General features: G+C 38.6%; 2 protein-coding genes, 1 long non-coding RNA gene and 1 other non-coding gene across 4 annotated transcripts in view; 2 read left to right on the plus strand and 2 right to left on the minus strand.

Moving 5' to 3' along the window:
• Positions 1-9,965, minus strand: part of ywhaba (tyrosine 3-monooxygenase/tryptophan 5-monooxygenase activation protein, beta polypeptide a) — a 27,901-nt gene extending 17,936 nt beyond the window's left edge. The window contains exons 1-2 of the mRNA XM_062443873.1: positions 9,849-9,965; positions 1,776-1,935 (exon numbers count right to left, since the gene is read on the minus strand). Of these exons, the coding sequence (XP_062299857.1) occupies positions 1,776-1,928 (153 nt within the window). The 5' untranslated portion in view covers positions 1,929-1,935; positions 9,849-9,965. The remainder of the gene's footprint in view (positions 1-1,775; positions 1,936-9,848) is intronic.
• Positions 1-24,615, plus strand: part of LOC134004709 (uncharacterized) — a 478,899-nt gene extending 454,284 nt beyond the window's left edge. The window contains exons 2-3 of the long non-coding RNA XR_009927851.1: positions 24,383-24,528; positions 24,580-24,615. This is a non-coding gene — a long non-coding RNA (uncharacterized LOC134004709). The remainder of the gene's footprint in view (positions 1-24,382; positions 24,529-24,579) is intronic.
• Positions 24,616-58,403: 33,788 nt separating this feature from the next.
• On the plus strand, positions 58,404-117,061 carry rims4 (regulating synaptic membrane exocytosis 4). Its single transcript, XM_062414569.1, has 6 exons — positions 58,404-58,500; positions 93,432-93,576; positions 103,457-103,569; positions 106,429-106,530; positions 109,163-109,302; positions 116,843-117,061. Exons 1-6 carry the CDS (start codon positions 58,404-58,406, stop codon positions 117,059-117,061), a joined length of 816 nt encoding a protein of 271 aa, XP_062270553.1.
• Positions 101,991-102,073, minus strand: trnal-uaa (transfer RNA leucine (anticodon UAA)). The gene has a single exon. It is a non-coding gene; the product is annotated as a tRNA-Leu (tRNA).
• Positions 117,062-129,188: the final 12,127 nt, after the last annotated feature.

The following is a 129,188-nucleotide window of genomic DNA, read 5'->3' on the forward strand; positions in this document are numbered from 1 at the left end:
TATATTAGTATCAAGCGAGATACATTATGTAGTTTTATTTTGTATTATGTTATTTTACTAGATTCTTTGCATTATAAATGAGCTACACAATGATTTTTACCATCATTTTAATGAAGGACATGATGGAAATATGGCTATGCTAAAAATGTTAATCACAATAAATATATAAGTATCATTAGAGATACAGTAAGTGTGGCCGAGTTCCCTATTTCCTAACTAAACACACCCACAGAGTGACAGATATTATTCTCCTGGTTTCAGCTGGTATTGAAACATGCACCAAAAAAAAAAGAAAAAAGAAGTACTGAGTGGTACTCGATGCTGGCGAGCTTTAAAAAAAAAAAAAAAGAAAAAGAAAAAAAAACCTCAACGATAAACAGAGCAGCAGTGCTGGAAAACCTGAGGCTGTTCTTACATAATTTGTGCTTCAAAGTTAAGAGTATAAAATCTTCATGAAAAACAAAAAAAATAAAAAAGCAGCACAGCGACTCACTGGCTACGTATTATATTATATAATGTAAAATAAAGGGAGCTTCTGCCTTGGACCAAATGCAAAACATTTTAACGGTCACTGTTAAATACTATAAATATATACACACACACAACAGCAGCAGCGGGGGGGGGGGGGGGGGGGGGGGGGGGGGGGGGGGTTCGGCAGGTTGGTATCTGTGCATCCTGTATAGTATTAATACTAACGAGTATACAGTACAGCTCTTGCCTTTATAAATGACACTTTAGTGAGTGATGAGCCAAGATAAGATAAGCTACAGTGTGCAGTCCATTGCTGCTTCCTGCACACGATGTCCTGTTCCACTAAAGTCCCACAGTGCAGGTTTCCTTAGAAAAAAATTTGGCAGTCATTTGAGAAAGAACAGAGGCCTTAACGTTCGGAGGGAGATGTTCCCAGCTGCCACAGGAGTTAAAAATCCTCTTAAAATGCACCGCAGGGCGTAAAAATGTATTTTCTAGTACAAAATTGAGCGATAAAAAGCTGTGATAATATAATGAGCTGAATGAATGCATCATAATATCAGTTTTAATGCTATGGAGAACCGCTGGATGAGAGTTTTCACATGACTCTGACCGCTGGAGGGCTTTTTCTGTCTGTTGTTTTTGGGTCAAAAGTCAATTTCCCAGAATAACATTTGTTTTTGACAACAAGCAGCTCAGACAGAGAGATCTCCAAACCTCACCTACAACTTCAGTTTCTCTGAATGTTCCTCCGAACCCTGCCCTTTGCTCATGTGTCGACTTTGTAAAGGATTGTAGCTGGTTTTTGCCACGTCTGGTGTGAATCTGCTCGTTTGTGTTTCAATAAACCTTATCTGTGTTTTCAAGCTGCCTCTAAACATTGTTTCACTTTGTGAAAATGCACCTGAACAGCATTAAACACATTTGCTCTGATAAAAATGGGGATTTGTTGCAAACTCATGTATTTACTTGGATTTTAAATGTTAACCTGAGTTCATATATTAGTTCTTTATATTCTTATTTGGGCATTTTATTCTTCAGCTTAATTTACTGGAGAAGTTTTACTAGTAAAGCAGGGCAAGCATTTAATAATTCATATAAGAAAGTCTAATATTTGCATTTTGTAGCATAATCTGTAAGAAAACTGGTTAAAAAATTGTTTATTTTCAGCCAAACCAAAAAAAAGCACTGTAAGCTCTACACTTGAAAACCAAATTTGTAGTTAGTTGTGCCCTGATCCGTCTTTCTAGGTGGGTGTGTGCGGAGGGGGGGGGGGTATTTGAGTCATTATATGGATGCCATACCACGTTCTTATAGGCGACAGAGAGCAGGTTGCGCTCCTCGTTGCTGAGCTCCAGGCCCTGCTCTGTCACAGCCTTCATGGCAGCCGCCATGTCGTCGTAGCGCTCGGCCTGCTCTGCCAGCTTGGCTTTCTGCACCAGATCGTTCTTATCCATCTTAAGGCTGCGGAGAGAAGAAGAAGAGGAGGGGAGGGGGGGAACAGAAAAACATGAAGTTAGTGTTTAGAGCCTTTCCATCTAACAGCTGGAATTGCCAAAAATAAAGTATAAAGAGGTAATAATAACGTTAGAAAGACAAGTGTGAGAAATATTGATGTGCAAGACATTAAGAGTCTGTTATGTAGAGCATTGGTGAAGACGGGGAAAGAGCGACTAAATATGGGGGGCGGAGGGTCTCATGAGGATACTAAAAAACCAAGTCTCATTTTAGTAACCTTCTCGGGTAAGTTATTGCCTTTAATTAAATCCTTAAAAATATCCCGATGCATCATCCACATTTAAAGTTGTGCTTGGTATCAATTCAACATCGTGACCTTTTCCTATTTCTTCTCCTCGGCCTGTGAGTGGCTTTTTAAAAAAAGCTGATAATCTAGTTTGGCAAAAAAATTGATTGATTGTATCCTAACAGTAAAGAAATAACAGCACATACATTTTTTTAAAAAAGCCCTTTTAATTCCAGTGAAATGGCTGCTTCCAGTTATTTCACCCCCGAGGGCTTCTTGCTCTCCAGATGAATCTGTAGGTCTTAAGTAGGCCACAGCCTCGCCTCCCATCTCCTTTATTATAATCTACATCACACTGTAAAGTCTCCAAAATGTGCTTTAACCTTCTTTAAAATGTCCACATCTGCATATTTAATTCATGTGAACTATATTTAAGCTGCTCAAAGAGAGAGACACTATCACACCTGAATCCTGCAGATAGATGTATGGATGGATGAGTTATGACAGTGTTTCCGGTTTTAGATACTTAGCCCAGTGACCCCAAAAAAACATCAGAGGGAGATTCAACCACCCCCCCTGTTTGTATTCAAGCATGCTTAAAGCTTACCTAACCTCTGACCTCCATACAAGAGGAGAGGGGAGAGTAAATGACATGATACACAACCATGAAGTAATGAGACTTAAATAGAAAATGTTCCAATGAAATAAGTCTCCGCTCTGTTTAGAGTAACTAACGGGTAAGTTTCTAAAATTAGAGTCCTGATTATAAATAAACATCACTTTTGTTTGGATTGACCCCGAAAAAACTTTAAACTTCATTGTTTTACTATTAAATCACTGCAGATGTGATTAGGTTTTGTTGACTTTATATCTAATTTGAGACAAAATATTGATTCTTGCTCTAAATTAAAGATATAAAAAATTTAGTAAAAAAAAGCACCTTTAGCTGTAATTACAGTATCTGGAAATGTCTATCAGCTTTTCACATCTGAACACTGTGGTTGAAACTATTATTTTCATCACTGATTCATCTCCTGATTATTTTCTTGATTTAATACATTGTTTTGACTATAAAAAAAGTGAAAAAGCCTGTCATAATTTAATTTAATAATAAAAGAGTCTATGGTGAGGTCTGTAAATGTCTTATTTTGTCTGAACAGTTTTCCACAACCCAATGATACTCAATTTACTATCATGTATGACACTGAAAAGCATGAAGCTACAAGCAGCAACACTGAAAAAATGATAATTATTCCATCGTGAAAATAGTTGCTTATTAATTTCCTGTCAATCGACTATAATTGATTAATAAACTAAAGATTGCAGCTCTATTACAGACTGCAATTCTTTCCATTATTCTTCTTTGTAACGCTGCTCATCCTCTTACGTTTCATGTGGACTGTCACGTCCTGCCGTAAATTCTTGATCGGACTGAGTATAACATCACCACTGCAGGATATTAACATTTGATTCAAGTCATTCCTGTGCGGATCTGACTTTTTGTTTGAGTTACTCTTTGATGGAAAATAAATCTCTTAAATCTTACACTCTCTCTAAACGACTGCAGCAGGTTTTACTCTGGGATTTCTGATTTACTGAATTCATGTTAATGCAACATCCTCGCTTCCTGACGTGCCACTACCAGACGTCACGATGACGGTAAAAAAAGCTTGACTTTTTATCATCAGTTCTTAGAGCCTTCTTCCAATTTTATTTCAGAATATGTTACGTGCTGAGTTGCTGTAGCGCCCCCTGTTGGCCTCTTTCACTAGTACTCTTCTCACATGGATAGCAAGGTTTGATTTGGTTATTTGAAGACAGGCATTGTGTTGGTAGCTGTGCCGTATTTTTCCCCCCAACTGTTTTTATAATGATTGATCTAATTGATATTTGGGGCCTTGGAGAGGTGTTCGTATCCTTCCCCTGATTAATTCTTCCATTAACCGTGCCACTGTTTCATCTTGAACCTTTCCTTGTCTTCATGATGTAAGCTGGGTTCGGATACAGGTGTATTTAACATAAAAATAGGACTGGCATTATGTATATTTAATTCAATTTGACATTTTTAGCCCATTTATTTTAAAAATGTATATTATGTAAAGCCACCAGATGACACTGAGGCATCCATGGCAACTAACACTATCCGTTACTTTGAATTTTTTTGGTAAACGCTAATGACATTCAAAAGCAGTTATTCAAATTCCTGCTATAATTTCATCTTCCATTCAATTATCTTCATTGCTTTATCAATTTCATTACTTATGTTGGTTAGCTACTACCTATTATTGATAACCGTTGACTCTAGGTCTAACTCAACTCATACTTTGGTTGGAGGATATGATGATATTTCCTGATCCAATATAAATTTGTCAGCCAGGTGTGATATGTGTAATACTGTTTATTATTATTCGGGCTGTAACTGTCCTGAAACTGAGACTGAAACCATGACTGATGGCCCTGTCTTCCTTTTTAAAGCCCCCTGAATACCGGCCTGTGGCCGCAGCTACCAGTTGTGGTCATGATGAGCTCTCATAACGCTACTAATGTAAAAAGAAAAAAGAAAAGAACTGTGAAATGGCGTGTTTCATGATGACTATTTGATCTAATCTATCCGTTAATGTTTAGAAAGTGTAGAAGAGCTGCACGATGACATTATGTTATCCACACTCAAGGTAGCTGAGGGCTAATCGGAAGTTAGCCAGCTTTGCGAAAAGTCATCTCTGGTGCCAAGTAACAAAAAAATGTAACAAAAAAGATTAACAAAGCAAACTGAATGAGATCTGGAAACAAAGAGGCTTTGTATTAAAACATAAGCAAATATACATATCAAATAGAGATAATTAGAAATAAAGGCATCTCTCTAATATAAGCCTGCTTCCAATAAAGGCCTGGTGCCCTAACTGGTGCAAATAAAAGCCCTGGCCGATATTAATTTACTTAATATATAGACTGGTCTGAAAAGAAATGTTTATTCATCTATTTTTGCTTAGTTAGTCAATATGTAGACTTAGTTGATTTATACAGTTAATCTACCTTCATAGTGTTCTTGATATTCCAAATTGTAGTTGATTTAATAAAACCCAGAAAAAAGTGAACCAAATTGTGGATTTGGTGAATCGTCGCACCCCTACTTTTAATGCAGTGGTAACGTTTTATTATCTCGACTGTGTTGAACCATCATGGACAGTACTGGAAGTCAATGAGCAGGACTGTTTTACAGCAGTTTTAAGACTTTTGTATGAATTTAACATCAATGTAACAAAGCAGCTTCATTTATCACGTATTTAAGTTTCAGTGCTAGGTTAGCCAAAATGTTGCCATCATGTTCTTTTCTAATCAATTATCAACTGATTTTCGAGATACTGTATTAAAACATTTGTATCATGATTTTTTTTTATAACAGTACATATACCACAATATAATATTTTATCCATATTGTCCACTCCAGTGTCACACCTTGATGCTTAAAGTAAATCATCTCCATTATACTTTGAATTGTACATAAATTAAGTTTATTTGCCCCTTTGGTTTTTGATTGTCAACGCTGAAAAGGAGATCAAGTGTAATTTCATGTTCGAATACTCATCATGGAAAAAAAGAAATGCCCAAAGGGTGTGAACACATTTAATAGTCACCGTATTAGAACAGCATGTGATAAAACTCTTCTCATTGCTTCCAGTGTTACAGCCATTATTTAACATGGCAACTGTAATTGTATTTAAACACTACACCATTTGTATATTTCCTATAAACATTTATAACCTTCTTATCTTAATGTCAATAACCTAATTAAGGTCTAACCAATTTGAAGTTGAACTGTCAGCATGTTTCTTTAAAATCTGGCTATAAGACTATTCAGATTAACCGATTACATAATATGTGATGGCAGTGTAATAGAAAATGTACTAAGACTACGGACTAAGATTTCTTTCATTTCAATTAATCAATTAGTTGCCAACTATTAAGATTATCTATTTTGATAATTGATTAATCGTCCAAATTCTCTGATTCCAGTTTCTCTTATATAATTATTTGATGGTTTATTTAGTCCCCTATGACGTTAAACTCAATATCTTTGGGTTGTGGACTGTTGCAGACAGACAGGAGACATTTGAAGACGTCACTCTGGCTTCTAGGAAACAGTGATTGACATTTTTCACCATTTTCAACCATTTGCAACCCACAACTAATCAATTAAAGAAATCAAGATGAATCAACACTGAAAATAATTGTTAGTTGCAGTTAAACATCTCAATGCTTGAAATATTAAAGAAAATGCTGCAGAATATTAATCCTAGTGTTAATACTGAGTAACGCCTACACATCTCAATGCAAGTCATGCTAATTATTTTAATATAGGACTGCTGTATGTTGGGAGTGTTGAGCGACAGCATAACTGCAGACCTCACAACTAAAAAGGAAAAATCTGTGAGGGCACAAATACATTAAAAAAACAAAAAACCTCATTCTCAGATTAGCTGAAATGTGCTGCTGCTGACACTCTTATGCACGTCCAATGATCTGCAGAGCAATTAATAGCCTCTCAGCTGGGAGCGCAACAACAGCTCATTTTCGGTGCTGATTCAGGGGCTGCATCGAGAAATCAATTATCTGCTTATAGGGAGTGCACTTCCATTAGTTTACCAAAAAAAAAAAAAAAAAAGGCTAAATGGTCGAACCATTAGTGTATATTGGTCATTATAAATTCACATACCCATTTCCTGCATTATCAGGGCGTTCATTAAGAAGAAATCTGAGATTGCTTTAAAGTGTAAACCAGTGATTTGTTGTGGGTGACATGAGAGAAATCTGCTTGTTTCATACTGGACGAATCTTCAATATCTGCGTCACTTCTCCTTTATAATCGAGTTATATTAGCGTTAGGAGGGAATGAAGAAAAAAGCCATAATATGCTACCATGATACTCACATATAAAAAGTAATATTCTGCCTGATTTTCTACAGAGATTAAAATACAGTTACAGTGATGATTATGTGAAATGTGGCTTTTACTTTATGGATTCTGACATACTATTTTAAGTTAATCAATAGTGTCATTTATCTTTTGGTCTCAATCCCTACAACACTGACAGTTTCTGTTCTTGATCTGTGAGGGCTGAGGGATCTGCTAACCGCACCTTTCATTCACACATTGCATTATTTCAGGAAAATGTGGAAGTATTGGTATGACGTGATTCAACACGCCCTTGCCTAAAACCCCCACCTTTTTCAAACTCTGACAGACTATTTTGAGTGATTTTAAGTGTAAATTATCTTTAGTCTAAGTCCCTACAACACTGATAGTTTCTGTTCTTCATCTGTGAAGGCTGAGTCCTTTTTTTAAAATCTGCCAACCACACCTTTCATTCACACATTGCATTATTTTAGGAAATTGTGGAAGTATTGGTATGATGTGATACAACACGCCCTTGCCAAAAAAAAAAAAACACCTGAGGTCTTCTATTTAAAAAAAAGAGTCTGTACTACAGTGTTACCAGAATGATAATCACATATATATCAATGGAGAATTTAAGTGGAGACACCATGCTCATGAAAGAGCAGTTTTATTGTACTTAATAAGTCAGAAAATGGTGGGATTTATCACTCCGACAGTAATAAAAAATAAAAATTAATTGGGCTAAGCAGTATTTTACACACACAGATAGGGGGAGCATATGTTGGCAGTATAATTCCAGGTTAACAGCGAGTGGGTGATTTTTTTAGAAAGTGAACCACTACATGTGGCATTCACACATCCATGCTGTCATTTGGACAACAGACCATATAATGCATACCTACTAACATGGTTCAATTTAACATCCTCAAAGCTAATAACCATTTAGCATCGGACAAATACACTTAAAAAAAAGGTTTTTTTTTTAAAATCACAGAGCCATTGCTAAGAACTGAAGTGCAGTATGTCAAGCTGTTAAAATGCTGCTTATTGGAGAGTGCAATATGCCATTCATTCTTTTAAGTGCAATACATGGAGCTGTTATTTATTCATTCTTTTGCATTTTTTTTGTTTTGTTGTGTTTTTGCACCAAAGGTTTGCATCCAATTTCGTTGTACTTGTGCAATGACGATAACGATTCTATTCTATTCTATAAAGTAGTAAAAAAACAAACAAAACGTTGCTTATTGACCAAAATCTAGTCCTTTTTTCTTGATTAGGTCCAATCAATTGACTGGACATCGACACAGTGCGAATATAATATAATCGTTACCTAGCAACCTAGCTAATATAATCGTTACCCAGCAACCGCACCGTAAAGAAAATGGGGAACACGGTGTTCAATCAATGATATCAGCTTTTTAAAATAATAAAAAATAACATCCAGGTTTTTTTTTAAAAAGACAACGAAACATAAGGTTGTTGTTTTTTTTAGTTGGCCTTGCCATGCTAAAAAAAAGCAGCAGCTACGCCCTCCTTGTCACATCCCCCTGCGGAATTTTAAGATGGAGAGACAGATTATACCCCGCTAGCTTAGCACTTAGCATGCTAACCCTCACGTCATATATAGCACAGTATAACATAGATGGGTTAGCATTACCTTAGCATTAGCTTAGCATGCTAACCCTCACGTCATATATAACATAGGAATAGGCGGGTTAGCATTAGCATTAGCGGCTAAACGCTAACATGACCCAGTTCAATCTGGATTGAAGGAGGAGGAAGAGAGATATAGTGTAATATATATAGATATTAATATTTAAGCCGACATTGATACACTGTACGCTATTATTATTTTAAAATAATGATAAAAAAATTATATATGAGGGGGTTAAAACTGCGGTGTTCGATTGTGTGTGTGGAGGGTTTTTGCAGATAATTAGCTGATATTGAAGGGTTTAAAACAACTAAACATGATTTATTACAGATTAAAAAAGAGTGAAATCGGCCCTTTTTGAAGGAGGAAACTCCCGGGAAACAGGGTTAGGGTGTGTGTTAGCTTTACATGTCGTCTCACTAAACGCCATGACGGGCTAAAAGACATTAAACTTAATCATAATTCACGCTGCTTTTATTAGTCTTTAGTGTCTATTCTGCACATGTATATATATAATAATAAAGCCATAAATTAATGTCGCGTTTATGTGATTAATTAGGAAGCATTACGTTATACAAAAATGTCTTGCTGCTAGTCTTTAGCTGCTGCTAAGCTGTCAAAATGGCCAAACTCGGGTACTGCTGCTTCTCTCCCTCCTTCACACACACACACACTGCATACACACACACTGCATGCACACACACACACACACACACACACACACACACAGGCGCACCGAGCGTGGCATCGACTGAAATCTGGGCCTTCAAAAATATTTAAAAAATAAAAAAAATGTAAGAAGTGCGAGCTGTAAAAATACTCGACAGCTTAACGCACACGGTCGACCTCCCGCCAGGTGCTTTTTGGGGTTATTTTATCCCTGTTTTGGTTGCAGGTTCCCGGCCTAAAATCCCTTCGCACCGAGCCCCAAACCCACAATAGGCACCTTCCGCCGCAGAGGCAGAGGAATGGGGCCACCGCTGGGGCTCCTCTCACACACCCCCCCCAACACCCCTCCAAAAAAAAAGACTACCCGTAATCTTTACATAAGACAATAATCGAGTGATATGCAGGTAGACTCACATTTAGAGCGTACTAGGAATCCCGATTTTATTCTCTGAAAACGATGGGAGTTTATCAAGCCGTCCTCCGCTCGCTGCTCAGGGTATTCAGGGCAGTACCACTTCCGCCTGCTCTGACACTTCCGCTTCCTCTAAAACCCCACCCCTCCCCCACGCCGGTATCCATGGCGACCGCGCCAGGGGGTTTCCCGAGCATCTTGCGAGGGGCTTTGACGTCAGGAAGGGCCATGGCAACCGCTGCGGGATGACGTGCGCCGGTCTCCGTGGCAACTGTCTCCATGAGTCGTGCTGCTGCTGCTGTCGTATCTTGAGTTCACCGTCGTGTCAGCTGACACAGCTTCGTGTGGGTTACACTGATTTTTTTATCTCCTTTTTTCATTATTATTATTACAAGCGTTCATTCTTTATATGTGAAGCAGGTTTTTCTCCTACAATACCCCCTAAACAACCACTGCAAACCCTGAAACACACAGTCCCATCAGTCATAATTTTATCTTCACAATTGCCTACATTTTTATCATTTTTTCAATTTAGTTATCTCCTTTTTTTGTTCACTAATTCACTGTTCCTTATATAATAGAAAGGTTATCTGCTCATTCAGAGCATTAAAAGGTTTAGCCTATTTAATTATTTTTTGATAAGAGTGTTTATGAGGTAATAATAATCATAATCATAATTTGTGTTCATTCAGAAAATATTCATATTTCAGATGTTAGAATCACAGAATTTAGATTTTTTTAATTTAAATTACTCAAAATAATGAATCTATTATCAGAACAATTATATATGAATTCAGTAGTTTACACTGAATCTACAATTGATATTTTGAACACTTGTGAATCATCAAATATTTTACGCCATCACTGACAACTAAAAACCTTACAGTCATTTTACATTAATAAAATGCAAAGCTTTGCATTTCGGCTTCGTGGTAAAAGGTAGTGTAAATGATGGACACTATTTTTCTCTTTTTGGTGAATTTTTTCAGGACACTTGGTACAAAATTTTAACACTCAGAAATTAAACACCAAAATAAAATGGTGGAGAGTATCTTGCACGAGTGATTTCGGTTATGGCAGACAATAAATTATGTGTGTACCAAATTTTAAAGAAAAATGTATCCAGTATTTGATCAGGCATTTCAATCTTAATTCAAATTGTCACCCTGTCACTAAGATGAGAAGTCAGGGGATTAAAAGCAGGATTCATTCTCCGAGGAAACTGAATGTCTGAACAAAATTTCATGACCCCACAACACTAAAGTAGTCAACAGTAGACTAGTCAAACTGTACGTAGTCAACCCATCAAGTGACCAATAGATTTGTTAATTCATCAATTCGCAATCAATCAAAACAGCCACAAGCCAGCATAAATATTGTAGAGAAATGTATTCATTCATCAATCAAAATCAAGAAAAGCAGGACACTGTGTAACACAAAGAAACAGACAAGTTAATCTGTTACTGTGATCAAAGAACCAGGAAATTATTATTCAATCAAATCACCCAGAGGTGTCAGAGGGTACTGAGCGAAAGCTGAATGTCTCAGTGTAACTGCATTCAGTGTGTGTGTGTGTGTGTGTGTGTGTGTGTGTGTGTGTGTGTGTGTGTGTGTGTGTGTGTGTGTGTGTGATAGATTGTATATGGTCTGTATAGCCCAGTCGATATGTATACTCACATGGTACATTTATATTTCTCTAGTAAAACAAACACATGACATCATAAATTAATAAAAGTAGATTTTAGTCAAGAAGCATTCACATTAATTACCCATAATAAAAATAACCAAAGCTCCAGATATACTGTATTTGACCAAAATCTTACATTGAGAAGTAGCAGTAAAACTCAATCCACATAGAGCCAAAAATTATGCTAGTGTTAATCATGCAGTCCTTGAAAATATACAAAGAGAAAGGGAATCATATCATTGCATGATAGATTGTGAGTAAAACTAAAATCCCATATTACCCTTCAAAGATTATCAATATCTCCTGCTAAGGCTATTAGATCCAGGTGTGACTCACATCCTTTAGTCTGATTTCCAGCTTTGTACCCGCTGATACAAGTGTAAACTAAACCAGAATAAGCACAAGCATTCATTTAGTCTGGCTATTAACACTAAAAGATAATGTGTTACTGGTCACAGAGGTTGAGCATTGTTGTATGTGTTCAATGGTCCGTGTACATGTGTTTGGAAGAGTTGGTTATGAGATTGTTTGGGGTTTTATGTGGATATGTGCATGAGGTTAAAGTCTCATTTATTGTTTTTTGTCATTTGCTTGTGCTGTTTTTAAGATTAAAAAAAAAAATTATAGCATGATTAAGCCTTGAACAACTTTGATGCACTGATGCCACATCTGCAGAAAGTGTTATTAGTTTATTTTATTTGGGGTTGACTTTATTGTCATTCTGCAGAGTTAGTACCAGTACAATAACTATTACTAGCAGTGGATGAATACAAAATGAACAATAAATCAATATTTAGTATGAAAGGATATAACTACTAATATATATAATATACAGTATGTTCAGTATAAGTGAATTGTGAACCTGAGTAAAATTTCCATTTACAGCAGCAGTGAGTTCAGCAGGACTGTTGAGTTTGAGACATCAGCAACCAAACTTTTTCCATCACTTTCTTATTTACAGTTGATGTGACTTATTATTTGTTATTCAATGTTATTCACATTTTTCTTATCTTATTGTGAGTATTCTCACTGTTCTTCATCATCTTCACATCTGCATTTCTATGAGTTTTTATATGTGCACTAAAAATCGCTGTGTTAAAGTTTTGCCCAGTTTTGGTCCATATAGCACAAATACAACATTAACTTTGGTCAGTAGTGGTATTACAGACAACAAGCTTTAGCTAAAAACTGTCACAAATCTACAGTTTCTTGTACAAAATGATGCACATATGACGTTCAAAGATATACAAGTTTTTAACAATCTATAACAAACTGTGACATGTAAGTTTTAAAAGAGTAGAGTAAATTATAACAAGCTTTATTTTGGGTAAATAGTACCAACAGTAAAATGAAAAATTATGTTAAAACTAGGCAAAGGCAACCCCTTGTCTGATGTGGTTTTCTGGGTAACACAGTATTGTGTTGGTGTTATATTCATCCACACTGGGTGGAATTTTAACTCAGTGATTTTAATATGTAGTATTTACACTGCAGACATGTTGATTTTGTGGCTTCTGGTGATGTTTGGATGCATTACATAACATGGTTGTTCAGTCGTAGGCAGATGTTCCTGTAAGCCATCAGTATGAAGCACTAACTTGATATTGTTAACATACAGCTGACAGAGCTCACTGATTGATGAAGATATATAGATGTGCAAGTTCATGAATTTGTAGGTTTCCACTACTGCATATACAGTATGAGAATATAATAAGGTAAAAATGCTTTGCAGAGACAAGAAGTAAATGTTGGGGTGACATGGTGGCAAGATAATCCTCTTCTATTAATCTTATACTGAGAAGGAAGCCTTTAATGTAAGGTTTTATTTCTCCCTGCTCCTTTTTGATCATGATATGTTCATTGCTTTTTTACAGATTATTACTTATGGAAATATGTATTCACTTAAGTTTTATTCACGTTATTGACACATCCTTAATGTACCCATCTCTTGCCCAGTGCATACCACCTCCTGAGGCCCTGAACATTATAAGTAAGTGGTGACACAAAAGGATAAATGGGAGTCAGAGAATGACAAATACAAAATAAGAAAACTACAAACAAAACTGGACAAAGATGACATAAACTTTTAGCCTATATATCATTCATTGAATAATAACTGACCAATCTAATAGATGAAATGCTCAGATGTGCTGGTGTGTGTCTGTGCTGTACCTCAGTGTATCAGCCACTAGATGGCAGTAAAGACTATAGGTAGTTTTAATGTGGATCAGCCTGAACTGTGGCGCTCCTGCAGCTCTGCACTCATTGAATTAGTAACTCAACTTAAATTATATAATTATTTTTTTTTAATTAAATTATATTTTAATTTATTTTATTGTTAATTTTCTTTCAGACCTAGGGTGGCATATTATACAGTTCAAAACATAGTTACAATGTGCTTTATAGGAGTAAATTAAGAATTCAAAAAATTACAAACTGCAGATTTAACAGTTGAATCAAGTAAAATCAGGCAGTATGAAAGTATAAAAATTAACTTAAATAAAACACTATTAAACATAAATATATTAAATTTGTCTGAAGAAAAAAAGGGAGATTGGATAAATATACACAACAGCATAACTGTCACTGTCTTATTCTACAGAATAATGCATGCAAGTCAGGTTAGCTTTATATTTAAAGTCCATAAGACCCTCAATTCGGGAAAAAGAAAAACTCCACATAGAAAACCTTTAACAGAAGTAATTTCATTTTTTTATATGACTCATTTTATTTGTTTTATCTCCACTGACTTAGTTTCCATATGCTGCCGCTGCGTATTGATCCCCTCATCTTTGTGTAAATGCATGTTGACTTAAACTTAACGTGTCGTTGGTAGTCGAGGGATCAGTTTCTTAGCATCCATGCTGTTTTTTTTGTACGCTCTTTGATACCACTGTGTATTGAGTCGCAGTAAACACAGCGGCTTGCATTCAGCAAGAAAAAAAAACCTAAATACATGTTCTGGTTGTCATTTCGCTGACAGCTTAACCAGTTTGCTGTGACCTAGAAGTGAATTAAATTTAGATCATCATCATCATCCTCATCCTCCGCAGGAACTGTTTAATCTCAAGATGTTCTGTATCCATTTTGGAAAGGTTGATTTGACTGAAATTCATTCATCAGTAGTCTGTTTAAAAATAAACTACTTCCTGCTCTTAAAGATGTTGCTGTTTTGTCAGTGAAGGTTTTAGGATGATTCATAAGTTCAACTAAGAGCACAATTTTCATTTAAACTTTGGGGGAGACGTGCTAAAGTCTGTTCTTTCCTAACAGGAATGTTGTGCTCTTACTATAATTAGACACTATTCATGTGTGTAATACTAAACATCATTTCAAACCTCATTTGTGAACCTAATAGCCTTTGTGTTGCATGTTTTATAAATAACTACACAGTTGGGCTGTTTAACAAATGACAAAGTGTTTGCAAATATGTGTTAGTTTCAAAAAGTTTAATTATTGTATTTATTCTTATATTCATTTAATATAATCATCGCCATCATATTCATCAGTTATAATTATTGATTATTTATGAAAAGGAAAAGTATTTCTCACAAAAATGACTGTTTAATAGACGTAAATGCAAAAAAGCAAACGCTCCAGCAACACTTGTAGTATAGAAGAACTTCAGACTTCATCAGGGTCATCATAAAACTCATTACAAGCAGCATTTAAATAGAGTATTTAAAGAGAAGCAAACATTTAAAAAGTTTAAATATATATATATACAGAAACTAACCAATTATGTGCATCCAGATATGTATCAGCCAGTGGAGTATCTACCAAGATGGGTCATGTGACTTCAGGCCAATCATTATCCCAAACAGGCAGAAGAGTATCCAATAAATGACATGGGTAACACCATATTGTGTGCCAGAAACCTCAACCCTGTTTCTATAGACTTTAATGCATAAATTAAAGGATAGATACATATATTTTATAATGAATCTGGATGTAAATGTGATGCCAAGCTGTTTAACACTCTGAGTCACAAACACACGATGTGCTAAGTAGAATATACTGTGTGCATTCAGGGGTGAGAGAAAAAAAAATTACTTAATATTAGTGATTACAGTTCAGATTTGGTAAATAGTCTTTAAGAATGCTGAAGATTTTCATTTCTGTGAACAAACTTGCTTTTTAACTAGCGTTTAATGAGCTTTCTGAGCTACATAGAAGGAAGAAACTACATCTGAAGTCCCTATGTGAGCATGAGTTGACAATAAAACGTGTTTGGATTCACTGTGGATGAGAAAACAGAGCTTTTATAGTTTGATGACATGAGCCTGACCAGATATGATCGGGGTTGATAACACAGCACCGGTGTTTCATTATCCCTAATGGGCTGTTTATTTTGTTAGACAACTTTGTGATCATAAAATAGTCAATTAATTAAGGTTTCAGTGCAACAGTAGAGGAGATACTGTTCAGCTTGTTAGGAGGTTGGATTCATAAAACACAACCAAGTAAGTATTTTATGCTCCTTTAATTGTCTGACAATGGAAATCGCCTGTTTGGCTTCATCAAAAGTGACAGGTGAAACTCAACAGACTGTCTGCTGCACTCCTGAACATGTTGGCTGTGCTATAAAGACACTTTTATGAGTGGAGGGGGATTTCAATTGTTAATGTTGCTTATGATCAGGTGTTTCAATTCAGATCTTTACAAAAACTGCCTAAAAACACTCATTTGCTGGTTTAGTGTAGACGTACTGTAGTCTCAGCCTTTTCTCACAGATTATTTTACAAGTCTGCTTCACACTGTTTGTCAGAAGTGTGAACGAATGTGATGTGTGATCCACAGACTGCAGAATGTTTCTGTTTATGTCTGTTTCTTAGAGCGAAAGGGCTAAGATTGTGCTGGCGTACACACTTGATAAAGTTAATTGATGGGGGGGGGGGGGGGAACAAAGGATAGTAGAAGTCATGTCTTCTTATGTCTCCCATAAAATTACACCTCTGTGAAGTAAAGTTTAATGCCACCAATCATTTCATCAGAAAAAGTGTCAGGTTTAGTTTTAATCAACTCAAATGGCAAAGATCTGATGTGTTTGTCTGACATTTACGCAGCACAAAAACAGCAGGTGTGTGTCTGTGTTTGTGTGTGTGTGCGTGTGTGTGTGTGTGTGTGTGTTACTGATGAAGAGCTTGAAACGCATCTCTTCAGGTAACCTTGGAGACATGACAGGACACGAGTGCGCGGTGAGTTTTCATCACCAAAAGTAGCACTTCAGTAGCTGAACACAAAGAACGTGTAATGAATGAGGGAGCGGAGTGGAGCGATACAATCAATGTTTACCGTGTTAAGCAAACAAGCACAGAGATGACTGGATATCACATGTGCTGTGTGAAGAGACAATGAAAGACAGAGAAAGTAGACTGCACATTATCTACAAGACACTAAAATACATGGCAGTATATTCATGCATTCTCAGTATTGTGGAGAGCAGCGTAATTGCTACGGAGATTATAATCACAGGGGTTTTTTCAAGACATGCTCCTGCATCCAGATCATATTGAAGTGGTCAGGGTGGATGCTGGATGTGCAAAACACAGACTGTAACAATAGAGACCTGGAATGGAAATGGTTCATTCCTCATGTGAGTACAGTAAGCACATGTGGATTTTCTGAAGGTTACACATGTGATATATTCATGGTACACGTGGGTTTATGCTCCCTCGGCCATATGTTCCCCCAGTTTAATAATAAAATAAAGAATTTCACCCGTCTTTCAAGCATTTTCATCGATGAAAAACAACAACACGTTATGTGCATTAGGGAATGGCTGTGCTGTGGGAATGTAGGCCTGAGGAAACATAGGGCCTCAATTTGATGGGGGGGGATTTCTTAGTAATGGGGGAACATAGAGCTGACCCCTTTTCAAATAATTCATAAAATGTATGTTTTGTTTTTGGTTGTTTCATATCTAACAGAAAGACATGGAAAACCGAAGGCTATGTGTGGTTTTCAGATGTTTCAACTGTGACAGATATGAAAAAGGAAGTGTGCAAAACCGAACGTTTGCTTTTCAGAAGTTTCATAGATGCATGTGAAAAAGGAAGTGTGGTTTTTTTGGGTTGTTTCACATGTAAGAGATGCACATGAAAAAAAGTATGTGTGGTTTTCTGATGTTTTTCACGTGTATCAGACGCACATAAAATCGAACGTGTGGTTTTCAAATGTATCACATGTAACAGATGTGTTTTTTTGAGCATTTCACAAGCGACATCTTACAGATCATGCGCTTCTTTTCTTGGTAAGGGTTGTAGAAACTTGTGGTTTTAGTAAAATGTTGACAAAGTAAATGTTTTAAGTGACTGCAGACTTCTTTCTGTATTAAATCAAGTGTCTAAACACCATGAACAAAGTTTAGTAATGCTGTAGTTGCTACGACCGGATACTGTATTGCAAGATCAAATATTTTTTTATGAAACAAATTGCCATATAAGTATGTTTCCTCGGTGTGTTAATAGTATTATGTTTCCTTAAAATCATACTTGCTGTACATGTGTAGTATACATATAGGAGGCAGGAGGCAGGGCTGCAGTGGAATACATTTAACACTGTATACATTTCCACATTATGAAAAATAGTCTTTGTGATACTGATATCAGTCATGTTGCCCAGCCCTTCCATGTGCATCATTTTATATTCATTTCTTTGCACCCATGCAATCTTAAAATAAAGCTCTTTGGTTGTTGTTGACGACACTGCATGTGTAATGATGAAGCCACAGGCCAAGACTCAGATAATAAACAAAAATACCAGATCATCTTGCGGTTTATTTGGTCAAGCTGCAGGCGGCCGGCTGCCTCCGAGTTGGTCTCCTTCCAGCGGAGTGACTGAGGGCTGCTTCACCATGATGTACAAGTCCAGTCTCTGCGATACTCAATCAATCTGACAGAGTTGTAATCAATATGTTATGAAGTCCTATAACTCAGGTCTTGCTGTAGAGCTCCAAGCAGAAGAAAGATCTACTGAAAATCAATGGAGCCAACGTTTCCACACAACACAGTCATTTGGTCTGAAGGTGACAGCTCTGGAAAATAAAAGGAACCAGAACAAGAGAAATACAGAGATACAGGAGAAGAGAGAGAGACATGCAGAGAGAAGGAGGAGTGGACAGGGTTAAAAGAAAAGAGACATGAAGACCACCTGATAGAGAAAAAGACTGCTATTCATTCATTTAACCTTTACGTATATAAGGTGGTCCATTGACCTGCATGTAAAATCAGCTAAAGAAACCAGGTGATCAAATTCTACATTGTCAGGATTGTGAAGGTTATTTTGGAAATGTAATAGCTTACAGATGACTAGTTACCTTATTTAAAATGTATTAAGTAATGTAACTTTTTCAATTACTTAATCAAAGTAATGTAACTTATTACATTTGATTACTTTTTGATTACTTTTCTAATGTTCTTACCAATGTTTTCAGCTGTTAGGGTAAATGTTCCCATTAAGCACCAAAATCTAAGTTCAGCTGTTTTTCATGGATACTGACATGATTTATAAGGGAGATCATTTCTTATAAAGCAACATTTATCTCTCATTTGAAAATGTATTCATTAGTTCATGTAGATTTTGGAATATAAAATAAAGATATTTGATGAATAAAGTCAAAAGCCTGGGATGGGCCTAAGTGGTACAGTGACACCATATAAGCCCACCTCATGATTTATTTACAAATTATTTCAAAGAATTAAAAACAGCAATATATGTATTCAGTAACATGTTAAATATTTTAAAAAATGAGGAAAAAAACATTCCTGAGCAAAATTTTAAAGGTCTGACTTCAGATGTAACCTCCTTTGTAATCATCAACATTTTCATAAGTAACTTTAAATTAATTACACTTTTTTTCCAGTAACTGTAACGGATTACAGTTACTTTTATTTTGTAATTAAACTATGTAAGACCATTACATGTAACTAGTTACTCCCCAACACTGGCTGTAGTTTATCTGAGTGGAGCTAATCTGAGCATTTTGGGAAATAGGCTTATTCCTTTTCTATGTGAGAAGGAAAAGAGAAGCTGGGTGTGAATCTCCTCTCTTTGTATTGTATGTGTCCAGAGCTGGAGTCAGCTGTATAGAGACCAAAATCAAAGTTGTGCTAAACCTAGAGAGGCTGGACAGGTGGATAAACTGTTGTTCATCGAGAAAGTCTCCCGCTAAAACCACAAAGTGTTGTTTTCTTATATTTCTGTTGCAATAAATGAGATAGAAATGTGAATGTGTGAGCCCTGGAGTGATTGGTTTGAATAGAGAGGCTAAGCTCTTGTCTTAAGGTCCTCACCTGTCTTGTCAGATGATGGAGAGACTAGCAGAAACATCGGGGGGTGGAGAGGAAAACAAGGGAGCAGATAAACATCAGCGGTGAACAGACAGCAGAGGTGATTCAGAAAACACAGATAGATGGGAATAAAGAGAAAGAAAGAGACAAGGTTAGCACTGATGAAAGAAGACATTCGCTTCAGTTGAGATCAATACCGCAATGTATTGAGGTTTCGGCTGAAAGGAGCTGTGTGTGTGTGTGTGTGTGTGTGTGTGTGTGTGTGTGTGTGTGTGTGTGTGTGTGTGTGTGTGTGTGTGTGTGTGTGTGTGTGTAGCAGCTGCAGATTGAATCTCAATCACATGTTGAGGGGAAAATCCCAGGAGAGCACAGGTTCAATTCCTCATTCCAGTCTTTTTGTCATTCATCTTTCAAAAAAAAGAGGGGTGTGTTTCATGTTTTCTATTTTATGAGTGTGTGTATTTCAGAGAAAGTCTATTTCATTGAAGCTTAGTGTTATATGATGATGCTCACACGTGCAAACATACAACTAGGACTTTCCAAACACCTGAAAACATGATACTAGAATGCATATGAATGCACTCGGCGATGTAAAAACATTTAAGGAATGCTGGAAATGAGCAGAAACCGTCATTTTCAGCAGACTCTCTCTGTTTTGTACGGCTCCCACTTGCTTCCTCAGATTAACCAGAACAGAACAGTTATTTATAGAGCATGGAGAACAGGGGATTAGAGCTATTCCTGTTGTGTTTTTTGGATGCTCATTGCTTCTTTGATGACTCAAGGTGGGGAAGAGTGTGTACTTATGTGTGTGTGTGTGTGTGTGTGTGTGTGTGTGTGTGTGTGTCATCTATGAGGATAATCAACCCTCTCATCTTCTAACACTACCAAAAAAAGGGCTTTTGTTTGTTTACAAGACTATTCATATGATGTGAATGTACATTTCTATTCATGTATGTATAATCTCGTATGTTTAAGTGTATAGGCCGTGTGTTTTTGAAGACATTTGTGCAATCTGTGTTCAAATTAGCCCGCAGTTCTCCGTCACCATGAAGCTTTTATTTTTTTCTTCCCAGAATGAGTCAAACAAGCAGCAGGTTCCTGTTTATTCTGGGACAGAAACAAAAACAGAAACAGGACAGGATATTAAAGAACCCACAGGAGGGTGCGTCTGGTGGCGGCATGTGCTCGTGTGTATCTCAAAATAACATGGATGTAATGACACAGACTCATATCAGCCAGCGCAATTCACAACGAGCCATATGCTGCAAAACTTTTTTCTAGTGCAGACGAAACAAGTTATAAAAATACAAAGATGACGTTAGTTTAAAGGAATAGGTTTACAGTTTTTAGTGGAAAATGAAACAGACTTTTGTTGGGTAATGTCAAACTATAGTCTTAAATAGCATTAAAATCCTTGAAATTCAAACTATTACCTCCCGATGCTGTTCGTATATACTAATGTGTAAAGTTTCCTGAAATATACATGCATCAAGTAAAACAGAAAGAGCAAAATTGATTGTTCAGACATGGAAAACAAGCAGAAATGATACAAGTATGCAAGCAATCAAGATTATAAAACATCAAATCATTAAACAATAAAACCAACTATAGACAAAATTATGATGTAGAGATAAAATATAGAGTTAAAAACACCAAAATAATGAGGAATACAGTCAGTAAAACCATTAAATAAATGTGAGTCTTAAGCAGTGAGAGATCAACTCAGTTACAGTGTGTTCATTGTTACTTTCCAGCATGCTTTGTGTCAATTAGTCGCTTCCCATAGATGATGAATTAGTGTGGGTTTTGTTACGAATCAGTTCATGTACAGTTGGGTTGCATCGTTAGTTGAAAGCCTGATGTGTCTCATACAAACACTAAACGGTACCGTGTACATCAGTATCACACCGTTGGACATGACAAAGTGGCGGTATTTAATCACCCGGGAATGAGAGGAGGTTGATATTGTGAGAAAACAGGCATGAGGTGCATGTGAGACGCTGGGACACATTTTCAAAGGTTTATTTTACCAAAGACAGATCCACTGACTAAATTAAGAAAACAAACTTGCTGAAAAACCTTGTAAGACCTAAAATAGTCTAAATTTCTATGTTGTGTTATTCCACCAACTGATCCTTTTTATTGGTGGTTTTTAAAAAAGGTTTTCAGGACTTCATTGCTGAGATGATCAGTCAGTTAATTAAGTAGATAATGAATCAACTATTTTTATAATCTACTAACTGTTAAAGCACAAATCCTCCTATAGCTTCTCCAATATGAGGATTTGCTGCATTGTATCTCACTGGGTTGTAGATTGTTGGTGGTGGATGATTTCACCTTTTACTCACATTTTATAGACTTGAACGTTATGCAAACCAATACGTGAAAGACCAATACATGAATCAATAATGATGACAACAAGAATTTGCCCTTAAACATATGAAACATAAAGGAGGGGAGGAGAAGATAACATGAGATAAATCTACTGAAAATAACTCTCGTTCATGTGTGGCCCTGATGTTTAATCTTTCTTCTTCAGAGTGAAGAATTCATCTCAGCATCTCCGAGTGAAAAGAAAACAACGCAATAAACGCCTCGGTTGTGTGCGTGTCACTGCTTCTCCTTCAAGACAGCTGCGTCCCACGGGAGAGCTTCTTAATCTCAGGACAGTGTCAGCGGCCTTCTGGGAAATCTGCGGGGAACAGCTACGACCGAATACAAATCTGATGGCCTGTTGACTCAGCAGAAAACACAATGAAGTCCTGGAGAGGAGGAGCAGATGGAGGAGGGATACAATCATCTGAAGACTCTCGCTCTCTCTCTGTGTGTGTGTGTGTGTGTGTGTGTGTGTGTGTGTGTGTGTAAGTGACCACACTATTAACTTCTGTCTTCCAGGAAAAAATCATTGAGTCCTGCTAAATCAAGAATCAGTGGAAATGGAGTCAAGATACACTAATAAGTAAATCCAATTGATTTTTTTCTATTACACACACACACACACATATATGTATACACACACATACACGTATATACAATCATCTCATATATGTACCTGAATGCACAGTATGTACTTTCTGCAGCTAACAGACTCTCAATCAAAGCAATAACAAAAGATGCATTTGCAGAGCTTTGGTAGCCGAGTGGTTACCGTGCATGCCACATAATCACAACACTCCTGGTTCGACTCCAGCAAGAGACCTTTGTTGCATGTTATTCCCTTCTCTGTTGGCCTCTATGCCAGCTACTGTAGAAAAAAGGCAAAAAAAGCCCAAAACATAATATATAATAACATTAAAAAAATGGCATTTGATGACATCGTGAAGTAGAGGGGGATCATGGGAGTTGTTGTCCTGATAAAAATCTATCTGATGTGACTCAGACAGAAGAAGAAAAGAAATGAGGTGAAATAATGTTTAGGTAATATATTCAAGTTTTTAGTCATGTCATTTCATTCTAGTGAAATAGCTGCAAGTTATCATTACATACACGTTACTGTATGCATTAGCTTGGCTGGTTTGGGTCACTTTTAATAGTGGCACATCGTAGTAAGCTACATTGGTGTTGAAATATCATCCTTCCTCACTCTCTGATGTATCAGCTGATCTTTCCTCTGTTCCTCAGAAGTTATAGCGAGCAGAGGGAGGTAAAGAGGATGTGAAACCACTGACAAGCCACCAAATGAAACAGCTTGATTTAAATTATGGATTTGAGTTTGAACATTAGTGGGAACATTTGGGATAATGTAAGAACACAACTCAACAAAATATCTAACATAGGTCTAGTAGTTTTTTACATATTTTGATATGGAAATGTTACATATTATATTATGTCTTTAGGCACAGTTTTTTTGGTACTTGTACTTTACTTAAATAGGGGATCTGATTACCTCCTCAAGGACAGGCATATCACCTGTGACATACAGACTAATAATACAAGACATTTATAGATTAAAATGTAGAAAACAGAGAAACAAGGAAGCCCCAAAACAAGCACAGAGAAGTCCTATCTTAACCCTCCTGCAAGGTATTTGGTTTTTAATGACATGACCCATTTCTTCATGCTTTAAGATTCATATTTGACTTTTGGAAACAAATGTGATAAAATACTGTAAACTTCAGGTTCACTTACTGGATTTTTCTACTGGGTTAGAACACAACCCACTGCCTTCATCAGCAAATGAAAGTAAGTGAACATTTCGAAGTGCTTTCCACATGTTTCATTGATTTTCAGTTTTCCTCTCAATTCCCATTAAAATATACCTTATTTTTAATCCAGGCATCATCGTTGGGTTCACCATTTATTTTCCATTTCAAGGCAGTAAGTAGCTTTTCTAATCATATCAACATCACATAGAGAGGTAGCCTGGCTAACACCAGACCGCATCTCAATCTCATGTGAGATTGAGGTAGGGTCTGGGGAGGAGCCGCTCATTTTCTCGTATTTGAGGCGGGATCAACAAATGTCGATCTAATGCTTTTTGTACGCTACTGGACAAACTTACGATGACGTATTCAGAGCCTGTAGGGGGCAGCGTGAACACATCCTTTTTATGAAGGAAAAATCGTGTAGCGCAAGTTTTTTTTCTATTTTCAAATTGAACTTTCCTTCCAATTTATTTAGCACACAATCTACTGCTGCTTTGAACGGTTGCTGCACCTCCGTGGCCGCCATGCTGGATGTAAACAGAGTCGCTCTACGGTCGTCATTGCCTTGAGCCCGCCTCCCCGTTCTGTGACTGGTTCCCTATCTCAGGCGAAAATTTTGTCTTGGTGGCCATGCTAACTTTCTGAGCGAAGTAGAATTTCACTGGAATGAGAGCATGGGTATACCCAGGCTAATAGAGAGGCATTTAATTAGAGACATTTCCAGTCTATAAACAGAAAAAGCTTATAAGAACTTTAGTGGGACAGATGGAGTTTCAGGGTTGTTTTAAATGCATAGGTCTGTTTTTCCATCGTGACACAACTACCAAGACTTTCAAGACTGATTGGTTGGTTGGTGGTAATAAGGATGTAAAATATAAGCTAGGTCAAAAATTGTTATAGTTGTTTCTAAAGTCAGAAATGTGAACGGAGGGGGGGGGGGGTTGATGAGGAATTGATTTGAGAGGATGAGGAGACAGAAAGAGAGAGAAAGAGGAAGGAAGTAGAGTTGATAATTGTGAGTTTGAGCTCTAGTTTCTATATAAGCTGTCTGTCTGAGGCCGCGCCCCACTTTCTCTCCAAACTAGGCTGAAATGTCCTAAAAGGAATTGACTGCTGCACTTCAGACTGAAGAGCGAAGTACTTGAGGTTTGGCAGTCTGGGACACACACACACTCATTTGTACCTCTATATTTCTTAGGACGCTCAATGACACGATACATTCAATAGTTGTTAAATCATAACTTTCAACGTCACAGCTACTCTTTTCATGCCTAAATTTAACTGCAATGTTTATTAACTCACTTACCTTTACCTTTAACCATTGCACTTGTTGTCTCTCGTGGTAGTTTTGTAGTGCAGAGTAGTTTACATGCAGATTAATTGATTGATTGATAAAATGGATTGGTTTCGACATGGGTAGACAATACTCCCTCTCACCTCTCTCTCCAGTCTCAAACAAGATTACATTTTAATCAAAAGCACAAATCTTGCAGTCTAACACCAACAAACATACTTTTTGCCATGGACCAAAGACTGCAGCACTTCACAGTTAGCAGTCCAACTTAAAGTGGAGCTGCCTCGGGCAGAACGTTTTTAACGGGACAGAACTTCTTATCCAAAATTAGAAGTACCTCATGATCAAAATATCTTAGCAGCACTTCCCCCGACTGCAGTCTTTTTCCTGATTGAAAAAGTCTGCAAAGCCTTTCACGGTCAGTATTGTAGTCACTTTACTCACAAAAAAAGGCACTACAAGTGACACATTTCTAGGTAAAGGTTAAATGTGTCCTAACAGAAAAGTAAGTAAAAAGGTCAGCAGTCAAACCCAATGACTTACACTGAGTGATCAGGAAAAACAGAAACCCCCCCGTCCTTTTATTTGAATGTAACTCACTAACAGACCAGCCATAAACTCTACCTTCATGGAAAGATGTATTGTTGTTGATATTGTGTCAGACAGGTGTAGTCAGGTGTAACTCCATAGCTGTGCTGGATTGCATTATTTTGGAAGGTATTTGTAATATTTTGGCTTTATTTACCTTATTTTAAGAGACTAGTTGTTATTTTTGAGTCAGGTTTATAAAGACAAGGCTGTTCTCCCCAATTTTTTACATCAATTTTATAATGATCTTGTTCAGAATTCACCTAAGTTTCTGATATACTCCAAGTTTAATTTGCTGTTAATGCAAACTAAATTACTTAATAACTAATTTTTTTCCCAGTTGCTTCCACATTATGGTTTTCTTTTCAGCCACTGTAAAGGTCAAAATATGTCTCTGTTCAACAATGTTTCCCTGCAATCAGCCCCGAAAAATGCACGTTTCCGATGCAGGTAATACATATTTTTAATGTATCATAAACTGTAAAAAAGTGTTGAGAGTGCTATGCTGCAGTGTGAAGTCTGTTAGTGTGATAATGTACTAAAAATGATGATGAAACACATTCGTATAATAGCGTCTCCATTTCCAGAAGGTGAGCCTGCAAACTCCAGTACGGACATAATACTGAAACAGGAAATGCATGCTTGAATTTGTCCACCATCTGGGCTTCAATAAAAGAGAATAAGAAATAGGAGATAATATTTGCAGGACGGAAATGTAATGTGAGGATCATACCTTTAATCTTCTGTCATCGAAACTCATCACTTCCTGCACAGACGTTTTATATATAAAAGCCTTTCAGCAGCTAAAATGGAATAATCCTTCACTTTCCTGGCTGGCTTTCAATTCAAACATCTGCAGCAGGTGTTGAGTTTCATCAACAATAACATAGAGATTGAAAAACTGGCAAAGTAGAAGCAACTGGAGTTAATAAGTGAAGGAAAACAACATATTTTGTTAAAATAAACATTATTTATTAGAATACTTGCTTTTATTTAACAAGACTGATTTATATAATGCTTTATTTATTTCTGGCTTTGCAGGCTGCTGAGATGAGAATCAAAAGCTACAGTCTCACATTTTCTACTGACAATATTTCTCATCCGTTCACACCTGGAGACATTACCTGACAGGTCTGCAGAGCCAAAAATGGTCTCATCTGAGCTGTGCACAGGCTGGAGGACATCCAGCTGCAATGTGCATAACGTGCATAAAGTAATGCTGACATATTTTAACAGTTACAGCAATCATATGAGCGCTACTACCATGCCAAGTGAGGACATACAGAGACATGATTTCATGACGTCTGATCTTAAGAATCAGATCTCACAAATCACGTTGAAATAACAAGTCTAACCGCAGGCGAGGACACAGGAACCGCAGAGCACGACAGCCCTCAACTATGAGAAGAATGCATCCTGCAACATCTGCAACATCTAACCTTTACGATGAAAATGTCACACCAACAAATGACGACGGCCCTGCGAGCTATTTATGGTGTGGAGCTGGGGCCACCTGCATTGTTTGAGCCACCCGGGGATGATTCTCATCTGTGGAGAAGGTTTTTATATTCACAAGAAAACAATGACATTAAAGAGCTGCGGATACAACACAGCCTGGAAGAAGAGGTTTGAATGTGCTTAGGAAATTTGGCTCAAATAAGTATGCATATGAGCATACAATGTAGATTTGTGTGGATTATGTGAAGAACTGCAATAGAAAAAATACATTATTGAGTCCCTTTGGAAACTTTTGGAAGCATGTTCATTTGATTATTCAGTGTAACAGGGACACTGTTTCTGGGAAAAGGTGTTCATGCTGAATTTTTTTTTAAATTGAATTTTTATTACTGTGACTGAGCATAACTGAAATGTCATCCACCTCCACTGTATTAAGATAAGCAACAGCAAAGTACATATGTCACCCACTGCATCAAAATGAGTCAGATGTTGCAATAAATGTATCTTAATCCATGTGAGTAAAAAAATGACTGAATGTGAATTATTCTCAAAAATAATGTTTGATGACAGCCAAACTTTGGAAGAGCTTATTTCACTGAATATTTGGGGTAGCAAGATGATACAGAAAACTCAAAAAATGTGTTTTTGAGTCAAAGTGACTCAAAATAAAGGAGCAGGTCACATATGTGCATTATCACTAGAAGACCAGTGTGTAAGATTTAGTGCCATTAACACAGACTTGGCAGAAATGTATATCAAGTATATCATAGTATAAATATATTCATAGGTATGTTTTAATCAGTGTAGACGCACCTGAAAATAAGAATTATTGTGTTTTTGTTACCTTAGATTGAACCCTTTATATCTACATAGGGAGCGGGTCCTCTTCCATGTTTGCCGCCATGTTCCTACAGTAGCCCAGAATGGACAAACCAATCACTGGCTCTAGAGAGGACCTTTTTGTGTTTTTTCTACTGAATGTTTGGAAAGGGAGCGTAGGTGTATTCAGTTGGTTCCTCACTGTTAGATGCCAACATGCATAGATGGATTTAGTGTGAATGCAGCCTTACATGTAACTAAGGTTTTCTTTGTTTAATCATCGTTATCACAATGGTTAATTTTACATTAGCCAGAAATAGCTATATTACCTCATTGCTATGCATCCAGGTAGCAGCTTTGTTTAACCCTTACATACTGTTCATATTCAGGTTTTTCTCAATATCCCTTCATATTTAGTCTCTATACATAATGTGTGTAATATTGTGTATCAGCTGCACTAAAACATTTTTAGAAAGTTGTAAAATATTTCCATTCTTGTATATTCTGGGTCACATGAAGATAGGTGGTCAAATTTTGGGCTTAACCCTCCTGTTGTCCTCGAGTGAAGGAAGGAAGGGAGGGAGGAAGGAAGCATGGAAGGGAGGAAGAAGGGAGGAAGGAAGAAGGAAGGAAAGGAGGGAGGAAGGAATGGAGGAATGATAGAAGGAAGGGAGGAAGGAAGGACGGAGGAAAGAAGGAAGGTAGGAGGGAGGGAGGAAAGAAGGAAGGAGGGAGGGAGAAGGGAGGAAGGAAGGAAAGAAGGACAGAGGAAGGGAGGAAGGAAGGACAGAAGGATGGAAGAAAAGGGGATGGAGGAAGGAAAGGAAATGAAGACAGAGAGAAGGAGGGAGGGAGAAAGGACAGACGGAAGGAAGGAAGGGAGGAAAGAAGGAACAGTCAAAACAGACGGGGTCAATTTGACCCGGGAGGACGACACAAAGGTTAAAGAAACGTTTTTAATGTTTTGTATTGTATCCATTGCTTTCAAAACAAATGTATGTGGTAGCTAGATCTTTACCAGGCAATGGTACGCAGTCTTCATTTTGGGAAAACACTACCGCTTTTGTCCACAGGGGTCGCTAAAATCACCACAAAATGAAAGTTCCCTGCAGTAACTTTAACAAACCTTTGTGAGACTGTGTTAGATGCTCGGTTGATAACTTTGTGTTTGAGTTTGTGTCACTTAAACAGTTCGAGGAATTTCTCTCGACAGCTCTGTTTTAACTTTGCCAGACTTACTGTATGTCTCCCTTTAAACTGTTTACACAATGTTTTAAACTGTTCAGCGCTATGAAGGTGTTAGGTGTTTCATAACAGCAGAATACCAGTGTTTATCGCACCTGTCATGGAGTTGCATATGTAGCGTGTGTGTGAAGTTTACATCTGCCATTTGAAAGCTGAAACACATTCAAGAACCACAGCTGATATGCAGGTAAGACTGTTTTATTACTTGTATGTTTAGGTGTTCTGTGTCCTGCACAGAGATGATAAACTCCAGAGATAACATGTTGCACATCAAACGCTGACATTTAAGACATGCGTCCATAGCTGTGCTTTTATAAATGCCACCTGCACATTTGTTGGAAACGCTTCATGATAACAGGTTTTAACTTTACAGGGTGATGTTTCTGTCTTCAAGAATTTAGATGTACAGTAAATGTAAGAAAAGAAATAAGAAGAGACATGTTTTAGTGAATTTGGTGTTTTTCCCATTACAATAGGGCTCTAGAGAAATGTAAATATATTGAGTAATTCGACTTATTCAAACTGGAAAGGAAAAAAAAGCTTGTAGATGGAAATTTTGGTTCCTCTAGCTGGATAAAAATATTTAAATTACATGAGCTATTATGAAAGGCAGAACCAAACTGAGAAATGTATATGGCGGATGTGCTCGGGCAGCCATTGAAAACACTGCTGAGCGTAGAAGTAGAAGTCATTATTCTAGTGTTTCACCACCACTTTTATACGGAGGTTACAGTTTATCATCACTGTGTTTAATATTAATTTATTTCCCCTCATCAGATATATGACATCATATCACATCATAGCCACAAATGTCATTTTAACCGAAGATGACAGGAAATATTAGAAACTGACAGGCATGGTAAATAGCAGACGTATGTGTCACCATGACAATGTGTCACTGAGATGTTACGGTGTCCTCAGCTCTCCTGTTGCTCGCTCCCATTCAGCGCCCGAATTACACAACAACACAACAAAACACAACACAACACAACAGAGGGAATCTGAGCCTCTGTAAGCTCGCAGGGATCATCAGTCATTCGCTGCCCAGCCTGCACACTTCATGCCTCATACACCTTCATTCTGCAGCCCTCAACCCTTGTTTGTGTGTGTGTGTGTGTGTGTGTGTGTGTGTGTGTGTGTGAAGGAATTACGCTTAGCTGAATCCAATACTGCAGATTTATGTAGTGTTAGGGACACTAGATCACAGTAATGCTGCTTACACGCACAAATCACATCGATCTGGGTCTTTCTCCGCTTTCCCTTCTGTTTATTATTTTCTTATTTGCCGTCTCCACCTTCTCTACCTCCACCCCAATGTTAGGTTAACTCACTAAACTTTAGCAGTACACTACATTACAGTACATACTGTCCAATCCTTTTCAGTAATCAATAAAAACAAATAAAACAATAATGATGATACAAAATTGAAATAAAAGAAAAATAAATTATTATACAGTTAAGAAATTAAACATATAAGTATTTGAAAGGAATAGTCTGCTATAGTGCAGTAGTTCCCATATATCATGACTCTGCAATATGCATCTCATACATAAGATAACCCTTTATTAGTCCCACGATGGGAAAATTTACAGCGTTTAAGCAGCAAAGTGGATAGAAGGAGCATCAATAAAAAGAATAAAGAACAATAAATTATAAGTGGGAGATTAAAATAATAGTAACAATGTGTGAAAGAGGAATATTGATGTAATGCAGCTGAGTCTGATATTGATATTGCACTGATTTAAAAGTGAAAAAAAGATATATATTGCACAGTTGAACTGAAAAGTAAATATAGTAGTATACCTGAAATACTGATATTGCACAGTAGTGTACATTAAAAGTGCAGTTTGTTGCACATTGGTTGCATATTGTGAGCAAGTTTAGCCTGAGTGATTTTAAATTCTGAGTAATTACAAAGAAAAGCAGAAATCCAGCAAGTTTGTGACTCAATCCAAGTATTGCCTCCTTCAAATTTTGAAACTTGTTGAGTATATAACAAGAGGAACCACCGTCTCTTTCGCCTTCAGCCCAAATCAAAAAATTGCACAACACCTGGAAGCTGTACATGATAACATAGCACAGGAGCCGTAGCAATTCAATACCCAAATAATTCAAAAGACAGAGAGATGTGATAAGTTGAATATTCTTCGAAGCCGTGGAAACTTTGCCCACAATGCAAAAGTTATGAGGGAGTGAGCTGGAGAGCTGCAAGCCCCCTACAGACAATGAGAGTGTATAAATGCCATATTTTATTTATTGACTCTATGGGAAGAAAACACTGTGGAAGCATGTGAAAATCTGCCCAGCGAAGAAATAAACTAGTGATGAATCCAGAATTGGGAAAATGTGAGTTTGATGAAAATGTGCCCTTAAAACTGTCATCATGCATATGATTGGTTAAAACTTGAAGAGTGAGATTTCCTGCAGGATCTATATAAGAAAGACAAAATGCCCAACTTATTTTACAGTTTGCACAACAGCTGCTTGAGCTAAATGGGTCAGGAAAGACCAGACACGACTACATAAAACAAAGACTTCAAGAACTGCAAGACAGAGGAGGAACTAATCAATCCTGCAAACTTCAATCATGTGATAATCAAAGAGTTGGTTTGGTGCAATCCAGAGAATAACAACCTCACACCTTCCTTAGCCCACGAAATTGGCAACAGTGTGGGTTTAATCTCTGAGTTTGTAGAGAGTGATAATTTGTCCGCAGTCGACAGAGGACTGGAGGCTTGGAGAATTCACCAGAGATTTCAAGACCATTAAACAACTCGTTTGGAGGGGATTGATTAACCGAGACACAACAACCACTCAGAGAGAGTCAAAGTGGATTGCACCGCAGATTAAACCTTCCACTGAAGACGTCAAATGTTTGGACTCTCACATGTTAAAGTCGCTGCTCAAAGAATGCTGAATTTTGTCCCTACGTAACCCAAAGTGACTCAAGTACTCAACTGAAGGTTTTCAACAAATAACTGTGTATATAGTTGTCTTATTTGTTGTAATCTTTTGCAGAAGCAATGGTGTTATTTTTTCCTTACTTTTATGTTAATCTAAAAGTTAGAACTACCAGATTAAGAAAGTGGTTTTAGTAATCACCTGTCAGTGTGTCTCTAAATCATTCAGAAAGTTTGTCCCCTAAGAGAGTGTTGAAATATCTGCCCCCAAAAAACAACGTGAGTGTGTGTGTGTGTGTGTGTGAATTATATTCATCTGAATCCAATACGGCAGATTTATGTGCTGTTTACACACACAAATCACATCGATCCGGGTATTTCTCCACTTTCTCTCCTGTTTATTATTTCCTTATTTTCCATTCTCCACCTTCTCTACCTCCACCTGATGTCAGGTTAATTCACTTAACTCTTTTGGTACACTACATTTCAGTACATACTAATAAAATAAAAGATAAAATAAAAGATGAATCCATCATTACACAGTTAAAAAAATGAAAGAAACATGTCGGTACTTGAAATGAATAGTACGTCATACTGCAGTGATTCTCATACTTGTTGGCTTGTGACTCCAAAACACGCAACTCATAACTCAGGTGGCATATAGCTAGCAAGTTTAGCCTGAGTGACTTTAAATTCTCAGATTGCTCCAGATTATTTTAATATACAAAAAAGACCTGAATACATAAAATTACCCACCATCCATTATTATTTATAGCTTGATTTTACAATTTTTTCTCATCTCTCTCTGCCTCTCTGTTACCTTGTCAACCCAATGTTTTTCTTTTTCTGTTGATCCAAATCAGTTCATAGGTTTAAAAAAATGTGTTGAAAATACATGATGATATAAAATATAAAAGGAAAAAACTCATAATGTAACTAATGTGCATGCAGGTCGTTAAATCCTCTGAATATTGCACAATTTTGCTTGGTTCACTGCACGTCACACTCCCCAAGATTTCTGCTGCAATCTGTGTCATCAGTGAGCAAATTTACCCTCCGTAGGTTGAAAATGCAGCAAAACAAAAGGCAAGCGTTGAACAACCTGCGGACAACTCCCCTCCTCTTTTTTCATCATTAATTTCTTCCTTTCCCTTTTTTCTGTATCCCAGATCTCCTATTTACCTCCACTCCATCAATCTCTCCAATAACCGCCCGCTCAGTCGCGCTCTCATTATCTCTGCACACTTTGATCTTGCTTGTGGGATCTTGTTACCTGCTCCCACTTTGCACTCCTTTCTTTTCCTTTCCTTTCCTGTCTTTCTGGCATTTGCTCCATGTGTAATGAGAAAGAGAAAGCAACCCATAGTCTCTGGTGTCCAAGGAACCAAAGACATGGACACACACTCAATAAACCAGTCCTACTGCAGGAAGCACTCTCTACTTTAAACGGTGAGTAACGAAATGAAAGAAAAGAAGATAAAGAAGATAAAATGGTGAAATTGAAGAAGAAAGAGAAATTGTGTGTGTGCGTCCATGCATGCGTGTGTGTGTGTGTGTGTGTGTGTGTGTGTGTGTGTGTGTGTGTGTGTGTGTATCTGATCCAGTTTAAGTGAAACAGTTGGGCAGCATCTGTGTCCTTGACAAGATGGTATGTTCCCTCTGCCCCTACAGGACCTGCTGTCCCTTTGTACCTGCAGTACAGTACACACACTCATTAACGGAACAAGAGGACGCTCACGCCCATGCACACACACACACACACACACGCACACACACACACACACACACACATTCAATCACGTGTTACAATGCACCTGAAATGTCTGTTCATTGGTGATCCATGGTGGCATGTGAGAGGAGTGAGTGTACATGAATGAATGTGGTGCAAAACATCTCTTCTAATTGCTTCAGACAGAAGCTAAATTATATAACAAATAAGCAAATTAAAAATGTCAGTATTAAACATCTGTTTTAGAGTTTGTCTGTAGGTTTGTCTCTTTTTAGTGACTGTCGGTATCAGTCTGTGTTCGCTCGGTTCAGGAGTGAAAATCTGTTTGGATCCTTTGCCAGCTGCATAATTACACTGAGACAATGCATACAAGTCTGCCAAAGCACCCATTTAGGCTGCCTGATACACTATTAAGCTTTATATGTGCACACCCTGAGCTCCTTCATGCACATTTACTTATGGAAAGTGGTAGTCGATAAAGCAAAATGGGAATGTGTAAGCTTCACTATCATGCTAAATATTACATTGTAAATTTTAGCATGTTAACCCTTTGCATACTGTTTATATTCTGACTCGTAATTAGTCTCTACACCATAAATTCTCCTTCAGGCAATAATAAATGTTGAATTAAACCTTAATGAAGAGCGTATTCTATGTTTGATTGGTGTTTTTTTGTGTTTTGTACATTTGCACATATAAAAATGTGTATTAGCTGCAGAAAAATCTAAAAAAAGACGCATTTTATTTCCATTTTTGTAAACTGTGGGTCACATTAGGAACTGACTGGCTAAAATAAATATGTATATGGTGTGTTTGCATCATTTAAGGGATGATATTGCTAATGATCATGTTTTGCTTATACTTTTAGCATGCTATCATTAGGTTACCTTCAGTAAAACTTAGACTGATTAAAGTTTAGTCTTTCTTTGATATATCAAAAGCATTTCAAACCAGCTGATTTATTTATTATTAGTCATGTAACACACATTTATAGTTGTGTGGTGTAGCAGCAGCAGCGGCAGCAGCTCTTCAGAAGTGAGTTCACACAACCTCCAACAGGCTTAACCGTGACATTAGCAAGCAAGCCAAGACGAATATATTTAACATTACAGGGATTAACATAACAGAGGGGGGGAAGTGGGGAGGGAAAAAGTCAATGTGCTCCTCTTTACTGGATTTTAACCATCTGGAAATGACAGGATATGGTCCTGTCATAGATATGGACATTCAAGCAGGACAAAGTCAAAAGAGGTAGTTTAAAGCTAAGTAATCCAGTGATAGTCTGCATATATATATGTCACAATGTAAAAAGACCCTGCTTAACCCCTTACATAATGTTCAGGGTCTAATTTGACTTGTTTTTACAGTCGAGAGAGGGAAAAAAACAACCTCAAAATCTTTTCTTTTAGCCAGAAATTTGATGACTCGTCCTCATGTGACCCAGATTATACAAAAATTGACATATTTAAGCTTTCTAAAAATGTTTTTGTATAGCTGGTACACAGTTTTGTTGAGTGTTTGACTCATATTTATTCAAAAATACAGTTTATTCACATTTAATATAATTAATTGAAAGTGTGTGATTATGAAGTATTTTTCTCCATTAACAAGAAGCATAAAAAAACTAAAGAATTCTCTCTCTCTGCTCTGTGAAAGCTTTGTCGCAAGGTTTTCAAGTCTGAAATGCCCGAATATAAAACAGTATGTAACGGTTAAAATGGGACTCAAATGAAAACACCAGTAACCTGCCTGTAACAGCCCATTCAATGAGCTTTTATGGACTCTTGCTATTAGTTCCCATAGGCGTATATTGTGGTGTTGGCGTGTTTCCATCTCTCAGATTAGCAAAAACATGTTTGTAGCAGAAGCAGAAGCAGCTCTTCCTGCAGATAGTTATCCACTTTAAAATACAAGGGCTTTGCTTTCAATTACAGCCGAAAAACTGAAGGTAATTTCAGCTGTTATAATTACTCTGGAGAGGATTACACACATGCACACTTCAGGCTGGATTTAATTCACTGACCAGGGCAGGTAACGTCAAAATAACCCCCCTTCCCCTCCTCCTCCTCCTCCTCTAGAGTAATAAATCCCATCCAGATGGAGCTTAAGACAACTTTGCAGTAAGCGAGAGTTGCATTTTAAGAGGCTAACCACCTCTCCACACTTCGAGCACCAGCGTCTCATATCACTCATATCAACCCATCAGCGTACGGACCCTTACTGGGATTAGCAACTGCACTGTCATAACTGGATTTAAAATTGTAATCCTTTACTAAGGGGATGGGAATTGATAAGATTTTATTGATATCAATGCCATTATCGTTTCTGCTTATTGATGCGATTCCAGTCCTCAATTTCAAAACCAATTCACTCAATTTACACCAAATCTTCCGCTGCCTTCACACCAAGACTCAACCACCTGGACATCGGGTAACGAACGGTGAAGAGCCACTTCATCACTGCCGCGCTGGCCGTTTTACACTTGGCTCGCTGAGGTTGAATTTTGCAGCACTGATTGAGTTTGTTGGTATTTTATGTCTGCCAAAAAAACGGCTCCTGGCACCAGAAAACAAAGCAAACAAACACTCTGCTCTCTTTCTCTGCTCCATCTGTGCCTGTGTCTCTTCCTTCTCCCTCCTGACTGAAGAGAGACAACACACAAACACACACTTGGTTTTTTTTTGGTCTCTCTAAATATCTCTCTCACACATAAACTGCTGTGACTGTACATCATAGCCGCAGAGATGCCGTCTTAGTGATGTCATACAGTATCTTCGACGTGTGGGTGCGATGAGCTGCTTCATCAGAGGTGTCATGTTTGTGAGGTGTTTCATGTTTTCCCTTTTTTGAGGATCAAATGACCTCAGAGTAAGAAAAAAGAAAGTGTGACATTTTTCCTAATACTAAGTGTTAAGCGATTTACAATGTGTGAAAATGACAGAATCATTTTTGCATATATTTTAACAGTAAGTAACAGTAAGTAAGGAGTAAATGAGTTGAATGAAGCTAAAAGAAATATCTGCCTTTGGTTTTACCCTCCAGGATTTTTATTTGTAGTATTAACAGCGTTCACATTATGCCCTGAATGTTTAAAAAAGTGCAGAAGAAAAGACCATGATACATTTTAAGACCTTAAAAAAGTCATGATGTGGTTCACTACTATGGTGAGGTGTTGGGGAGCATGTCTATGTTCCCTCAGTTTAATAATAAAATAAAGAATTTCACCTGTCTTTCAAAGCTTTTCATAGATGAAAAAACAGGGTAAGGGGGGGGGGGGCAACAACACATTATGTGCATTAGGGAATGGCCATACTTGTGCTGTGGAAATGCAGGCCTGAGGAAACATAGGGCCTAATTTTGTGGAAAATCCATCGGGATGACTCCAGGTGTTGCCACATTGCTCGTGATCAGTACAAACTGCTCTATAAGTTTGTATTGTAGTTTTTTTCTCTGATGGCACCAACATTAGTTTATATGATTCATGTTAGGGCGATTGGAACAAATTTTGGTATTTGAACTGTCAAAAATAAATAAATGCTGAAATTACTATTCAAATGTGTTTTTTTCTTTTCTAAATGTGTTTGCTAACGTTAGTAAATCTCACCGTTTTCGTCTTGACCTCCCTTCATGTGAAAATGAAATGCTTTTGTCACGTCTGAACAATAAAGTTGGATGACTCTGAATCACAACCTCATGTTCAGAGTGCTAACGTAGCGTAGCGTAATGTCACAAGAGAACTGGCAGAAAGTGAAGCGGACGTCTTGCTCAGTTAATTGAAAGAGGAAACATTGAGGAGAGAAATGTGTTGAGATTAAACATGCCCATTAAAGTTTACGTTATTCAGTGGTGCCTAAGCTTAGTTATTACGTAGCAGCTAGCCGAAAGCTTTTCTTAGTAATGTTGAGATGCCCTCTAGTGGACAGAATTTAAAGTAACCATGTTGACAGTGGCATTGGCAACACATAAGCCTGTGTATACGTACATATTAATAGTAGACTAAATGTAAGCATTACAAATTCTAATACATTTTGAATATTAAAAATGATTATATAGGACAGCCTTAATTCATGTTAGCTACATCAGAAGTCATTAGAGGTCCCAAAAAAAGGGGGGTATTGATTTATTGATGCCTACCCCTCTCCCCCATGTATGTTTGTTCTGTTATAACAATAAAAGATTAAAAAAAAGATTTTTAAAAATACATCAGAGGTCATTTACCTGCCAAGCCGATGAAACTCAGTATTCAAAGTTTTAAGGGTTTTAAGAAGTCGATGTGAAGCTTTACAAAATTATACAATATTTTGTGCATTCAAGGTGTTTCTGTGTGTTTGTGTATATGTGTATATGTGTGTATTTGTGTGTGTGTGTGTGTGTGTGAGTGTGTGTGTGTGTGTGTGTGTGTATTTGTGTAGGACTCCAGCTGAGCAGCACCCAGTGGATTGACTGGTGATGGCATTAGTCATTCACAGAGGGAACCAGCTGCTCTCTGCTAATGTGGTTCTTTGACATTTTTGTGAAAACACACACACACACACGCACACACACACACACATACACACACTGACAGACATGCTTGTACACTATGTACCTGCAAATATACATGCGCACAAGCTTTCACATACAAATATTGACTGACATCCAAATGCATCCTGCAAGCGGAGGAAATAAGCATCGTATAGACTTAGTATAGTGGTGAGGTTTTTTATGAGATTAACAGACTGAATAAAAAGGAAAATTCATGTTTATTTGTCCACCACAATCATTTTTTGTGACTTTGTGACTGTATAAATCCCATCTGCGCTATGGTTACAGCCACCAGACCAACGTCAACCCCGCTGACCAGCTGTCTAGTGCCGGCTGTGTCCTTCAGGACAGGTTGGCTGCTGGTGCCTCTCTCTCTCTCTCTCTCTCTTTCTCTTTGCTCTGTAACATCGATCCAGCCCGCTGCTTGATTGAAAGGTGATGGCGAAGAATAAACTGTGGGATGCAGAACATTCATTTCTATGATTTTTGTTTCTATAAAAGAAAATGAAATATATTGATGCATTCTGTGGTTGTGCTTCAACCGTATTTATTAGTAAAAACAAACAACGCACAACTGGAAATGTCACATAATTTGGAAAATAACTTTACATTACTGGAAGATGTTAAAGGATAAAGCTGGGGATTTTCTGTATTTTTCTTATGTACAGAACCAAATCAATGAACTCATATTACGAGTATTGTGTGTGTATATTTTATTTTTCTGTGCTGTAGACATTTTTCCATTTTGTCCAAAAACAATCAATGAGCCTCATATAGCCACACTACCAGGCTTTGGATAAACACACACTACCTGCAGGTGGATCAATTCATTGTTAGATTGGCTCTGCACATGAGATTCAGTGACAATAAGAAACACGATGCAATTGATATTCACTTTTGCATGGCGGCAGGAAGTGGAGATGCAATGGTCCACAGCCTCTTGTTGAAAATTAAAACTCTAAACTGGTGTCGCATGTGGTTGAGTCCTTTGATTAAAGCTAAAGGAGAAACCACCTGTTGACTTTTTGAACTGAGTTTGCAATGACATGTTGGGGCAGGTTTGTTTTCCTGTGAAATACTGAATTAATTATTTGAAATCCAAAACGGTCATTAAAGTCAAGGCATTGATAAATTGAAATTAATATATTAATAAAGTGAGGCACCTGTCGTACTTATTTATTTAGTCGGGTTGTAATCGCAGCGGGAGAGGTAAGCAGATGGTCAGAGTCCTGTGTTGTGCTTTTTCCAACATGCAGCAGCATATTTTACTGGCCTAAATTTATTTATTTTTTCTTATATTTTAAATGTTTTCTTTCTCACCAGCTGCCACCACAAAGTGATACACTTTAGGAGCAAGTCTGTCAATTTCTTTTTTGATTTTCTTCAAGCTATCAAACGTTACAATTGAAGAAGAGTCATTTTTAAGTCCAGTCACTTGTTCTCTGTGATTTCGACTCATTCCCCTTTTCTGCTATTTTCTTCCTCCTGTGTCCCTGCCCCCTAAACACACACAGCCATGTCCACAAAATTGTTATTTACATCTTCTGTACACACGTGCACTCACTCACACACACACACACACACACACACACATGCACACACACACACACACACATTCAGGGTGAGTGATGGAGCAGACGAAAGGCTGGAATGAGGAATTGAATCTGCGTTCTCCTGGGATTTTCCCAACATGTGATTGGGATTCAGTCTGCAGCACCACATAGAAACAAGACCCATTAGAAACATGTTCCATTACACACACACACACACACACACACACACACACACACACACACACACACACACACACACACACACACACACACTACGACATACAGTCACATACCCACGTAAACCATCTCATGTGTGTGACTGTTAGTAAGACACATTAGAGATGCTGAAAGGACGATTCTCTACATCATTGTTTCTAGGTCAAAACACAGTAAATTATGGTGCATTCTGACCGTTTTAACATTAATAATGTGATATATTATTGTATGTTTTGTATTATCTGTATGTTCTGCTTTACATGACCAGCTTACCTTTCTGTTAGTGTGTTTACATGCATGTGTTACAGTCGGCTTTCTGCAGAGATGACTTCTTTACATGTCATATAAGCAACAATCCTATTTTCTATAATAAAATTTGAGGATTAGTGGAACTTGATTTCAGGTTGAATGCTGGTTTTGTGATCATGCATACAGTACAGTGGACCCTTGTGCAATATCACTAAAATGTTAAATGATTTAAGATTTTATCATCTTACAATAATTTGAGCATTTTAAGGGTGAAGTGTATGGTATTTGATTTTATTTGTAATGAAAAACAAACAGGTAAGATAGATTTAAATGAAAATACAGGCCTTAAGTACAAACTCAATGCAACAAGTGAGTGCACCTGTGACCTCTGAAACAAAAATCATTACCTCTGTCACTTCCAATTCAAGTCAAAAAAAGACTTATTGCCTGAACAAGGTTTTCTATTTCCAGAGAGAAAACCAAATTGTGAGACTTCATAAAGATGAGAGAGAGAGAGAGAGAGGGTAAAAAGATCATCATTAGGCTGCTGAACAGAAGCCAAAAGGACCAATATGACCATCAACAGAAGGAACAGTGGTGCTTAAAAAATGATGGCAAGCACAATTCGCTATTAACGCAAACTAAGTAGTTCTGACTTAGCACAAGGATTATCTTTGGAAACTGGTGTTTTAGTGACGGCTCAGAAAGTGTGAGGGACGCTGCACAAAGTCAACCTCTTGCTTACAAAACTTAAACGTTAAACTCTGCTAAAGAAATATGAAAAAAAGCCTGATGAACACTTGCAGCAAATTGTTTGGTCAGATTTAACCAAAATGAATTAGTTCGGATCAGTAGCTATGTGTGGCGTGGATTTGACCAGGACCAGCACAGTGACTGCATAGTGTCAGCCGTGAAACATGGAGGTGGGAGTGTGAAGATAGGAGGCTGCATGAGTGAAAAAAGGTGTAGAGGAGATGACATTCATAGATAGCACTAAGTTTGTACACCCAAATAATGAGACAAGAAGGTTTGCAGGAGAGGAGCTTTTAAAGAAGAAAAAAAGTGACTAAATATGTCCTCTGACCTGAATCTAATACCTCAAGTTTAGATTATTTTAGAACGAAAAGTAGAGCAACAAAACCCCTCCAGCAAAGAGCTGCTGAAAACAATCATCTGTGAAGAATGACAAAACATCTGTCCACAGATTTGGGCAAAACTGGTATCATCCAAGCTTAGGAGGATCCAATTTGTCATCAAAGATAAAGGCCGCCATACAAAATAGTAAATAATAAACGATGTTGTTAAAGTTCATTCTTAAATATGGATGTTTCATTGTAATTTAATTGTCAAACATGTCACATTTTATGTTTTTTAAATGTACTTTAAATAGATATTTTTCAAGTTTTTAATACTTTTATCAACATGGGAGATGACACATGCTTGCTCTATGCAAATATATGTTTATTATTATTGAAACAATCCAGAACAATGAAATACTGTATAATCCAAAAATCTGCTGAAAGCATAACATGACAAGCCATTTGCTGGCCAAGCATACAGAGATGATACAGAGAGCCCTCCTAAGGCAGACCGCACCAGATAGTTTGCATCAGAGACACATGAACAACTATACAAACAACAAACAGCGACGAGGGTCTGCCTTTGCTCAACAGGAGGAGTGCTCTCTGTATCAGCTGTATCTTGGCCAGCAGATGGTATTTGACTCAACGTACTCCAGTGGTAACTCAATTCACATCGACAATAAATGTATATAACTTTGGTCTTGTATGGAACATCTTGCAGGGCTTTGAAGCTGTATTCACCGTTCATAAGACTCTTTTCTTTATTCATTTCTGCTTGTTATCCAAAACGTTACTGCTGCATCGCTTCTTTATTTCCGTAACTACCGGCCGGGACAAGGGTCAAACACGTTAATCACATGTAAAAAATAAATAAATAAATAGTGCCGGAGCGATTGGGTAGTCCAGTGGTTACAGCGTGTGCCACATAAAGGCAGCATCCCTTGTTTAGATCCGGCCATGGACCAATGCTGAAGCTCATTCCTCCCATTCTCTCTCTCTCTCTCTCTCTCTCTCTCTCTTCCTGTTTCCTGTCAGCATCTCTGCCAGCTACTGTACTACCCCCAAAAATAAAAAATAGTGCCGTTAAAATTAATTTGCATAAACACGTTATTAAAACGTCAACGTTAACAGCCCTAATAATTTCATAACATTTTTGCGATATCGACCAGGGGTTTACTCAGTTTTGTTATATACTATATGTGCATGTGTCTGATTTGCTTTTTACTTGTGAGCAGGTGCAGGACAAGAAAAATACTGCCGTATGGAGGATCAAGGCAAATATAACCACACATATATATCCTTTTATTTAAAACACTGTCATGCAAGGTCTGATTCAAACTGAAACTAATACAAAGATGCTTCCAAAAGTCAATATAAGTCAGTCTTCACCACCAGACATTCTCTTTAAAAGTAAAATCCACATACATAGCTCACTGTGACTCAAGAGGTCAAGCAGGTCATCCACTAATTGGAAGATCTGTGGTTCGATTCCTGGCTCCTCCAGTCCACATGTCGATGTGTCCGTGGGCAAGACACTTAACCCCAAATTGCTCCCGAGGGCTGCGACAGCAGTGTATGAAGGTGTGTGTAAATGTGTGAAGTTGACATGTGGTGTAAAAGCACTTTGAGTGGTCAGAGGATTAGAAAGGTGCTATATATGTACAGTCCATTTACCAATTATCATTCACAGCTACATAAATGACAGGAATGAAATAAGCAGCATCTGTGTGGTGTGAGAATGGAAAGATGAAGTGAATAGTTAAAGCACCATTTCCATCATCACCTCTTATAACAAATTCCCAGTTCGCTCATTCCTCTGAAACCAAATCAATACAACCATCACACACTTTTTGAACAATCCCTTATCCTTTTGCCTCCCCTCCCCGAACACTGATAAACAATTAATTTAGACTCCCGCTGGTGCTTAAACCTCCCGTTTCAACATGAAGCACATCACGCTGAGGAGGAGCTCTTTTATTAAGACTTTAAGCAAATGACTCACTCGTGTTTTTAGTGAGATTAAACACAAACATCACCTCCAGTGCGACGAGGGGATGAGAAGAAATGAAGGATGGGGAGAGTGACAGGAGGAAGGAGGGGGAAAAAAGAGGAGAGAAGTGGGGTTGGGAGAGAGAGTAAAAATGGGAGAGGAGGTTAGAGGTTTGAGATAGAGCGGCGAGAGGGAGAAAATAAAGATACAGAGCCACGTGGGAAGGAGCGCATCATCCTCAAAGACGAATCAATGTCACCTGGATATTTGCACACGCACTGGGACACACACGCGCACACACACACACACACACACACACACAGAGAGAAAGAGAGAAACAGCTGTACACACCATGTGCCGGTGCAAAGCTGCTCACCTTACCTGGTTCCTACACTCCATCACACACACACACACACACAAACACACACACACAAACACACACACACACACACACACACACACACACACACACACACACACACACACACACACACACACACACACACACACACACACACACAGATAACAGTTTCTCAAAAGCTCTGTCACATGATCTTGTCTTCTTGGTTTGTTTGCTCTCCTTCCTCTGTGTGTGTGTGTGTGTGTGTGTGTGTGTGTGTGTGTGTGTGTGTGTGTGTGTGTGTGTGTGTGTGTGTGTAAATGCTTGCTTGTGATCATGATAATCTAAAAGTACACATATGGACATGTTGTGATCTTGTGTGCATCTGTGTGTATACAAACATCTAAGCGTGTGTGTTCAAGTGCTGAAAGGTGTGCATGCATGTGTGTGTGTGTGTGTTTTATATTATACTCTGCTATGTTTTCAGTAAAGCTGAATTATTCAGTGTTTCTGATATTAACAATCAATAAAATGACTAAAGTGTCTAAAGTGAAATAATCATTAATAGTGATGAAGATAATTCTGCTATGGACATGCTGCTGTATTAAGTTATTTTACTAGTTAACCTTAGATAGGAGGATTTGGATTTTATTGATTATTTAAGCCCTAATTTATTATACATTATTATTAATATTATCATTATTATTTTTTCTACCCAAGAAGGCAGTTTAGTGTGTTTTGCCAATTTGTATATCCAAAGTTAATACTAGATCAAACTAAAGATCCGGACTTTCTGATGTAATGGAGGAGATTTGAGGTTTGACTTTGTGTGTGTGTTTGGCCTGACTGACGTACCATGAAAGGTGCACACACGCACACACACAAACACACACAGCACAGGGTTACCTGGTGATCCATCGTGACATGGTTATATAACATCTTTATCTGTCACCCTCACTATCTCTGCACATGAGCGAACACACAAAAGTCTGGTGTCACAAAAATAAGCCAAAGCTCTTCGTCTCTTCTCCTCTCACACACGAGTTCATTCTTCCTATCACACACACACACTGTGGTAGCTCAGTGGAGGTCTTTACCTCTGGCTGCTCAGCCTTCTGTCTCTTCCTGGATGGACCCCAGAGACACAGCAAGACTGACAGACTGACGTCAGCGTGAATGTGTGTGTGTGTGTGTTAGACACTAAAAGGGGCCGCGTAACTGTGAAGCACCAGATTCCTGACCAAAAAGCGCCTCTGCTGTCATATAGTCTTTTTTAGTATTAGATAGTATTAGATGTAAAGTATTTCAAGATTTTGGGAAATGCTGCAAGACTTTTTTGATATTGTGTCTCAATAAATATAAATATCAATAAATATCTGCGACAGTTGTAGTCGTGGCTGCTTCCATTGAGGCTGATTGAGTTCAAACTCTTGTCTATCTTCCTCCATTTTACACACATAATTGTGTGTCGAGCTCTGAGTGCTTTTAAAACTCAGGTGACCTCCACTCAATACTCCAGGTCCTGGATGCTTTCTGTGTAAATGCAGAAACAGAGCTGAAGCTGCTGCTGCTCCGCTAACATGCTTGCTAACAGTCAATTCGTGAGGGTCTGCATGATGTAATTTTCGTCATCTGCTAAAGTCTGTGCAACCCAAAATTTGGGACCGTGCAGACTTTATGTATTATTACATTTTTTATATAGTGTTTATGGGTTGTTTGTGTTTTGTGTTGTATGTGTATGTATTGTTGAGTCTTGTGCAGTTTCATGTGCCTGACTAGGTACAACCATTCAAACTAGCTTATGCTATAAATACTGTGGTAGCTTCGGCTATATACTACTATAAATAATAATATAATAATAAAAAAATAGTAAGCACACCATCTCTGCATACCTATATTCTGATTCTCATTTTTCTTTGTAAACTTTTTCTTGTTGTTCCGCAACAAAGAGGAACTCCTCAGCTGCATTCAGACTGGAAACAGTCCTGTGTAGATGGATCCTGAGATTAGGGGATATATGGATGCTTCCATATATATCTGGGCATGTAACCCCTCTCACTGGGGTTACTTGTACAGTAGTAATCCAACAGATCCATATTGTCCGCTCCAATTCACATATGCCTTGTTCCAGTAGCTCATTTCTCATCAGGTTGCCCTGGTTACTCAACATCTGACGTGGTCCTTACTGATCCGGGAGACTGTGCCAGTATAACTCTTAATATGCACTTTCACGCATCCTGTAAGCCAACAAGGATGAATTCACATATGCACCATCCAGAATCTCATTTCACATCAGGTTGCACTGGTTCCTCAACACCTGATACTGACCTTCACTCATCCTGTAACCACCTTGCCCGAGGGTCCACACTGGAATCGAACACCTGCTCTCCTGCACCAAAGTCAGTAGTATTAATCACTGTACCACCTCGCCTACAGCTGGGTAACTCAACATCATCAACTCCCTGTCTAGCTCACTATAGCCAGTTCTGTACCTATTATACAGAACAGAGAGGCTGAAAAAAGGTGCAGCATTCCCGCCTTGAATGGCCTACAGTCAATGATTTACTGCTGTGTTTGCTTTTTCTTTTCCTATCTTCACCATTCGCCGTATTTAATCACCAGGTGCTGTCTACCTTTTTTTTTCTTCCTACTGCACATAGCATGGCTTTTTCAGCAAGGAAAAGTCCACTACTAAAAAAAAGAGCTTGTCAGAGTGCTTTGGTACCTGAATGGTTAACATGCATGCCACCTAATAGCAGGGTCCCTGGTTCGATTCCGGCAAAGGACCTATTCTGCAGGTCATCCCCCCCTCTCTCGCCTTTTTTCCTGTCGGCCTCTCTGCCACCTACTATCAAAAATAAAGGCCAAAAAAGCCCAAAAATAAATATTGTGGGCTGCCAGTTGCTAACCACTGTTCTAATGTATTTTTAGTGATTTGCATGGGTGTTTATACAGTATTACAAATGATCATTATTACACAGTAAGCACACTTAAACCCAGTCTGTGGCAATGACCGCGCCAAATCCTTGAAAATCTGGTGAATCAGAGAGGAGGCAGCTGTGCCCGAGTGGTTCAAGGCGTTGGGTTTTCAGAAGCCTCGTCTTTACTACACTCCTCTTTTCATTCATGTGTAAGAAGTAATATTTCATTAAAGATACAAGATGCGAGATTTGAGTGTTAAGATATCTTTTTTAAAAATTCCCAAAATAAAGAGTAAGAAGAAAAAGGAGTGTAAATTGGACCCGTGGGATTTTAAGTGCTTTCATTGTCACATCACAGCATCACAGCAACACAGCGGGTGGCAACATTGAAGGCAGTGAAATTCAGCTTTATTTGAGCTCTAATTCCAATTAAATAATGCAACAGATATTTAAAACTGTGAAAAAAGGGAAGTAAAAAGAGAAAAGAAAGATATGAGGGAGACTTAATTAAGAATATACCAATTTAAAAAGTGTATAAACGTTCCAAAACACTTTTTTTTAATTCATTTTCGTTTCCCAAGTTAAACCATAAAGTGAAATAGATTTCTAGGAGAGAGCTCAGTCAAATAGAAACTAAAATAAAAATGTGTCAGAAATGAAAGAACCCAACATTTTTAACAGATAAGTAAAGGTAAGTAAAGAAAGTTTAGAGCTAATATGGAAGAAGAAGGAAGAAGACAGTGAAATGCAGATGTAGGAAACTAAGAGTGAAAAGATATAGACAATAGAAAATAGATATGGTAGTAAGTGTGTGTTTATTAGAGAGGAAATAAAGGAAATTAGTCACTTTAAAGGCCCATTTATGCTCAACGTTAAATATGGATCCGGATACGGACGGAGCCTTCTGTCCCTGCTCTGCGTTCATTTCGTCCGTATTTCTGCACGTTTCCATAAAGCTTACGGATACGGACCAAACGGAGCAGTACCACCGGAAACCATAGGGGGCAGTGTTGCTGTCACTACTCGATACGTAGCACGAGTGAGACACGAAGAAGAAATAACAATGGCGGAACTTTTTGAAGAAAGGTTGTGCGAATTGGTTAGAAACTTTAAACATATCGCTTTTGTCTTTTATGTAAGAGGTTCATTATCAATATCTCCTCCACAGTCGCCATGTTTATTTTTGAGTTTTGTTGTTGTCATAAACTTTTGACTCTGCACTGCCCCCTGGTGGATGTATTGGTTAACATCCATGCCAACCTAAAGGACACGTGGAAGTATGTGAGCAGTGACGGTAACATCGTTTGAAAAGGACGGATACATTTTCGTACGTACGTTGAGCATAAATGGGCCTTAAATCTGCTCTATTATAAAAGTTTCAACGTTAACACCCAGTTAAGCAGGATTATAGTGGAATAACACACTTTGAATGTCATAATCTCAGTGGACTACATGTCTCTGTGTCTGTGTGTGTGTGTGTGTGTGTGTGATTTAAATAGATAACTGATTTAAACACTGATGAGACCCCTCCCTATTATTTTTTCATCTCCGTTTCTTCTATCTGTTTCCATTTTATTCTGTCAGCTTCGGTCTCGTATGACATCACATCGCTGTGAATACACACAGCGAGGAAACGTCTCCATGTCAGTTCCTTAATTATTTCTGGTCATTTTCCACTCTCTCTCTCTCTCTCTCTCTCTCTCTCTCTCTCTTCCTCTCAGGGTGGTCTTGTCATCTCACATCAGTGTCAGCTGATCCTGACGCTGCTGCCGCAACTTGCAGTTGCCTTGGAAACGCCACGGTTTTGGTACAGCAGGCAGGCGGGCTAGACGTGACCTTTATGCCCTATCCTGGTCACACTGTGCAGGTCATGGTTCAATCGGGCAAAAAGCTTGTCTCTTGATTTCAGTGGCTCGTGATACCTAAAGTTACTTTATCCTTAAATACTGTTTATAATCTGACTCATAATTAGTCTCTACACCAATTCACATTCATGAATCCCCCATCAGCCATTAATAAATGTTTGATTAATCTTGTGTAAAAAAGACATTCACAATCACTATTTAATGGTCCAGGTGAACATTTTATACAATATGATGAGTCAGAATATGAACAGTAGCCTATTTAAGGGTTAATAAACACAGGTCAAACTTTACATTTGCATAATAAACATGTGTATCAGCTGCACAAATAAAAAAAAAACATTTTATTTCCATTTTTGTTAACTGTGGGTCACATTTGGAAAAGTCCAACTAAAATAAATATGTTTAAGGTGTTTTTAAAGCTATCAAATGTAAAAAATGGGTCAAATTTGACCCTGAACAGTAGGTAAGGGTTAATTGGTGCTCTCATAACTGGACAATGTGAACAACCTCAGCTCAAAAGATTATGAAACTGGTCTTTTAACCCGACAGGGAGCATTTTAAATTCACCTCATCATCATAACAGCATATAAATGACAGGATATCAGCTCAGTAAACGTTGCCTGTTTTTCTTGTTGCTATGATTACAAGGAATTTACACTTATTGTTTTCCTATTTGTACAACTCAATCTCCAGATGTTGTGTCTTATATATCCAGGTCCAACAGTCATTTGTTATAAACAGAAGACTTACTGTTGAGCTGGCGAGGCAGTATGTGTGAAATACGTCATGTCACATCACATCAGACTGTTTGACTGATGACTGATCTCCAAGAACTGCGTTACAGAAACACAGCGTTGGTTTGCTCTTATGTTACAAACATGGAAAGAAGAGAATAAAAGATTGTAATTGTAATAAGGCAGATCAGACTTCTTTTCCCACATTTGTGGAAAACAACTGAAACTGCAAGTTTGTCCAATCAAAAGCTTTAAAAAAAAAAATCTGAACTAAAATATGGAATAAATATAATCCACTTTAGCAACCTTACACTATAGTTTGTAACACATTTTACATAATTTGTCAAAATATATTTAGAAAAAAATCTTTGTTTTTAGGATATGTTCAGTTCAATATTAACAAAACTCATTAAAAATATAAATGTAGAAATATACATACATTTGATGTTTTTAAAATAAAGTAATTATTTGTATAAGTACATTTAAATACACTGTAGGTGTATTTAAGTACAATATTTAATATTTATTATTATTTTGTGGTTACACCATTTGACATTTTCAGGAGCTCAGTCTTACTTTTGGTTAAAACAAAATGGTGAAAATGTCATTTCAAATGACAAAACCAACAAAAATATAACTTATACATTTTAACAAACCTGATGCTGCTTTTAAAACTATTTTTAAAGACATTTCTGAACTGCTCATCTTGCCCAACCTTCTTTGTCACTGACCCATGCACAAAAAGATATGTAGGCAAACAGACTACCACCAGCAGGGATAACTGCAGGCAAAACAATCAACAAATCAAACTCTAACAAAGAATCAAGCAGACAAATAGAGACATGGATGAGGGTGAAGGCAGAGGCAAAGGTTAACAGACAGAACATTCGATTCAGACAGACTATAGAGGGAAAAGAGAAGAAGGACAGGAAGGTAAACGATGAAACCGGTAAGCAGACAAGTGAAGACAGCAGCCAGAAGACAAATGTAAATGTAAAATGGGAGACAGAGGTCTGACACAGGAGCAGATGGAGGGGGAAAAAAGGCAGGAAGGCAGCGAGACAGGCAGCGACATGAAAAAGGCGGAGACAGAGGCTGAGGTAGGTACTTGTAGTAAAAGGTCAATGCTCCTGTGATAAGGCGGGCTTGGACAGCATGCTCACAGTGAGCGGCCGAGCGCTTGTCAGCACGATACCAGTGCACTTCACTGGCCACACAGTACACTCAGCAGGACACAAAAGGACGAAGGCATCGCAGTGTAAAGAGCTTTTTTTTTAACGAGGCATCGGCGGGTTCTCGCTGAAACTAACACAAACATGAACGGCATCCTGAAATATGACTTCCACCATTTAAAAAAAAAAAAGGCCACTCAGTTAAAATATTTACTGTCCCACAACAACAAAAATGATCATAATATATCTGCAGAGTGTTGATAAGGTTTATCACCAATTACAAGATTCATTTACGTTTCTCTGGACTGGATTTGCTGAATGAACAAAACTGAACTGAAGTTCAAAGTGGAGAGAGGACAGTGGTATAAATTAAATGACCGGCTGACAAAGAAGGATTGTTGTTGGAATATTTAGCAAACGAGGGTTGAAAGCATAGACTGTGTATAAGAAATGGATGTAACAGCCATGACGTCACCCATTGGTTTGTGGACTGCTGCTCGGAAGCCAATAGTTTCGGGTCTGGGCAGCGCCATCTTGAAAATTTCCGGTGCATGCCGGGAAAATAAAAACACGGATTGTACTTATATGGGCATCAGGAGGGGCAAGAGGCCCCCCTGAACCTGTGAACCAATCAACCTGTCAATCACGACGTAGCCACGCCCTAATGCATACCCTGCTTTATCGTCAAACATAAAATCAGGGAGGCAAAAATTTCCCAAATGAACATCATACTGCATTGAAGAAGGCTTTAAACTAGCGATTGAGACCATAAACACATTTTGAAAACGTTTACTGAGGTTAGAAATCAAGTGAGAAGTTGGTGAATTCTCCATTGACTTGTATAGAGACGGAAGTCCTTTTGACACCAAAACGGCTGCCCCCTGGTGGCCTTTTGATAGAATGCAGTTTTAAGTTACTTCCGCGTTGGCATCATTTCAGAGGACCGGAACTCAAATTTGCATCTTTATTATACAGATAAAGAGAAAAAAAAGCATGATGGAGGAAAAATGAAAGACGGAGGATGCAGACAACTTGTGTTTGTGAGGGAAAATATTTACTTAAACTTATGAATTGTAGTAAATTAAAATTGTAATCATCAGTATCGGCACGGGAAGCTTGAGTGTTACCTTTAAATATATTGAACTTTTGCGTTTTAAGGCATAAAACATAAGCGTGGAGGACATGCTAATCTGTGTTGGTACTGACTGGAAGGAAACCACTTTCTTTCTTTGTGATTAAGGGCTAAGATAACAAGTATCTCCTTATTTCTAAACCACACTGAAAAGTACAATACGATCAGTTCTTCCACTGCAGGCATAATGCACGACAAGCAACATTTCTCCAGTGTTGCAAAGTGAGGCTATGTTACCACTTGACAGAATAAAACACCTTTTTTTCCGAGTTTCTTCTCGCAAATTTGCAACTTTATAATGTCGGAGGATATCAAACTTTTTTTCTCATACATTTACGACTTTAATCTCAGAAAATTCTTTTTTTTCTCGAGATATTACATTAAGGGTTAAGATGAGATACTATTAAATCTTACACACTGGTCCTTTAAGCTTATGAAGGTTTTATAAAATGGTATTTATCAGTAGCAGCATCGGTACCAGCAGGATACTGTATCTGCCTCTGAGTGGTGTCGGCAGTGAGCTCATACAGCTACAATACGTCCTGTGTCAGTCAGTCACCACCTGCACTACTTCAAATCATCACACAGTGCTTTGCAATTTATTAAATAATATTATTTATTAGCAAAGAGTTTATTCTCCAGAGTGTTTTTATTTAATCAGCGTGTTTACAGGAGCTGGTCATGAAGACGTGGATGAAAAAGATCAGAGCTGCCGGTTCTGACATTTTCATAAATGTACTGTGATGTATTGTTCTTTGACTAATCATTTGACATCTGACTTGTGCCGCTAGATGCAAAAACAACTTGATCACCTCTGTCAACTGTTACCTGCATGTGTGTGTGTTTGTTTGTGTGTGTGTGTGTGTGTGTGTGTGTGTGTGTTTGTTTGTGTGTGTGTGTGTGTGTGTGTGTGTACATTTGTTTGAATATTAGGTATTGTATTATGTTTCTATGTGTGGTTATATGTGCAAAAACATGATTCAGCTCATTCTAGCTACCTGTGTGTGTGTCTCATAATATGTGGAGTCAGCCTGTGTTTGTTTATTTTGAGTGTGTGTGTGTGTGTGTGTGTGTGTGTGTGTGTGTGTGTGTGTGTGTGTGTGTGTGTGTGTCCTATGGCTTCTATCTATGGAAGCAGAAAGATGAATGGAGCCCTGTGAAGCGCTGCTGATTACACAGCCCATCTCCTCTCCTCCGCTCCGTCTCTGCTTCACAGACAACAACAAGAGGTACAAGTAAAGAGGGAAAGAGTGCATGATGCGGCGATCAGGAGAGGAAGAAAGATAAGAAAAGAAAGAAAAATAAGAGGTAAAAAATGAAAGGAGAGAGTGAACTCAGACCTCCAGGCGAAAAGAAAGGTGTGCAACAGAGAAATATAAGATGAAAGATAAAAGGGAAAAAAAACTATCCTGCAGAGAAATAGTCACCAAATTGTGGAAATGGATCCCGCTAATGATCTTTTTTGAGGCTCAAAGTCCAGTGCAAAGTTCATTTTTACCAATCAATGCTCCCCTTGAACCTCTAACTCTCTGAAACTTTTGTTTTCACAGTTAAACCTTTCCATGGGTGAATCACATGAAGGCTTCTATTATGAGGCAGCAACATGATATTCAGTGAGCGCTAATTAAGATATGAACATTTTTAGTGCTTTTAAAATGCTAAAAGAAGAAAAAGCCACAGTACTGTTTAGGGCAGGGGTATTCAGTTAGTTTCAATTTCCTCAAGTGAAGCTCCGTAACATCATAATGTCCGAGTTATTTTTCAGTACCTTGAAGTAGCATTGTAGTTCCATCAGCATCTGTGTCTAGTGGCTAGATTGTAGACTGTCAAATAAATAGAGTATAATTTATTTATTAGTATTTACACTCAACTTGTGGGATTCAAATAAATTAAAGTAAATAAAATAAGAATAACACAAGAATAAGATAAATACATGTTCTTGTCTTATATCAAATAAAGATGGCATTTTAAAATAAAGTACATTACAGAAAGCTTTTGATTGTGCTTCTTAAATAAAGTGCGTAGTTTTAGAAAAAGAAAAATAATCCCTTTTTACTTTTAAACTTAACTTAAACTTACACAATAAACTTAATTTCACATCTAATAACTTCATAACAAAATGTCTCTCCACTTTTCTCCGTGTGTATCTCACAGTCGAGTCACTCCGAGTGTCTGAATGCACTGATTTGATTGGCCGATTAGCGTCACGTGAGAAGATTCACTAGGCACAGTGGTCTGTGAGTTTCCGAGGGCCGCTCCACTTTTACCGTAATAGCTGGAAAAGCTGAGCCCGTTAAACTAGAAACGCTCAGACAAAATTTAAAAATCCTCAATATTTCATCAGTTTCAGGTCCATGTCGGGATTGGTCTGCCTATTAGTGACCTCTGGTTCAGGGCAACATCTACATCTCTGGATTAATGTTTCTGAGATCTATCACTTGATGAAAAAGGTTTAATCTACTAACTGAGTTGAGCCTATTTCTATTCCTCTGCCGCACAAATGAAGCATAATATCCACAAAATCAAATAATAACACACATACAAAATGTTGTCAATAATGAGTGCAATGTAATATGATTTCATGCTGCACACACAGTGGAAGCAGTTTTATACAGAACAGCAGGACACAGTTAAAGGAGTTGCTGAAAAGTTGGACTTGTGGTGCCTGCAGCAGATCTAACATCTCACTGTGGCTGTTCCTTCTTGTTTAATTACCCCCTGCAATATTTACTACATATCCACTGATGAGAAATGATACATGTAAAGTTAAAAAAAAAAAAAAAAAAGCATGGAAAGGAAGGCCATGAAACTTCAGTCCTCTCTTCACAAAAGGTTTTATTTCCAATAAATCAGAAAAATTGGTTATCGGTGCATTGGTGAGAAATAAAGGAGGGGAAAAAACACACATGGGTCTTCAAGTCTGCAAGAAAAGAAATACAAGATTGTGAGCCCATGTGAAGGTGAAAGAGAAAGAGAGAGAGGGAGTGTAGTCTTTAAATAAGGGTTGAGTGGACCAGGTGAACAATTAGGGATGAAAAACGAGCCAATTAGTGAGGAGGAAAGGAGAAAAAGGAAGTGAAGTATAGGTGAGGAAAGGGAAGTGGGATAAATAAAGATAAAATAGTGAGTCTTTATTACAATATAAATTATGTTTTTTGTAAACATGCTAATCTCTGTGACAATTACTGTATACATTATATTTAATGTAACTGCTTCACAAAGAAAGCTCCCCAGAGTTTCATCAGCTGAGTGATTTTAATGTGAACTAACAGCAGCAGGAAATGTTTGATTTGCCTCATGCTGCTTTGTTGTTTTTTTTCATAACTAATGGATCTGACTACTTCCTCCAGCACTGCTCTCTATGCTCGTACATGTAACTGCAGGTTTTTTTCTACATCTATCAAAGCTTCAACGCATCATCAGAGTAAACAATGTTTGACCATGCATTATTAAATATGACTTTGAATGCCTGCAGCTCAGCATGTTGCAGTTTTATTAACCCAAAAAGAAAAATAGTGTTATTGACCTGTTGACTAAAATGCATTCCTTTTAATATTTATGAAGGAAATTTGCAGTCAATCACAATAAGGTCTTTTAGGGTCTTTCATTTTCTTCTTCAGTTTCCTCTAAAACATAACAAAACATAACAGTAGTCATATTTGTGGTCATATCAGCATTTTAAAACCTCTTTTTTTCATATTTCTGATGCTCTGTGCTTGTTTTTTGACTAGAGCTGCAACAATTTGTCATTTAATCGATTAGTTGATTGATGGAAAAATAATCACCAACCATGAATTCATCATTTTGAGTCATTTAAAAAAAAAGAGAAAATGCTAAAATACTCTCTTCCAGCTCTTTATATGTGAACTTTTTTTTAGTTTCTTTAGTCCTCAATGGTCATAAACTGGATATCTTTGGGTTGTGACATCTGTGGGAAACAGTGATCAACATTTTTAACCTTTTTCTGACATTTTATAGACTTAATAATTCATTGATTAATCAATAATGAAAATAATCATTAGTTGCAGCCCTATTTTTGACCACTGGCTTTGAGAGAAGTGGAAGAAGTAGATAGAGAGGGAGAGAGAGAGAGAGAGAGAGAGAGACAGACAGAGAGAGAGAGAGAGAGAGAGAGAGAGAGAGAGAGAGAGAGAGAGAGAGAGAGAGAGAGAGAGAGAGAACTTGTCCTGTCCATTTGAAAACCTTTTGGTGGTTTTGTTTCATGTATTTCTGATGATCTGTGCTTGGTTTTTGACTAGAGCTGCAATAATTAACAAATTAATTGATTAGTCAGTTGACGGAAAATTAATCACCACTTATTTTGCTAATTAAATTCATCATTTCGAGTCATTTTTAAAACAGGAAAAAATGCTAAAAAACTCTTTTCCAGCTTCTTAGATGAACATATTCTAGTTTCGTTACTCCTCTATATCTATGGGGCCTGTGGGAAACAGTGATCAACATTTTTAACCATTTGTAGGTCACACCAAGAAAGAGCTATTTTAAAAAGTCATTTTTTTGCTTTTCCTACCTCTTTGAGGCCATGACAACATAACACATGGATTTTTTCCCCCTCATTGACCCTAAATGTGATGTTTTACAGACCTCATTCAGACCTCATTTGTTCAAAACTTCTAAAAAACATGTTAGAGACTCATTCTGTTCATGTACAAGAAGAAAAAATGAAACTCAACTTCAAAAAACACACACCTGTGTGGTTATGTGTCCAGCAGGATCTCTTATGTCAGAAGTGATTTGTGTTTTCTTCGTTTATACACTAGCACAACCTGTATCTATAGCAACCATAACACAATCTGATGGTCTATCTGTGCATTACATACCTCATACAAGAGCTAAAGATTGACCTAAAAGTTAAATGGATTCAATAGATTTCAGTTTATGACCAGATCATGACATAAAGTGACCTCTACTAAACGGTTGAGCAGACCTACAAAGGGTTAACCATTTTCTGACATTTTAAGAAATCAATTAATCAATAATGAAAATAAATGATTAGCTGCAGCCCTATTTTTGACCACTGGTTTTGAGAGAGAGAGAGAAAGAGAAAGAGACATTGTAAACTTGTCCTGCCCTGCATTGCCTCCATGGTCCCTAAAGCCACGCCCATATTCCCTCATCCAGGTTTTGATTGGCCAGGCTTCCAGCAACAGTCTTCCACTTGCCCTCCCTCTCTCTCTCTCTTACCCCCCCCTCCCTCCCGCTCTCGCTCTCCTCGCAGCTTGCTACTGAATGAGTCCAGTCAGACACAAGCTGTTAAACAGTACAGCCTCTCTCTCTCAGTCTCTCTCATCATCTCTCACTCTCTCTCTCGCTCTCTCTGTCCTTTCCCGTCTTAGGAGCAGACAGTCAGTGGAGCATCGGCACGGCAACGGAGCGACACACAGGACCGATGGAGGAGAGAAGAGGACAGCAAACCTGGCTGAAAGCAGCGCAGCATTGAAAACATTACAACAGCAACATCTACTATAACAGCAAACTGCATTACAATTCAGAGCAAAGCAAGAAGCAACAGATTGCCCATCAGTTGCAATTGTTGCTGCAACTGATGCTCTCTCTCTCTCCCAGCTGATCTGGGCTTGGGTAAACGAAGCAAGATTTTTTTTGCAACAGCTCCTGCAAGCTGACGACTCCCAGGTTTTGAAAGTCAGTTACTCTGTGTGAGAGAGAGAGAAATGCTTCAGCTGTGTAAAAGAACGAGGGAATGACAACGCCGTGCGACGGAGAGGAAAAAGCTTTGATTCAAGCCGGAGAGCAACACGTTTCAAGCTGGGCGTCAACATCACCTCCAACACCAACACCACCAGCGTCTCCTCCCATCTTCCTTTCTTCTTTTTTTTTATCAAGGATCTGAAGAAGACCAGACATCCCAGCTGTGAATGCACAAACAGGGAAGCGGGGGGAGGATGTTAGATTGACATGCAGAGGGCAGAGTTCAGGGAGTTTTTCTGTGAGACAAAAAAAGAGCAAGATCGAGGTTTTATCAGCCTGGAGAAGCAGGCGAGAGCTTTCCATCAGACCACAGTGAGTCCACCAGACTGTCACCGAGACTTCTGAGGACAAGACAGGGATGAACGAGGGGAAGTACACAAGCATCTGCGGAAGAGAACGGAAGCAAAACTAACATAAAGAGCACCAGAGCAGAGATGACAGGAAGAGAGAGATTTAACTCTGCGACGCACTGCCACAGATAGAAGTTTAAAAATAGCAAAAACAACAAAGATATCATTCAATAGAAACAGTTCCCCTCATCAAAAGTGAGACATATCTTCACATTTTGGGTTCTTAGGACCATTTTTGCACCACTGGAGGTTGAATTTCATCTATCCAACACACAGAAAGAGCAACATCTGAATCTTTCTTTGACGTCAACTTCTGCCACCACTTGCTGAGAGTTCTTAGCACCGATTTTAAGTCGGTGTGAGCGTCTTTGGAGGAGGAGGGGGGGTTCTTTGCTCGACTCTTCTTTTCGGGGTGAGGTGGATCTGCCCGTGGGGGGCAGCTGACAGCCATCCAAGACGCCGCGAGCCGTACTCCGCGTGAAGAATGCCCAGCCGCGCTTGGCCAAGCCGGCCGACCCGGGCCCGACGGCGGGCCTCTACATGGAGCGGTCGCAGAGCCGTATCAGCCTGTCCGCTTCCTTCGAGGCCCTCGCCATCTACTTCCCCTGCATGAATTCCTTCGACGAGGACGATGGGGGTGAGTGGGAATGACACACGCACACACACACACACATGCACACAGCCACACTAAGATTAATGGAACCATACATAAAACATAGGACATGAGGCACATGTTATTTGTCACCTGTCTGCTGGAAAACTGATGTTTCCATTCAAACACCAGTGTGGTATGTAAAACAGTCTCATTCAGTAAATCACCTTCCAACATGTGAATGGCCTGGAAAAACCTGTTTATATTGTTAATGTTTACTATGTATCTGTGCTGATAATGACATGTTTATGTGATGAGACATGCCAGTGGCTTAAGACACATTTTATATTCTGTCTATTGTGCAAAATATGTGTAAAAGATCATCTCTTAAGTGTTGAAACAATTAGTTGATTCACTGATTAGTTAACCTCATCATTCATTTGTGATAATACTTTTATTTATCAAGCTTTTCTCTGTTTTATCGGATTAAAACAATTAATATCTCTGGTGTCTTTGATGGTTGGACAAAAGAAATAATCTAATAATAAGATAATAGACGGATTAAATGATGCTGAACATGTTTGTTAGTTGCAGCCCTGCTAACGTTGAGAGGACACACGTAGCTGATAAACTGTTGCACACTGCTGGCACTCACAAGCAGATTTCCACTAGCTAAATTAAATACACTGTGTGTGTGTGTGTGTGTGTGTGTGTTTGTGTGTGTGTGTGTCCAGTATATATACTGTATGTGTTGCATGCTGTCATATATGTGCCGCTGTATTTATGTGGTCCTTTTATACATCTGGTCATTTTAGATTCTGCATGCAGAGACTGATGGGGTTTCTGGGTTTAAGTGACATTAAATTCTGGTGGGCTTCATCTCCAGTTATGCTCAGATCTTGTCTCATGTGTGTTATTAGATTTAGCTCTGGCATACTGAACATTTATATTTTATTATAATCTTATTGTGTACTGGTCATTCTATTGCCCTTTAATCAGATAAGTCTGTAAAACAAATGGCAAAACCAAGACCTTGACCATTAGATTGATGTTTTGTCTGTATGTGTGTGTGTGTGTGTGTGTGTGTGTGTGTGTGTGTGTGTGTGTGTGTGTGTGTGTGTGTGTGTGTGTGTGTGTGTGTGTGTGTGTGTGTGTGTGTGAGTGAGAGAGAGAGAGAGAAAGAGAGAGTGTGTGTGTGTGTGTGTGTGTAAGAGAGTAAGAGAGCGAGCCTTGCACACCTGTGTGGTTATGTCAGGTTTTCTATGATGAGATTGTTGGTAGGATCAAGTATTTCCTCAAATTGGATGCATCAGATGATGTAATTCATTTTACTCTGAACTGGTATTATTGCTACGTAACGTCACCCCTGGTTTCCTGCCATACTAATCCTAACTGTAGCGCTGGATTGTCTTATCCATACAAATTGATAAAAGTAATGCGTGCAGAGGATAAAAGTACACTCTGTTTATGAAAGTATCTCCGGGAAAATAACACAATAAGTTTTGACCAGAATTTTAACGTTTGTGTAAGTTAACTTTAACCCTAAAACAGGCAGGAGTGGGAAATGAGCTGATACTACTTTATCATCTCATTTGCAAGTAAAACATTTCCACAAATGTTTTTTATATATTTTGGATTTTTATGAGTTGTATCTCCACCAGGATGCTCACCCCTTATTATGGTATAAAAATAGTCATAATGGTAAACAATTAAGTGTTTTATTTGATAAAGAGAAGCGCTTTCCCTTGTCATTAATATCAAACATACTAGTCAAAGTATAGGCCCACCAAAAGCTTCAATTCTACTAAATCAAGGCACATACAATAGAACAACCACCTTCACCAATCATGCTACTAACAGGGTGTTGAAGAGTCTGTATCTTCTGGTGCACATTGCCTGTTTATAGGTCACAATGTGCAAAAGCAGCCTCAAAGCAGAAAACACATTATGCTTTTAACACATTATAAGTCTAACATTGTTTTAGAAGTGCATCTTTACATCTTTATGTGAAGCTTCACAGTGAAAGACAACTGATGCTTGCAGCTGGCTAACACGACACATCACACTGACCAATGGCTGCTAGTGGTAGTAACGACGCTAACATGGACTCACCGATAAGTTTGGTCTTGTTAGTGGTGAGAAATAAACCGATTCTTAAAGGATCTATGGTTTAAAGTGGACTGTGACATCACTGATGGGTGTAGTTAGAGGAGCAACGAGGAACACTGGTGGTGACCACACGGTGCAGCAGACTCTAAACTTTCAATCAGAGAAGGCAGCGACAGAAGGAGACAGCCACACGAGAACAGACTGTGCACACTCACATATACATGATGTAATGTATGTCACAATCTGTCTCAAATGTAGGACAGAAATATGGAGGCCACACTCGGAATGGGCAATATATCGATATATGGCGTAAGAGTTGTTGTTTCCTGGTTTTAAAGGCTGCATTACAGTCAAATAAAGTCATTTTCTGAACTTACTAGATTGTTCTAGCTGTTGTATTATTTTAATTTTACCCACTTTCCGACATTATATCCACATTACTGATGATTATTTATCAAAAATCTCATGGTGTAAATATTTTGTGAAAGCACAGATAGTCATCACTACAATATTGCTGCAACATCGATATCGAGGTATTTGGAAAATTACATTTATTTAAAGGAACTAACTTTAGTGTGTGTATCAGTTCATCAGTAATGTTTGTAGCGTATGGGTGTAAGCAGCAAGCAGCGTGGTCAGCAGTATTTCATGTTGATTGCTTTCACACAGCTGGAAGTTGTTGCTACATTACCAAATACTCTGCTTGAATAAAAACCACCTGTTGCGGTTATTTACATACAAATCAATGCAATTTTCAATCCAAGAGGAGGAGATCAGTCTTAACCAAACCGATTCCCCCACAGTTACTGAGTAGATGGCTCATTTTTCAGCATCATCTTGCACACCACTTACACCTGTAATACACACAGTTGTGGGCGAGTAATTGCCTTTATTCGAGAAGAATCTCAGTGAGACACAAAGCTGATAAAAGGAAGTGAAAATGAGAAGAAAGCTATGACTGTGATCTGTTTTTCAGATGGTAGAGAAGTGATTAAATGACAAAGCCCTCTAGCGACTATAAGAGTAATGACGCTTGTCCATCTGGAGCAAAAGGTTAGAGGACAAAGTCTGCAGATGGAGGAGGTCAGGCTGGATGGATGAGCCAACAAACCATCTGACTTTATCGCAGGAAAATTGTAGTTTATTTCCTGTTTCCTACCAACAGTCAACGTCGGTGTCTTTTAATCAAGACCACAATTGTTCCTTAACCTGAACCATGTGGTTATTATTGTAACCTGATGTCTGGATGTACACTGTCTGTTCTTCAGCAGCCACATCTTCAAAGCTTTCAGTTGCGCTGACAACATTTTTCATGTTTTTCAAGGATATTGGACACATGTTTGATTCGTGTGTTGATGTGTGATTATGTTTCAGGTCTTAAGATGTATTGTGGCTCTACTTTACTATTCCACACTGTATTTCCTCACTTGTGTTTTAGCAGCAGTAAAGTCATCTCTTTGTCTTCCTTCTTTTCACTCTCTTAATTACTTACTTAGAAACAAGAAGAACTAATTTAATTTAGTTGTAAATGTGCTAAGATGAAATCAGTAGGTATGTTTTCATCCATTTGTTTTAAATGTTCAATTTGAAGACAAAAATAAAATGCAGTAAATTTGGGAACATCCAGAAATATGGCCCAAAAAAAAGTTTTTACTCTTGGTTGAGGTGGAAAAGTTAATGCATCGATAAAGGTAAATTGTGACAAAGTCCAATGAAAACAGACTTAGTAAATAAATCACCACGTACATGAAACGTGTGACCGAAACTTCTGCTGAAGAGACAAAAACATCAAATCTGTGTGGAGCAACAAGGAAACCGTAATACTCCTCCAATTGATTTATGAACCACATATACCATAAAAACCAGTGTATAAAACGCACCTTTAACGCAAAAAAGTTGTGTGTCCTATTCACCAGTAAACTACAGAGAGAGGTTGGATCTGGATATGATTATAGGTATTTAAAAAGCCGTCCACACTAAGAACAATAACTTTAAACATAATGATGTGAGCATCCACACTTATGAACTATAACGTCTATAAACAGCGCACATTGCACGTTCCAGCTGTTTCAGCAGCTAATCAAAATAGACTATTGATGACCCGTTAATGCTGTATGTTGGATGGAAAAATAAAAAATAAAACTAGGCAAGTTCAGGGTGATGCTTTGTGTCACTCAGGCGCAATATTTGCACACAGCGACAGCTCTGATGAAGAGTTTTTGGGACTTGAGTAAGTACACTGTACACACTGTATCAAGTATGTAAAGTTACTGTGTTCTTTTAAAAGGTTTAATTTAAACTCAGCCTAACCCAAACTGGGTCAGAGTTAATATACCAGTCCAGTTCAGTTAAACAAATCATTACCAAACCTTTAACCATTAACCCAACACACTGTTTCAGGTGTAATATGTGTGTCTTGATTAGTGTTTCAAATAAAAGTAAACTGAAAACATTTTTGTGTTTATAAATGAATATCTACTGGTGCATTCAAATAAACCAGTCTTTAATATAAAAGCGTTTTTCCCAGCATGACACCCCCTAAGATAGACTATGAATTATACACCATTTTTTACGGTAAATGTCATATTTCTCCTCATCACCGTTTCTACATTGTTTTTCTTGTCTTGAGGTTTGACTGGCACTCTTGTAGTAGCGCCAACTTGTTGCGTCCTCTTCTTCTGCAATGGTTTAATGGCCCCCAACTGGGAAATTAGTGCCACCAGCTGTTTATCTTGATGAACCAATGCTTAATATTCATATAGCATCAGTGGATGGCAATGTGGCTTAATGAGCATTTTCTTTTACTGATTTAGTGGAAATTCTGTTAATATTTGCACTATACTTGGAATGCATCATTAGATATAGATTTTATGTCAATTGTCAATAAATATAAGTGTTTATTTATATATATATATATATATATATATATGTGTGTGTATATACACAAGTAACAAACAGGCTGTGTAAAGATAGCAGAGCAGAAAAATAGAGTAGAGCGATAATCCACTCACACACCTGGTGGACATCAGTTCCCCAGCTAGAATGAACAGCGGAGAATGAAACTGTCCGATGAGAAAAAAGTGGTTTGATCTCTTCGGCGGCCAGAGTCACACACACACACACACACACACACACACACACACACACACACACACACACACACACACACACACACACACACACACACACACACACACACACACACACACACACACACACACGCTGAGACAAGTAAACACAGCAAAAACTAAACAGATGAATTCATTGTAAAACATCACATCCTGTGTACTTTATGTTTATGTTTAATCTTACTTCCCATCATTTAATTTTCATTATTTTTGATTGCAAGTTTCACCTCGCACGTCACCTTAAAATGAGAAGTCGAGTGAGTTTAATTGTGTTTGTGCTTCCCTGAGCATGTGTGTCTCGAAGGAGTCTGGGGAGAGAGAAAAAAAGACACATAATTACAAACTGTCGCCTGTCATATAGAAATATAATACATTCTGTGACTTACCAGATTTTCTTGGGAAATTGGATCCTGGTGATGTTTTAGGTGTCTTAAGGGGAAACTACTAATGTCTCACACATATAGGGATTGTTGCCAAAGCAAATTTACATTGTCACCTGTGTGTGTGTGTGTGTGTGTGTGTGTGTGTGTGTGTGTGTGTGTGTGTGTGTGTGTGTGTGTGTGTGTGTGTGTGTGTGTGTTCACTGATGCCAAACAACAAGAGTCTGATGAAGGTTGGCATGTCGGGAACATCACCTGTATGTAGGTGTGAATACTTTTTTTTTTACACATTTGAGCAGATTTTCAACCTGACGGCACTTTTTTGTTCCTCCGGGCGGCTTCTCTCTGTGGGAACATGTGACGAATCAATATCAAAACTGAGCCACAAATAGTTCACTCCTTCAAAAACCAACAACAGCAGCACTCACAATCCTCTAAGAGCGCTCATACGCAGAGAAATATAGTTCTGTCATGCTTAGACACACATTTACACGCCCAGTTGTGGTTTTCGGCGCACATGTATCCACACAAACACAATGGTACGTCTCCAGAAACACACACACAGACACACACACACATATAGATATTAAGGCGGTGTGTAAGGTAATCAGAGCGGAGCGGCAGGCCGTGGTTTGTGGCTCTCAGTCTAATTAAATGCTAATATGGCTGCTGATTGTGGCTGACTGCGGCTAAATAGAGGCCTGATTCCAGGTTAATTCTCTCTCTCTCCTCTTCTGTCTCAGCGTCTCTCTGTCAAACCTTCACTCTCTCTCCTCTCAGTGGTTTAAACAAAAAATCCTGTTTGCAGGTTAACTCCGTCTGTCCACCTTAAATTGTCTTTTAATCGCTCTCTCTCTCTCGTTCTTTCCGCTCCCCTCGCTCTCTTTGTTTAACTCTTCCACTCTCTCACTTAAATTAATTTTAATTCAAATGTGCTTCACTGACAGGACAGGAAGGAAATCTGTTCTCTGCGGCAGAAGTAATAAAAATAGAAGCTAGGACACTTCAGCGGCCTGATAAGCTACAGGCCTCACTGTTGTTTCTGTGTGTTGAGCATTTGTGCTTTAGATTAGAATTTATTAAACCTTAGATACCTTAGGTAGATGATGTTGGAGACTTTTACCTCAGATATTCACACCATGTAGTTAATAAGTATCCTATCATAATGATAATAACCTTTATTTTACCTCTGAAGACCATTAAGAAGGCTCCTCATTTACAATGGGGTCGAGAAACAACAGCAACAACATGCAAAACAATATTAGGTAAAAGAAAAGAAAAGAAAATTATGAATAAATAAAAGTAAACAGATGAGATTATGGTGAAATTAAAAACATTTTAAAATTCAATTAAAACAATGATTAGGTAATGCTTTTGAACAGCTGAAGTGGTGGTAAAAATAAATCTAATTGTAAGGGTTAAAATAGATAAGATAATCCTTTATTAGTCCCATGAAGGGGACATTTACAGGTTCTTACAATGTTTTTACAATGTTCTTTAATAAACCAGGTCTCAAACCTCAATCTCCCAGACCACAGACAACTGCACTGACCACTCAGCCATCGCTCTACTCCACCACACACACCTGCAGCCAATGATATATCCATTATGTAGAGACAGATAGACAGCAGAGTGGAGCAGAGCAGAGAGATGGAGACAGTGATGTAACCTCACTATGCTGCAAGTCTCAACCTGCACACGGGTATTTGACATGTTGATTGTTTTTTTTAACTCCCAAAAACCACCAAAACAACCACCAAAATTGAAAAAATACCTTTATGAAATGAATCTTTGTACAAACCCACTATTTGTGCTTTTCCAAATAGCTTCACCTCCAGCAGAGAGATCATCTCTCGACAGGGGATGAGGTCTATGACACCACTTATCGCCCACCTATAACACTTTCATTCCTTCCCCAGAGACTTAACAACCAACTCTAATGACTCATTTACACCTGTCCTGTCCTCAGGTGACTCCGACAACCCTTAACGATTGTCGTTACAACAGCCAGAAGCACTACCGAACCAAGTGGTATCACTGACCTCCATAATAAATGCTCAGAGGTTCGATAACCCCCCCAAAAAGTCAGAATAACCCTCTATAGAACTAGCTCATATTGAATAACCATTTTGGTTCTATTCATTGATTGAATAGCATTGAATATATGTCCACCTTAAATGTTAAGGAACCCTTAAATCCGATGGTAGGGGAGTTGAGTTGAGCTGATTTTTCCTTTTTTGTCTCCTTGGTAGAAAAAAAGTGTAAAGAATGAAAGCTTCTCCTCTCATCTCTGTCTCTGAACTGAATTATGGTTTGCTGTTGCTCTCGGTTCTCGTCTCCCACAGTGTTCGGCAGACAACACACACACACACACACACACACACACACACACACACACACACACACACACACACACACACACACACACACACACACACACACACACACACACACACACACACACACACACACACTTTATGTATGTGTTATATCAGCCTAGGTGTCATTTCACTGCTCTGCTCAGACAGCTGTGGTGATTCTCCGGCGTTTCAGAGCAAAATGTAAAACATGAAACATTAAACGTTCACTCAGCCTCTCATCGATCTGTGTCCGTCTCCTTACCTGTCTGCCTCAAAAAAACAACATCCAGCATCTGTCCGCCTTAAAGGAGAAAAGCCAGTGAAAGCTGTGATGTTTAAAGTAATGTAAAGGACGTCTACATGTTGATTTCTTTAATGAAATATACATATGTGTGAGCTGGCTGTCCACTCTTCTTGGTTGTGATTTCCTACATTTCCTAAAAGGCTTCTTGACATCCTCCAGACAACGAGCATCTACTTGTTGCATTCAGCTACAGTTACATATAAAAGTAGAGAGACTGATAGTTATAACATAACTTGTGAGGTTTTCCAGTTCAGAAATGCAATCCATGCTTTTTACTCAAACCCCCGTTGCTGCATTATATTGTGTGCCGTTTCCTGTCTCAGTGGGAGTGGAAGCTGATCTTTTTGTGTCTCTTTTACAATGAATTTCTTCCTGTGTCGCTCTATGTTAACATGGCAGCTCTGAAAAGAAGCATATGGCTTTTTTTATGTGTGATAAAAAGCAGTGACATAAGCGCTTTTACTTACCTTTAAAAGCACTAATGACAGAGTGCAAGTGCTGCATCCAAAATGTTACTAATCCCTTTCACACAGCAGATTTTACCTGCACCATCATCTTGGTCTGAATGGTGATTTATACACCAGATCAACCATAACATTAAAACCACCTGAAATAATATTGTCTAAGCCCTATCGTCATCCCTCCAAAACAGGCTCAATGCACGGACTCCAAAAGACCTCTGAAGGTATCCTCTGCTATCTTAGCAGCAGATCCTTTAAGTCCAGTGAGTTGTGAGGTGGGGTCTCCATGGATCAGACTTGTTTTGGCAGCACATCCCACAGGCGCTCCGTCGGATTGAGATCGGGGGCATTTGGAGGCCAAGGCAACACCTTGAGCTGTTTGTCATGTTCCCTAAAGAGTTGTCTCTATCACAGTGTTACCCTATAGTGATATAGTGAACATGTTTACACTCAATTATCATCTAAATGCTTCACATGTATCTTTGAGGCCTGTTTAAACATGTTGATTGCATTTTCTTCCTCTTCCTTTAAAACTTAAAATTCATATCTTCTACTTTTTTGGGCACATTTCTTGGCGTGAAAACATCGACATGGGCGTAACAAATTGTGGATCCACTTTTAGAAACATTGCATTGAAGCGTAGCGTTACGAAATGGCAAAAAACGTCCCATGATAACATTATAAAGCTGTGCTATATGTGATGTATCTAGTCACACTGGTTCCCAATCAGGGTTAAGGTTAGATAGATGAAAATAATGTGATTTTTGTTGTTGTTGTTGACATTTTCACTTCTGCGCTGTTTTGCTGGATAATTTTTTATCATTTCGAGACAAAAAAAACGAAAAAAAACGAAGCAATTTGGTGTAAAAAAACAAACAAATGCAAACTGCTCATAGCTCAGATACATAGATGTTATTAGGCGTTGACGTGTCACACACTATCTAAAACAAATAAAATAATCTAAAATAAATCTATCTATCTATCTATCTATCTATCTATCTATCTATCTATCTATCTATCTATCTATCCATCTATCTATCTATCTATCTATCTATCTATCTATCTATCCAAAAAGCTTGGATCTACTCCATATTAAACTGACTGAGACTCTCATAATGTGTCACATATTCAGAGCTGTAAAGTAAATTTAAATGTATATGGTAACATGTAAAGGAAAAAAATAAAGAAAAAGTGTCACAGAATGGAAAAAAACTAAAACATTTCCATTCAAAAATTGTCTATTTACTGGTAATATACTTACTGTACGAACCATTCTTTATATGTTTGTACATTACAGACATTTCCAATAATCCAATTGTAGAAATAACTTGCTCCATGTTATGAATAATAACAAAACTACAATTTACTAAAAGAAAATGGACCAAGAAAGCAAATGTACAAAGCCAACAGCAGGTTCATATTAAGGTAATGTGTTTTGGGGAGGATTTTTTTTTTTTCTTCCTCTCAGATGTGTTCACTCTGATCTTCCCATTAATCAAATGGAGGGAAATCTTTAATATAGAAAGAGAACAGGCCCTGCTGCTGCTGCTGCTGCTAGAGGAGACTAATTGAGTCTATATTTCTTTTGTGTGAGAGTGTGTGCTGTTGTAACTCTCTGCTCATAGGGACCAAATGTTCTCAAGAGAAGAGAGAAATGAAGGAAATCATCCACAATGTGAGGATTTTTGTCTGTGCTTCTCGTCACTTCCTTCCTTTAAGAGGCCAGTTGAGGTGAAGATTTGAGTTTATGTTAAAGATAAGAAATAGGGAGTGTGTTTAGATTAAAGGTGGAATTAAACAGTTTGGAAATGAATGCAATAGAGTTGCAACTATGGCATTGACACATTTGTGTGCATTGGTTACTTTGCATAATTACATTAAGCACATTTTGCTGTATGTTCTGTGCATGAGTGCTTCTTGCAAGCTTGATCCAGAGATTAGACACCATCCTTTTAGAAAAAAGGGGTGAAGGTTTTAACCAGATTTCCCCCTAAACAAACCACGACTCCTCGCTCTTCAGTCAAATAAGATAAGAATGAGATTATCTGTTTAACAAGTGTGTGAAGTATGAGCATGCATCAGGTATTACGGCATCGGAACGGCAGCTATAGGTAATGAGATGTCACTCATTGTGGGAGGATCTGGAGCATTAAACTTAAATGAATCAGACGATGTGAAGAGAGCGAAGAGATGGAAGGAGGGAGGAAGAAAAGGATGAGAGGAAAGTGAACAGGTGGAGGGAGTAAAGAAAGAATTAAGGGTGAGGAAAAGGAGAGAGGTAGCATCAATCACACGTCAGCCACAGGTCACATACATGGAGGGGAGATGGAGGGATGGAAGGAGAGGAGAGTGATAGAGGTGAAAGAACAGCAGGAGGGAGGGAGGGAGGGAGGGAGGAAGTGAGAATTGGAAAATTAAAGTGGCTCTCTAGGTCTCTTTTTCCCTCCTCGCTTGTTAACCTTGTCTTTCATCCCCCCCGTCCTTCCTTTTTTTCCTTTTTTTTTTTCCTTTTTACATCTTTTCCCGTAGCTAAACTCGTTCCACTCTACTCCCTCCTCTCCTTTCCTTCCCTTCATCCTTTCTTCACATCATCTTTATTCCTGCTGTCAGATCCCATGGAGCCCGAGCTCAGGAAGGGACAAAAGAGGGAGAGGAAAGAAAAGAAATGATCGAATAATGAAAAAAAGAAGGGGGTAGATACATTAAAAAAAAGTCTGAGTCGAAGTAAATCTTGTAACGCTGTGAAGTTGTGTTTCCCATGAAAGATTTTTAATGTAAAAAAAAAAAAAAAGGTAATGAAAAGATTTTGCTGCGAAGGTGGCGACGATAATGTATAGAGCGATAAATGAGGCAGAGAGACGCATGGAGACGATGTCAAAGATATGAGTTATAGAGGAGGAAGAACGGCGGAGAGAGAAAGAGTCTCTGGTGTGCTTCTGAGCTGAAGAGACGACCCAGAAAAGTCAGGAGTAAAAAATGGAGTGCCAGGAAAGGAGGTCTATTCTTTAGGGAGGAGGAGGAGATAGAAGAGGAAGAGGAAGGGGAGGAGGTGAAGGCTGCAGGTGTTCATTTGTTATACCGAGTGTTAAGTGTGATCGTGTGATCGCTGGAGCAATCGCTGTGGTTGTTCTTTTAATGCTGAGTTTCACACCAGGATGTACAAAAGCTGCAGCGGGCAGTGATGCACATGATCAGCGCGGCATGGAAGGGACAGGTATGATAGATTAGAGCTTCATCACCCAGCGTGGTTAATGTAATATGCATCAGACAAGTACGCTCATCCACACCAAACATGCTGCTCTGTGATTCTTAAAGGGGACAGATCATGGTTTTTTTTATGTGTGTGATATTCTGTTATTTTTAGTAGTGTTAAGAAGTTGAGTGTCTTTTTATAATATAGTCAAAGCTCCAAAATGTGAGAATAAAGTTTATAAAAATGCTCCCTCCATGTTAAAGTCAAAGCTTCAGTCTGTTTGTAATGTCACATCTACTTCCTCCTCATGATGGCGTCAGATTGGTCATGCATGCCCACAAACTGCTTGTTGTTAAGGGTTGTTCATGTTGTCCGCTTGCATATTTTGGATCTGATTTTGGCTTTAAAATGTATGAATCAAATTATGATATATATATGATAATATTTTAGGCGAGGCAAGTTTATTTGTACACAAAGGCAGCTCAAAGTGCTTTACAGAGTGATTAAAAACAACAAAGTATGCAAGTTAAATAAAATAAGATAAAAATATAACACAACAATGTTCAGAATTAAAAAAAAAAAAACAAAATATGCAAGTTAAATGTTAATTAAAGTTAAATTGTAAAGTTAAGAATGAGAAAAATAAGTGAAATCCTGCATCTACTGGTTGTTTACGTGGCTTCCTGAGCTTCCTGAAGCTGACCAATCAGAACAGAGGAGGCGCCTTAAAGAGACAGGAGCTAAAACTGCCTGTTTCAGACAGAGGCTGAACTGAGGGGCTGCATAAAGAGCCAGTATAAGATGAATAAGGAGCTTTTTGAACTGTAAATCAACCCTTGAATAAAATATAGACATGGAAATGTGCAGAGTTCTCCTATAAAATGAACTGAAAAGCTGTGAGAGAGTAAAAAAGAGGCAAGTCTACCTTTCTCTGAACTGAAAGCTGCTCACAGCTGTCTTTGAATTTCCCTCTGAAGATACATTCAGACTCAACAAAAGCACATTTTTCAATTTCACATATTTTATTATTACAAATTTGACTGCTGGAGTATTTTTGTATTTGTCACAGACGGCCAGCGTCCCAAATGTATAACGTACTTACTGACCATCTGTGTGCGTAGAGTACAAATCTCCACAGGGGTCTGATGAAAGAAATCCTATTTGATAAATAAATACATTTTCAAAAACAGAAAGAATTGATCTGAAAGGCACTTGAGGACAGTCAAACCTCGTCTATTAAGACCTGACCCAAATGATGTTGGTTTGCACTCTGCACTTCAGAGTTCACACCCTCAGATAACACATTTTGCTGCACCTTATAAGCAGAGCTGATAAATTTGGCTTGTCGGCTCCTCTTCTACAATATATTTCTGCTCTGGGAAGTTTTAATTATACACATTTCAATTTTACGACCTCAATTTACAATAGCAAGTAACTCATGTGATGCAGCTAATATCCTTTTATAAATATTAATAATCTGAAGTTGTTGGATCACTGATATAAAAAACCTCTTGAATGCCCGAGACCACATGTAGATCCAAATGGAGCAGAACAAGAGATAGAAGGAGTGAAGAAAGGAGAATACAAGGAGGTAAAAGGAGGTGAAGTGAAAGTGAAGGATGGTCAGAAGACAGAAGAGTAGAAGGAGAGGAGAACTGTCCTGACAGGCTGCATTGTGCCAAACCGAGAGCAGGAAGTCAAGTTGTCATGTGGGCTTCAAGTGGAGACAAAGCCAGACGAGCGGAGAGGCTCGCGAGCTCCACAATGCCTCTTCAAACATACCGTTGCATAATGAACGAGAGTGTGATTTCATTCTTAATGCCACAGCCGGTTAACAGCCGTGCTTTGTGCCGTAATGACAGGAAATCACAGAGAGGCAATTTGAATGTGTTGATCCGCCGAGCTTTGACAGCCACCTCCTTTTGTCCCTGGTGACAGGTTAAATCCTCCCATCCTGCTCGGCAGCTTGTAAATCGTCCTGATACTGATGTCTGCTCGGGATGACAGGAATATTAGTTAATAGGAGAAGAAGAAAAAAAGGATCTAAAAAGAGCTGCTTTAACCTTTCTTCTCATATCTTCTTTTCACTTTGACCTTTTCCTTCTTGTATCTTCCTTTAATTCCTATTTCCATTTTTAAAGCACAAGTTTATTATTCTTATTAGTAATTCTCCTTCCTCGTCTCTTCTCACCTTCATAAATCAGCTCCTTTCTCTCCTTCTCTTGCCCTTTTCTCCTCCTATCTTCTTAAAAAAAAGAGTTCTTCCTGCCTTCCATTTTCTTCTCTAATCCTCTCTTTCTCCTCTCCTCTCACACTTTCACTCTTTTTGAATAACTCTGGCTATAATTTTGATTGTTTGCGATAACATACTCACCAAAGTTAGTGGTGAGACCTGAAGAAACACACAGCAGACATTTTGAGATGTCATGAAAACATGTTGATAATAACATTAACGATTATTTTTTATTCATGTGTCCCAGTAAATGATCAATTTCCATTTCCAGTGTCCTTGTCTGCTAAACTTTACATTTCTATACAGTTACAGGTTGGGTAGGCAGTGCTGTAGTGCTAATCATGTTGTTTTTTAAAATCGGCATACAGGAAAACATTTATATTAAACTTGTCTGGAAAACATTCACTATTAATATATTTAATTAGATTTTTTAAGTATACCCGCTTCTGCTTAAGTATATGTCCTCTGAAATGATACCAGTTTTAACTTACGCGGAAGTAAGTTAAAACTGCATTCTATCAAAAGGCCACCAGGGGGCGACCGTTTTGGTGTCAAAAGGACTTTTTAGGATTTCTTACCTCAGTAAACGTTTTCAAAATGTGTTTATGATCTGAATCGCTAGTTTAAAGCCTTCTTCAATGCAGTATGATGTTCATTTGTGAAATTTTGGCCTCCCTGATTTTATATTTGACGATAAAGCAGGGTATGCATTAGGGTGTGGCTACGTTGTGATTGACAGGTTGATTGGTTCACAGGTTCAGGAGGGCGCCTCATGCTCCTCCTGATGCCCATATAAGTAGAATCCGTCCCAGATCCGAAACTATTCGCTTCCAAGCAGCAGTCCACAAACCAATGGGTGACGTCATGGATGTTACTTCCATTTATATACAGTCTATGGATAAAGCACAATTAAGGTTTTTATGCTAATGTTTAGGGAACTCAAAGCACTTGGTTAAATTTAGAGAAAGATGCTGATCAAAAGAGGCATTTCCATTCATCTATTTTTATTCACATTTTCAATTTGCTCATAAACAAATTTGAGATTTTCAGGTTTTTACGGCAAAGTTGGTGCAAGATGAGACAAAGTGCAGTTTTATCAGATCAGTGTGAAGAGTAATGCTCCTTAAATTAAAACATCAAACAAAGAAATGTCATTTTTCAGTATCGTTTCAGATGGGTTTTTTCACCATTTGAAATTTGAATGATGATCTTTTAAATATATCATCTCGTTGCCTCCTCTTTTTCTGCAATAGTTTAATGGCTGTTTATCCTCAACCAACTCCTGAATGTCTGTGATTAAAATGTGCATTAATTAGAATTTTATTTTGCTGGTTTTCTGCTAAATCTGTTAAAAATTGCACTGAATTTGGATGGAAACTGACTTGAAACATTAAATAGGGCACTTTGCCTTTACCAAAACCACAATCTTTCTTTAACCTTAACCAAGAGCTTTTACGGCCTAATCTTATCAGCATGAGGGACACAGGTGTCAGAGCGCTGTTCTTGTTGCCGTCATCCACCCCAGCCTCCTCCCTTTCAACTTCCCTCCAGTATATAAACATAATTTGTCAGAGATACGGTTGAATTTCAGCCACTTGTTGGTATGAAATTTGAGCTTTTCACATTTGCGTGGACTTTTCTGATGCACTAATTTGTTGTGAAAGCTGTGGCAGCGTCACAGATAATGCATTCAGTGGCTGACAACTCATACCTTTCCTCCACCTCATGTTTCATTGGTGCAAGTGTTGATATAAATCAAAGAGAGCGAATGAACATCTCTCATCTCTAATGTTTGTTTAGGGTCATGATAAATCAATGAAGATGCACACATAGGACACTCACCACTCATGTTCCTCTAGTTGGTGTCATGTTGAAGATTAGATTTAGTTAGAAATACAGGAAAGCTAATAAAATTAACTTCATGTAATTCTGTGGTGTGATTATCAGATCTGCATCTAATTGAATCTAATGCAGTTATAATTTGCTTACATAACACTCGTCATACTTTTAAATGAACCTTGAGTTACACATTTACCAGCTGTTTTCTGTCTTGGTTGCAAGGTTGCTAAATCACTGAATGTAAAGATGCACATTATGTCTAATTTTATTTTCTGTTTAATTTCTTAATGTGATTATCGTGCTTTAACACTTACAGCAGAGTTATCTCTAAAGACATCTGCATGCTGGAAATAACATTTCCCTTACTCACTGTGCAGCAGTTTTCATTAAACGAATGAGAGGACATACAGTACAGAGTTGCAGTAAAGGTGTGTTTATGATGAGCCATAAAGCTGCACTAACGGAGGCGAGGGGTGAGCAGTTAAAGAGCCACTTTTCCTCATATGCAGCATGTTAAAGCTGACTGCTGTCTCATCCAGTCATTATCTAGCAAGATGTTGTTTGTTGCTCGAACTGCTTATGGCTGTTTGGTGAGAGTTCGACAGGCTGAGATGTGCCGTCGATGCTTTATTTAAAGATACACTCTCTGGTTGTGCTGTTGTTCGCAGCTGTGCACCTAATTGAAATTTACCAAACAGTTCAGAGTTTAGTTTGAGTGATTATGGAGTGTAGGTCTTTGTATTTCTTTATTCTTAAAGTTTTTAGGTTGTATGTTTCACTATAGGATGCCACCTGACAAGCCCTTTTATTGGCTCCTCCTGCACATTTCTCTTTTGGTATTTATTGTTTCATTTTCTTGATCTCAACAAATCTGCATGTATTACTTTTCTCATGTTATGTTTTTTTTTTTTTTAATGTGCAAGTCTCTTCATCAGTTTGATTGACTCCAAAACTGATCTTACGAAGTTTAGAAAAACCTTCATCACCAATATCAGTACTTTCTTTCTTTTGCAAAAGTATAACCCACTTCTGCAGCTACCTTGAGGATATAACAGGTTTTACTTGCTTATCATAATAATCATTTTAAACCAATATCCTCCATATCACTGTTATAGTGCAAGAATTTTCCAATTTTTTGATCTCAGATAGGAGAGACTCAAATACACAAAATAACTTGGTAAGATGGAGATTTTCATACAGAAAGAAAAAAGATGGTTCAACAAACTTAACATAAGTGCATTTAAAGCAGAAAAAACAACCAAACTTCTTCTAAAAGTTTAAAGTTTTTCAACAAACTCAGTGCTCATTTTTTATTTGCACCTTACAACATTCAGAGTGTTTCTAATCCTGACGTCGGCTGTAATTTTAATACGAGCCATCCTTCATCAGAGTGTGTCCTGTCTCTCCAATGATTGGGCAACCTATTTTAGAGGGGCTCTGTTTAGTGGAGGCACCTTATCCATCCTCCCTCTAAGTGCTTCATACACTCTGACGGCCCAACAGCTGGTACACTTAAAACTTTTATTGTATCAGATGACATGTTGCTTTATTGATAATTCATTGTGAGCTCCACTGAAAGAAGTTTTCCGACTTTGAAAAGAACTTAGTGATGGTTGTTGTTTGTATAAAAAAAAAGGAAATGTGCTTGTTCGAGTCAAGTCTAGAAAATGTTGTTTTGTTGCTGAACATTGTCGGAGTTATTCTCTGGAGAAAGTGTCCTTACAAATAACCTTTAGTGTCAATATGAAACCATTTCGTTTCAGTTGGTACTTGGCTTCAGGCGCTCTCTTGGAGCCGTTTTCTAATTTCATCAAGTCTTTGTTATAGTCGAGGCTTCAGTGTAGTCTTTTCATTTCCAAATGTCCTTGCTCAGGCATTTTCCTCATTTTAAAAGTTCTTGTTGGAGCCTCTTCTTCCATTCTGGATTGGTTATTCCTCCCTGCTGCCCTGCGGTCTCAATACAGACCTTGGCGGGAACAAATCAACACAGTGCCAGCTTTAATAGAGGATGGAGGACTCTCGTGTGTGTGTGTGAGAGAGAGTGACTGAGTGCTAACACAAGTGCTGCGTGTGTGTATTTGTGTGCGTATATGTTGTGTGTGCATACCTGTGTGTGTGTGTGTGTGTGTGTGTGTGTGTGTGTTCTCTGTAAAAGATCCAGCCAAAATCATGTTAAATTTATTTCATTGGAAGCACCAACAGAATTGGTCCACCTTAAAAGTGATTTACTCTCCCTGCAGCAACACGGCAAAACTGTCCAGTCATCATTACACCACCGAAGCCAAAATGATTGGCTTTTGCATTTAAATGAATGGATTAAATATTTACTGTGGTAACGTTTTGGATACATATGTACAGGAAAGTATAGTACGTCACCTTTGCTAAGACTCTGAAACCTTCAGGAGATACAACAGGGAGATGCAGCCACTGTGAAGATGTATCTATATGAGTGTATCAAGTATTCATCTAGGACAATTCTTCAATATATTTGGACTTTAAGATACAAGTCTGATATTCTTACCACAACTTTGCATGAAGACTGAAACCAGAAGGAAAGTATTAATGTAGCTTGATCAACAGCTCCAAACCAGGTTGAAGTGTCTGCTGCATTACTTTGTTATAAACTTCTGATTTAAGACTTCTATGACTCATATAAAGCAGTAGAGGAGCACACTTCATTTTTAAAGGAGTACCATCTGTCTCACAATGAAGATAAATATCAGCGTTGTAATTCTCTAGAAAATAGTTTAAAAGTGTGTTGTACAGCTTCAGTGACACAGTACTTGATATTTGTAAGAGGAGAAATATGTCATCTCTTTTTTTTCCCTCCCTTTTAATATCACACTTCATCGATGCTGTCAGCCTCTCATTTTATCTCTTTCTATCTTTATCTCGTCTTCCTCTCACTCTCATTCCTGTCACTCATGAGCTGTCTCGATCTTTTTAATTCTGGCTCCTCTTTTGTCTCTTGACAGACTTTTTTTTCTTCTTCGGAGTCCCTCCCTCTCTTTCTCTCTTGTTCCCTTTATCTGCTGCTCTTTGTCTCACTTAATATATAACCACCCCTTTTTCAATGTAGCAGAGTTTGTACTACAAACACAGATAAAACGTATTTTAAATAAGATCATAATCTCCTGGTGGCTTGGCATCGTTAGACCAATTCACAAATTAGTCTGGAACCTCTCGGCTCGTTTTGATTTCGGAGGATCGTTATCAATTGGCGCCGACCAAAATGCCTCTGGACACAATTGGATAGATGGACAACCAATAAGAGCAATGAAACGTGAGACGTAGCGCTGGGTGATGGGAAAATGATCTCATCAGATCCAGTAGGAAGTGCAGCAAACACACATTTCTTAACAAAAGGTGCAGTTGTTAGTTCTTCTTTTAGAGAAAATATACCATCCAGTTAATTTACTGTCATGGATTCAACAGACTGCTCCACATCTGCAGCTTTGTCATTATATTGAGGGTCAAACGACAATATAACGACATTTAGATAACACTCCCTGAGGCATAAACAACATTTAATCCTTACATACTGTTCAGGTCAAATTTGAGCCATTTTAACATTTGACAGCTTGTAAGAACATCCCAAATGTCTTTTACCCTAAAATTTGATGACTTTTCCTAAAGTGGTCCAAAATGCACAAAAATGTAAGTTTTTTAAAATGTTATACTTTTATATAGGTGCTACAAATGTTTGTCCATTGAGGTTGTTCTGGGTCAAATTTGAGCCGTATCTATTGACAAGTGTTTTAGTTAATGAATAGTTTTAATAAGATAGTCAATATCAGTAAAATACATTTAAATCATTATTGCTATGTTATATTTTCATGTCTTAGGTAACATAGGACATGATATTGTGTGATAGTAGATGTGAAACCTACCTCTGCTCTCTGAAACATGAATCAAGGTTTAATCACATTTATTGATCAGTCAGATTAACTATTGACGCTTTCTAAACACATCTGTGGTTCAAAATGTGGTATAAACACTTTTTATGAGGGGATTCTTAGACCGGGTCAAAACTGACCCAGAACATACTGCGATGGTGCAGAATATGAACAGTATGAAAGGGTTAAGACAATTAAAAACATACATAAAACAACAAAATCTTGAAATGCTTTAACATCACTCCTCATTCGTCAGTCATCGTATCAAACTCGTATTAGATAAACTATTGTGATTGGTCAGTCCTGGGCTAGGCGGGCAGAGATCTGTCCGAACAGGAGGGGGGGGGGGGGGAGACACATCTGCCAGAGCAAATAAAACATGAGCTCACAGATTAGTCTGGTTCCCGTTCTAAATCTCCTGGTGTATTCAAATCAAACAGGCATGAAGCATCTATTTTTATGGAAATGATATGCGCTGGAGACATTTAAGTAAATAATGTATAAACATCCTGACGTCAGAGTGCTCGTATCCCTTACTGTCACCACACGCAGCAGCTTACATCCCCAAGGAGGCCTTCAGGGGTGCAGAGAGCGGGCTGCCTGAGGCTCAGCATTAGAAACACAGTCATGGCTCAGAAACAGTGGTTACCTTTAGGGTTCAGGGTCAGAACCAGATGAATGTTTATGGATACAAGGAATACGAGTCTGGTTTATAGTGGCTCCCAATGTATTGGGTCAATTACGTTTTTTGTGGTTAAAATTTGAAAATAAACGTACCAGATAATTAAACTTGCTTAAAAACGCTAATTTCTCCCTCTGAAAAAAAATGTAATTTCAAAGACATTAAACCAAAAAATCCCCCAAAATGTACATTTTAACAAACCTGATGCTGCTTTTAAAACTATTTTTTAAGATATTTTTTAATTGCTCATCTTGTCACTGATCTATTTACACAATTTTAGGAAAAATGCTCAGCAACATACACATGGACATACAACCCTCCAAAAAACTAAACAAGGACAACAAGGCTGAACAAATATAAGCAAACATAAGAATATAACTACACAAACAAGTAGGTGAAATAAGGGATACATGTAAAACTGTGTCTGTAAATTATAAGAGTGTTATGAAATTATAATAAAAGTGATGTATTAGCAGTCATAAAGCAGTAGAACTTGTAAATGTTAATAAGGCACATCATTTAATGAGGAAATGGCATCGTAACTTAAGCCCATCATGATGAGAGGACTGACATCATTTGGACCCCAAAGAGATGTAAATGTAAATGCAGTATACTGGGGCCGTTGTGTTGCTTATTGCATTTAAATATTGTGAAGATTAAGTCGGAAAATGAAATGTCAAATGCTGTTTTCATTTTCAAATTGTTAGAAAATTTGCAATTCAATTTTAACCGTCATTCAAATATTTCTTGTATGAATGGATAATCAGGTTACATTTTCAAATTTGCATTAACATTTGAATATTGTCCTCTCTGCAGCGGGGTACAGCTTTTAAAAATTAAATGTCAAATGGCTTGAGTGTGTGGAAATGGAAATTCAAATTGGATTATTTCATTTTCATTTTTTACTCTATTATATATTAGTGGAACATTATAACGCTATAGTGGAATCACATTTATGGTTTTAATTAAGACCTATATAGGCTTCCATAAAACTGCCATGCGTGTGTCTAAACTGCAGCAGTTCAGCCTCAGTGCAGCAGGTTAAAAGGTCACTAATGAACAAATGATGAATGAAGATTTCTATAACAGAAATGTCTCATCAATACACAGGTTTAAGCAGAGTATTGGCAACTGCAGGCCCGATCAATAACCCTGCCACAGGTCACTGGGACACTCCATTTACCCTGAATAGAAACGATGGAAAACATCCGCTCCAATTTGGCCTGGGATATTTTTTCCTTGACAGGAAGGATGAAACAGCGATCATGTGACGACGATCCATACATGCACAAATACACACAAACAGCTTTTTAACATGTTATGAGCCCCGAGGGATACTGTAGATTTGTTTCCATATCAACATTGAATTTCTTGTTGCTGTCATTCAGTAATTACTTTGATAAATGAACTACTTTTAAAGATGCGTTATTTTATCTAACTAATTGTTAAGACATTAATCAACAACCACATTACTATACATCATCATCTGGGACTGATAACATTTTTCTTTTTGCTCCTTACTGGAATTAAAATGCATTGTTTTGTCTACTACAGTGTACATATATCTGCTTTGTAAAATCACTGAAATTTAACATGAAACTGCAAACAGAAAAAAATCAGAAGCCAAACTGGAGAAATGTATACTTCAAATTCTTCTCCCATGATTGTGTCCCCTAGTTTTAGATTATTTCTGATTAAATACCTTTATGCAATCTGCTTGCGTAGCTGGAGTCCTTATTTCGATACAGCTAATCAAATCTTTAATCAAGCAATAATGTGGAATTCGATTATTCGATTATAGGCGAGCAGATGGTCACACTGAGCCTGACAGCATCCTGATACACAATATAAGAGCCACAGACTCTGAACAACAACCCACATTAACTTTCCTGCTAAAGTCTCCTCCTTATCAGAATTAACATAAACATAAGTCCTGCATACTTTTTTACCCAATCCCTGAACCCCTCGCCCCCTTTGTTTTTGCTTTTTACCCTTCCCAGCACATGGTCGTACCTAGTGAGTGACATGTGAAGTCGACAGGTAGAGACAGGACACACCAGGGAAAGAAAAACAATGGATATACCAAAGTTTCCCCCCCAAAAAAACACAGAGGCAATGCTCTCTGGGGGGCATCAGCAACCTGACAGTCCCACTGAGCCAGCAAAACCAGCTTTGTGACAGGGACAGGTGAGCAGGTGGTGGCACTGCTAGCTTAGCTCAGGAATAATTCAAGTGTCTGATGACCAGAGACCTGGAGAGGAGAGGAGGGGAAAGGAGGGGAGGTGAGGTGCTGGCTGAGACAAAAAGGAGCTCTTTTTCTTCATTTTATTAATACAAAAAACCATTAATAGTACATTAAAAAACACGTTATTTTCGACTGCAATGACAGATGATTAAACGTGATTTTGATTGGACTTTAACTGCAAATATCTATCAGAGTTGTGAGGCTTTGAAAGGCTCTCCACTGCAACATATACTAATGAAACTCTCAGCCATAATTCAGGCACTACAGCAGTGACGGAGACTTTTGTTGCTGAAACCTGAATTTTAATTTTTTTTACATAGGGTTTACATTTCCTGGACTAGTGATGAATGTTCCAAAATTGAGGTTTTAAATTGTGACTGCATCAAAAAGCTTGATTCCTGCTCTCTGTGTGGTTTGACGGGATGCCAAATCGCCATCTTCATTACAGCATCAAGCATTAACCTGCTTTTAAACTTCTTTCTGTATCCATCGATTTTAATGTGTTAAGAAAGACTTCCTCTCTTCTCGACTGCAACTTTACTTGGTAGCCTCCAGGTGTTCAAAAATAGCATACCATACTCAGCAAAACCCCCTCATTTGGAGAAAGGTTAAAAAATGCTTATCTACCAATAAAGTAATTAACTCTGACTCTGTCTTCCAGCCCGCAATGTTCTGCTTTGCCCGCCGTTTGTGGTGCCAAGAGGTAGCTGCTCATTCATCTCCAGTGTTAGTCATCACTCGTCATCGGCTGTAGCACCTCCACGGGAAAGTCATTTTTCAAATAAATGCAACTCTTTCAAGTGCCTCCCAGGATCCTCTTTCTCCCATATCTCGCTGTGAAAAGCACCTTATGCCAGATATTCTCCCTTTCTGTAATGAATGGGCTGATGGTGACAGAGCAATTTCGTTGGATATTGGATGGATATTGCAGTACATCAATTTTGTGTTATTTAACCATTTATTCAACGACGGATGTTCCTGAGCCTGTCCTCCAAAGAAAATTGCCAGTATAGGTCGTAAATTCGGTTGCCAAAAAGCGACTAATAGTAACGTGAGTGACAGACACCATCTAGTGGCCGTTGTATATATGACCCAGGGAAATGATGCAGTACAGATGATGATGATGATGTGACAAATTTACATATGAGGTGAGAAGTTTGGATAGATGAAAAGTATAAATAGATGGCAAAAAGTGGATTTGGCTGCAGGAGACAGCCGTTCACATCCTGCTTGGAAACCACAAGGGTCATTTTTTCTACTGTGAGTCTGAACAGTTTTTTAAAACCATAACTACAATTGCCATTGGATTTACTGTTGACATGATTGTTAAGGAGAATTTGTCAGCCAGTGGTTATCCTCATCAGTGGAGAAAGTGCCCAACAGCCCAGAAAGTCTTACGCAGAAAATGTTTATTGAAGCTCAGCCAAAGAAAATCAAAGTATTATCAATACACCCGTCTGATGCACAATGCCACCACGATTCTGAGGAAACTGTCCTCTGTGGATAGTCTGTAAAGCTTCACAGATAGTCTCACGAATACTTTATGCCCATAAATGGTCATACTCAATGGCTATTGGCTCATTATTCTACAAACAAGGAGAAACAGTTACCCATCTGTGGGTTCAGGGAGTCAGACAATCATATCCTCTAACCTTGGGTGCAACAGCAGCAACTGCACCATCGTTCATCAAAGTGACTCCTGCTTTCCCCAAAACACCACAGACAGCTGCCTTCACTGTCTCAAGGAGAGAAACGGTATGCCTCTATGCCGAGATGATAGTACGGCTTTTACTGTGAACTCAAGGCCCGTGCTTGACCCTAAATATAGAAAATTACTTAACAATGATGACAAAGGTTGCCCAACTTTAAAGAAGTCGTAACTTTAACCCAAACTATGATCGTTTCCCTAACTCCAACCAAGTGGTTTTTTTTGTGCCTGAACCTTATCAGACCTTAACCACAGTGTTATCACACCATGAATCATCATTATTTTTTTTTTTAAAAGTGATTGTTTTGGAAAGTAAAGACAAACGCAGCAGATTAGAAAGTCATCATGGAGAGCAGAGCAGGTGGACCCAAATCAAAAAGACTGAGGGTAGAAAGCAAGGATGCAGAAAAAGGGTCTTTATTACTTGGATTGGCATACAAAAACCAAGAAAAGCAGAGCTGAAAAGACTTGATGAAACTTGACAAAGACTGAACTGAAAACCAAGTCTTTAAATACTAACTGAACTAATAAGTCGATGGGGAACAGGTGACTAGACGAGGGCAGAGTGAGAGTTGATTGGCTGGGAGGACACAGAGGAAAGGGCAGGGCCGATGAGACTGATACAGGACAGATGTGAAGGCTGGGGGAAAGAAAAACACTGAGGGCAAGGCAGGGCTAATGAACCTGATGCAGGGCAGGTGTGGAGGGAAAAATAACAGGCTGGGGAAGGAGTGCAGGAACACAGAAGGAAAACAGAGCAAATGGAAAATCAAAACCCAGAAAACACACTCTTACACAACGCCTTAATATAAATAAGCCGAACCAAATGACCAAAAGGACTGAAAAACAGAAGTACAACATTGGAAACAAAGAAGAAAAAAAGAGTCCTAAAACCATGAGGCCATGACAGAAAACACTCTTGTGGGTCATTCTGGACTGGACGACTTATGGTGGTTACACACCCAAGAATAAAATGGAGAAAAAGTTTCAGCCAATGATGGTAAAAAGAAATGGAGTGATGAAAAAACTTGTCTGCAGAACTAATAGATAAGGTAAAATCAGGGCAAATGCAAGCAGGAGGTCTTTCATAGTGGCTATAATGTGCACAGTAATATTTAGGAAGAGGAACTTCTACAAAGACTTCTGTATCAAACCCCCAGAAGCATTTTTAGATGTCTACATATTCTCACAAAGACTGTGTAATGTTTTATCTTTTTTTTCTTCTTTTTTTTTTTACCAATGTCACCCAGAGGAGGAGATGTACCCTGATTGTCTTCATTAGCTTTCGTGACAGGCTCAGTGTGGCGTTACAGAAAGATGGGTGGGTGAAGAGATACGTCACAAGCTCTCAGCACAGCACGGAGCTTCAGATGTGTGTGACGTTTGAATGCTTATAAAAGGTTTCAAAAGAAAAGAAGAGAAGAGCAGGGATACTGAACAATGCTACACTTCACCGTATAGACTAGGAGTTGTTTGATTCCCACTCATGAACCACCACATCATGATCTGTTTGCTGTTCTGTTAGGACATTTGGATAAAATCCTGCACCAAATGGCGTCTGGTGGAGAGGTTTCTGTTTAAATATGTAGAGATTTGGAATAAATATAGAAATGCCAAATGTTTTAACTCTCCACATCCTTTGGTAAGAAAACAAGGAGATATAGAACGCAGCTGGGAGATTGAACTTTATTTCATAACTTTTTCCTCTTCCCTCCTTTTCGTCGGTCTCTGAGAGAGGATGTTATTTGACTTTCTCCAGTGAGCAAAATACAGCAGATCCCAAGAGGGTCCCAGATACCCTATTTTACAGCTTGGACCCCATGAAAATGCTTTATACTTCCTTAAAGTTGTAAAGTGGCAAAAGTACATAGCACAACTCAGCTTTTAAAAAAATGGTGGCTGGAGACATAACACTTGGACGTGGTTGGAAATGGGAAGCAAACAGCAGTCTCCTACATCCATCTAACTATCAAGTCACCTTATATCGATGTCATCTGAACTGCATCACTTCCCCAGGTCATAATTACAACAGCTGCTAGATAGCATAAATGTAACTATAGGTTGTTTTTGCCGGCCTCAATTTTAGACTTTTATTGTCAGTTTTCTTGGGAGGGATAGACTGGAAAGAAGGCTCCAACACCAACTTAATCTACAGTGCTCTTAAAGAGTCTTCATAGGGCAGAGTTGGTGAGTTTTTGAGGATAAAGCTTAAAAGCATCACCACCAATTGGGCTGCAGTGGTAACAGGAAAATCTGCTGGACTAATAGCCTGACTCAAAAGACCTTTGGTGCTCTGCAGGTAGTGTGCAGAGACTTTTTACAGCTTTTTTTCAGAAAACAGCTGCCTGATGTTCCAGAAAAAACGACTATGAAAGTGTTGAGAATGAACCAAAACTCTGAAGTTGCAGCCAGACATCCAAACAATGAGCCGAAACTTGAGAGGAGCTAAATGACAATTCTCTGTGGGTTCATCACACCTCTCACATTACACATTTTCACTTGATCAGGATCATGTGGTCCATTAATTGCGCTGGGGCACCGTCCCACTGTAAGGTGCATATTTGATTGAAAAATCATATTTGCTATTGTGTTATGTGTATAAATTTCAGTTGTTACTCCAACATAAATCATATAGAAACACAGAAAGGTGCAATGACTACTGAAAAAGTACTGCCTACAGTTTTAATCTGTATGTTGCAGGCTGTACTTTTCTCCACTCGTTGCTTGGTGCATGTGTGTAACATGTTTTTTTTTTGTCCTGGTGGCCGCGGGTTGACACCACACACCCAAAAATAACTGAATCTGGGGCGGAACATTTTACACTCAAGAAATGCTGCCAGATTGGGTAATTTTCCACCCCATTGCTGCTTCTGTATTAGATAACATTTGCCCCCTGAAGACAAGTAAAATTTACACTGATGATTGTGGTACTGTGTTGTTAATGGCAAAGGGGAAGCAAGTGTTAAGTAGCCACCAAAATATATTTATTTTAACTTTTAGAAACCTACTAACAAAGCCACTAGCTACCAATAACTGTCTCTCTGCTACATTATACAGTGCATGGGGCTGTTTGAATATGACATTTATGGCATAGCTGCTGCCTCTTCATAGTTTGTTGCTATAGAAGCCTTTATATGTCTTTTTTTAAATCATTTAGGTCACATGATATGACCCACCTGCAGTCTTCCTGTCTGTCAGACAGTGTGTTGGTCAGATAAGTTGGCTGAATGGGGAGCAGCTATTTTTATATCTGTTCTGCTTTCATTAATATCTCTCTGCTGGGAGACAAACTAATGAGTCCTGGCTCTCTGATTGCTACATCACAATTTTTGTGCGTCACATCAGACACTTTTTGTGCTACATCACAGTGGGTGCTCTACATCACATGCTGTGAACCACATTGACCACAAACGCAGAAGGCTATTTTGGAGTGGAGTGGGGATTTAAATTTGAGTCTTTCTTCTATTTTTGTCTTTAGAGATACAGTGCACAGACAAAAATGTATTGGAGGAGATCCAATAGCTCAGAAATACATCAGATTTAAGATTTCACCTTTTAACAAAATCCCATATGATTTGTTGTGGATGTTTAACCTTTACAGGACACTGAGGGACTAACCTGGCATGGGCGTAGTGAAAGAAAGAGGAGACAGATTCAGACTCCTCAGTGTACAGATAGCCTGAGCTACCAGATATCACTGGAACCGACTTAAGATCCCAAACATCTGGAGACAAATAAACAACAGCTGGTCACAAAGGGAAAAGTAGTCCTGCTTGGCTTTCCAAGCAGATGCTGGCCTCTGAACATCTGTCTCCTTTATAGCGGTAAATGTTTGTGTTTTTGGGTCATTCGTTACCTGTAGCTGGTCAGGATTGCTCACTATGAAAGCAACACATACACTGCACCAGTTTGAGGGGATTTCCTACAAACATATTGTCACAAATAAAGTTACATCATCAGAATGTCTGAGTAATAACAATGCTATAGGTTTTATCCCCCTACTTGCTGCAATCAGTCAATCAGAGCTTTGTAGGCAGGATTAAGAATGAGGGCATCACCTCTTTAGCCTCCCAGTTACACCCATGTCCAAATCAGACACTGACAAGTCAAAATAAACAACAACATACAGTACTTTCTCTTCTCTATCGACATAGAAGATGTTAATGTGCTACTGCGGCCTCCACTGAAAATGACCTCAGTGGGATGGATGTCACTTTCTAATGATTGTTTTAGACAAAACAAACAAACAAAATAATCAAGTAACATGAAAACAATATCAGACTGAATAAATGAAGTGAAACGAAATGGCAATTTAGTTTGATTATCAGGCGTGGGAATTAAATATTCACACAGCGTTCTCACCTGAGCACAGACCTTTAATTATTTCAAATTATTGGTTTGCTGATTGATGCACCATGCAGTTTTAATCTCTACTTTACTTAATGAACTAAACTGCTTGTTTAAACCATTTGGCTTTGTACATACAAGCTTTTTGTGATTTTCTGTTATGTTAAAACTGTTATGATGTCAGATGTCTGTGTTAAACATTGTCAAAATACCAAAAGTTGAAGTGAAGGTATTTAAAAATGCTCGCTGCAAGTCATAAACCAGGGATTCAGCCTGCTGTGAATTTGGCATAGTGGCCAAACCATGTTATTACACATTTTGTGTCCGTATGTGATCCAAAAAAGTTTTCCTACACACAATTATTGGATAAGGAGAACCTATAAAACAGTGAATACATTTTTTTGAGCATCTAAACTCCCTCAAAATGACTTATTTAATTATCAGAATTTGATCCATTCTTTCTTATATAATATGGAAAGGGTAGAAAAGCTGCATCAGTGAATTATTTTATCCCAATTCAAGTGAGTTTTTAGATTGCATGAAGCAAAGAAATGCAGAAGCATGAGAAACATTTGGGTAATTTCTGTACAGCCAGAACCCGTTTTTTTGGCTTTAGGTGCCACTAAGAAACTCATAGGAATAAAAAGTGTGCCATCTTTAAATCAAACTCTCTTTAATACATCTATGTTTTGTTTATATAGCTCAAGTTTGCAGAGGAGCAGCTTTTAGAAACTGTCCAATCATAACAGAGTGGGCTCATCATAATGGGGGGCATTATACAGACAGGAGCTAAAGAGGCTGAAGTGCATAAAGAGCAGGTATAAGATAAATAAGGATTTTTTTACAACTGTGAATCATATTCCAGTAGAGCCCCAAAAGAAAAATATAATAACGGCTTGTTGAAATATAACAACCTGCACAGATGTGTCAGTGTCATTCAGGCATGGATCTCACTTGGTGGCTCTCTAGATATAGAAGAGGGATGGTAAGTCCCAAATGTGTATATTTTCTGACATCTTTAGGACTTGGCAGAGTGACTAATAATAGACGCTGACTGAAAAAGAGAAAGCATCGCAGGGTAATGTTATGTGGAAAGTGTGAGAGACAAAAAGAATCGGGGCAGGAATGTTGTCAATAAGAAAAACTGTCAATCTCCTAAATTTTAATCTCTTATCCTGATTGCCTTGCAAGATTGCCTTTCACTCTGCTCCAGATAAAGCGTTTTGAATTGGATTGAACTGAACGGAGATAATATCCCATCAGCACCATGAAAGGGTCGCCGAGAAGCAGAATGGTTGATGCGTCTCCAGCCATTACACACCTGCTGTATTAGTTATGTAACTCTACTCCACCTCGACACACCATCAGTGACAAGAAGTGACATGAGGTTATGCACGCACACACACACACACACACACACACACACACACACACACACACACACACACACACACACACACACACACACACACAAACCCAAAACAACCCTCCGTGTTAAAAGGCTCTCAGACCAGCCTCACCGCTCGGGTTCCATCGTGGTCTCCATAGTAACGGCATCTATGTCCATGGCAACCGTTTCTGTGTCAGCACTGCTGGTGACACAATGTCCTTTTCCCAACTTTCTGTAGAATAGAGGACATACTGTATACTCACACACATAAGAGCACATAGCAACATAGAGAAATAACTTTTCCTGCACACATAAACAAATAACTTGTGTCTTGGCAGTTCAGGAATTGAGTTTTTGAATTTTTTTGCTATACAGTTAAAAATATTTGATATGTTTATGTTTATTTATTGCACAATATTATACACAATGCAAAAAAGTAATACTTGCAGATTTGTTTTAAATTAAAAAAAGAAAACAAAAAACTAACAAAAAAAAGTAATGAGCAGAAGGAGCCACTAAACCCATAAGGGCCCTCCTACCGTGAGACGTACAACATTAAAACTTAAGAGTAAAGAAATACAAATACATACAAAAGCTGAACAAAAAACATACAAAAAAACTGTGTAACAAAAAAAAGATGACAATTTATTGTTGCATAGAGTAAAATATCAGAGTTTATAAATCAGAGAGATATTTATAATGAGAAAACTAATAAATATACATATAAATAAAGTAGAAGTTTTTGGAGCAATCTCATTTTTACTGAATCTTATTAGATGTTTTAGGTAAAGTTTTACTCAATTTTATTTGTTTAAACCTTCTTTTTTCATTGCAGTTTTATGCAAAGCATTTTGAGTTGCATTTTCTGTGTGAAAGGTATCATACAAATAAAATTTATATCATAAAAAATGTACTTTATTTACTGTTATATTATATATAGGCACTCACTGTCGCCCCCTCTGGATGTAAAGGTATATTGCATCAGTCAACAGCATTAATGCTTCCATCACCTTCTGTAGCTGATCTTCTGTTTTTAGCCATTAAACCTGTCTGAGCCTTGGTGTAGTAATTGTATAGACTTTGAAAGCACTGTTTCCAGACTGTGAAGCGTGCTATCCTGTTAATAGCTGTAATAAATCCTTCAACCACAGGTGGCCAATAGTGAGTGTTTTAATGCTGTAGACACCTACTCAAGCAGTTCCAGCCACTTTCACGTGAGTCATGAGGTAAACAAATAAAAAATGTGGCGTTTGAGTGGCTTTTATGTTCATCGACCGATCAGAAAAAATGTTTTACAAGAAGTCCGTGACTTCATTAAGACCTTTAGGATGTCTGATTCAGTTCAGGTTAACATGACTTTTGACAGTTCTTACCACATAAGTGCACACTCAGCTGCAGTGACCATAAAGTAGATTTTGTTGCTCGTAAATCCAAATGCAGAGCAAGATTAGGATTAGGAAGTTTATTTTATGACTCCAAATATTTTTATGTAGATGCTCAGGTTGCTGACACAATGTTTTGTCATTTTTAGGCATTTAAGCCAGGAAGTAGAAGTTCATGCCACCCTAGAACTCATTGTAAATCACTCTGACAGCATCAGCTAAATGCTTAAATCAAAAAATGCAAGTGCCCGCTACATACACGAGTAAGTGTGTGCATGACATTGGCGTTACGGGTGTGCAGTCAAGTTGAGATAATTGCGACTGAATGTCAATGCCCACAGACCAGATGGCCATACGTGACCTGGCTCTCGCCCATGTTCGGCTGCTTTGTTTGGGGAATACAGATGTGGATTAATTTGGCTGAGTATCAGTTCCAGTTACCAGCTCTTGACCCAGCTTTTAGACGACTTTAGTCTAGTTTTACCCCTCATTGGCTCCTATGCACCAAGCTTGATAACAGCTTGACGTGATGCTGATTGGCTAATCATTAGTTCCCCTGCAGTGCTTATGCTAAATGGACTGTATTTATGTGGCACTTTTCTAGTCTTTCTGAGCATTATAAGCTCTTTTACACTACAAGTCACAATCACACATACATTCATACACTGATGGCAGGGGCACCATCAGGAGGAGACTAACATTCACTCACACATTCATACACTGTTGGCGCAGCCATCAGGAGCAATTCGGGGTTAAGTATCTTGCCCAAGGACACATCGACATGTAGACTGGAGGAGCCGATCTTCCGATTATTGGACGACAGCCCACCTCCTGAGCCACGATCAATTGCTTCACCAGAAACAGTCAACATGGTAAAATGGGCAAATGGATCCAGTCTAGACCATTGCATGTCATTACTGTCAAACAAAGCCAAAAATACTTCCTACCCCACAACAATCTTCACATCTTCTAAAAAACACAAAACAAGAACAACAAAAAGACTTATCCCTTTCATTATGAACAATCGACCAAGCTAACAACTTTTATATGTGTGCAACTGTGTATGTTCACAAAGCTGTTCTCTTAACCCTCCTGTTGTCCTCGAGTCAAGGAAGGAAGGATGGAAGGGAGGAAGAAGGAAGGAAAGGAGGGAGGAAGGGAGGAAAAAGGAAGAAAAGGAGGGAGGAAGGAAAAGAAGGAAGGGAGGAAGCTAGGAATGAAGGGAGGAATAAGGAAGGAAAGGAGGGAGGAAGGAAGGAAGGAAGGAAGGGAGTAAGAAGGAAGGAAAGGAGGGAGGAAGGAAGTAAGGAAAAAGGAAGGAAAGGAGGGAGGAAGGAAAGGAGGGAGGGAGGAAGGAAGGAAGGCAGGAAAGAAAAGAAGGAAGGGAGGAAGGAAAAGAAGGAAGGGAGGAAGGAAGGATGGTAGGAAAGAAGGAAGGCGGGAGGGAGGGAGGGAGAAAGGAAAGAAAGAGAGAAGGAGAAAGGGAAGAAGGACAGACGGAAAGAAGGAAGGAACAGTCAAAACTGACAGGGTCAATTTGACCCGTGAGGACGACACAAGGGTTAATATTGGTAATCACAAGCGGCACTAGATGATGCAGGCTGAGGGAATTCAACAAAACAAAAGAAAACAGGAGAGCACTGAACATCTTAGAAGATTCACTTAGTTTTTTCCTCTCTCACAGAAATATACTTGTATTGTCTTTAATTCTGTTGACTATAACTTCACTGGTTTTCTTGACCTCTGTGTTGTTGTATGACAGCGCTGTTGTGACTAACACATGTGATAAGTGATCATATGGAAACCAGTCAGGAGGCAGAAGCAGTAACCCAAATCTGCCAGCGTCCCCGTCCCACATGAACAAGATAGAAATAGCACCGTTCTAGGTCGCTCGCTTAATAACTGCAGAACTAACTTTATGACACTTTGCTATTGTCTCTGTCTGTGTGTGTGTGTGTGTGTGTGTGTGTGTGTGTGTGTGTGTGTGTGTGTGTGTGTGTGTGTGTGTGTGTGTGTGTGTGTGTGTGTGTGTGTGTGTGTGTGTGTGAGAGAGAGAGTGTGAGAGTGTTTGCTTCCTAAAAACATATTTCTTTCCATTAAGGTGATTGAAGCTCTTTTATGGAGTAAAGAAAAAGTATGACATCATCTGGATTTTGATCAGTGGCTATAACACAAATGCTTCCGGTTTTATTTTATTTATTTTATTTTCAATCCACTCACATGATGAATTTTTAGCAGTTATTCAAAGTAAAAAAAACAATAAAACACACTATGCTGTGACCTGCTCTGAAGGAGGATTGATGCTTTACGAAAATAGCTTCACATGGTCTCATTTCTCGTGTGTGTGTGTGTGTGCGTGTGTGTGTGTGTGTGTGTGTGTGTGTGTCCCTGCTATTAAAAAGGAAAACAACTTTCCTGTCCTGTCCTGATAACAGGGTCAAAGACCTCCAGAAGCACTTCCTTATAAATTCAACCTCATTCAACACATAAGCACCCACACACACACCTACGCACACACACACACACATAAGCACCTACACACACACCTACGCACACACACACACACCTACACACACACATACACACACACACACACACACACACACACACACACACACAGGACACCTTGCAGCCAGAGAAAGGTCCTATAAAATCTGCCGTGCATCGATTTTGTGGTCTATTTTGCAACAAGATGTATGTCTCTGCTCTGAGGAGGAATCGAGTGCTTTTGTCCTTGGCCCTGTAAAGTGATTTCTCATCACTGTGGTCGTCCTTTTTCTGACACTGATGAGGTCAAAGCCGGACAAACACATAAACACCTACAGTTTACACAAACACGCACACACACACACACACACAGGCACACACACACACACAGTGAATGATTCTCTTTTAAATTGTCATAAAAAAAGGTTAAAGATGGATGGAAAAACAAATTAAGATGAAATCATATCATAAAAATGCCAATCACAGAGCAAACAATCACTCAATTAATCAGAGGTTTTGGTATTTTGCTTTTGCTTTTCACTTTGTTTTTGGATATTCTGAGCTGTCCTTAACACTAGATGACCTGTTTTCACCGAAACGTGTAATGACAAGTGTCCTGAGGTAACAGGAAATGTGATTCTGATGTGTTGGAACAAATTGTTAAAGTGGAAAACAATTCTTTAAAACACTTAATCTGTATTTAAATGGAGGCCAGTTATCTTTCAGGATATTTCACCCACTCAAAGTCCTGTACTCTGCTGAATCTAAACCTACTTTCTCATGTTCGTAGCAGCTGAATTGAGCCTTTATATGTGTGTGTGTCTGTCTGCAGTGGATACAGAAGGCAGGAAGTTGAAGGGAGGCATCCAGAGGAGCACAGAGACGGGTTTGGCGGTGGAGATGCCCAGTCGGACCGTTCGGCAGGCCAGCCACGAGTCCATAGAGGACAGCATGAACAGCTACGGCTCCGAGGGCAAGTGAGTAACGCAACCTGCTCCGGACACAGATTCTGGGCTGGATCCAACACATTTTAATGTACTTTTTAATGAAATTATTATGTTACTGAACACATTTTGGTATTAGTTGGTGGATGATTTTTTTATGCCTCCACAGTGGCGACAGCTGTGGTGTTTTCTGGTTGTTAGTCCCATTCTCCTGAATGTGATATCTCAGAAACGCCTTTACACAATTACTTCAAATTTGGCACAAACATCCACTTTGACTCAAAGATGAACTGATTAGATTTTGGTGGTCAAAGCTCAAAGATTAAGGTCGCTGTAGAATCATGTCCGTTCCCTTCTTCTTCACGATATCTCAGAAACACCTGGATGGAAATTCATTACATCTGGTACAAATGTCCACTTGGACTTAAGGATAAAATGATGAGAATTCGGTGGTCAAAGGTCGAGGCCACTTTGACATCTAGAAACTCAAGAGTTGATGCACTAATTATGACAAACAACATAGCAATTATGTCACAAATATGTCTAATCAAACTATAAAGTGAGGATTCTGTATGTATGTTTGTCCTTTACACATCTCCAGAACTGTTCCTCCGATCTACTTCACACTTAGCGGGTGTATTGCTTCACTCCCAAAAAAAGTGCAGTGTTGAGCGCTCATCAAACTCATTAGTACCGATAAATTATTGAGAATTATTTAATTTTGACGGAGCGATTCTATTTTAAACGGCACAGCTTTCGATTTGACGTACACAGGAGAGAGACGAGCGAGTCACGGAGAAGTCATTTCACATGGCGAATTCTTAAAAAGAGGAAAGTGGACAGCGAAAACAGAGCTTTTAATTAAGAAAGAACAGATTCTTACATGTTCATTGTTCCCACCGGCAGTTCAAAACGTGTTTGTCTTACATGTTGCATGGACCGTGGTGATTGTGAAGGGCCACTACGAGACTAAGCACAAATCTCTTGAGCAAACACACTCACTGAAAGCCGAGCTGGAGGAAATAAACAATCCAATATGATCGATCCGCACATTTTTTCAAAAGCTCTCTGTACTGTATTTTAAATGCAGCCCTTATTTGACTTGAAATGAGAAAAGAACATGTATTAACTATTAGAGCACTTAGCCTAATATTTATATAATCTGTGTATAGTAGAATAAAATAGTAGTTTCTTTCATGTTGTTGTATATAATTAATACATAAAAGTGCTTTAAATGGTTTCAATTGTTTATATATGGACTACTGTTTTAATAAGCATTGCTGCTGTTTGATGTGTTTGCACCTTTTTATATTTCACTTTATTGCACTTATAGATTACCAATGTTTTATTTATGTCTTACATTGTCCTTTATAGTCTTAAATGTTCTTATAGCTCAGGGAGTGCTATATAAATGTCATTATATTGTTGTCTGACCCTCAATATAATAACAATAAAGCTACTACTGCTACATTTAATAGACTCTTAATTACTAAAGCAGCAATAGTAGAGACTAAGCAATCGAACATGCAGCACATTAAAAACACATTTTTGGCCATTATTTAACACCATAACTCAGGAACAAAAGGTGAGAAGGAAAAGGAGAAGATGACCATATATCACAGGTACTGAATTGTTGACTCTAATCTCAGGTGAACACCTTGAAACTGTGGTGATGGTTTAGATCTTCTCTGCTGCCGGGTTGAAGATGTGTGTGAAGCATCCACATTTTATTATTTGTAGATTCTTTGCAGCAACATCCATATCTGAAGCATCGTCTATCATTTATTTCATTACTTTCACATTGTTTTTTTTGTCAGAATCAGCTTTATTGGTCAACCATGTGAACACATACAAGGAATCAGACCTCTTTTTTGTTTCATTCATGAACTTACACACTAATAGAAATACAGCAGAACAGCAACAACAAAGCTGAAGCAAGGGGAAAGACAATAAATAACAAGCTAGACATCAATAAAAAGGAATAATTTTCCATATACACTTAACTAGGGAGGTTTGCTCATCACTGTAGCTGGAATCATACATGTCAATATAGTAAAAACTTCCATTTCACCACAAAATACACTTTATACCTTACACTACAAATATTATACAAGTCTGGACCGACATGAATGTAAACTACAATCGTGACTGAATATTTCCAGGTTCACTCCAGTCTCTTTGTATGTCTGCTACTTTGCAGGTTATTTAAAAAACTGGGAACCAATTTTCTGTGAAATGTGGTGATGGTTATGACCATGGGGCTCATGAATAAAACTGTCTTTGGTGTGACTCATTTCAAACCAGGATTTTTAAAAAGGTTTTCTTACAGTAGTTTTGTGTGATTGTGTGATTTTTTATTTTTTTTTATTTTTTTGCAATTTTCTCTTGAATTTGAATGAAAGGAAAAACATTCTGCAGGTACATTTTGGCTGAGATATGCCTGCTTTGGCTGCTTTATAAAATATAAAATGTAACTATCTTTTTATAATTGCTCATAACATTTGTTTGGCCCTCCTGGACGTTTCGTTAGTTACGTATAATTCAGATTGGCCTCTTGATAACCTCTGGGATTGTTAACATTAAACCATTTTCTACAAGCCATAACTATGAATTATCAACAAATAGTGATTTGAATTCAAATTACAGTGACACAAAATCTGTTTATCTAAAAACTGAAGCGACAGGGACATTTTTTGGGGGCATAACAGCAATTTGGAGAATTGTATAGCACTGGCGGTGGTGTTTATACATTTTCAAGCTTTTTTGTTTCCATTTTATTATCTTTCTCAAACCTGCATCCTGCTAGTGCATGTCTATTATCCATCTAGCATAAATTGTGAGCAGAGGTTTTGATAATGCCAAACAGAGAGACGGTAGAGCCCAGTGAGAAAGCGCCTATGAGATCAGCAATACTAGTGTAGTACTACTTCACACACACACACACACACACACACACACACACACACACACACACACACACACACACACACACACACACACACACACACACACACACACACACACACACACACACACACACGCAGATCAGTGCCAACCTGGCTACCAGCATGAACTCCTACAGTTACGTAACGAGACAAGGCGGACTGATAGACAGGCCGGCTGATGGGGGCTGGGAGGGTTTAAAGACAAACAGAGGAGGGAGGAAAACAAGGAGAGGTAGAGACCGAGAGACGATGATTGCATCATCGAAAGTGTTTGCATGCATATTAATGCTCCATTTATATTTGGAATATGCAGATATTTAGTTTAGGAGCTGCTACATGCATACATTGTTTAGCTGGTATCCAAAATTAAGCCAAAAAAAAAGAACATTAGCTGAAATACGATGATGCTTTCAAGTTTATTCTATAGTTTAAACTCACAGAGGGAATTAATTAAGTTGTAGGTGACAATATTTGAAGTCTGGTCTTTTTGCATTGTAACACAAGTGCTAGAATAATTTTCCAAACTGACCCTGATCCTTTAAAATACATTTAACATGGTCAGTGCTCAACAAAAGAGAACCATCTTTTCACCCTTCAAGAAATGAGACTGAAAGGTTAAACTTTTCTTTTCCTGCTCACTAAATTGTGACCAAAACCTTACATTTTTCATTTTCCTACACCCTACACAACTGTTAGCTAATTCCCTATGACCCTGCACAAGATATAAACCAGTATAGATTATGCACGGATGGATTATAACTACAGGAAACTGCTTTATTCGGAAAGCATCACAACCAGCGTTACATAAAGTTGTTCTTCCTACTGTAGCTCAATTTAAAAGTTAGATAAACTATAATCCCTTTTGTGTAGGATCGTAATCCTTTTATTACCTCTTGATTCTGTCAGACGGAGGAGCTAAGTGGTTAAAATGTAAATGTGTGCAGCTCTGGGCTACATGCATCACTACATAGAGGGAAACTACAGTTGAATCATTAAACTGAGCTGCACTGCAACATTTATTTTAAAGGAGCAGCAGCAGCAGCACCAAACTGCTGCCTGTCTCGCTGTCTGTCTGTGTTACTGTGTTTCCGTCAGCTGTTTGGCTCGGTCCGCTGATTGAAAAGCTCCGAGCCTGCGTATGCACGGCCATGAATAAGCACTTTGTTAGCTCACACCATCCAATCACACTTATGAGCTTACTGATTTATGGTTCGGGGCGATTCGGGACCGAGCGAGTGTGTGTTTTTGTGTGTGTGATGATGTCGATGATGGGCCTAAATGGGAATGTGTTTGCTTGTGTTTATTTATGTAAGGAATATAACATTTTATTTTCTTACACATTGTCTCCTCTGTTCAGTTTATTCAAAATGATCAGTGAAGACGCTGTTGATCGATTTTGAGTTGTTCAATTTAAATTTACTGCATATTGAAAAAACAATACTCTCCTTTTCTTCTTGTGATGTGCAGCACAATGAAGATTACAATGATAAATGCAACTATTTCGCAACAGCAATTTGACCTATCTTTACATTTGAGAGCTGTAAAAACACCATATACACATTTCTTTTAGCCAAAGTATACAAACATGGAAATAAAATGCATGTTTTTTTTTCATTTTTGTACAGCTGATATAAATGTTCGTATATGCAAATGTACAAATGTGAATTACATTTTTTTTTAAACAGCATTCAAACACGTTGTTGTGCTTCATATTCTATAAAATGTTCACCTGGACCATAAAACACTGATTGTGAATGTCTTTTTCATTTGGCTAATCAAATGTTTATTAATGACTGATGGGGAATTTATGAATGTGAATTGGTGTAGAGACTAGTTATGAGTCACAATATGAACCGTATGTAAGTAATTGAATGCTGCCTGGAGCTCCAACATAATGAGAAAATGTTTTTAATGAATGTCACTACAGTTGCATGGTGTTCATATTGTTCATAAAATTAACTGTATTTTTTATGGTTATGTATGTAAGTCTAAGTATTTAGTTAAGTATAGGACGTTGTCTTAAATAAACATGCTGGACAAAGTCAACAGTGACATGAAGCATGACACAGAATTTGTTTACATTTTCAATTTCACCATCAGGTAAATCTCTACGTATTTCACAGTGTACATAGCTTTTTATCTGGTGTTGGATTTGACATTGCTGAGCATACTGTGCATGCTCCATGGGGCAGCTAACTTATAGTTTAGTCTGTTCTCTGCTAACTTGAATTGGAAATAAAATAATTCAATTGTGCTGCTCTTCTTGACTTTAATGTTATCGGACTGAATGAAGTCATTTTGCAGGAGGTTGCATGACCCTCAAAACAATATATCCACTGTTTTAAAGCCACAACAGTAGTGGAGCCTCTAACGTAAACACATGACAACACGTTTTTTTGTTATTACTCTCACTGCCATAAAGGGTGACATAAAAGTCCTGCACTGCAGCTTTAACCCTCCTGTTGTCCTCGAGTCAAGGAAGGAAGGATGGGAGGGAGGAAGGAAGGATGGAAGGAAGAAGGAAGGAAGGGAGGGAGGGAGGAAGGAAGGGAGGGAGGGAGGAAGGAAGGAAAGGAGGGAGGAAGGAAGGGGGGAAGGAAAGAAGGAAGGAAAGGTGGGAAGAAGGAAGGGAGGAAAGAATGACAGAGGAAAGAAGGAAGCAAGGAAGGTAGGATGGAGGGAGGAAAGAAGGAAGGAGGGAGGGAGGGAAGGAAGGAAGGAAGGAGGGAGGGAGAAAGGAAAAGAGAAAGTGAGTAAAGAAGGGCAGAGGAAAGAAGGAAGGGAGGAAGGTAGGGGAGAGGAAAGAGAGAGGAAGGAAAGAAAGAGAGAAGGAGGGAGGGAGGGAGGACAGACGGAAGGAAGGAAGGAAGGAAGGAAGGAAGGAAGGAAGGAAGGAAGGAAGGAAGGAAGGAAGGAAGGAAGGAAGGAAGGAAGGAAGGAAGGAAGCAAGGAAGGAAGGAAGGAAGGAAAGAAGGAACAGTCAAAACAGACGGGGTCAATTTGACCCGGGAGGACGACACAAAGGTTAATCAAAACCACAATCTTTCCCTTTACACAGTGGTTTCTCAGTCTAACCTGAAACACTGCAGAACGCTGAACATAGACCTCGGCCTTAGTTGTCAAAGTCCTGCACTATGCCCATCACCCACCAAGACCACCAACCTACGAGTTCCGTGTGAACAAGCTTTGCCTCTGAACATCATCCAGGCAGCGAGTACGTTTCCTCAGAACATTCAGAAGTGTACAAATGTCATTTTTAGAAGAAAAAGGTTGAGATTTCCCACTAAAAATGACCACTTATTGGAAAGATGTGTCCTTCATTTCAGACAACTGTGGAACAAATCGGATGTCTCATTTTTAGCATTGAGAGTTGCTTTTGCCTAAAATGACGACACAGAAGCAGAAATGATCAGCTGTGCCTTGGTAGTTCACTCCATATTGAATTAGTGAGATTGAACAATTGACTAATTGGCTGCATTGTTTCAAAATCACAACCATGAAAAAGTCTCTTCAGTTTGGGGTTTTTTGGCTATAGATATGATCTGGTCTCTCGGTATGCTACTGATGCAAAGCAGGACAGGATAAAGCTTTGAGGGTCAAAGGCAAAATTGCTAGTAGTTGAGCTGCTTAGCCCTATACAGTGTACAGTATTTATTAGGAAAAAATGTGCAGATTACTATAGCAGAGAAGATATCACGCAAAGAAGCATCATAAAATAGCATTAACATTTCATTTTCATCTTTGCATTTCATCTTTCTAAAACATCACATGCTGATGAAACTGATGACCAGACAAATGCAGCTTTCCAGTTTTTAACCTCATTACATTCATTTGCAAAAAACATTAATAATGATAAGTCGCATTGCATCAGAAAATAATCACGAAAACTGATAAATAGACCTAAAACCGACCTAAACATTTGCAGTGTTGTCATCTGACTTCAGCACGCAGTTTACATTGAGCGTCATATTTCTGTGAAACAGCAGCATAATCCCCAGATGTGCCTCACACACCAACATCATAATCTAAAGCTCAGGATTTTATCACCCAGTAATACCCACTCGGCTAATGTTGCTTGACTTATTGCATGCCAGCGCACGTACACACACACACACACACACACACACACACACACACACACACACACACACACACACACAGAAATATGCATTCTGTCTGCAACATACATGTTACCATAAAAACACACAACAGCACAAACCAAAATATGTAAATGAGATATAAGGTGTATGAATAATGACCTGCAGTAATTTCATGTTTGCATACCTTTGCATAAATTACTAATCTAAGCTAAGTGCTTTTGTGTGTTAATCACATCGAACAGAGGCTGTAAATTATCTTGTAATGACTGCAGAGTGTTTGGCTATTCATTCTGGAGTCGTGAATATTAAATCGGTCAGTCTGTATATCTTTGTTGGAACAATCTACTAAATATTTTAACAAGTGTTCTTCCATTTCCACATTGAAGACAAAGCTGTTGGGTAATTTAGGTGGTTGTCCTTGTGAAAAGAAAAGTTTCCTTAAATGTGCAGATAAAGTTCTCTTATCAGTGAAAGACTGTGCAACTGGAAACTAGAATGAAATATGAAAGTAAAGACTAGACGGGGAGGCGAGGATGAAGGTTAAAGAGATGTGGATGAAGAAAAGGGGGAGGAGAAAAGAAGAGATAATGGTAGAGACAGGGAGAGAATTACACCTCTGGGAGAAAGGGGAAAATGACAAGACTGGAGAGGAGAAGGAATAAAAGGAGGAGAAGAAAAAGTGAGAGGAGGACTTAATACGTGTTTAGCTAATATGTTCTGTCTTTCTATCTTTTTACACACATTTTACCTTTAACACTTTTATACTTTTATTCTAGTACATTTTTTTATGTAGTACTTCCACTTTAACCCTAACATACTGTTCATACTCTGACTCATAATTAGTCATTAATGAATGTTCGATTAATTTATGGAAAAAAAGTCATTCACATTCACTATTTTATGGTCCAGCACAACATTTATAGAATATGATGAATAAAACATGTTTAAATGCAGATTTTTAATAAGTGCAGATCGAACTTGTACATTTTCATATATAAAAAAGTGTAATATCAGCTGCACAAAAGTGAACAAAAATGATGCTTTATTTCCATTTTTCTACACTGTGGGTCACATTAGGAAAAATAAGGCTAAAATAAATGTGTATGTGGTGTTCTTACAGCTCTCAAATATAAAAAAAAATGGGTCAAATTTAATGCTGAACAGTATGTAAAGGTTACATGATGCATATATTATGGTATTACTTTATCTACACTTACCTGCATATCCACACAGATGCTTCAGCTACAAAACTACCAGGAGGTGTCAATCAATCAGGGTCTGCACACGAGCTGATAAGAGACCCAATTAGCCAGAGTAACTTGAAACACCTGTGTGGGTTAGAACAGGATCTTGGGACACACCTGCTGCTACCAATTAACACAAGCATTAAAGCTTTGTAGTCTACCAGGAGTGGGGTTCGAACCCACGAGGGCTCACGCCCATTGGATCTTAAGTCCAACGCCTTAACCACTCGGCCATCCTGGTTTGATGTATTTAATACGTCACCAGCATTCGGCGCTGTCTGCTAGAAATCACATTAATATATAATTAGATTGTATCCCCAGTTATGTTGCTTTGGCATCATGTTCACAGGCAACCATTTCTTCCAAGTTCACAATATTTTACTTTATAAATTAACTCAAGTTTTTGGCACTTTTCTTATTATTGTTGTGTGCATCTTTTTGTAATGTGTTTGTTGAGTTTATGTGTTATTGTTGTGTGTAAGGAGAGCAGAAAAGTAATAATTTCATTGCATTGTCTTAACCTCCGTTTTTTAACAATGCATATGACAATAAACGTCTTGAATCTTGAATACTAAAACCTGCGTGTGGTTTGGTTTAGGCTTGTAACAGATGTCGTTTTGCTTAAATGTGAATAAATATGTTGAGCTTCAAGTCATTGCAGATTTCCTTCTGTATTAAACCAAGAAAACACATTTTTTATGAGCCTTAACCAAGTGCTGCCAGAGTCTAAACATAACCATAAAATGTTTAAAAATGCTCTAGTTTCTAGAAACAGATATTGTACTGCAAGGTTGGATTTAAACCAACTAGATAATATGTTGATTCTGAACATTTATTGACAATGTGTTCTCATTATGTTGAGAGAGAAGATAATACAGCAGCGTTTCTAGTAATATTCTGTTGCAATTTAGTTATATATGAGCATAATTTCCAGGAAACACAGATGTAGCATTAGGATGGATCAGTCCTTTGTGTGCAATCCATGGGACGCACACACACACACACACACACACACACACACACACACACACACACACACACACACACACACACACACACACACACACACACATATCAGGTCATCATCACTTCTGGGGACATTACATAGACTTACATTAGTTTCCAACCATAACCACAACTGGCATAAACTGAACCTTAACCACTGACACAAAAAGCTTTTTCCGAATTGGGGACATAACTGCTAAAATATGTCCCCAAAAGTAGCTTATAACAGACACACACACACACACAGACACACAAACACACACACGGACACACAAACACACACACACGGACAGTAGTAGAATACCTGGCAACCTGCCACCAAAGCACTCGGAGCTGATTTCTTTGCCTACACACACAAAATAAGGACACAGGGGGTCAAACTCTGAAGCCAATAGGCTGAATTTTGTTTTAGGGAGCCAATTTGAATTTGGGGAGTTAAACTAAGTTGAAACAGGAAGTGATAAACGGCTTCCAGTTATCAGTTCTTCAGGTTTTCTTCCTCCAGACTCTTTTTATCTGTCTGCTTCTCTTGTTATGTTTTAGTCTCTCTACCTAATAGAAGTATATTGAGAACTGTCTGACCATGTTTAACCCTCTGTTGTTCTATCTCTCTCCATAGTCTGAACTACAGTGGGATGTGTTTGGCATCAGACGCCCAGTTCAGCGACTTCCTGGATGGGATGGGACCCGCTCAGTTTGTTGGGCGACAGACTCTGGCGACAACATCCATGGGTGAGAGAGAACGGACATTTTTACGTTTTTTCAACCATTTTGCAAACGTTATGAAACACAGGAACTATGAGCAGTTAATCTACCGTCAATTTAATTGTTAATATTAACCCTTACATACTGTTGATGGTCAAATTTTACCCATTTTTTACATTTGAGAACTGTAAAAACACCCTATACACCCTATACACATTTCTTTTAGCCAGACCTTTCCTATTGTGAGCCATAGTATGCACATTTTGAAATATGCAAATGTACAAGTTTGACATGTTTATTATAAAAGAAATTCAAAAATCCCTATTCAGACATTTTATATTCATCATATTCTATAAAATGATCTCTTGGACCATAAAATAGTGATTCTTTTCCATAATAGAAGGATTAATGAAACATGTATTAATGACTGATGGGGAACTTATGAATGTGAATTGGTGTAGAAACTGAATATGAGTCAGATTATGAACAGTATGTAAAGGTTGAGAAAGATGGCTAATGCGAAACAAAAAACTTAATCTATCCCTCCTTCATTTTTCTTTTCACTAAGCTGAGAAGGAAATGAAGATTTTGGGAGGCAGAACTATTAAATATATTTTGTGAAATGCTCGAAAACAGCCAACAAGAAAATCTCCCTGTGAAAAATGGGTCTGAAAATTGGAAAAGAAGAAAAAAAAAAGCATCTTATTTCCTCATAAAACTGAACCGAAATGACTGCTGAAATTATTTAACACTGGCAAAAAAAAAAAAAAAAGTGGCTCATTAATCAGAGCTGTGATCCACTGCCGAGTTTTCCTCATCGTCCCCTGCACTTATTCATTCCCCGGCTGTATACAGTATATACTGGATATATTGTACGCAGCCTGTCCTCCACAGCAGTGATGTACTGTAAGTGGGTCAGTTTCCTCGCTGGCAGTCAGACAGTGTCCTTGGCCCGACAACAATGACGCGGACTGGACCGGCTCCACTCCAAACCTGCTGTCCAGTCCAATATTATATAATGTCAGAGAACCCAGAATAACTTGGCTGTCATCTGTGCTCTGCCACTTTCAAAGGAATGCATTTTTCATTTTGGGGGCATTTAGCTGAAACTATTATCCAGAGTGACTTACGGAGTGATGGCATGAAGAAAAAGTTTAATTTCCCTCATATCAAAAGAAACTAACACACACAGATTTGACCACTAAATGACGGAACAACACACAATAACACACACTGAAATACTGTCTGCTGTCGAAGTTGATGTGTTTAACAAATTAGCAAACAGCTACACATACAGAGCAACATCAGCATTCATTTGGAGTCATATTTCTGTTTAGCTAATGACTTTAATCCACAATTAGCTCCAGTTTTCTCCACCAACTCTTAGTTCTGACATGTTCCTCTTTCTTTAATTGCTACCTGCTAACTTTTCAGCTGGTCAGTTAGCAAAGTGGGTTTGTAGACAGCTGCCTGCTATGGATGAAAATGAGACTGATGGGAGTGCTGAGACTGAATAATGAGCTAAAAGAGGCTAAAAAGCTAGTTGGATTCAATGTTAAGCCGTGAAAAGTTTCCTTCTTACAGTTTAAGGAAGATAAGACACACAAAACTCACAGGATGTTTCTGCATCAGTGGGATTATACTAACCGAGAAGTGCTACGTATAAGAAACATCCTTTTACATTCTGTGTTTTATTTATTGCCAAACCAGACACAACAGTTTGAAATCCAGAGTCAGAGCTCTCTATAGTCTCCAGACAACTCTCTGATATCTAGAAACTGTTTAATTGTAAGGCAGTTGTTGGATTCAAAAGTGTCTCCAGTGTGCAACAAACAATTTAAAGGACTGTGTTTGTATTTGTTTATATGTGTAATACATTGAATAATGAACATACTCACCCATTACATGAATGATAAAGGTTTTATTAGCGTCTACATCTCTGTTGTTACTTTAAAAGCTCCTTATACATTATGGTTGTTTTTTGTCCTGGTCTCTTCACTTGGTTGGTACTCATAACTGCAGCCCTGTTCAACCCTGTTGTGTAGAAAATGATGGTACAATGTCATTCTCATTATTATAAAGGCTACTGTTGAATTGGTTTAAACTGCCCGCAATGTTTCTATCCGGGGAGTTATTAAGAAAACCTTTTTAACCCTCCTGTTGTCCTCAGGTCAAGGAAGGACAGAAGGAAGGAAACGAGGAAGGAGGAAAAGAGGAAGGAAGTAAGGAGAGAAGGAGAGAAGGAAGGGAGTAAGGAAGGAAGGGAGGAAGGAAGTAAGGAGAGAAGGAGAGAAGGAAGGGAGTAAGGAAGGAAGGGAGGAAGGAAGGAAGGAAAGGAATAAGGAGGGAGGAAAGGAGGGAGGAAGGAAGGAAGGAAGGAAGGAAGGAAGGAAGGAAGGAAGGAAGGAAGGAAGCAAGGAAGGAAGGAAGGAAGGAAGGAAGAAAGGAAGGAAGGAAGGAAAGGAGTAAGGAGGGAGGGAGGGAGGGAGAAAAAGAGGGAGGAAGGACGGAAGGAAGGAAGGAAGGAAGGAAGGAAAGAAAGGAGTAAGGAGGGAGGGAGGAAGGAAAAGAGGATGGAAGCAAGGAAGGATGGAAGGAGGAGGGAGCAAAGAAAGAGGGGAGGATGGGAAGAAGGAAGGAAAAATTAAAGAAAGAGGGAAGAAGGAAGGGGGGTGGGGTCAATTTGACCCGGGAGGACGACACAAGGGTTAAACTTATGTTAATTAATGCTGAGTTTTCTGACACTAAATAAACATGAATAATTATAATACACAAACCACAATTCTGGATAAATAGAAATTAGACACATTTTCACCTCATCCACATTAGAGAACATTATATTGTAAAATATTTTCTTAACCTATCTCTATGTTTTCATCTAATCAGGTGACGTACAGATCGGTCTGATGGAGAGGAATGGGGGTCTGGAGGTGGAGGTCATCCAGGCAAGAGGACTCACCATGAAACCAGGGTCAAAAGGACCTCCAGGTAAGCAACTCACAAACCCCTCACAAGCCCCTCGGAAGTTTTCAACATAATGCAACTTTAAATCTGAAACATCACAAGATTTAGATAAGATTTGTAAGATTTGTCTTATTCAAAAAAATGGCTGCTGCTCATGAAAATGACTGTGACATCTTTGAATATACAGTGTTTTAAGAGCACTTGAACGCACCACAAGAGAGCGAATGGCATCGGCTAGACACTAATTACAAAAGCACACTTATGAAGATCTGAAAGATGCATGAGTGAAGAAGAGGAAATGGTGATTTCAGTGTTGAGTTAACATCAGGGCAGATGGAGGTGATCCCTTAAATAAGTAAAGAGTACAGTACATGTTTCTGCTAATGCTGTAGTGAAGATGCTCTGTGTGTTGCTCTGACTTCATATGTTGATCTGTAGTATGTTGAAAAATGCAGTATATCTGATTTGAGTTCTGAAATGTACAGAAAATGACTGAAAATCAATCTGAACACAAGAATCTGTGAAAAATTGTGCACATTTGTAAATCTAAACCACAAAGATCTCCAGGCTTCATGCATAACTGCACCTGAAATACATCAAGCATGCAGCTAATAAATGAAGCTAATTAGTTAATCAGATCAGTTAACCCTATCTTTCATGTCATGGCGGTATTGTATTAGTGATATGTGCTGGTCAGAGGAAATGGAAACAGACATTATGTCAACATGGCTGTGCTGCTGCTGCTGCTGCTTTATATTATTTTATTTTTCAGCCGGCCGGATTGTGTAACAACAAACTATTAACTCTGATTGTAGTTCCCCTCCGTTGCATAATGTTAAACCACCAATTGATCCTAATTGCATAAGAACAAAACAGCGTCAGCAAAAATGGAAAAACAACTATATACTATATTTGGGGGGGGGGGGGACTATTTGGGAGGAGAGAGATAAAAGAAGAGAGGATAATAAACAGAGCATAGCACAAACAAGAGTTAGAGGGAGGGAGGGTGGAGGGATGCAGAAATAAGTAGAGAGCAATTTAATGTGAATGAAAGGAAAACATGCGAGTGAGAGATGAAAAGGAAATCCATATATAGTATAAGACAATGGAGGACCTTGCTCCGGATTCCAGTGTGCCAAGGTCTAATCTTTAATCTTGTCATCTAGCATACAGAGCAAACAAAAAGCTTTGTAGTATCCGTGTGTGTGTGTGTGTGTGTGTGTGTGTGCGCGTGTGTGTGTGTGTGTGTGTGTGTGTGTGTGTGTGTGTGTGCGTGTGTGCGTGTGTGTGTGTGTGTGTGTGTGTGCCGGTCAGTCGAAGTCCAGGTCATAAATCACAAGTAGAGGAGTGCTCTTCTGTATGTTATTAGTATTTCTTCCCGAGTGGTTTCACAGTGGTGTGCTGCAGAATTGTGGAGGAAAAAAAATCTCTATTATTTAAAAATAAGAAAGGACAGAGAGATGAAATGTTTATTAACAGTTTATCCATGTGTTTTCCAAAGTGCATAATCTGGTGCTGATAGCAACTCTTAATAACCACAAATATTATTTGCATGTGGATTTATTCATTTTTTTCTTTCTCTGATGTTTTCTTGAGGATTTCATTGCATTTTTGCATCCAGAAATGCAATGAAACTGATGGTTCCAGTGTTTAATGTTTTTGTTTTGTATGTATTTATATGGCAATATTTTCTACTATACCCTGCCTTTATCTACTCATTTATACTCTATACTATAACTGCTGGCTGACCACTATTAGTTGTAAGAGCTGTTATTTTGAAGGGGATATAACATGCTTTTAGTAATTTTCTCTTATTTTTATATTTTGATGACATCAGATTATTGTCCTCTTGCATATTCTGGATGATCTGACTCATGTTCGATCATATACAAATGTTTTTCAGTTTCCATTTTGATTAAAGAGCGAGAAAAAGAAGTGAAATCCAACTATTACTGTGTTTTCGTAGCCTCTGGAGGTTCAGCTATATTCTAGTAGAGCCCCAAAATATAATTAATGACCATTAAAATGTTTCAGTGGATACATTCCAGTATGAAATGAATGATTATTGAGAATGGTGAAAATTAGTTTGCTGTCATTTTACAACAATGACATTGAACTATGAACATTGAACTACATTAAGAATTTGATTGAATTGTGGTAATAGAAATGTGATAAAGTCATAGTGAAGGAATGTATATTAAGAGGATCCTTAAATGTGGTTTTCAGAATCAATTTTACAAGATTTGCAAGACTATAATGTCATATTTTTGTTGAAAGCTACAGTTGCTGCACATCTATTATTAGCTTGTTTGAGGCTCATGATCGTTGATTTTACATTTTAATTTTTTTTGCATTGATTAGATAACTCAAGGACTTGTAGTTTATATCTGCGTTGACTTATGGGACAATAACCTGCAGACAAACAAATGACTCCTGTGCTCTACTGTAATCTGCCTTCTTCTCTATTAGACTCTCCTCTCGTCTCTTCTACTGTACTCTAAACTGCGCTCTAAATCTGTGAATCTCATCAGACTCAACCTCTAAACTCACTGAAAAACTCCAGAGTAAAGCCGGTTTGAAAGCAGAATTGCAGAGTGCTCTGAAGGGGGGTCGACACTCAGTACCTGTTTAACTTTTCCGTCTGCTGTCGTTCCAGCCGCCTACATCAAAGTTTACCTCCTGGAGAACGGAGTCTGTGTGGCCAAGAAGAAGACCAAGTCAGTGAGGAAGTCTCTGGATCCTCTCTACAACCAGGTCCTGGTCTTCTCCGAAATCCCGCAGGGGAAAGTGGTACAGGTAAGATACACCACAGTGCCAAACAGTTTGTGAAATGAGACGGACATTAAACTTGATTTCTGCTTTTAGACAAGGTTTGTATTTGAAAGTTAACAAAGAAAAGGATATAATGGCAAATGTCATATCATATCAACATTTAACCCTCCTGTTTTCCTCGAGTCAAGGAGGGAAGTTAGGAAGGGGGGAAGAAGGAAGGAAAGGAGGAAGGAATGGAAGAAGAAGGAAGGAAAGGAGGGAGGAAGGGAGGAAGAAGGAAGGAAGGATGGAGCAAGGGAGGAAGAAGGAAGGAAGGATGGAAGGAAGGAAGAAGGAAGGAAAGGAGGAAGGAAGGGAGGAAGAAGGAAGGAAGGATGGAAGGGAGGAAGAAGGAAGGAAAGGAGGGAGCAAGGGAGGAAGAAGGAAGGAAGGCTGGAAGGGAGGAAGAAGGAAGGAAAGGAGGAAGGAAGGGAGGAAGAAGGAAGGAAAGATGGAAGGAGGAAGGAAAGGAGGGAGCAAGGGAGGAAGAAGGAAGGAAGGATGGAAGGGAGGAAGAAGGAAGGAAAGGAGGAAGGAAGGGAGGAAGAAGGAAGGAAAGGAGGGAGGAAGAAGGAAGGAAGGATGGAAGGGAGGAAGAAGGAAGGAAGGATGGAAGGGAGGAAGAAGGAAGGAAAGGAGGGAGCAAGGGAGGAAGAAGGAAGGAAGGAAGGATGGAAGGGAGGAAGAAGGAAGGAAAGGAGGAAGGAAGGGAGGAAAGGAGGGAGGAGAGGAAGGAAGGTAGGAAGGAAGAAAGGAAGGAAGGAAGGAAAGAAGGACAGAAGGAAGGAATGAAGGGAGAAAAGAAAGGAACAGTCAAAACAGACGGGGTCAATTTGACCCGGGAGGATGACACAAAGGTTAAAGTGACGTACTTAATATCTATATGAGCTTGACTTTCTTATTTAAAGGAGGAGGGGTCAGGGGGTTGACATGGAAAGTTGGAAAAGCATCAAAACACCAGAGAGCATCGTTTAAGACCCCCGAGTCCACTCACTCTCATCTCAACCAACAAATCCAGATGTTTTTAGCAAGACATTGGGACATTTTCAACCATTTGTATTTGTTTTATTTACTGGGTCGCAGTGGCATTAGGCTGAGTTAGGAAATCTAAAACATCCATCTCCATAGCAACGCCCTCCAGCTTCTCCTGGGGGATCTCAAGGTGTTCCCAGGACAGGAGAGATATTTAATCCCTTCAGCGTGTTCTGGGTCTCCCTCTGGGTTTCCTACCAGGTGGATGTCCACAGAGCCCCTCTACAGGGAGACGTCCAGGAGGCATCTTGACCTAAACCTATTTTTTAAGGCTTTTTTTCATTGTTTTACTTTAAATTTATGTTTCACATCATAAAACATAATAATTCAAGTATATATAGAAGCTCAATGTATGAAACATATCCAATCAGATGTTTGCAGGAATATACAGTGCCAACATTTTATTCTTGTAATTAGATTGAATTCATCCTTCTGGGCACAAAGAATGTCTGGACCAAATTCCATGGCAATACATCCAATAGTTATATTATTTTATTTGTCAGTCTGGACAAATAACCTCTTGACAGACCAACACTGCAATTCATAGCCAGTTTTATTTATAAACCACAAATATCAGAAATCACACATTTGCCTAATGAGGCTTTACAACCTGTGCAGCATTACAACATCCTCGGTCCTTAGACCATTGATTCGGATAAGGAAAAGCTCCCGAAAAAACCCTCTAATGGGGAAAAAGTAGAAAGAAACCTCAGGAGGAGCAATAAAATAGGGATCTACAGAGATGCAATGGATGTTGTGTGAACTGAATAGACCAAAACAAACACACACACACACACACCCTGCTGAGGTTGTGCAGTGTGGTGGAAACAGTAAGTTCACAGTCCCAATTACAAAATAACTCTACCACATTGCTCCCCTAAGATAGCAAAAAAAGAGGGAGGGAGAGAAAGAGAGAGAGAGAGAGAGAGAGAGAGAGAAAGAGAGAGAGACACAGAGGGAGACACACACAGAGAGAGAGAGAGACAGAGAGAGACACACACAGAGAGAGAGAGACACAGAGAGAGAGACAGAGAGAGAGAGAGAGAGAGAGACAGAGACAGAGAGAGAGAGAAAGAGAGAGAGAGAGAGACACGGAGAGAGACACAGAGAGAGAGAGAGAGAGAGACAGAGACAGAGAGACACAGAGAGTGACACAGAGAGAGAGAGAGAGAGAGAGACACACACACACACACACACACACACACACACACACACACACAGAGAGAGACAGAGAGAGAGACACAAAGAGAGACACAGAGAGAGAGAGATAGAGAGAGAGAGACACACACAGAGAGAGACAGAGACAGAGATAGAGAGACACAGAGAGAGAGAGAGAGAGAGAGAGAGAGAGAGAGAGAGAGAGAGAGACAGAGAGAGACACACACAGAGAGAGAGAGAGCGAGAGAGCGAGAGAGAGAAAGAGAGAGAGAGAGAGAGAGAGAGAGAGAGACTTCCACCAAGGATCATATGGATTGATGAACGTGAGTTAGAAATGGCTCCAGCTGGGTTTGTGTGTGACTCAGGTGGTGTAAAGCTGAGACAGCGGAGGACGCTGGGGAACACAACTTGACATTTACAGTGAAAATGTGACTTGAGGGACCAGGAGGCCATTTGAGCTGATTCTCTACTTCCATTTGTTTGAGCTTCAGCTGCTTTCAAGATCAAAAAATGTCACAAAAGACAAACTGAGAGAAACTGATTATTACGGCCGATCCCTTCCTTCTTTCCTTCGTCGTTTTGTGCTCTTTCTTCCTCTTTTTTTCCCTCCATGCTGCATTTTCTATTCTCTTAATCCTTTCCCCTTTTTACTTCCTCTCTCTCCTTCTTTTTCTTTTTTACTCCCATCCCTCCTTAGTTTTAGCCTCATTTTCCTCTCCCATTCCTCTCTTTCTCCCTTTTTCACGCTCTACTTTCATTACTTTTTTAAAGCCTTGTCTGCTTTTTCATTTTTCTCCCCCTTAATTATCTTCTCTCTCTCTCTCTCTCTCTCTCTCTCGTTCTCTCTCTCTCCTTCATTTTCTCTTCTTTCTCTCCTGCATTTCTTGTTTACCTTTTCCCCTTCATCTTATGTCCTGTTTTATTTGTTTCTTCTGTTCTGTTAATGAATCAATTCATTAAACCAGTCCTTTCTTGTTTTTGCTGCCGTACTCATCTTTGTTCAGTCTCTATTTATTCTTCTTTACGTCTTTGTAGTTTTTGCTTTATTTGTTTCCTTCTCTCCCTCTTTCTTCTTCCCTGTTTTTACTCTCTCTCTCTCTCTTTGTCACCATTCATTCTATTCATACTTTGCTGTAATACTGTTTTCATCGTGCCTTTAAATAACCCATAAAACCAACATTGCGTGCATGTGTTTTTTTAACCCGATGGCGTGTCAGGTTTCCTCAGTAATCAGCAGGTGGAAACCGCTGTGTGTTCAGTGGAGAGGCCTTCAGCTCTGCCTCAGGCTGCTCTTGCTGCTGCTGTCGCTGTGTAATTAGCCACTAAACGCCTCCCTCTTAATTATCTGCTGTCTGTGCCGCTGTCCTCTGAGTTTCATCAAACTCATTCACACTGGATAATGAAAATCGCTGAAATCAGCAGTGCTTTTCAATTTGTCACTTCCTGATTTAGGAAAGCGGAGTGCCGCTGAAGCCGACACCAAAAATTCATTCAAAAACCTTCCTCGGCTCAGTGACTTTAGACACATGTTTATTTAACTTTCTCAGCAGCTTCTTTGTATTTATATGTCAGGGGATACTATGAAGAAAAAATGTTCCTTTTCCCCTTAAATAGAAGCATATTTTAAAGATTTCACATCTGCCATTACATAAAGTTATAGGTAGAAAAACCTCAGTTGAATTATAATGCATTTTACATAACTCAACTGCATTGTCACTGCATTAAAACAGTATGGATGACCTCAGAAATTACAGCTTATATCACCTGCTTTTACACCACATAACATTATTTAAATCAGGGGGAGAATTACTGTCATATTCAGTTCAGTTTTCTTCCTGTGCAAATAGGACTTTTAAATGACAGCTGTAGATGAAAAGAGAAGTTAAAACACTCAATTACGTTTTGAAGCACAGGTATAAAAGAAGATTATTTACACTTTGGCTGCACATTGGTTGTGTTTTTACATGTTTTTAAATGTAATTTTGTGGTGAATTGAGAGTGAAAATGCTATTTAAATGGATCTTGATTTGATTTGATGAGTTTTTGAGAGGATAAATTATATGTGCACAAATATAGAGGTGTATTGGTAAAAATAACACACAACAGAACAAAAACAAAGATCATGTATCTACTATTTGAAATGTAAATGTCTGCAAAGCACAATCTGACAATGATGGCCACATAAATACAGACATGCAGTTTGTCCTGACGCTGATCATTTGCATGTAAGTCTTTGTGACATTTGTATATGTTCCCTGTTCCCTTTAGTTCCTTAATTTAAGTCTTAATTGTGCCTATAATAAGCACAGCAACCCACACAGGCTGTTGGGACAGGTGTGTGTGGTTAACAGAGGCCGGGTCGGCGGGGTTTTTTAGAAGGTTGCAGGTTTGATCTGCTGTGTTCAGTGAAAAGGTCTTCAGATCGGCCCGAGGCTGCTGCTGCTGCTGCTGCTGCTGCCACTGCGTAATTAGTCACTAAACACCTCCTTTCTAATTATCGGCTGTCCGTCTCTCGCCTCCTCTCCCCTCTCCCACCCCCCCTCCCCCCCCGCTCTGCACCCTCTGCTCCCATGCTCTGATCATCTCATTTTCTCTCTTATCTCGTGCTCTCTGCCGATTTGCGTGTTATCTTTTTTTATTGTCTTGAGCAATTGGTTTTCTGTACGCTGCTCCATATGAAGTTAGTGCAAAGATAAATGTCGGCTTATCCTGATTTTCTGTGCTCATCGCTGAATGTATTTGAATACTCTAAAGATCTCTATCAGGTTGTTTTTGCAATGCATTGCACATGAGATTCGTTTCACAATAAGAAAAACACAGAAAATCGTCAGCCTTATCTTTTAACATCTCGTCGAATGGCTTCTGCCTCCCTCTCCCTCTCCATCACACCTCTCTGACATCCATTACTGTAACTTTCTGAAAACCAATGATCCGACATTCACAACCTCTTTTACGCCGTGATAGCTGTGAAGAGGAGAGAAAGAAGCAAGGTTTCAACTTCTCTCCAGCACTATTTGGCTCTTCATTTCATTTGTTACGCCACTAGTATTTCTGTCACTTTTCATGTGAACAACCAAGTGCAGCATTATAAAAGCTTTCAGGGAGAGACTGAAAATATGCACCAGATGATATTGTGTCTCCAACTCACTCCACCTTCGATTCTAGACGTCCAAACAACACTTTTTATTTCCGACGTGGGTGGACGGTTCAGATCACTTCTGATGGAGCATGAACCAACCCTTACTCTCTCCTTCAATTCAATGCATCCATCGATTGTTCACCTCACCATGCAAAAGGTTGTTTGTTCTTCTAATTAAATCCATCCATCCATCCATTTTCCAAACCATTTATCCTATATAGGGTTGCCAATCCCAGCTGTCATTAGGGAAGAGGCAAGGTACACCATGGACAGGCCACCAGTCCATCACAGGGCTCACATATAGAGACAGACAACCATTAACACTCACATTGACATCTACGGGCAATTTAGGGTCTCCAATTAACCTAAACTGCATGTTTTTGGTCTGTGGGAGAAAGCAGAGATAGTGCAGCTACAGGGAGAACATGTAAACTCCACATAGAAGGGCTCTAACCAGCAGGCCGGAGGGTTCGAACCCAGAACCCTCTTGCTGTGAGGCAATAGTGCTAACCACTGCATCACTGTGCTGCCCTAATTAAATCCCTTTCCACCTTTTCATTAGCGTTACCATCATGTGCGTTTGTTCCACTTCATATAAACCTTAAGCAGAAGAGGACACTGTATCTTTAAGCTTTAATGTTAAACACTCAGCCGGTTAGCTTTGCTCTAGTATCCATTCCTCCCTCTCGCAATGTCCACTAAGTGGTAGTGGTTGAGGTCGAGACCTTGTTTGGAGAGCTGATCGCGGGCAGACAGAAAGAGAAATAGATTCTCCTTCTTTAAAAAAGGAGGGAATAGATTGAAGCAGATTTGGCATCAGAGTCTCTGTGGAAATCACTGGCAGACGCACACAGACACACTCACCCATACGAAACAAATTGGTATGCCGGCATGCACGGACACACAAGACCACCGCACGAGTGGACACACGCGCAGACGGATATTGATTATTTTGTCCGCCGCTTGACAAGATGTGGAGCCATCTGAGATGAACCCTGATGTTATCAGGATGTCAGGAGACAGAGGACACTGAACATACAAATACACACAGATACACACGCACATACCACATACCAGCATCATCTCACTCTCTCTCTTTCTCACACACACACACACACACACAATACCTCTTCATTTACTTTAATTGACACCTCAGCCTGCTCGGTGCTGCTGGAACAGAGAGAGAAACTGTCGAGATCTGCGTTAGAGCTGCTTTCCAAACTATCTTTACTAATTCTAATTAACCCCGCTTTCCTAACCTTATCACTTTGTCAATTAATTTGACTGCTCCCGCATTACCCCCAGAATGCTTTATGTGCAGCTTTAAAGATCCCCCGAAGCCAAATCAAGGAACTAACTGCCTTAAAATAAGACTATGCTGATCAATACCTTCTATTCAAGACTTGGTGGTATTTGTGAAAAAATAGTCTGAATATTAGATTAAAAATAGACTGTAAAGTGCATATTTTTCATCTCCTAGTTAACATTGCAGGTGTGCTAATCTACCAAACTTCTGTTACTATGTTTAAATTTTTAAGTGACTTGTTAATTAGACTAAACCTAACATGAGGTACAGGACATGAGCTCTGGTCTCCTGCGTTGACATCCTTCCCGATCTCCTTCCTTTGACTTCTAAGTCATATAAGAATGTCACACTTCAAAGGCAGTAATGTTTCCTCTTACATTTGGCAAAAGGAAATTCCTCTTTTTGTATTTTTTGGGGAATTTAATAAGCCTTTATTACAGACAGTAGAGGGAGGTGACAGGTAGTTAGGGAGGAAGAGATGTGACAAAGGTTCCCGACTGGACTTGAAATGGGGACGTTATGGTTCACGCTTCATGTCTCAGCGGAGACGAGAGCAAGGGAATTCTTTGCATATAAATGTATGTAGAGGACAGGGGTTGTTTTGTGAGTCCCAGGTGAAATAGAGTGTAAAAGCTTTTCTAGTTTTAAATGTTAATGTGCAGTAATACTTCAGTATCCTGGGTGTACGGTAATAATGTTACATTCCAGGTGTCATGTTGGGGATATCTTCAACTTGGTGTAAAAGGTTGTGAATTCAGACATGTTTTACATTTCCTGAAGAGGGAAAGCGTGCTTATAATACTTGTTTTTCTCTAATTTGACATATCAATGCAAAGCTGGTAATATATCAATCTTTTTTCACCAAATCTTCTATCTTACTTCTTCCTTAGGTGATCGTTTGGGGCAACTATGGACGGATGGACCGCAAATGCTTCATGGGCGTAGCTCGAATCCTCTTGGAGGAGCTGGACGTCAGCACGATGGTGATTGGTTGGTACAAGCTCTTCCCTACCTCCTCCATGGTGGACCCGACGATGGCGCCTCTCATCCGCCACTCCTCCCAAATGTCCCTGGAGAGCACCATTGGGCCCTGCTGTGAGCGACCCTAAGACTCACGCAAACATTTTTGAGTTTTTTGTTGTTGCGGCTGAGACCTGCTTAGACTTTCTTTTACTGTCTCAACTGAGTCATAAGACACATTTTTATATGCCTGCACCAGGAGCAGGTAGGTGTTAAGTATTTTAACTCAAGGGCACTTCGACAGGTCCAACCGCACTTGGGGCTGAACCACTCATCTGATTGGGAAATGACTTGACACTCTGGCAATCATTGGAAATGTACTCTTAATTATTTTGATATTGTATCAGATCTGTTTCCCAAGACTCATGGGAAGCACATTTTCTTTTGTTGTTGCAACCGACCGCCCCTCGGACTCGCAGGAAAATTTAGCTCTCTCCCGAGTCTCTTTGATGAAAAAACAAAAACCCACTTAATGAGGATACTTCAAAGGGGGGGAGGGGGGGGGGGTTCGGTTGCCGACATTGATCACATCCTATTGGGACCACAATACACTGCAGGCTCAGCTTTGCTTCGACTACGCGCCTTCTCCGCAGCCTACATTCGATTCTCATTCCCCAGGACTGCTTGTTGTCTTTCTACGTCCACTTAAAGGAGCTGGACAGCCTCTAAAGCGTTATATGTCCATTCACGGAGAGTCCGGAGAGAAAGTGACACTGCCCTCAGATAGTTTGAGACACCAGCCTTCCATTTTGCAGGAGCATGGGGGCCGAAGGTTGTGGGGCGGATGGTGAATCTGTGCGCAGAAGAAGACTTTCAACTTATATAAGACATATTGGTTTTGAACACTTGACTTGAGCTGTTTTTGTTTTTTTGTTTTTTTGTGTCACACATTTCGCCCTTCAGTGTTCAATTCATTGGGTACTAAGTGTATCGTACTTATGTGGAGAAAGCCCTTTTTCATCCTCTGGAAGGATCTAGATCTCCTACCTGATCTTGGGGATCCAGAGTACTGCTGGGTTTTCTATCCTACCAGTTAGTTAGGACGGCAGGTGCCAGGTATAAATCAGTTCCTGGGTGGATTTCTATGGTTTAAGAGAAGAACTAGCAGGTTCTGAGTTCCCAAAGACCATGTGCCATCATGATTTACGAGCTTGTAGATTTTTATTACTATCAATCGCTACATTAGCTGATTTTACAGATTATTTTGTGTAAGGCATTTATCAGTCAGATCAGCTGGTGTTGTGTTTGGTAGGAATGAAAACATGCAGTCTTGTGTTGTTTTTTCTTAAAAATAATGACCAATGACCCCATTTTAGCTGGTTGTTTCTTGAATCTGTAGCAAGTAGTAAATGTCCAGTTTATGCGAGCAGGTTTAAAAGCACCCGAGACACACCAAGAAAGATACTGAAATTTGATTGAACTACTTCATGAAGTGATTCTGTTTTAGCCAAATTATTGTAAAAACATTTATCTCTCCGAATAATATGTGTGAACCATAACCATACATAATATTCTATAATATGTAGTCATTAATGATATATCTGAGCGTGAAAACATGGCAGATGCAGATATCTGGTTTTAAAGCCAAACTAAATTGGATTTTATGCATGCATACTATTGTATAGATAAGACTTGAAAGTGGCTGATGATAGATGCATGGGGTTAAACATTATCAGGATGTAATCTAGATATGACTGGTATGAAACAGCCAGGTGTAAATGGGGTCTAAAACGTTGAGGGTGTTTTATCCTCATTTCGGTTCAATTCTGTTATGCCTTCTCAATTTTTCACATTCCACCTGGTAGTACAGGTCACATCGAGTGAATGGTGGGGACGTATTGTACCTGTGCTGTACTGACACATACTGACTAGCTGATTAAAAAAAAAGATGAATTATTCCAAAAGCAAAGCGTTCAGGATAATAACCTGGCTGACAGCGTGGGGCTGAAAACCTGCAGAGTAACCCAGTTTAATTGTATTGCTCTTTAGCTAATACTCTAGTAGTAGATTTGTACGATTCCTCCTCTCTTTTTTTAAAAGCTTTGGCTAACAGTTGTCTAATAACAGTTTCTACTGTGCCAATTTCTACCAGCAAGTGTCTTCTCCTTCCTCTTTCTTCAATTACCTTGCGGCATGTGCCATTGTGAGGGAGGAACAGAAGCAACCACTCACAACATCTGACAGCAGTATTCAGCCTTGTGCAGAGCAGCGTCCCTTTTATTCTAAATTACAGCTCTAATCCACAAACCGCCGAGGCACCTGGTGATTAGCCATGCTACATCTCAGTACGGAGGGAGGAAAAGGAAAGAGAGGAAGGAAGCATGAAATGTACTTTGCATCATCCAAACAAAGGATCTGTCTGGACTGGTATCAGGTCTTACAGATTTTTTATTTATTTAAAAACACACAAAAATAGGATGAATTTAAAGGGAACAAAATGTGTACACTGTAGACAAATTTATAGTTTATTAAAGAACAAAGGTATATATGTATTTCATTTGGGCACTTTATGATTCTTAATGTCTTTTTTTATGTGTAAATATTATGGTTGTTAGTGTCTCTTGGAGTGAGCCAAAGTTCATCTATAATGACTTAGTTGATTAATGTTAAAACTCTGAGGGAGGGAAGGGATATCCTTGGTAGTTACCGTAAGATTGTAGCATTAGCTGGTAGCATCCGCATGACTGATTAAAATTTGTAATTAATTAGCAGAAAACTTGATAAGACTAAGCATGAGCTATGAGCTACACGGAGAGAGGAGACATGAAATAGCGTATGTTCAACCGAGGAATACATACATATGTAGCAGATTAATTGAGTTTTTTTTTTTACAAATGTGACTGAATTTGGGGTTTTTCTCTTTCACAGACAAGACTGAGATCTCTCATGCATAATTTAAAAAAAAACAAAAAACATTTTCAGCCAATTAAAATTTCTTTTTACTCAGAGAGAAGAACTCAGAACAAAATCTAATTTGTCTTGCAACTAATCAGCTAATATTTTAATTAAACCACACAATTTTAGAGTCATGGTACTCTAAAAAGAAACTTTGCAAAAGTGGCCTCTGTTTTGCCAGTAGCAGTGTTGCAGGGATCTTATCTTTTTTTCTTTTTTTTCCAAACAAATTAGCTACATTCTGTAAAGCAATAATCAGATTCACATCTTGCCATGGCGTATTTTCAGTTTCTCAGCAACCACATTGTGGAAAAATGACTAATTTAATCAGTGATTTTCACCTCAGTCAAACGTATCCATTATAATATTCAGCAAGACAAATTAAGTTATCTTGTGGCTGTATGTTTTGCATATATCAGGACTAAGTGTTATTATGAGTTAAAACACACATGTAATACTTTTAAGAATCCGATTACAGAAACTGATAATCACTTGATAAAAATCTGTCATCTTTTCACAAAACATTCATGTCGTTTCCATTATCATTATAACAACCTCTGGTAATAGCTTTTTTTCCAGGGAGAGTGTCATGTGTAGTCTGTGAGGAATCTCTGTAAAAAAAGAACAAAAAAAGAAAAGGAGCTGAAATGTAATACCCAATGTTACATGAAGATCTGTAATTTGAAAAATGCAGGATCATTTTTCACAACCTAAAATCACATTGAGTAGCATGAATTTTTATCTAATGATAACGATGACTAAAGGTCTGTTTTTAAACAATGGAAAGAATAAAATAGATGATATTAAAACACTTGTAAAAAATCAAATATATAAATATATATAAATTATCTCCTTTTACTGTGACCCAAGGAATGTGTGTTTGTCAGTGTTCTTTTGTGCCAAAATTTAAAACATTTTTTGAGGGCTGATTTCCCGTTTGAGGACCAATGAGAAAGAAAAGTTTACACATTTGGCATTAAGCAGATTCTGATCTAAAGAAATTGGTTTTGCGTCCAAGTACAGCAACTTTGTGGCCGAAACAACACGTAGCATTGCATGATAACAATCTAGATTTAATGCAGATAAATCACAATTTATCTGAGAGTTGGATATATATATATATAAATATATATATATATATGAAGTTGCCACGGTAACCATCATAGAAGTTTCCCATCTTATCTACATCATCTAACCTGCAGCAGCCGCCTGTACAACAACAAGTTCAACAATCATTTATTTATAAAGCATTGATTGTGGTTAACAAAGAGCTGATTGTTCATTGTACCATTTACCAGCTTTGAATACTTTCCAAACAGTTCCTTTCGGAGCGGGGAGGAAGGAAGCAGCATGGCAGCAGCGGTGCGATGATGAGGGGTTTTTCCATGATGGCTACAGGTGCAAATTAAAAATGTTAATTTGGTGTACACATGTATGACCTTTCCTTAGAAAATTGTCATCTCTAATTGTTTGAAAGTGAGACAAAGTATATGCCAACAGAATAACAGTGAATTAATGTTTGTTTATTGACATTGATTGTGTAATTTCACTCATCAAAAGCTTCTTCTTGTTCACCGGTCTGAGTTTGATTGTGACATTTTGTAACTCTGAAGGAAAACAGATGAGCTAAAGGAACTATGTATTGTTATAGTTAACATCCACAGCAATGAAAATGTATGTTTTTTTTTTGTTTTTGTTTCGTTTGCATTTGCCCCATATTTGAATTGAGTCCACCACACAGAAGATAATTATGTACTACTATCAATTGTAATGTAAGTAGAGGCCTTAAACACACCGATATACATTTTTGTCAGGGCTAAGGACTAAGAATTGTCACAAAAAGTAATCAAAACGACGCAAAAAAACAACAAAAAAAGAAGTTTTACAGTGTCACCATTTCAGCCCATTACTTAAAGTAATTTAAGTGTCATCTATAAATAGGATTATCTTTGCATATGTTCTTAATGAATTTCTGATATGCTGATATTTGAACTACTTGTGTATCCTCCCCCACTTCTTGTCGTGGGCTTAATTGAACAAACTGAGCAAAAAAAAAAATAACAACAAAACATACAAAAAAAAAAGACAAAAAAGAAAAAATAATTTTTTGCAGCGTAGATATTCAAACAGTCGGATCTGTTTCTTAACAAGACTTATTTTTTAAACTTAGAAAAAATGACGCTATTGTTTGTTTATTGATGTTTGAATGGACATAATGGTTCTTTGTGGTTTCAATCGAGTAGATCAAAATGGAAAAAAAAATTAAGATTCATAATCTACTATAGCCATCTGTCAGAATTGTACTATTGGGGTTCTGTTGGGGGTCTTTTTCCACCCTAACTATCTTTTAGGTTGTCATTCTGCAAAACTAGACAGTTCCCCTTATTTAACATTAGTACTGCTCACTTCTATGGCACCATCCTGCCCAAGATACAGAAAGAAAAGACCTGGGACAGTCGTGTTATATCATTTATAAAAGGAGTATTTGTGTTTAGCTAATCATTTTTTTAGATGCAAAACAAAAGGTAACAGGACTGTCCCTAATGTTTTCACCTTTTTTCTAGATCTTGAGAATACCTATAGCCATGAGTGATGTTTGCATGTTACCTATTGCAAGTTCTCAATTACATGATTATACCCAGCAACAGCAGTGAAGAAGGTGTAACGATGGATTCCTGATTGATTTCTCTTCACTGTAAATTCACCTCTGAATATAAACGAATATATATCAAACCGAATCTTGAAGCAGATATGTTCAGGCAATCACAAACACTAGTAACATACAAATAAATTGAAAATAGACGTGAATGTAAGCACCACACTATTTTCTTTTCAAGCAACAATAATTAGTAGCTTGCATAGATGCATTAAGGGAATTGGATACCATGTTCAAAGATGGATGGTGTCCCAATTATGCCAATCAGAGTTTCTCAACACCTAAAAAGTCTTTCAGGCGTTCTTGTGCCCATGAAGTCTGAACTTTTGCTCCCCACACACACACAATAAGTAATGGACATATATTACTAATGCAATTCTTTGGGAGTTTTAACATTTTATTGCACCTAAAAGGCCCCAAATTCTCATAATATAAAAAAGCTTGCAGACAAGGTTGGTAGTTATTATTTAATGAGCTACCAGGCACAAAAGGTGATTATTACTTTTTCTTCCATGTTTCTTTGAAGATATTTGATGTAATTGGGTCGGAGTATAAAATAACTACGCTTCTGTTTCCTAAGGGAATCAAATCAAGTAATTTTTGAGGGTTGAGTCGCAGTGGATGGTGCCAGGATGTTACCTTGAGGTTAATTTCTCAATGGATGACTTCCTGTGTTTCATACATATGTGTTCAAAGGGTTTAATCAGTTTACATGGCTCCTACAGTATACCATTCACATTACTCTCCTGCAATATAACCAGATTTTTGTGCATGTGTGGCACACTCTGGATGCAAAATAGCAGAAAATTCTACCTTCTTATTTATTTTTGAGTAAAGCCATGATGTTTCTGGCTCTTTTTGCAGATGATCAACCTAAAAGAGTATCTGAGTTAAGTTCCCTTTTTAAAGTTTAAAGTAAAAACAACAACCTTTCTGTTACCTGAGCTTAAATCGTCCATATCTTCTTCCTCTTAAGTACATTGGTTTTTACTTCTTAGAAAGAAAAAGAGAGCACTGTTTGTGTGTCCTTTTCTTTTTTAGAGTGACAGTGTGTACGTTTTTCTAGAGACATATCATATCATGTTCTCCCCGGGAGAAGAGGTGTAGGAGTGGGAGGATGAAAGGATGAAAGGGTAGAAGCAGCTCCTCTGCGACTGTTACGAAACGGCGGCTGGCGGATCCCAAAAGCAACACATCTCCTCCAGTCTTCTGTGCTGCAGAGACAGAGGTTCTCATACTTCTTCTTTTTTTTTTTTTTTTTTTTTTACCCCCCCCCCACCTCCTGCCTCCCCTTTGAGGCCCTCCCCAACCGAAACCCCTCGTAGAAGTTTCCCAACATGCCATCTGGTAGATCCTCTCATCCAAAGCATCCCACATTACCCTGAGTGATTACATTTTTAGGTTGGGTGGCCCCAGTGAGAATCAAAGTGCCATGACATTTCAGAACTTCTCTTTCTCTCAACACTGTTTCTGGTAAAATTACCTTTTCGGTTTTTCCTCTTTACATTTAATTTAAAACCTTCCTTCTAACCAAAATCCTCCTTTTTTCCTTCCAGTTATGGTTGATGATACAAAAGCCATTATATCTACACCATTCACAGCCTTAAATGATCATCTCTAAAAGCATCATTGGAGACCTTCTGAGGACATTTGAGCCAATTTTCCAAACATGACATCTCCTTATTATTAAGGCCCCCAAATTACTGTATGAAGGTGATGTTCTGGTTTTTTTTGGATATTGGATAATACACTTTTCACAGGCCTTCTTATGCTGTCTGGAACATGTGATATGGGCAACTTTTGGAATCAATGCTGATGGAAATCAACCAATTTTCTTCAATGACGAACATTTATGCTGGGACAATTTGCCAAGCATGGTGTATATTCTTTTTTTTTCTCAGTTTCACATCCATTTAAACTCATTTGATGTAAGCTGTTTGCCGAGTAGTGTCATTTATTTCTCAATGGCACCTCCACAGTAGCAAAAAGAAGGGAGAGTATCTCTGCTTCAACTACACATTTAACTATTTCAATCTAGCATTAACATGCATATGGTAATTTTAAAAGAAGTTTTTAACACTTTTCATCCCATTTGTAGATCAGCATAAACTAATATTAACAAAGCACGAAGCAGCAAAAGCCTCCATCTCCATTGCTTTCCATTTGTTGCTCATGTATTGCTACCTAGAGGGCCTGAATGTTATCAGAAGAGTAACAAAAAATGGTGCATCTTTAGTTTTATTCACCACACTGTCATTTAAAAACACAAGTATATTTGCAGATTATTTGTCAAACTGTTATATTGTTGAGTAAATGCACAATTTGGTGTATTGTTATTCTATTCCAGCTGTCAATAAAATAGTTTAACTCCATCATTAAATGTTTTTTGTGGTTTGTTTGTATTTAAGTGTGGTAATGTCACTTATGGCGCTTTTCCATTATACAGTTCTAGCACTACTCGGTTCGACTCGACTCGGTTTGTTACCAGGACAGACCTTTTCCATTACTATAGTACCTACTCAATTTGGGCGGGGTCTTCATAGCACGGCTGCGGGAAACTGCCGTTACTTAGTTTTATACGTGACACAAAACACATAAACAATGGAGGACATGGAGGCAGTGGTGTACTTGCTACTGTATGAGGCTTTCTGTCACACACAAAGCAAGAAAATTGAGCCGTATGGCTGTAACTATGGTAACGCTGCAGCCGGTATTTAAAAATGCTGGGTTTGATTCTTGTGTGGGACGGCTCATGACTCTTCCAGTGAAGACTCAGTGGCCGGAAGTCTGTTGACGTAACATTTAGTATCGGCTCGGCTCGGCTCGGCTCGCTTGGAACCTCACCAGAGCAGGTACTAAAAACGTACCAGGTACCAGGTACTTTCCCTAGTGGAAACGCAAAAAAAACCGAGTAGAGTCCAGTCGAGTCGAGCCGAGTAGTGCTAGAACTGTATAGTGGAAAAGAGCCTAAAGAGACAAGACAGCTTGGTTTAAAAGCTGAAATGTAAAAGTGCCTGTTTTCTTAGTTTGAGATTTGTTCAGGGACGCTGCGACACAGGACTCACTCTGATGATTATAGCCCCCTTGTGGATTGGACAGTGACAAGATTCTGTGGAAATTACCTTAATTGTTATTGGGGTAAAACTTTAGTGCAGGTGTAGCAAAGTAAATGCTAATGTATCCTAGAATATTGACAGAACACTCCAGCTTTTAAGAAAGACTGATTAAAGAAAAGCTTTACTGAGAAAAGCCTTCAAATTATGCAAGCAATGGGACAGAAGTTAGCCGTATAGCTCATTGATGTCATTTTTGAATTTGAGAGATGTAAAAACACCATATACACATTTCTTCTTGGATGACTTTTCCTAATGTGACCAACAGTTTACAAAAACATTTTTATTGTTGGTGCAGCTGATACACATTTTTGCAACCTGAATTCACAGAAATACGTGATGGGGCACGACCCCTGTTAACACTGAATTCCGTGATGGGGACACGCAATGTGTCAAATTTACGTGTCCCCATCACGGAAACAATACCAATGTAAAATCAATGGGAATCCTCTTTCGTGGTGGACACACGGATTCCCCGGTTCATTCTAATAACAGCCTATAAAACTATTGATTATATTATTATTCATGTGGTAAAATGCTAAAAGAGGACGGACAGTATTTCAAATTTTAATAACGTAAAGGTAAAGTCCAGTAGTAATAAATATAATAACTACCTCATTACACCAAAATGACAGTTATATCATACACAACCTGTTTTTTAGACAACAAAAAATCGTATTTAAATTCAGTTACATGACTATTAAAAATGACGATTAAATAAAAGATTTATAGATTAGAAAACAGTATTAATTACCGCCCACTACGTGACGTTGTTGAACCGGGGATTCCCATGGATTTTACATTGGTATTGTTTCCGTGATGGGGACACGTATATTTGACACATTACGTGTCCCCGTCACGTATTGCTGAGAGATCAGGCTCCATTTTTGTGTCGTGCACATGCCCAAATTTAACCTAAAATTTAAAAATCTGCATTAAAACATGTTGTTAGAGTCTTCATAATCTATAAAAATGTTATCTTGATTATCTAGGTCAAGGAAGGACAGGAGGAAGGGAGGAGGAAGGAAGGAAAGGAGTAAGGAGGGAGGGAGGGAGGGAGGAAAGGAGGATGGAAGGAAGGATAGGAGTAAGGAGGATGGAAGGAAGGAAGGAAAGGAGTAAGGAAGGAGGGAGGGAGGAAAGGATGATGGAAGGAAGAATAGGAGTAAGGAGGGAGGGAGGAAGGAAGGAAAGGAGGAAAAGAAGAATGAAGTAAGGAGAGAAGGAAGGAAGGAAGGAAGGAGGGAAGAAAGGAAAGGAGTAAGGAGGGAGGGAGGAAGGAAAGGAGGAAGGAAGGAATGAAGGAAAGGAGTAAGGAGGGAAGAAGGAAGGAAAGGAGGAAGGAAGGTTGGAAGGAAGTGAGGAAAGAAGTATGGAAGGAGGAGGGAGCAAAGAAAGAGGGAAGGAAGGGAAGAACGAAGGACAAAATAAAGAAAGAGGGAGTAAGGAAGGAAGGAAAGAAGGAACAGTGAAAAGAGATGGGGTCAATTTGACCCGGCAGGACGACAGGAGGGTTAACATAGAGATTTAATTATGAGTCAAACTTCATGGAAGAAAAAGCAGCAGACTCTGATGCTGACCTTACTGTACATCCTTATATTTCACCCACTGTATTAATTCTAGCATTCATTTACATAATATGACATGTGCAACCAGTGCTCAGAAGATATATAGCATATGAGTCTGTGGTTAACATGTAATGATGTGTATCAGGGCCCTGAGAGAATTCATCACTGAAGAGGGAAAGTTGACCAATGATTTAATTTCCTTTAAAAAAAAACTTTCCTGAACTTCAATAACCTCCAAACCACTTGCGGGAAGAGATGAGAGGGGAGGGAAGAGAGGAATAGGGAGGGAGAAAAAAAAAGGCGACACAGGGGAGGAGAAAGAAAAACAAAATAATATGAAAGATGAGGAGAATGATATGGGGAGCTGAGGAGAGAAGCAGAGGAAAAGGAGGGATTCATTTTGTTTGACAGTCAGCAGCAAAGGATGACCAAGTATGAAGCTTCAGCCTGTCTGCCTCTCTCTCTCTCTCTGTCTCTCTCTCTCTCTCTTTTTCTCTCTGTCTCTCTCTCTCTCTGCATCCCTCAGATTTTACCTCCCTCTACTCTCTCGTGTAGCTCTCCCTCTTTTCCTCCACATTCCTTTCTCTTCCTTTATCTCCCTTTCTTTCCTTTTACAGTATCCATATTGCTCTCTTTCTATCTTTCTCCTCCCATCACTCACTATTTCTCCCTCCCTCTGTCGCTCTCTGGCAAACGTCCAGACTCCCTGGTGACCAAACTGATCAGCTTGTATTAAGGTCTCTCACCCTCTCCCTCCCTCCCTCTGTCTCTCCCTCCCTCTCTCACACACACACACACACACACACACACACTCTCACACTCATATAGCAACTGCGTGACAGCCAGGCAGGTCACACTAGGCAGACACACTCACTATCACACACACATACACACACAGAAAGGCAAAGGCATGACTTGCATGCACATGCGCAGACTGACAGACAGAGAAGACACCACATCACAGACACACACGCAGACACACACACACACAAGTGCGCTACCGTGACTTGCATGCACAGACAGACAGAAAGACGAATTCTCACACACTAAAATTGGATGAGGCAGCGGGAGGCCCTCAGATGGTGCGAATGCAAATTGAGACATAAATCATTTTTTCTCCACGGGAGAAATTACAATTCCACACAACAGCATGTTTCAGTTTCACCTCACTAAAAACACTGACATCATGATGAAGGAAGGAGTTGTGGTTCGACGCTGACGCTCGCCTGCCTCCACACACTGCTGCTGCTGTAGCGCCCCCTGCTGCGTGGCTGTTTCGCAATTTGTGTCACATATTTAGGTGTTTTTGGATTTGTACACACAACACACACACACACACACACACACACACACACACACACACACACACACACACAAAAAGGAGGAAATCGAGATATATTAAGTAAGACTTCTTCTGGCATCATCCCTCTTTGTTCTCCAACCCTCAACTCTTCCTCTTTTTCTCCTCTTTCTTTTTTCCATCCCTTAATTTCTGCCTCCACACCCTGCTCGTCATCATCATTTCCTCCTATTCTCTCTTACAACCACTTTTACTCCTCTTCCTATCTTACCCTCGCCATTTTCCACAGTCTTCCTTCCCTCCGCCTCCAAACTTTCTTTTCTCCATTTTCATCCTCCCCTTCCCTCCTATAAGTCTTCTTTTGCTGCTTTGCTGCTTTTCCATTATCACCTCCTTTGGTCTTCCATCTGCTCCTTTCTGCAAATACCACCATTTAGTCCACTTTCTCCTCCTCCTTTCCTCCTCTGCCTTTTGCATGTCCTTGTTTACAGTCTCATTCCACTCCCTCCATCTTAAGCTTTTCCTTTCTTCCCTTTTTTCGTAGGCATAGCTGAACAATGTATGGGAATTAACTATGTCCAACCTTTATCATTTTAACCCTCCTGTTGTCCTCGAGTCAATGAAGGAAGGAATGGAGGAAGGAGGAAGGAAGGAAAGGAGGAAGAAGGAAGGAAAGGAGGGAAG

Source organism: Scomber scombrus, chromosome 3, assembly GCF_963691925.1.
Source record: "Scomber scombrus chromosome 3, fScoSco1.1, whole genome shotgun sequence".
Taxonomy (NCBI): domain Eukaryota; kingdom Metazoa; phylum Chordata; class Actinopteri; order Scombriformes; family Scombridae; genus Scomber; species Scomber scombrus.

Bases quoted from the DNA above. Each gene is read 5' to 3' on its own strand.
- rims4 (XM_062414569.1), top strand. From the start codon at position 58,404: ATGGAGCGGTCGCAGAGCCGTATCAGCCTGTCCGCTTCCTTCGAGGCC. The intron at 106,531-109,162 runs GTAAGCAACTCA...CTGTCGTTCCAG, and splicing joins AGGGTCAAAAGGACCTCCAG to CCGCCTACATCAAAGTTTAC. The intron at 109,303-116,842 runs GTAAGATACACC...CTTCTTCCTTAG, and splicing joins CGCAGGGGAAAGTGGTACAG to GTGATCGTTTGGGGCAACTA.